Source organism: Harpegnathos saltator, unplaced genomic scaffold (genome assembly GCF_003227715.2).
Source record: "Harpegnathos saltator strain DR-91 unplaced genomic scaffold, Hsal_v8.6 scaffold700, whole genome shotgun sequence".
Taxonomy (NCBI): domain Eukaryota; kingdom Metazoa; phylum Arthropoda; class Insecta; order Hymenoptera; family Formicidae; genus Harpegnathos; species Harpegnathos saltator.
In genome coordinates, this window is record NW_020230539.1 from 82574 (window position 1) to 226752 (window position 144179).

The following is a 144179-nucleotide window of genomic DNA, read 5'->3' on the forward strand; positions in this document are numbered from 1 at the left end:
AGTGCCGGTCACGAATGCTATTGGGTCACGCGCTGTTTACATGCCGCATCATCCCGTTTATCGTTCTGACAGTCAAACAAGTCATTTGCGAGTCGTGTTCAACGCTCTAGCCGCACGGCAACTGGTCGTAGTCTAAACGATAATCTTCTGTCTGATCCAAAGCTGCAAATCGATCTTCCGGCGGTAATATTGCGATGACGAATTCATAAATTCGTGTACAGCGCGGACATTGCCAAGATGTATCGTCAAATCTGGGTAGACGAGCGAGATGTGGGTTACCAGTGCATTCTGTGGAAAAGTGACTCGATGAATGAATATCAATTGCTGACAGTCACATACGGAATGGTTTGCGCTCCTTTTTTGGCGTTGCGTGTACTTGGTCAGCTCGCCGACGACGAGGGATCTCGCTTTCCTCTTGCGGTTCCGTTGCTGCGACATAATATTTACGTCGACGATCTATTATTCCGAGACGGCGACCGCGATCGTCTTTTTCACGTGCGTCGACAGCTGGATGCTTTGCTTCGGTGTGGCGGCTTCCAGCTCCGGAAGTGGGCAAGTAATTCGTCGAAGCTTCTCGCGGACATTGATGCTCGCGATCATGGTTTGGTATGCACTACGTCCTTGCATGTTGACGAGAAGGTGAAAATTCTTGGCATTGGATGGAATCTCACGCGAGATAATTTCGAGGTGAGGGTCTCTCGAGGGATGCGTTCCAGAAAGCAAACGGTCTATTCTGTAGGCGATTGCTAAAATTTATGATCCGCTCGGCAGGGTCACTCCGATCATTATTACAGCGAAAGTATTTATGCAGCAACTCTAGCGGGAAGGTCTTACGTGGGATGATGCGCTTCCGATTAGCTTGTGAGAGTGATGGTACCTGTTGAGCACTTGAATTTAAATTGGTAACAAATATAAATATGATATAACGCAATTAAAAGTTCCGGATATTTTTGTATTTTTACATAAACAAAACTATTATTCCGGGTTAATAACAACACTGGACGTAAATAACAGGCTTTCATGAAATAGAAAAGAGAGATCAATAATTTGAGAACATTACATATTATAAAAACTATGATCTACGCAATCACATTACAGGATGGATGGTTATAAGTTTACAACCCGAAGTGCGAAGATTGGATTAAGATAAACATAAAAGTCCCATACCGTTTTGCGAGATTCGCAATAATTATTGAGTTATTAATGACAGAAATCTGTCGGACGAAAACGCGCATTTACAGGGTGGCCGGTTATAAGTTGCCAATCCGAAGTATAAAAGTAGATTGAGTTAAGACAAATATAAAAGTCTCATAGCGTTTTGCACGATTCGCAATAATTATCGAGTTATTAATGACAGTAATCTGAGGAGTAGGAGCGCGCCGACATAGGGGGAGGATGAGGGGAAGGATAATGCGCCGCTATTCGTTTTATCTCGCTAGACCTACGCCGCACACCGCCAACAGTTGCTGACAAGGAGATGACGCAACCTGTTTCATCGATTTCAACACGAGTCATAGCACACTCGATAGCTATGATGCTGTGTATAAACGCCCTAACATAATATACGTGAATGCGTCTTTGTTTACGAGTAATTTGCAATTAAAGTTTGGCTCGCGGAGCCGTGCCCCACATAGGGCGCAAGTTACGACACTCTTTCACGAATCCGGCGTGGCTGAGCAGACAGAGGCTCCCGCGCCACGAACACTTTTGCGCCGACGACGGCGTTCGAGTCCCGCCGACGACTGGTTCGTTTTTTTTTCGTATGTAAAGACATGTAATAAATATTTTTATATTATTCTTATGTATAATTCCTTTTTTTGTTTCTACGCTATTAATCAAGGCTAATTAGGAGAGTCAGGTCTTTCAAATATGAACACAACTTTTTTATTAATTACAATAAAATGTTTTTGTCCATATCAAAACACATACACACACACACATAAGGCAAATATAAGGCACACAAATGAAAGTTACGTATTATAAAATATGGTCATGCTGTTGCAACTTTGCGGATGGAATGCCGTATAAAAGCATGTAAAACATAATAGTTTTTTGCACCAACTGCACGTAATGAACGCATAATTTTTTGCACAAATACACTTTTGACTATGTATAGTTTGTGGAAAACATATTTGATTGATGTTGTAAAATACTTCGCGACTGTCAACAAGACTGGACGGAAATTGTATCAAGACATCTGCAAATATGAATTCAATATAATTGATATTGTATACAAAGCCAATAACAATACGTACAAGTATATCTTTCCATTGCTCACACATTCAATATATTTACCTCGAAGATATTCTATTGCGTTCGTCAACACTTCTTTCGTAATATCACATTTTGCTAGATTTTGCACATAGTTGATCGTTGCTTCATCTACAAACGTAGTTTCCATTTTTAACACGAGTTTTTCACTGTTCACGTTACGAAGACTGCCCAGAGAATGAAGAGAGCACGTCACAAAACATGAGAATCCCTCTGCGAGAAGGGAAAAGGGAAGAGGGTTCCTTTCCACTTGTAACGGTTCTAACGGCTCTCGGGTTTCTCTCACACAAAATAATCAGTCTGGCCATTTCTTTCCCATACCATACGAAATATTTATGCGAAATAGATTTACGCGAAAAAAACATTTTATTGTAATTAATAAAAAAGTTGTGTTCATATTTGAAAGACCTGACTCTTCTAATTAGCCTTGATTAATAGCGTAGAAACAAAAAAAGGAATTATACATAAGAACAATATAAAAATATTTATTACATGTCTACATACGAAAAAAAAAACGAACCAATCGTCGGCGGGATTCGAACGCCGTCGTCGGCGCAAAAGTGTTCGTGGCGCGGGAGCCTCTGTCTGCTCAGCCACGCCGGATTCGTGAAAGAGTGTCGTAACTTGCGCCCTATGTGGGGCACGGCTCCGCGAGCCAAACTTTAATTGCAAATTACTCGTAAACAAAGACGCATTCACGCATATTATGTTAGGGCGTTTATACACAGCATCATAGCTATCGAGTGTGCTATGACTCGTGTTGAAATCGATGAAACAGGTTGCGTCATCTCCTTGTTAGCAATTTTCATCTCGGATTTATATTTAGCCACTCCAAAATATTCTCATCACGACCGCAATTTTTATCTGATGGGTTCTACACTCTTCGATACGACATTTGAAATTCAGCTTTTCTAGGTTTAACTAACATTTTAATGCTCATGAATTTTTCTTTCGACAACGATGCGTTAGTCGAAAAATCGCAAGAGAGCATTTGTATTCAAAATTTGACATAGAATATGATCATATTTTTGCAACTATAAAATTTTCAGTTTTGATGTTTCATCCGCCATATTGGATCCGCCATGTTGAATTCTCAAAAAGGTCACACGACTAATGAATGTCTATATCACAAAGAATATTTAGAATCCCGGAAACATTTTTTTTGTTGAAACCAATCGTGGAGAGAAAGAATAATTCTAATTTTTTCCCCTTCTTCCGCGTTTGCTGGCGCCATTCTGAATTTTCCACCATTGAGAATTTTCGAAAAGGCCACACGGTTAGCCACAAGGCTAATGAAAGTAGATATCATAAAGAAAATTTTCAGCCCCGGAAAAAATTTTTTGTTTGAAACCAAATTTGGCGAGCAAGGGTGGTCGGTTTCGCAAAGAATGCCCCATATATATATATATACATATATATATATTGCATATATATATATATATATATGTAACATGTATATATATATATATATGTAAAACTCTGTTTGTAAACAGGATGGTACATTATAATCTATCGAGTATTTTGATGATGGATAGATAATTCAGAAAATATACATTTGAAATTTCTGTACAAATAGCGCGTACAAATATGCAATATATATACGCAAAATCCTTAATAGAATACATTGATAATGTGGGGATATCAGGCAGGTATAAAATATATCAGGCCACTGCAGATCCTCTCCACTGGCAAAAACTGAGAATTTCGATCTTACATATGTATCTCGGAGGCCTTAAAAGCCCGTATAAACTTTGTCCGATCCAATTTCTTTGTTAGCAATTTATTTCTGTCAAATTAATGACCGAATATGTTTTCAGACGTATTGATTCAATAATTTTTATTAATATTGTATAAAACATTTTTTAGTTTAGTTATACGCGCTTTACAATTGTCGTTAAAATTTTACAGGCCCCTAGTTGTATATATGTCAATCTTAAATTTTATAATATATTATTACATTATATGATATTATGCGCTAAATAGGTGAAATCATATTTGATAACATCTAAGCGATAATATAAAATTCATTCACACACATACATAATAATGTCTTACAATAAACATATTAGTATATCTAGTTAATATTTTTTAAATTTTGTGTTATATTATCAAGATATTCAATGCATTTCATGCATAACGTGCTTGCCCTTTTTTATTCACTTTGACTTTTCTGTAAAATTGCAGTATAAATATAAATTTCACAAATGTGTGATTCAGGAAACAAACGAGAATAAAAAGACAATTGAACTAGTACGCTGTTAATCGCGCGTCAATTATTTACTTTTAATAATCATAGTTAAAATCTATAAATATCCATACGTATGTTCCATTCGTAATTTTTCGACTTTTTTCAATAGTAAAATATAAAAATTATAATTCGTGACATTTGTATGATAGTTCATTCGGGAATCGCGGAGATAACATATTTTATAATTGTATCGTGCATATATGTAAGTTTGAGTTATTCGGAACTTGTCTGTGTAGAGTCCTTATTTGTAACAATGAAGGATTTATAAAATATTCCGTCAGCGAATCCGGTCAACGAAAGTTGAGTGTTTTCATGACTAGATAAACGTTACGCACCAACAGTAAACGCCGAAGCCCCGCTATTTGCAAGTATTATGTGTGAAAAGTCAAAACCCTACAGCGCCCAATGGCCTCGATAACAAACGTGATTCACCTGTAGGTTAAACAAAAATAAGCAGCAACGCAGATTTGCCACGAAAAACAACTTCAACAAAGTAATCGTTCACCAACTGAATCAAACACAGACAATCACAATGAAATCGAGCACGTGGTTCAATAATAAACAATAACCATTATTGGCATGCAATAAGAGATATAATAAACATTAACTATTATTGGCGTGCGTCCACGTTCAAAAATCAAGGACGAGTAACGAGTACCAGACGGCAGAAAGACTTAAAATATATCTCGAAAACTCTGTTTGTAAACAGGATGGTACATTATAATCTATCGAGTATTTTGATGATGGATAGATAATTCAGAAAATATACATTTGAAATTTCTGTATAAATAGCGCGTCCTACATGCATTTGCTACGTTGTTATACATGCGATTTATCTCTGCTCACATGTTTATTTTGTGTAAAGGACTGGTCTCACGATTGTGTTAATAATTTTCTATACGCTAACTTTTATGAAGTTGCATATGGAACATTATATGACAACGTTCATGATTTTGAATTGTTAGTTATTGTTTTTGTCGAAATCATGAAGGTTGCCATGCAGAGCTCCGTGCACAACTTCATAAGTTAACATATAGAAAATAATTAACACAATCGAGCATCGTGAGACTAATATCATATCATTACGATTAATTATAGCATAAGAAAATATGCACAAGCAGTCGTGAAGCATAGTGCAATTGCAGAGAAATATCACAGCGTACCTACCTACAGTATCTATCTACTTGGGCAGAGCGGCACATATACCATGAAGTTTTCTCATTGCGTTTTGTCCAAAATATTAAATACCATTTTCTAATATTATATATGGATGGATTTGGTATTTAATGCTCTACAATTTTTGTCCTTACAAAAACTTAAAAATTTTGCCAGAGTAACAAGAGAGGGGAATAGTTCAACATTTGAAATTTAAAAAAACTGAACACATGGTTGCAAACAGCATAAAATATTGCAAAACTTTTGTCTGAAACTTTTTTGCATATAGTATGAATTAGAAAATATTTGATAAAAACGATAATGGCTATTTTTTTCAAGGGGTGGTTTCACCCCCTAAACATGCTCCAAAGCCGATATAAAGAAATATGTATCCCTTAGTTTTTGATGCTCTACAACATATCCGAAGCCTATTCACATCGGTGAGAGACAGTTGTGACACTCTCCTTGTTAGATAAAATAATAACATTTGTCGGAATTATATTCTATTATTATACACATTATATTTCATGATATATTTTTTTTTATTTTATTAAACAATGACTTTCTTATACACGCGAATATTAAACTGTGGATAATAATGTCTGACAATGTTACTGCATATACTGAATATTTTTCTAGACTTACAACGCGGACTTACAAAGCGTTAATAAACATAATCAATTTTGCAACTCCGTGTACCGCTTCCATTATAGTAGTTACGTTATACAAACTTCATATAAATAAAATTTCGTCTTCGAAGATCATATACGAAAGTGGTTTGAAAAGTCTGTGTAAAAATGAAAACTATTTAATTTTTCGGGATAAACCTTTTTCATTTTTCAACGTAATCTTCTTTTAGGCTTATACACTTCGTTCAACGCTGCTCCAGTTTGTTGATCCCTTCCGAATAATAGGATTAATCCAACTCTGCAAAATAGGTTTCCGCAATCGCCTCCTCGTTTAAATAAAATCCCCTTCCCGCTAGCTATTTCTTCATATTGAGGGACAAGTAATAGTCCGAGGGAGCCAAATCTGGAGAATAGGGGGATGCGGAACGAGTTGGACCCCTAATTCCATCAATTTGGCTTCGACTCTAAAGAAGTGAGTTGGTGCGATGTTGTGATTAATTTGACTTCTTCGCTTCAAATGAATGCCAAATATAGAAATAGATCGATCTGACTGAAACTTGATTTGTGTGTTCTTCCAAGAAATACTACTAACTATAAATAACCTCAGTACATACTAGTGATGCTATTTCTCACAAAGATAAAACGTGGGAATATATAACTATGTTGTTGTGTATAAAATAATTAGTATTATTATAATTGTTATTATTATTATACATATAGCGTTACGGGTATATAGAAGTGCTCTTATCTATTTTTCGAGAAGTTCGTATGTCGGAAAATAGCATTAATATATATAGTTCGGCATAAAATATCTTTTCATTTGATAGAAACAAAATTTTTAAATTATAAAAAATAGTAAGTAGTGAGAGTATGTTTAAAATTTTAGCATTAAAAAAATGAAAACGCCGTTATAAAATATTCCTCAAACCATCAAATTTATTCGGAATATTTTTTCTATTTCTTATACTTTTAATAATACATGCTGCGAGAGAAAAATATAGATTTTTTTCAAAAGGGTGTTTTACCTCTTAAAAACCCGATTGTGCACATATAAAAAAAATTGTGTCCCTTATTTTAATCTGAATTATAACATATTTCAAGCTCATTCAAATCGGAAAGAGATACTTCCATGTGTATCCTTGTTATAATAATTTAATTTAGTTAATTTTAAAGTTAATGACTCTTAACACTTTGAGTCATGCAATTAAGTGGTCGAATTCTCACAAAAATCATGATTCTATACGTGTTTAGGGTCGCTGGATTCAAATCTGCCATCAAAATTTCGAAAAAATGCAATCCAAGATGGAAGACGCAATATGGCAGCTTGAAAGGATATTTAGTTGACGAATTCGTATAAAAATTAATATACTTGATATTTTTGGGGTCATTGAGTTTTAATATGTAAATAAATACATATAAATATACAAAACATAACAGAAATAAGACTGCCAATGTTGACGGGTCAATGTCGGATTTGTATTGTAACATAATCGTCTCAAGTCATAAAAATTGTACGTGAAATGAGCATATATTTTCAAAAAATACGATGCTTACTATATACGGATGATTGTTACTTAGGAATAAATATAAATACTTATTTCACTGAGAAGATTTAATTCCTAAGTCAATTCTAATAGCAAATTCGTGTTTAGCATATCTGAATTTATACAGAAACATGTGTCGCTTCCTTTGCAAAGAAAAATTATCATTTGTCGGAATAATAATAAATTATTTATAGCAAAATATTCGACAAATTTTCGAATTATCTGCACATATAGGGCGCCCCATTTTAATGTCCCACCCTAAATAACTTTTTTATTTTTGATTGTAGAAAGCAATGTTACAAACAAAAGTTGTATGGTTTTGAGGAGGGCATAAAATGATGCCATTAGTTTGACACTGAATAGTTTCTTGAAGGTCACGTGAAGGTCATCTTCAATTTCTTAAATGGAACTACTTACTTTTCATTGCATATTCTTCTAGCTTATATCGAAAGCTTTCCAAAATCCTATAATTAAGTACCTTTTCGTTAAGTACTTTTTAAGTTATAAGGTAAGATCGAAAGTACGATTCGGCCGGTCAAGGCAAAATCGAAAGTATGTGTCACTTTCAGCCTAAAATTCAAAAAACCAACTTCTTGGATTTTTGAACTTTCGGTCCAATTTTGACTATGACAATCACGTTTCGACTCGAAGTATATCCCATTACCCAAGTATATCCATTACTCAAATATACTCCATATGCACGTTAAAGAGCATCGATATTTTCTTGGCAAATGTAATATTTTGAGCATTGTTACGAAATTTTTTAGTAATCCTGTAATTATAGCTGATTATTCGTCAAACGAAATAGTCGACATGATTCGTATTTTGGGTGAGACTGGAAATAATTACAGTGCAGCGGAAAGGCTGTATGCTTAAAGGTATCCTAACAGACGTCATCCGTATAGAAAGACAATAAGAAAACTCACCGAGAGGGCACAGCAGGGCAATTTAAAAAGGATACGACAAAAATCTGGGTCAAGTGAGGCAAATTCATTGGTTGTTTTGAGTGCCGCTGTATTGAATCCCCAAATTTCCACCAGACAAATCGAGAAACAACACGGCATATCGAAATCGACAGCAAATCGTATACTTAAAATAAATAGATTCCACTCCTACCATATTTATCTAACCCTAAAGAAATTAGAACAGAGGGATATCGAGCGACGCTTGCAATTTTGTAACTGGGCCTTAAATCAAATTCAAAGGAACCCACATTTTATCGCAGAGATGTTCTTTTCTGATGAAGCCATGTTCGGTCACAAAGGGGGCATTAATAGACATAATTATCATTATTACTCTGACCAAATCCTCATTGGTAAAGAAGCCAAGAATTTCAAATGGTCTATTAATGTTTGGACAGGTATTCTTGGAAATGACATCATAGGCCCATATTTTTTTTAACAGAATCTAAACGCGCAATACAATTTAGCATTTCTTCAGAATGATCTGCCCAACCTTTTGCGACATGTCAATAATGACTTATTTAACCGAATGCGGTTTCAGCAGGATGGAGCACCAGCTCACAGGTCCCAAAATGTTACAAATTATTTAATTAATAGATTTAATAATAGACGGATAGGAATGGGTAGGCGGACTCTAACGCTGGAAATTTATATTTTTCTAGTAATAATAATTCTAATGACGCGCTCATAAAAATTTGAGAAGTTTCTGAAATAGTAAAAAAGACTTTTATTCGCATGTATGTACCAAATAAAAACATTTCGATTGATGAATTATTAATGCAATGTAGAAGCCGTTTACATTATATACAATTTATTAGAACAAAATGAGAGAGATTTGGTATTAAGTTTTACAAACTATGTGATTCGAAATCGAGATACATACACAATTTTAATATATATGTAGGAAAAGATAAAACTAATACTGGATCTGCTAGCAGAAATGTTGTAATAAAGGAGGAGGGTCAATAAGGCCGGTTTTTGAGCCCACCTCCGATTGTCCTCCTCTCCGAGCTCACCTCTCAAAGTACGTCATTTTACTCAGCTAAGTGGGCCTCATTACATACTGTAAGGAATTTTCCTAATAATGATTTAATTCAGAGAAATAGGCATTTTTATATTCCCATTTTACATGGGTTTTCGTACCTTCGATCAAATGATGCTAGGTTTCATATTATTAACATTGCTCACGCGAGATCATACTTTCCCAAAAATTGCGTATATATGTATTACAACATATGTCAGAGCCATCATTTTTCTCGAGGTACTTCGCCTTTAAAATACAATTTTTTTGCACACTTTATTACGCTTGCGTCCACAAAAGAAGAACAAATCCTTTATCTCAAAGAGAATTCCTTCAAAAAAACATCAAAACAGATGAAAATCAACCAAACTGATAATGAAAAGACAGTTCACTTAGAAATGAAACGTGAAAAAGGTTTATTCCACATCAGTATTGGAAGAATCATCTGAAGATGGTGCTCCTTCTTCTTCTTCTTCTTCAGACCAACACGAGGCATCCTTGAGATGACTTTTGAATTCGCTTGAAGATCTGGTAGTATTCTGATGATATCGAGAGTAACCGAGATATCACAAAACACTACCAACATGAGTGCAACATCCTACTACTCTTGCACCACTTTTGCATTGGCAATACCAACTACTTATTGGATTTGGTCCAGCAGTAGTCTCTATCCATAAGTTGTATATTTTGGAAGATGTGTGACGAGACTGAATTTGTACTCTCAAAATGTCTTAGTCTTGTTTGTGGACAAAAAGGGAATACATTCCATTATCCGATAAGTGTTCTTCGGTATACGATTGGGCTTGCTTCAACTGGTACATTCCTAGTGTAATGTCCACAAACAAGACGAAGACATTTTGAGAGTACAAATTCAGTCTCGTCACACATCTTCCAAAATATACAACTTATGGATAGAGGCTACTGCTGGACCAAATCCAATAAGTAGTTGGTATTGCCAATGCAAAAGTGGTGCAAGAGTAGTAGGATGTTGCGCTCATGTTGGTAGTGTTTTGTGGTATCTCGGTTACTCTCGATATCATCAGAATACTACCAGATCTTCAAGTGAATTCAAAAGTCATCTCAAGGATGCCTCGTGTTGGTCTGAAGAAGAAGAAGAAGAAGAAGAAGGAGCACCATCTTCAGATGATTCTTCCAATACTGATGTGGAATAAACCTTTTTCACGCTTCATTTCTAAGTGAACTGTCTTTTCATTATCAGTTTGGTTGATCTTCATCTGTTTTGATGTTTTTTTGAAGGAATTCTCTTTGAGATAAAGGATTTGTTCTTCTTTTGTGGACGCAAGCGTAATAAAGTGTGCAAAAAAATTGTATTTTAAAGGCGAAGTACCTTGAGAAAAATGATGGCTCTGACATATGTTGTAATGCATATATATACGCAATTTTTGGGAAAGTATGATCTCGCGTGAGCAATGTTAACAATATGAAACCCAGCATCATTTGATCGAAGGTACGAAAACCCATGTAAAATGGGAATATAAAAATGCCTATTTCTCTGAATTAAATCATTATTAGGAAAATTCCTTACAGTATGTAATGAGGCCCACTTAGCTGAGTAAAATGACGTACTTTGAGAGGTGAGCTCGGAGAGGAGGACAATCGGAGGTGGGCTCAAAAACCGGCCTTATTGACGCTCCTCCTTTATTGAAAGAGAGTGGGTTATTGCACAAAGGATATTGTTTGTTTATTGATAATTGGTACAGTTCACCGACCTTATATCGAGAATTATATAATATGGAAACAAACGTATGTGGGACAGCGAGAATGAATAGGAAAGAAATGCCTCGGGAACTAAAATTACACCAATTACAAAAGGGAGAAGCTGTTGTATTTTCTGCAAGAGATATGGCAGCGACAAAGTGAAAGTATAAAAAAGATGTCGTTTTACTAACAACTATGCATGGCTTAGATTTTGCCGAAACGGGGAAAACAACCCGATATACCGGCCAAAAAAGTTTAAAACCAACAGTAGTAATAGATTACAATCAGTATATGGGTGGAGTTGATGTTGGCGATCAAATGTTAAGCAAATTTCACACTATGCGAAGATGTAAAAAAGTCTATAAGAAAATATCTTTTTACTTCATACACATGATGTTACTAAACAGTTACGTAATTTTTAAATACCATAAAAAAGATCGAGCTTTTCATGTTTACAAACAAAAATTAGCCAAAGAAATTGTTACGTCCTGCAGATTTAACTAACAAAATTGTCTTTTCCTCTTGCGGATTTATATTCTCCTAATATAACTATAATAGGAATATACAGGGTGCACGATTTATCTGAAGACATTGAAATATCTCGAGAACTATGCATTGGATAAAAAAAAGTGGTCAATGAAAGTTGTTAGTCTCGAAGGGAGACATCCAATGATACCAAACTCGACCTCCCACCCCACCCCCTTGGGGTGGGGGTTGGGGGAAACTTTGAAATCTTAAATGGAAATCCCCATTTTTTATTGCAGATACGGATTCTACGCAACAAAATACGTAAATTTTGTTCGAAACTTTTTTTTTGATTCGTGATAGATGGCGCTGTGATCGCAAAAAATTATATTTTCCGCAATTCTCCAGAAATGATCATTGGATTGAGAAATAAAAAATACCTGTTCAATATTTTTAAAGAACATAATAAAAGGACATAATAAATAATAATAATAATAATAATAATAATAATTTTTAAAGAACATAATAAAAGAACATAATAAAAGTGAGCTCTGACCGCATTGCACTGCCTTTTATAATAAGCCGTAGTTCGCCATACACCCACAGTGGCGCGTCGAGCAGTTCCCTCTTCGATTCGGGTTCCCATTTGAGATTTGAACGATACCACCCACCGTACCCCGAGAGGATGGGGGGGAATAACTTTTATTATATTCTTTAAAAATATTGAACAAGTATTTTTTATTTCTCAATCCAATGATCATTTCTGGAGAATTGCGGAAAATATAATTTTTTGCGATTACAGCGCCATCTATCACGAATCAAAAAAAAAGTTTCGGACAAAATTTACGTATTTTGTGGCGTAGAATCCGCATCTGCAATAAAAAATGGAGGTTTCCATTTAAGATTTAAAAGTTGCCCCCAACCCCCATCCCCAAGGGGTGGGGTGGGAGGTCGAGTTTGGTATCATTGGATGTCCCCCTTCGAGACTAACAACTTTCATTAACCACTTTTTTTTATCCAATGCATAGTTCTCGAGATATTTCAATGTCTTCAGATAAATCGTGCACCCTGTATACATATATAAATATAAATTAGGAAACAGACCCATCTGGTGAACAGCTGTCGCGCCAAATGAAAGGCGATTCGGGAAAATTCCATAACAGGAAACAGTGCCCTGTTGTAAAAATCTATACATCTTCGTTCAAAGTTTATATCTGGGTAGTGTTCGCCAAGTGTGTCCGTCGGCCTAGCTATAAAAATTTGAAACTCCGCGCTAACAAACCTTCAGTAAAATAAAACAACTCAGAGCATTCTTGCTCTAAAACTTGAAACTTACATCTTCCCAATCCAAAATCATATGTGCCCTATCAGCCAACCAACAAAGCCTACTTCACTGATAGTCGTAAAATTTGATCCCAGCCTTTGATTTACGGCATCTTGACTTTTTACAGCCGGCCACTTGTATACATCTTGTCATCTCACAAGAATCCACCACCATTACACTTGTCGCGCCTAATCATAACCTATCCACCTAAAACTATGAGACATCTACGCTCCACCTCTTATTCCATCTATATTCACGTCTTCTAGAACTAACTGTCTCCTCCCACAATGTCTTTTAACTTCGCTAATGGCTAAGACATTTTCCCACTACTGTCAACCAGGACCAATAATAAAAATTAGTAACTAAATCTTTAACTTCATTGGGTTCTCCTTAGGGCTTCACCCCTCCCTCAAAGGGCCATCTCTCTACCCACCCTGATAGCTTCTGCCTCCGATCATTGGTATAAAAACCGCGGTAATCCGCCTCCGCGAGCAGAACATACGGAGACGAAAAGGTCGTACTCAGAGACTCAGATTCAAACTCAGGTCTAGACTCAGTTCGTGCTCAATTTCAGATTCAGATATCCAAGTTTCGTACTTGAGCATTCAGATTCAAATTTCCAAGTATTCAGATTCAGATATTCAGATATTCAGATATTTTGATAAAGCGTGACTCAGTTGTGGCAAGTGCGCAGTGTTTTCCACAAATACTACTCTTAGTGAGGTTTCGCCAACCTTCCGTAATCATCTGTCAGCAAAATTGGACAATCGGAAGGGAGTGGGCGCACATAACCGAGCAGGAGCCACCGATCGACCACTATATTTTGTTCATTCCTCGCATATCAAGAATCAGCAGTAAGTTTCCTTTTCTTTACTTTATCTTTCCTACTTCTATTTTATTTATTCCACTCTTGTTTTGAAATCCGGTTTTAGTGGGCCACTACTATCATTCATGTGTAACCATCCATCGGGTCCTCCATCTCTTTGACGAGATAAGAGACCCATACAATTTTGATCAACAGTTACCGTATATCAGAAACATAATTAGCATCGGATTAGATATAGATTTCCATCCAGACCCGACAATCCTACCTCCTTTCCTATTCTCTCAAATTTTATCCCCTGATACTCCTACCTCTTCTCCTCCACGTGCATCCACTCCTTCCATCCCTCTAATATCTTATTCTCCTGTTTCTTTTTCCGAACTGTCCACTCCTCTAAATTCGCCAAACCTCTCTCGTTTCCCTTCACCTGATTAACTTCCTATTCATATTCGTTCTCTTTCCCATCCCTTTCTTTTTCCATTTCATACACTCATACACACATATACACTCATTCATCTAAGTATAAATTGTCATGTTCAAACTATTCAATTACATCATTTTTGGTCGCTATTCATCTTAATAAACCTGTAAAAATTCAATCCGCACCGTTATATCCTATTATTAATGAATTTGTTAATTCAAACCGTGCCGTCATATCATTTTGTCATCTTTATTTTAATAAATCTATTAATAGTTAATTTCATCAATTAATTTCAAAATCACTCCACCTTCCAACAGTCAACTCATGGTCCTATCCTCGGTAAAGGGACTCGCGTCCTTGACCGAAAAACGGACCGCTCGTCGTACGTCGGTGTCCGAGTAAAGGGACCCGTCGGGTCCCTGACCCGTTCACTGGCACGCGGTTACGAATGAGGTTCGCCTTACTCGCGAACGGAAAGTTGCGCTCCTCTTCTAAGACGTAATAAAATTATTGATAAATATTTACCAAATGTAAAAGTAAGTGAGGCATCTATCAATGATTCGATAACGCGATATATTGGCAGGCATTTTCCTATACGGATACCTGCAACTCTAGCAAAGGGAAACAGAACATCAAAGCGATACGTTGCATGTTTATCTAAGTCTCTTCGAAGAGAAACAGTTTTTAAATGCCATATCTGCGATGTAGCATTATGTATTGTAATATATATCACTTTAAGGAATTCCACGAGAAATAATATTTTTATTTTATCTATAAAATAATTTTTATTTTTTTTCCTTTTTATAAAAAAATGTAAAATACGTTGTTTGCAATGTAACATTGTGTATCAATTGTTTTAAAAAGTATATGTTAAATGAACTCCATGAACAATTCTGGTGTCATGTACTGCATATACGACCGACCACGCGCGGTGATACGGGCCAGTCGTCAATTGAACGTTGCTGATGCCTGAACACGGCACATTAAGTAGGGTCATGATGCAAATGGGTTAACAACAACAACCCAGCAACAGCTGATTATGCCGCCGCTCGCTATCCATCTTCTGTCTAATCAATATTTCAATGCCGTAATATTACCCCCCTTCTTCAAAATTATCATCCCGACAATTTAGGGGAACTCCTTCAAAGTCATCCAGGACGTAGACTGCAGGGTACCAAAACGGCTTCCTACTCTCCTCTTAGCTGCTGCTGCAGGTAATAATAACGAGCACCGTTCTTCCAGGTCCCAATCTTACGTCCCAGCGAAACTGCAATATTTACTAAATTTTCTTCCAATCCTTTTCTAATTACTCGTCTCTGCGTCCTCTTCGTCTCCATCTATCTTTTCTTCCGCGTTTCCCGCATTCCTTCTTCGATCTTCAGACAAGAAGGGGGAGGGTAACTACCGTGGACCCATTGTTCTTTAAAAAAACACCTCAAGTCCCTGCCTCAGCATTCGCCCAATGCGGAAAACCCACGGTCAAAAACCGTGGGGAAGGCAGTCTTCTTGGACAAAGATGTTCGGTCCTTTTCAAAAGATCATCCTTCAATCTCCAGAATCCAAAGAATCAACAAAAGTTGGAGAAACTATCAACAAACAAAATAAATACAAGCAAAGTATCTGCAAAGAACATCTCTTATAATTAAAACATTTTAAATGTTATCGGAAAGGACTGGCCTGTAATAGGTTCCTCCGGCTCAACTCGGTCGCTGACTCGTTCCTGTCGCTCCTCCAACAAACACAGACGTTCCTCCCTCATTGCTCGGATTTCTTGAAGCGCATCTTGCAGGGTCGACGCCTTCGGTACTCCGGAGCTTGTTGCATCTGCTTCCGCCGTCTCCGGCTCATTCAAACAAGTGTGCTTCCGACGGCTGGGGACTGCATAGCTCTTCGCTTCACTCGTCATCTCATTTCTTCACTTTGTCTTTACACTTCACTCGCGGCTCGCGTTGCGACAATTCTCGTTTCGATCGCGAACGACTTGCATTCAATCCTGGACAATTCGCGTTTTGCGGACGATCTGCGATTCAATCCCGGACGAGCCCTCAAAATGTTATGCTTCGCGTACGCTCGGGGATATAACAAGAAGGCAATTTATAAAAGAACGGTTTGATTGAACTCACCACGTTCTTACAACTCAGAGGTCCTCTCCCGACTCTCTTTCTCTCGTTGTTAACATAACAACCCAGCACAGCTGACTATGCCGCCGCTCGCTATCCATCTTCTGTCTAATCAATATTTCAATGCCGTAATAATATGTAATGAAAAGTAGGTAGTTCCATTTAAGAAATTAAAGATGACCTTCATGTGACCTTCAAGAAATTATTCAATGTCAAACTAATGCCCTCATGTCATCTTATGCCCTCCTCAAAACCATATAACTTTTGTCTGAAACATTGTTTTTTACAATCAAAAATAAAAAAGTTATTTGGGCTGGGACATTAAAATGAGGCACGTTGTATACAGGGTGTTTCAGATCACCCGGGTCACTCGATTTTTTCATAAACACATTTTAGAAACAAATGTTTCAGATAAAAGTTGTAGGGTTTTAAGTGACGCATCAGAAAGTGGTATTATTATGACATGGAATAACGTTGTCAAGGTCACGTAAAGATCATATTCAATTTTTTCAATAGAACTCCCCCTTTTTTATTACATACTCTTGTAGCTTATCTCGAGAGCTATGCAAAATACTGTAATAAAGTATTTTCCATTAGGTACTTTTCGAGTTATGAGGCCTGAAAGTTAGAATACCGCCGGCATTGGCATTAGCCAAGGTGTACCAAAGGCGTGGAGGTTGTACTGTCGGATTTACACCTCTTTGTGTGGTTGTATGTGTGTATGTGTGTGTCATAGCAGAGATAAGGACCCCATGGGTCGTCACTCCTGTAGTATTTATCGACTCTAAACCCTCTCTGCTGTTGTGTGTGTGTGTGTGTGTGTGTGTGTGTGTGTGTGTAGCTGATGTAATTAGGCTTTATGTTCGAAATGTTCACCGTTTGCTTCAATACAAGCAAGTACTCTTATCTCGAAATTATTTGTTGCACGAAGAATTTCATCAGCATCTAAAGAACGAATAGAGTCGCGTATTCTACGAATAATATCCTCTCTTGTCGTAAGACGTTCGCGATATACCAGAACTTTTAGTCTTTCTCACAAATAGTAAACAAAAGAAAGTAGATTTCGTCGGAAATGTCCAATTTTATGCGCTGCATTAACAAATCCGAAGTCCGAATATTTAACTCCTGTTCAGTTTAGTCTAACATATGTACACACGCGCATTCTTTTTCTTTTGATTCTTTGAGTTTAGACATTTAATCAGTAGTGGCGAAAAGAACTCTACACGCGCATTTCTTACGTACTACTGCAAAAATTCATTCGAAATGAAAGTCGGCCCTGATTCGATTAAAATTTTCTTGTCTTGTCATATACTTTTTTTACGTCAAATACTGTCACGTAAGGTGTAACAAAATTCTCATTTACCAGCTATGCCGTATTCAATCGCTGAAGCGTTGGATATGATGTTAATTGTAGGTGAACATGGTAATCAATTTAGAGCAGCTGCAAGATTGTGGCGAGAACGATATTCAGATCATGCTCCTCCCTCGTACCAAGTTTTTGCTCGCTTAGTTAAACGAATTACCGATAAAAGTATTACTCAACCTGATCACAATAAAAGTAGACAAATTCGACGCCAAGTTAGCAACGAAAGGACGCCGGAGATTCTTACATCCGCTCAATTGCATCCCTGCCATTCATTAACACGTAGAGAAAGAGATTCTGTATTAGTCTCAGCACGATCTACCGGATTCTTCACGAAAACCAGCTTCATCCATACAGAATGACTCTTCACCAAGCAATGACGAATGCTGATTTTAGATACAGACTCGAATTTTGCAACTGGATTCATCAACAACCGCGAAACTTTCATCACAAAATTTTATTTTCTGATGAATGCACATCTACAAGTAACGCCTCTGTAAATACTTGGAACTGTTGTTATTGGGCACTAGAAAATCCTTCTTGGCTCCGAGAAATTGACCACCAACATTTTTGGAAAATCAATGTTTGGTGTGGAATTATTGAAAAACACGTCATTGAACCGTTTTTTTTTTTAAGAGAACCTAAACGGTGTTCGGTACGCCAATTTCAATGAAAATGATCTTCAGCTCTTGCTTGAAAATATTCCTTTACAATTGAGCCTAATCATGTTTTTTCAGAAAGATGGATGCCCAGTTCATACATCTAGAGTTGCCCGTGAACGATTGAACGAAATGCTTCCAGATAAATGGATAGGTAAATATGGTCCACATAATTGACACCATGATCACCGGACCTCACTGTTCTCGATTATAATTTGTGGAGAAGATTGAAAAATCTGGTATACCGCGAACGTCCAACGACAAGAGAGGATATGATTCGTAGAATATGCGACTCTATTCGTTCTTTAGATGCTGATGAAATTCTTCGTGTAACAAATAATTTAGAGATAAGAGTACTTGCTTGTATTGAAGAAAACGGTGAACATTTCGAACATAAGGTTTAATTACATCAGCTACACATACACACACACACACAACAGCAGAGAGGGTTTAGAGTCGATAAATATTACGGGAGTGACGAACCGTGGAGTCCTTATCTCTGCTGTGACACACATACACACACAGCCCCACGCGCACGCGCACGCATACGCACACGCACACGCACACGTACACGCACACGCACACGCACACGCACACGCACACGCACACGCACACGCACACGCACACGCACACGCACACGCACACGCACACACACACACAAAGAGGTGTAAATCCGTGCAACCTCCACGCGGTACACCTTGGGTAATGCCAATGCCGGCGGTATTCTAACTTTCAGGCCTCATAACTCGAAAAGTACCTAATGGAAAAATATTTTATTAGGTATACAAATGAATAATCCAATTTTTTCAGTTACATTCAAGGTTTATTTGAAAAGAAAGTAAATTAAATTGTTCAATCAAAGTATTCGCCGTTGCTTTCTATAACTTTAAGCCATCTTTCAGACAGCTGATGAATTCCATCTCGGAAAAATGTTACGTCTTTGGACACGATAAAGTTGTCAAGCTATTTTCGGATCTCATCCAGTGATTGGAAGTGCATATCGGACAAGGCGTGTTGTATCGACCGGAACAAGTGATAATCGGATGGAGCAATGTCTGGTGAATACGCCGGGTGCTGCAAGACGTCCCAGCCAAGACTCATTATGGTGTCTTTTGTATTGGAAGCAATGTGTGGCCTGGCGTTATCATGCAACAATTTCACTGGACGTTCTTCTTTGCCAGTATACGGGCGTTCCAATTCTTGACTCAAGCAGATTAATTAACGTTGGTAGCAGTCCGCAGTAACTGTTTCACCCGGTTCCAACAACTTATAATAAAGCACGCCCTTGATATCCCACCAAATGCCACCAGAGAAGAATCTTCTTTCCGAAGCGATTGGGTTTTGCGACCGATTTTGATGATTCGCCGGGATTTACCCATAACTTTCTGCGTTTCGGATTGTCATAGAGTATCCATTTCTCATCGCCCGTAACAATTTTCCACAAAAAAGACTTCCGACGCTGCTTATTGAGAAGAGAAAGACATGCTGCCATTCGTTGATTTTTGTTGGTTTCAGTGAGTTCATGCGGAACCCATTTTCTTTCTTTCTGGATCTTTCCCATCTCATGTAGGCGTTTGGAAATCGTTTGCTGCGTTACTCCCAACTGTTCTGCAAGCTCTTTTTATATTTGTGCCGAATTGTCAGCGAGCAGTTGTTCCAAATCATCATTATCATACTTCCGAGGGCCTCCAGGGTATTGTTTGACTGAAATTACCGCTTTTAAACCGCTTAAACCAAAATGCGCACACATCGTACAATACAACACCTTCGCCGAGAAAGGAACAAATGGATTCGCACGCTCTTGCAGCATTTTTTCCTTGTTGGAATTCGTAAAGAATGCAGTGTCGGATATGCACCTTATCTGTTGCCATTTTCGACTGTATTGAACTGAATACTTTCGAAGGTTATGTTGAGCCTTTTGCCAAACTATATGTTCTTTTTAATAGCTATATGTCAACATTGCATAATCGCAAAAGAGCGGGAAAATCTATTCAATTTAAAATTGATTTCATAACTGCTTAAAATAATTTGGATTATTCATTTGTACACCTAATATTATAGTGTTTTGCAAAGCTTTCGAGATAAACTACAAGAGTATATAATAAAAATGTGGGGTTCTATTAAAAAATTGAATATGATTTTCACATGACCTTGACAACGTTATTCCAGGTCATAATGATCACTATCTGATGCGTCACTTAAAACCCTACAACCTATAGCACAGAAGATTGCAGTTACATTGCAGTAATCTTGTAAGATTGTAAATTTCCGAGCAATGTTGCAGAGACATTGCTCGGAAATGAAATTGCAATTTTACACTGCAATATCGCAGAAACATTGCTCGGAAATAGAAATGCAATCTTCCATCCCAGATAGTACAAGATCTGAAGACGTCGCAGAGATGTTCTAAAAGGGAAGAAACATCCTCAGCTCGTTCTCAGGATGTACTCTGGTTGGAATCATTGCAAAAATATTTTAATGCTTTATTGTCTAATTATTATTATAAATAAGACGAGAATACTGAAAATAAGATTTTTCTTGTTGGAGCTACCGATACGTATGCGCGACAACTCGAATTTCGTCATCAGTTGTGATTGTGTACGCACATATTAAATAGGATTCATGAAACTACAAACGCTTTGGAGCGCGAAAAGAACAATTATGATTGTCTATACGACACTTCGAAGTATTTTAGACCATGTCCCCATGGAGAAAGAAATATCTATCATCTATGTTATAATTGTTCACTTAACAATGTACCTTTAGGAAAAATAACTTAATATTTTCAAATTAACTTAAAGTTACTTATAATTAATTGTAAGTAATTTATAGTTAACTATAAATAATTTTAGGTAACTGTAAATAACTTTAAGTTAATTTAAACATCTTAAAATAATTTTTCCTAAGGGTAAAAATAATATAACGCGTGTATTATATAACTATTACATTGTTGAGTGAAAATTTATAACATTAATGGCATGTTATTGTTATTTAGTGTTTGCTCAGTGCTTATGTGTAATGACGCTGCATTATTGCAAATATATTGCACAGCAACATTGCTGTAATGTTGCACTGCAATCTCTCTGAGGGCGGACATTTCAACGTTGCTGCAATCTTTCTGTAACGTTGCAGCGACATTGCACAACATTGCTGCAATATTGCAATGGCACAATGTAATATTTCTGCAATGTCACAGCAATCTTGCGGTGCTATATGGGAACTTTTGTCTGAAACATTTGTCTCTAAAGTGTCGCGTTTACGAAAAAATCGGGTAATCCGGGTGGTCTGAAATACCTTGTATATGTGCAAATGGTTCGAAAATGTGTCGAATATTTTGTTATAAATAATTTATTATTATTCCGACAAATTATAATTTTTCTTTGCAAAAGAAGCAACACATGTTTCTGTATAAATTTAGATGTGCTAAACACGAATTTGTTATTAGAATTGACTTAGGAATTCAATCTTCTCAGTGAAATAAATATTTATATTTATTCCTAAGTAACAATCATCCATATATAGTAAGCATCGCATTTTTTGGAAATATATGCTTATTTCACGCACAATTTTTATGACTTCAGACGATTATGTTACAATACAATTCCGACATTGACCTGTCAACATTGGCAGTCTTATTTCTGTATATGTTTTGTATATTTGTATGTATTTATTTACAGATTCGAACTCAGCGACCTCAAAAATACGAAAAATATTAATTTTTGTATGTTTCATAAAAAATACTAATATAACAAATATTTATCAACGGATTCATAATTACCGACTTCAAAATAATAAATATAATATAGAAAACTATTTCTTTGTAGAAAAACTATACTTAGAATATCAACTTTCAGCGCAATTCTATAAATTTTCGAAATTTAGCTTCAATATTTTGTTTATAACAAAAAATACTTTATTTTCCCAAATCTGATAACGGATTAGTAATCAGCGGCCTCAAAAACATAAATTTAGATGAAAAAGCAGTATGTTTATAGAGGGTTTTTTTTTAGAAACGAATTTATTCCAAAAAACGCTTTTTTAGTCAAAAAATGAATTAAAAAATAAAACTAACTTATTAAAGTTGAAAGTTAATCATATTAAATTATACGTTTTTTTAAATAATTAACCTTTTAATTGTATGTTAAATTTAGGTAAAATAATAAAAAGATAGTATTTTATAAAAGAGATAATTTTTCCTTCTTTTAATAATATACCCAGACAGCACACGGATGTCCATTGGACGTCCATTATATGTCCATTTTTTTACAAAAGACGTCCATAGGACGTATGTTTGTCACAACTTCGGACATAGGACGTCCGATGGACATACATCGGACGTCCTACAGGTCCGATATCCAATAAGGACATCCTTGTTACGCCCAATTTATGTCCACGGGCGTAAATCGGACATGCGGACATAAATTGGACGTGAAACGTACATCCATTGGATGTCCGGTGCTGTCTGGGTATGTTATTTATAAAGTACAATAATTATAATAGAAAGATTAGAATGTTTGAAAAGAAAACATTCAATTAAAAACAATTAAAAGTAATGAAAGACAATATGCCTGCATGCAAGTAGAATGAATCAAACTGAACAAGAATATCCTGTATCATTTTACGAATTTTTATCAAAAAGAACTAATTAAATATTTTATGAATTCTAGAATACTTATCAAGGAATTAATTAAATAATATTAGCAAATGAATACGCGGAAAGTGGAAGGATGAATTTTGTAAACAAGGTTTCTTCCAAAATGCCTCAAATTTGTTGATAATCTATTAACAACAGCAACCGCTACATGGTATTAACTTCATAACTCCAATATCTTATCCCATCATACATTTTTTGCCTTTGTCAGATCATTAACAGATTTGAGTCATAAAGAGACTTTATTTGCAGAAATCATTCCGCCATAACATGCACACATGTTCATTAATATTGTTTAATTAATTCCTTAATAATTATTGTGGACTATTTTCACACAACTTTAATATTGATGAATTATTTTAATTTGCGACTTGAAAAGAGTTAATAAGTTAACGTTAATGTATTATATTTAAAAATAATTAATTTAAGTAATAAAAAGTTACCATGTTAACATGTAAGTTAACATGTTTAAAATTAACTAAGTTAAGTTAAAAGTTATTAATTTTTTTTACTTAATTTTTAACTGATTAACTAGTCACTACCCAACCTTGAATATATGTCTTCATTATTTTACGTTATACAGGGTGTTTGATAGCTGATCATGCAGAGGAAAGTTGAAGATAGATTGGGTGTAGCCGAGAAGAAAAGTCATATACCATAATGTCAAATTGGCAATAGTTATCGAGTTATTAATTAAAACATGTGAGCCAACGAGCGCGTAGAGAGCGGAGGGCGCCCGCAGTAAGCACATAGACATTTGATACAGGCGGAGTCAGCGAGTAACGATAGGCGAGCGCGCGCGGCGAGGGGCAACGTAAACAACAAGAGGCGAGCGCGCGCGACGAGGAGCGAGCGAGCGCGACGAAGAGCGAGCGAGCGCGAACGACGAGGAGCGAGCGAGCTATAAGGAAAAAGCTATAAAGAAAAAGCTCGCTCGCTCCTCGTCGCGCGCGATCGCCTCTTGTCGCTTACGTTGCCCCTCGCCGCGCGCGCTTGCCTATCGACACTCACTGACTCCGCCTGTATCAAATGTCTACGGGCTTACTGCGGTCGCCCTCCGCTCTCTACGCGCTCGTTGGCTCACATGTTTTAATTAATAATTCGGTAACTATTGCCAATTTGACATTATAGTACATGACTTTTCTTCTCGGCTACACCCAATCTATCTCCAACTTTCGTCTGCATGATCAGCTATCAAACACCCTGTATAGTGTTCGTCATTGCTAAAAATTTATTTATTGATTCAAACATTTTAGATGGAACTTCGTTTTGAACGAGCTTAAAGAGTTTGTCCCCGCATCACGCGCGCTCATTTGTCAATTTTCTTTAATTAACAACTCAAAATATTACGTATTATTTGCAAAATGGTAAAGAAATTTTTTACCTAATTTGATGAGTTTCATTTGTACATAAGTGGACGTGCACATGAACATGAGTCAGATACTCTGTATACAGGGTGGTTGATTATAAGTTGCCAACCCGAAATGTGAAGGCAGATTGGGTTAAGATAAACATAAAAGTCCCATACCGTTTTGCGAGATTCGCAATAATTATCGAGTTATTAATGACAGAAATCTGAGGAATGGGAGCGCACCGACATAGATGATTGGAGAAGCGTTGCAGCTACTCAGGCCACAGTGCGGCCCACTCGACCAAGCAACTGTTAGCGGCGTGCGGCGAGACGTAGGTCTGGCGAGATAAAACAACGAATAGCAGAGCATTGTCTTTCCCCTCGCCGCGCATCGGCAACAGTTGCTGGATCAACTGGGCCGCTCTGTGATCTAAGCAGCTGCAACGCTTCTCCATTATCTATGTCGGCACACTCCCATTCCTCAGATTTCTGTCATTAATAACTCGATAATTATTGCGAATCTCGCAAAATGGAATGGGACTTTTATGTTTATCTTAACCCAATCTACCTTCACCTTTCGGGTTGGCAACTTATAATCAACCACCCTGTATAGGCGATGCAAAACATACAAGACTATGCATATTTGTCGCATTATAAATAGATTGAAGTTGGTCCACTTATTTATAAATATAATAGAATATAATTGTTCCACAAGTGCATCTACTGTTTAAGTGTATACGCGTATTGCTCTCTGATAATATATTTAGATGAGATTTATTTAGATTCACGTGATTCTCTCTCTCTCTCCCTCCCTCTCCTCCCTCCCTCCATCTCTCCCCCTCTTTCTCTCCCTCCCTCCTTCCCTTTTTTCTTCGTTTTATATAAATCTCATAAAATTTAAGAACCGATTGCGAACTAATTTTGATTGCGAGATATACCGTTTAGATTACCAATATAAACATTATCGAATATAAACATCGAACGTAAACATTACAAAATTGATACGCAGAAAATTTTAAAAATATTGCGGTCGATAAGATAAGATTTATGATGATTTGAATTACAAGCCGGAAATCATCTTAATAAGATTAATAATTTAACAAACGTTAATGAAAGATTCCTCGGCACATTCTTTTCCGCAAGTTTGTGGAAGATACAAAAGAAAAATATTTGACGAAAAATAAAAAGAGAAGAAAATAAAGAAGTACTGGATTTCGTATGTTAGAGACATAAAAAGTGCCAAAATTTCTTTTTTTGCTACTTGTGTTTATCCATTAGGCAATTAATATTCATCGCCGTTGTAGTACATTTTCTTAATAATTTCGGGATTATAATCTCGAAACTTTTGCTTTGATTGTCACCAGCTATGTTAAAAATTTGTTCTAAAGATATCCCTCTCTGTCACTCTCTTTCTTTCTTTCTTCTCAGCCTCCTCCCCCTCCCTCTCTCTTTTCTTTCTCATCGTGTCTTTCTCTCCAGTAAGTTTAGGCCTCGATTAGGCATCATGGTGTCTGCTGATTGTTGCCACATTCATTATTTACTATTCTTAGCGAGTGTAGAGATACCCCAGAACAGATATACAAAATAATAATTTGCTAGAGGTCTATATCTACAATATTACTGTTAAATGGTCATTTAGTATATTGTTAATAATACATATCTTATTGTGCACACTGAATTTAATCTGAAGTATAGATTAATGGAACAATATGTGATAATTACGTTAAAGTTTACATATTTAGTTTAATGATAACAAATCTTATAGTAAAAAGGAGCACAGAACATGAATGTTATAGCATCAGCAATATACACATACATACGCGCGTGTCTGGATTTAAGTGTTCAAGCGCTTGTGTGCAGGTAGAACTTAAACTAAACAGAAAAATCTTGTACCATTTTGTAATTATCGAGATATTAATGAGAAAACATTAGTCATTTAATACGCACGATGTAAAACAATTTAAAAAGACATTTGGATTTGATTCTTAATCTTCTAATAACAACAAAGGTGTACGGCTTTAAATCATGCATATAACGTTGAACTGTTACCCTACTTTTCATGGTCCAATTTCTGCCGTTGTTAGGAAACACTCAACAAGCTTAAGACATGTCTCTTTAAATTACCTATAGAGCTTATCTTACTGCAATGCGCATACTGATTTACTAATTTTCTTTCGTTAATATTTCAATATATTAATATTTACAAAATAATAAGGTATTTTCTTATTTGATTTAATGAGTCCTATATGCATAGGAACGTTTATCTAACACCTATGACCAGACATTTTATATATCCAATTTATCATTTATTAGATTGTTCGTCATATGTACATCTAAATTTATAATTTTTATAGTAATAATCATCCATTAGTCCATGCTTTTAAAACATATATAAAGTAAGCTTAGAAAATATAAAATTCAAGAGTATAGTTTATTCGCTGTAAAAATGGAACAAAGATTATATGAATGTGGAGTATGAAATGTAAATATGGAAACTCTTAAATTTCAGTATAATCGCATTTCGTTTATGACAAAGTATGAAATATATGGTGAGTTTAAAATTAGAAATACTGTTATTATTTACTTCTTGTTACAAGTAAACAATAGCTATATTAGTAATCAGATAATTTATCATGGAGTTCTTTGAAATTATATTGTTGTTTGTGTGAAACATTTTTAGTGTATTCTAGATATTTTTAAAGATTCTTAATAATCAATGAGATATCAAACTAAAGTATATAATATATAATAGCATGAGGGAACCTATTTCAGTAGCCTTTTTTAGTCAAAAGAGAAACTTCTACGTTAATGTCATATCTTCAATCATGTGTATATTCTTACAAATTCTTGTAACAAATAAAAAGTTTACAAAGAAAATGTTTCCGTATCCATATTTATATGATCTTTCTCCGTCTTTACTATTAATAGAAATTATACTCTCAATTGTAGATCCCTGCTAGCAAATGATTATTTAAGATTCTGGGCATTAGCAATATATTATGTGCATTCTCAAAGTACTTTCAGAAAAGAATTATCTTGAAATTTTTTTAGTGGCACTAAATTTTCGCAGCTGGCATTTGCTTTTTTTAAGTACTTCCTAAATTAAACAAATGTGCCCTTAACAATTGTCTTGTTCATGGTCAGAATCCAAATACAATTAATTTCTATTTTCATTTGAGAAATCTAGCATCAGAATTATTGTATTATTGTATCATTATTTACATATAAATAAAAATATCACTTTTAAGAACGAAGTAAAACGAATTATACGTTAAACGTAATTTGTGCTCGCGGCACAGCATAAAAACCTAAAACCATTGCGGAAATAGGATGATTGTCGTTCCGTATTGCTGTTCCATTGGTGCATTCTCCGTATCCCGTTGTTTCGATTGATTTTGTTCCCTGGGTTGTGAAGGGCCACGAGTTTCTCTGGGAAGAATTAAAGAAAATTTTATACAACTCCAATTGCCATTTTACTGCATATTACTATATATAGAGTATCCGGTAATTAGCTGCCAACCCGAAGTATAAAGATAGATTGGGTCAAGCTGAAAAGAAAAGTACAATTTTTCGAGAATCGCAATAATTATCGAGTTATTAATAACAGAAATCTGAGGAGTGGGCACGCGCCGACTAGACGATTGGAGAAACGTTGCAGCTGCTCAGGCCACAGCACGATCCAATTGATCCAATAACTGTTACTGGTGTGCGGCAAGAGGAACGCGCCGCTATTCGTTGTTTTAACTCACCACATTTACGTCGCGCCGCACGCCGCCAACAGTTGACTGGGCCGCACTATGACCCGAGAGGCTGCGATGCTTCTCCAATCATCCATCTCAACGTGCTCATTCGTCACATTTCTGTAATTAATAACTCGATAATTATCGTGAATCTCGCAAAACGGTATGGGACTTTTATATTTGTCTTAACCCGTTCTATGTCTCCACGAGCTCTGCAACATTAGTTATGAGATACCCTGTATAATTATATAGGGTGTCCGGTAATTAGCTGCCAATTCGAAGTATGAAGGTAGATTGGGTTAAGCTGAAAAAAAGTAAAATACAATTTTGCAAGAATTGCAATAATTATCGAGTTATTAATGACAGAAATCTGAAGAGTGGGAGCGCACCGACATAGATGATTGGAGAAGCGTTGCAGCCGCTCGGACCACAGCACGGCCCAGTTGCTCCATCAACTATTGCCGGTACGCGGCGAGGGGAAGGATAATGTGCTGCTATTGGTATTTTATCTCGCTGCACTTCTCGTCGCACGCCGCCAATAGTTGCTAGGTCGATTGGGCCGCGCTGTAACCCGAGAGGCTGCGACGTTTCTTCAATCGTCCGTCTCAACGCGCGCTCACTCGTCAGATTTCTGTAATTAATAACTCGATAATTATTGCGAATCTCGCAGAAACGATACGAGACTTTTATATTTGTCTTAACCCAATCTACCTTCACACCTCGGGTTGGCAGCTAATTACCGGGCACTGTGTATATACAGGTGGAAAACTGTTTATACAGTGAGGAAAAATACCGGAACACCTGAATAACTTTGAAGGATCAAGTTCTTAAGAAAAATATCCTGGATAAAAGTTACAGGGCTCAAAACGATGTATTTATTGATCTTATCAGTTTGACCTTGAGTGGCGTTACCAAGGTTAAGTCAAGGTCAACTTAATTTTTTTAAATAGAAACCCCAGGTTTATTTATTATATCATATTTTTCTATCAATGAATTTGAACAACTTCTGTCTAATATATATTTATCATTTGCCTAATATGTGTTTTAGATATTTAAGAAAAACCTACTAACTTCTGCAATATTTAACTTACGATATCTCGCTAACTATTTGTCGGAAGAAAAAGTGGTACTAAATTCTTTTACTGTACTGTACTATTGGTTTCAAAAATATATTGTTACAAGCCCCCTGACTTTTGTTAAGTCTGGGACTTTTTGCTCAAACTATATATAGGGTGTCCCAAAATTATAACACACCAATTCCATAGAGGCTTAGAGCTAAATAAGAGGAACGAAAAAGTCCTGTTCCATTTAGCGATATCTCTTATAGTTTTTTTAATAATAACCACATAAAGTTTGACGTTTGTCATGCCTATCGCAGCCTATAAACGCTCCGCGGCAGGCTGTGTGTCGAAGCTGCGCACTAACACGTCTCGTGCTGACCGTCGCGATGGCGTCTTGGTGCTTTAACGCCGTAGAGCGTCTATAGACTGCGAAAGGCGTGATTAACGCCAAACTTTATGCGGTTATTACTAAAAAATTATGTGAAATATCGCTAAATGGAAGACTTTTTCGTTCCTCTCACTTAGCTCTATGCCCCTATGGAGTTGGTGTATTACAATTTTAGGACACCATGTATATAGAAAGAAAAGATAATATATAATTCATACAGGGTCATCGAAAAGTATCGGACCCCCCTAATATCTTCAGTTAGAATGCATTTTGGAGAGAATGTCCAATAGCAAAGTTATATGGCTTCAAGTGGGGAGTAATATGATGACCTTGACTTTGACCTTGTTCTTCAAGGTCATTTCAAGGTCAACTTTTTTTTTTAATGGAACCCCCAACATTTTATTGCATATTCTTATAGCTTATCTCGAGAGATTTCCAAAACACTATAATAAAACATTTTTTCATTAAGTACTTTTTGAGTTATAAAGGTTTGAAGTTAACAATTTTTTGATACAAAATGTAAAATATCTTCTAAAATATTATTTAGTTTTCAGTAATCATAACCTTAATACTTTTGTGCGCGAAATAATGAGACCAATTAATTGGTTTAAAGAAAATACATTAATCGAAAAGTATCAGCTCCCCCTAATATTTTCAGTAAGAATGCATTTTGGAAAAATGTCTAATAGCAAAGTTGTACGGCTTCAAGCGGTTATGCTAGTAGGCTATGGCGGAAAACTGCCCGAAGGTGATCGCGAGAAGCTTCTCGAATGCGTGATGTCCGAAGGCGTTAGCGGGAATCTGCTCGAAAGCGTTGGCGGGGCCGATCTTTATTGTCTCACTCTCGCAGGCACCAATAGTAATACAAGCTCTTGAGTAAACAATGCGGATCACTGATTTGAATCTTTGATGCAGTACTGTCTTCTTCTTAGCGAGCAGCAGTCACTCGTGGACGAAAACGAACAGCCCCAAAAATTGTTTCTGTAACAAAAGAAGCCATTGAGCTTCAATTGATTGTCCCAAACATCTTCATTTTGTTTCCAATAGCCCAGAATATTTTCGTAAATATTATTAATTGATCAATTAGATTTTCAGTTGCTCAACGAGTTTTTTGCTAGTGCTGGTTGAAATAAACAAATCGATAGTTGGACCAACACTTAATAATTAGTATTTTTCTCTACTTAATTATTTAGATCAATTTCCTATCACTTACTTGATTAATTCTTCTTTGCTCTAATTAAGAATAACGGAGCTTTCTGAAAGAGATCGAATACCACTGTTAATGATGCAAGGATGGGGAGATCAACAAAGAGTACTATAATCTAAAGTACTATAATCTACAAAGAGTACTGTAATCTAAAAGTACTGTAATCCGTATTATTCAACGTTTCGAAGACATTGGTAGCGTTAAAAGCCACCCAAGATCTGGTAGACGTAAAACAGCAACAAATAATGATAAGGCATTAGATGTTTTATAGTCTTTCGTTGAAAGTCCCCACATTTCCATCAATCGCGTTGCACAAGAACACGAAATCGATCATGCATCTGTCAGTAAAATTCTGAAATTGAATAAATGGCATCCATACAAACTCCTTTTGGTCCAAGAGTTGTCCGAAGACGATTTTGATAGACGCATCGAATTTTGTGATCTTATGATGGAGATGATTGTCGACGATCCTCTATTACTTAATAATATTGTTTTCTCTGATGAGGCAACATTTGAACTGACTGGAAATGTAAATAGACACAATTGTAGATACTGGAGTGACGTTAATCCTCAGTGGAAAAGAGACAATCATACCCAATATCCAACAATCATACCCAATATCCACAAAAAGTTAACGTATGGGCTGGTATTCTTAATAGTAGACTAGTTGGCCCTTTCTTCACTGGAGGCAATTTGGCAGCACAAGTATACACAGTCCTGCTTCGCGAACAAATTGTTCCAGCTATTCGAGACATAGCTGGTGGAAATATGGATGAAATTTATTTCCAACAGGATGGAGCTCCACCTCATTATGATGTCATTGTCCGTCAATATTTGAATGAGGTCTTTCAGGACAGGTGGATAGGGCGAAGGGGTCATATTGAGTGGCCATCCCGGTCTCCGGACTTGACCTTACTTGATTTTTTTTTGTGGGATTACTTGAAAAGTAAAGTTTATGTCACCAAGCTTCAAGATTTAGATGATTTAAAAAGGAGAATAACTCGAGAGATAGAACTAATACCGCCGGGAACGTTCCGGAATGCGGTTTCAGCTGTTTATAACAGATTGGCACACTGCCAGGCTGTTGAAGGGCAACAATTTGAACATTTGTTGTGAATTGTTTGGTACAATTGAATATTTTGCCCAAGCTGACCAATTGGAATGAAATTCGCCTTAACTGGTCAGAATCACACACCACTCTTGCCTTAACTGGCCGGAATCACACATCACTCTTGCCTTAACTGGTCGGAATCACACACCACTCTTACCTTAACAGGTCGGAATCACACACCACTCTTGCCTTAACTGGTCGGAATCACACACCACTCTTGCCTTAACTGGCCGGAATCACACACCACTTAACAAATTGTTAACTTAAAACCTTTATAACTCAAAAAGTACTTAATGAAGAAATATTTCATTATAGTGTTTGGGAAAGCTCTCGAGATAAGCTATAAGAATATGTAATAAAATGTTGGGAGTTCCATTAAAAAAAATAAGGTTGACCTTAAAATTACCTTGAAAGACATGGTCAAGGTCAATGTCAAGGTCATCATCTTACTCCCCGCTTGAAACCATATAACTGTGCCATTGGACATTTTCTCCAAAATGCATTCTAACTGAAGATATTATGGTGGTCCGACACTTTTTGATGACCCTGTATAATAAAATTTAATGAATGAGGTGAAATGAGGTGAAGTATGCAAGTAAAATTTTTTCTTTTCTTCCATTCTTTTCCGTTCTCACTCAAATATTTAAAAATAGCTAGCCAACATGTCTCGAGTCTTACGAAGAAACGCAAGGTGGGAAAAAAAAATTATATATCAGCTTTCCTTTTATTTAAATTATGTTATTAGGGGTATGCAAAAGTTTCCATCGTTCACATATAGATAGTATTGTGAATTATTTATATGGAAATTGCGACGTATTTTTATTAGATTATATTAGTATTGGTCAATCTACATAGAAACTGATGTATAATAAGTCATATTCATTGAAACATTTTTAATTCGTATGAAGATGGAAGTCAATAAGACATATAATCATTGTATGTTTTTTCATATTTCATTAGCGCAAAGCAATAGCTGCGCAAAACAATAACTAATTATTCATGTTGTGAGTGGTTTTGGCGCATTAAAAGTAGTGATTTTAATTTGAAAGACAAGGAGCCGGACGATCACAAGAGATGAAGTCGGATAACTTGGAAGCGTTATTGCAAGAAGATTCGACTCAATCGAGTGTAAAACTTACGAAAAGATTATATGTTAATCAAAGTACTATAATTTGACGCTTGCATAAAATGGGGAAAATTTTGAAATGAAGAAAGGTTCCTCGTGGATTATCCGAGAACGCTATTACGCAGCTGAGTCATCATTTGCCTTTCACTTGTATTCAATAGGTATGAATAGGTAATATTCAATAGGTATGAACACAAGTTTTTTTTGTATCGAATTGTGACCGGAGACGAAAAATAGATTTATTATGACCCATTCTCAATCGCAAAAAATCGTAAATTCCGGAGAACTTTCCAGGTCACAGCCAAAATGAAATATTCTTAGTCATTCTGTCTATCTGATGGGACATGCAAGGAAATGCTATTATAAGTTGTTAACACCATCTCAGATTATCACCGCGGAATTATACAGTCGACAATTGAGGCATTTGAATGAGCAATTGATCGAGAAAGAGCGATATTTTGCGAGCAAAATAAAATGATTCTTCTACACGACAATGCCAGCCCCCATGTTGCATTGACGACTCGAGAAAGTTTAATAACATAAGTTTTTACATGTAAGATTTATAAAACTTACCTTTTTAAACAAAAAGGTAAGAAAAGTACAAGCGCAACAACGTATTGTGTTATTTTTAGAAATTTCCAGTTCAAATTATTTTTTAAGGTATACAGGGTGTTTGATAGCTAATCATGCAGACGAAAGTTGGAGATAGATTGGGTGTAGCCGAGAAGAAAAGTCATGTACCATAATGTCAAATTGCCAATAGTTTCCGAGTTATTAATTAAAATATGTGAGCCAACGAGCGCGTAGAAAGCGGAGGGCGGCCGCAGTAAGCACGTAGACATTTGATACAGGCACCTCTGTGAAGTTGGCCCCACCTTTTCAAAATTTGAAAAAAAAGAGCAGAGTTCTGATTGCCCCCCAAAGAGTTCTAGAGTTCTCTATTAATAAAAAAAAGAGTTCCGTTGATTAAAGTGGTCAAAACACGAAATAAAGTTATGGGGGCGCCAACTTCACAATTGCGTAAACTTCAAAAGGTCATAACTTTTTACCTTAAACTTTAGCGCTTTGATGCTTAAATAAAATCGATGGAACTCTTCGGGGAGCTACCAGAACTCTCAAGAAATTGGACGATTTCCGAAAAAAATTTTTCTCTTAGAAAATTCGGCATCTGCGATACTTTGATGAGCTAGAACTTTTTCATTTCTGCTTGAATCGATTTGAGTCATAAGGAAAACCGATAGAACTCTTCGGGGGCTACCAGAACTTTCAAGAAATTGACCGATTTCCGAAAAAAATTTTTCTCCTAGTTGGACCAAGAAAATTCTGCATCTGTGATACTTTGATGAGCTAGAACTTTTTCATTTCTGCTCGAATCGATTCGAGCAGAAATGAAAAAGTTCTAGCTCATCAAAGTATCACAGATGCAGAATTTTCTTGGTCCAACTAGGAGAAAAATTTTTTTCGGAAATCGGTCAATTTCTTGAAAGTTCTGGTAGCCCCCGAAGAGTTCTATCGGTTTTCCTTATGACTCAAATCGATTCAAGCAGAAATGAAAAAGTTCTAGCTCATCAAAGTATCGCAGGAGCCGAATTTTCTAAGAGAAAAATTTTTTTCGGAAATCGTTCAATTTCTTGAGAGTTCTTCGATGGTAGCCCTTCGATGAGTTCCATCGATTTTCTTGAAGCATCAAAGCGCTAAAATTTAAGATAAAAAAGTTATGACCTTTTGAAGTTTACGCAATTGTGAAGTTGGCCCCCCCATAACTTTATTTCGTGTTTCGAGCACTTTAATCAACGGAACTCTTTTTTTATTAATAGAGAACTCTAGAACTCTTTGGGGGGCAATCAGAACTCTGCTCTTTTTTTTCAAATTTTGAAAAGGTGGGGCCAACTTCACAGAGGTGATACAGGCGGAGTCAGTGAGTGTCGATTGGCAAGCGCGCGCGGCGAGGGGCAACGTAAGCAACAAGAGGCGATCGCGCGCGACGAGGAGCGAGTGAGCTTTTTCTTTATAGCTTTTTCCTTATAGCTCGCTCGCTCCTCGTCGTTCGCTCTCGCTCGCTCTTCGTCGTGCTCGCTCGCCTCTTGTCGCTTGCGCTCGCTCGCTCCTCGTCGTTCGCGCTCACTCGCTCCTCGTCGTGCGCGCTCGTCTCTTGTCGTTTACGTTGCCTCTCGCCGCGCGCGCTCGCCTGTCGCCACTCAATGACTCCGCCTGTATCAAATGTCTACGTGCTTACTGCGGTCATGGTACACCCAATCTATCTCCAACTTTCGTCTGCATGATCAGCTATCAAACACCCTGTACCATATATACGATTATTGTACGTATATTTAATATTTTTAGAAATCTCAAATTCAAATTATTTCCTGTTTTTAAGATATATATTATGTACATAACATAAGTTTTTACAAGTAAACTTATCAAATTATTTTTCTTTTAAGATATATATGTACATAAGTTTTTAATACAAGTAAAAATTATATCGTATTATAAAAATTTTACATATTTATTGATAGTGTCCAATATTTAAAAAAGATATCTTTTTAAAGATATCTTTTTTAAATATTGGACTCTTATTATTATTCAAGAAAAACCTAACTACAGAAAATGTCCATAACATAAAGTTTTACAAGTAAAATTTATCATTATTTATTAGGACATTGAGTTATATGATTATTTTACTTGTTATTATAACACATTAATTATCATAACAATGCAATAAAAATATTTAATACAAAAATCTTGACGCGGCTGCACCAGAAACTATATCGAAGATGTATGTATATAAAAGTCAAATTAGATATTATTGACACTTCGTCAATTATATTAACAATAACATCTTTGAATAAAAAAATATCAAAATATGTAGAATATATATATAGAATATAGAATATATGTACATTCGATATGTATACTCTAAAGTGAAGGTTTATAATTTATTATAACCAAAAACGAACGATTGCGATGTATGCAAGCTATTATATATTTTACACTCATATGGAATTTCATGTTCAAATAAAACTATTCAATACCGCGTTATAAATATAATATATGTTGATAGATTCAAGTTAATTTCAACGAATATATTATTAATGTTCAATATATCTGAATATTATTTTGACATACCTATTTTAAGAGTATTTTACATTAGATGTGTTTGTAAAGAAATGGTTTATAGTTTACTATTTTATGAGTTTCAGACATTTTAATATTAGAGAAATGTTTCACCGACAAATGAATAATTACTCTATATAAACTTAAATAAAACATTGCACCGTATATGTATAGAGAGAATTTACAAGTACATTTTATTATAATAAAAATGCTGTCATGTATGTATTAAACAAGTTTTAGTCCGATATAGTTTTTGGTACAGCCGCGCCAAGATATTTTGTATTAAATATTTTTTTATTGCATTGTTATAATAATTAATTTGTTATAATAACATGTAAAATAACCACATAACTCAATGTTCTAATAAATAATGATAAATTTTACTTGTAAAAATTTATGTTATAAACATTTTTTATAGATAGGTTTTTCTTAAATAATAATAACCTTTAACCTTTAAAATAACGTTTAAAAAGATATCTTTTTTAAATATTGGACACTATTAATAAACGTATTAAATTTTTATAACACGATATAATTTTTACTTGTAAAAACTTATATTATGTACACATACCATATATATCATACTTTAAAAAAATAATTTGAATTTGAAATTTCGAAAAATAACGCAATACGTGTTGCACTTGTACTTGGCGCCTGTTTTTATCCTTTTGTTTAAAAAGGTAAGTTTTATATAAGTTTTACTTATTAAAACTTATGTTATATACACATATAGGGTTTGGCAAAAGTCTGGAAACACTCCAATATCTCTTAAAAAATGAATTTTAGAAAAAAATGTTTCAGACAAAAATTGTAAGGTTTACAAAGGCGCATTCAACGGTAATATCCGCTTGACCTTGAGTGGCGTTGCCAAAATCAGGTTAAGGTCAACCTGATATTTGTAAATGGAATTCCTCACGTTTTATTACATATTCTTGTAGCTTACCTCGAGAGCTTTCCAAAACACTATAACAAAGTTTCATTTCGTTAAATACTTTCCGAGTTATGAGGCACGGAGTTTGTAGTACCGCTGACATTAACATTACCCAAGATGTACCGCGTGGAGGTTGCACGGTCGGATTTATATCTCATGTGTGCGTGCGTGTGTGTATGCGTGCGTAAAAAAGTGAGTAAGTGAGCAATTGAATGGGTATGCGTCTACAAATATAAATGTTCGAATTGTTGACATTCTTCAATTTGACACTGCAGTCGATCATGAAAGCTCCTACTATCATTTTCCAATGTTTCGGAGGTAATTAATGCCACTTCAGTGGTAATTCGATGTCGCAAATCATCCAAATTTTAAAATTTTGTGTGTAAATGCGATCTTTTAAATAACCCCAAAAGAAAAAATCCAAGGGATTCATATCAGGTGATCGGTGTGGCCACTCGATTGGTCCCTTCCTTCCTAACCATCTTTTAGGAAAAATGTCGTTTAAAAACTGTTGTACCTGCAATGCAAAATGTGGAGGAGCACCATACTGCTGAAACCAAACTGTATCAAAATTTAAACTGAAAATATTGCGAATAGCAGAAACAATATCGTCTCGATATTTAAAAGATCGCGTTAACAAAACAAAACCTCAAAATTTGGATGATTTGCGACACCGAATTACTACTGAAGTGGCATTAGTTACCTCCGAAACATTGGAAAATGTTAGTGGGAGCTTTCATGATCGACTGCTTCAGTGTCAAATTGAAGAAGATCAACAATTCGAACATTTATATTTGTAGACGCATACTCATTCAATTGCTCACTCACTCACTTTTTTACACACGCACGCACACACGCATGCACACACGCATGCACACACACACGCACACACGCACGCACACACGAGATGTAAATCTGATCGTGCAACCTCTACGCGGTATATCTTGGGTAATGCTAATGTCGGCGGTAACTGCAACATTCGTGTCTCATAACTCGGAAAGTATTTAACGAAAAAAAACTTTGTTATAGTGTTTTGAAAAACTCTCGAGGTAAGCTACAAGAATATGTAATTGAAAGTGGGGATTCCATTTACAAATATCAAGTTGACCTTGATCTGACCTTGGCAACGGCACCCAAGATCAAGCGGATATTACCGTTGAATGCGTCTTTATAAATCTTACTCCTTTTGTTTGAAACGTTTTTCTCTAAAATTCATTTTTTAAGAGATATTTGAGTGTTTCCAGAGTTTTGCTACATCCTGTATATACCTAAAAAAAATAATTTGAATTTGAAATTTCTAAAAATAACACAATACGTGTTGCGCTTGTACTTGGCGCCTTTTTTTTTACCTTTTTGTTTAAAAAGGTAAGTTTTATAAATGTTACATGTAAAAACTTATGTTACGTACATTTTTTGTCGTTAGGTTTTTCTTGAATAATAATAACCTTTAAAAAGATATTTTTTTTAAATATTAGATACTATTAATAAGTTGATTTTTCGATGGCCCATCATATCATCTGCTCAGCATCAGCTGACCGGCCATCAAATGCGGCACAACATACCGTGCTTAACAATATTCTCACCTTATTATCTTTAGACATTCCCTCCCTTCTTCCTTCTGTCTTCCTCCCCCCCTCTCTTTTTTACCCCCCTCTCTCTCTCTCACTTAATTATCTCCCTCTTCCGCTCCCTCTCCTTCTCCTCCCTCCCCCTCCCCCCTCTCCCTCTCTCTCTCGCACATTTCCTCCTATACTGTATTCTAGCATATTTCTCACTTACTCGCTCATATTCGCTACTGTCTGCTTCTTCAGCGCTCTCGTAGCGCCTCTGGTGTCAGAAAAGCAAGATACACGCATATCCCCACTCCTGTGCGTCCGATGTTTCTTTCTTACTAAATCGAAATTTTCTGTGATTCGAACTTTATCTTAAAATACCTTCACTTAGAAACAACGTACACAAAAAGCACAAGAACACTTTTCTTCCTATTTTTTAAGGCCGAATCGGCTGGGACTTAAAAAACCTCGATCGGTTCAGCCATTGCTGAGGTATGAATATCTCAGCTCGTTTGAACTTGCAGTTTCACGTAATATAGGCACGGTGTGCTCCTTGATGGAATTACTATGGCAAGTTCTACCACACACGGCATATTCTCTAGATATCGTTTCATCGGATTTTCACTTATTTCATTCTATGCAGCATAGTTTCTTTGGTACACGATTTCGAATATTGAGGAAGTACAACAATTCATCGATAACTTCATTCATTCTAAGAACAAAGCGAGGTATTCATCTTTTGCCTGAAAGATGGCAAAAAGTAGCAGATAATGCCGGAAAATATTTTGATTAAAAATACTATATCATTGATAATAATATTAATAAAAAATTTTGCCTTAGAAATGATGGAAACTTTTGCATATCCCTAATACGTAAAAGAACGACTTAAGGAACGAGCCTCATGTAACTCGTTAAAAACAAGATGTTTTTTGGAAATCTTTTTTTGAAAAAGCAATTCAATAGATTTTTTCGAAACTTTTAGAGTATTTTATTAAATATTTAGAAAAGTAGAAGTTTTTGTTGCAAATTAATTATTATATTAGGAATTATAGATATTTTGTCGCGATCTTGACGTCGGAGTCGCCTATCAACGTGCAATATAGCGCTTGTTGTATTCGTCTGAAACAGGATAAAAAAAGTTTCGTTTTAGTTTTTATAAGATTACACTATAAATAAATCATATTATACAAAAAGGTACAAAAGATTTAAACCTACTTTAATTAAGATTTAAAATTACCTTGTATATTTTCCGTCGCCAATATAATTGCCGTATTTTATTTTAAACTTCTCTTTAGATCCTGCAAACATCTTTTAACCTATTTCTATTTTCCTACAGAACTGGAATTATTTGTGAGGCATTTTTATACTTTTCGTACTTTTGGAAATATTCTTCAATATATTTGCATATATACATTTCCGCATACAAGCTTAATAATAATTTTCTTTTATATTTGTAAGTCTATTACCTTGCTGCTACAGGGTTTTTCAATTGGTACGGGTCGATGTTGGCAGCCTGTGGCGGCCATGTTGTTTTGGCGGCGTCTGTCTAACCTGTTGTTTATTAGTCACTGTTTATTCAGTCACTGATGCCAAATCACCATGACAAGTTACATGATTGAGCAGCACGTCCAAATGATAAAACTTTATTATCAAAATGAGTGTTCGTTAGTGCAAACGTTGCGCGTGTTGTGCCCATTTTACGGCAGACGCGGTGGCCCTTCAAAGTCGACTCTCCAACGTTTGGTGGCCAAATTCGAGACGACCGGTTCGGTAAACGATCAGCCAACACCCGTACGTCAAAGGAACGCCAAATCGGCCGAGAACATCGCCGCTGTAAGTGAAAGTGTGCAGGAGAACCCGAGGCAGTCAATTCCTCGCCGTGCACAAGAACTCGGCCTTTCGCAGACTTCAACTTGGCGAATTTTGCGTCAGGACTTGGGCCTGCACCCGTACAAGATCCAACTGGCTCAGGAGCTCAAAGTTAATGACCATAGACAACGCCGTTTGTTTGCTGACTGGGCTTCGGAGCATTTGGAAGAGGACCCCAATTTTGGCCGAAAAATCATCTTTAGCGACGAGACGCATTTTTGAATGGCTATATTAACAAGCATAATTGCCGTATATGGCACGACGCCAACCCACACGAGGTTCAACAGGTAGCAATGCATCCACAAAAAGTTACTGTTTGGTGCGGATTTTGGGCCGGCGGCGTCATTGGTCCATACTTTTTCGGAAACGATGTTGGTGAGGCTATCACCGTCAATGGCGAGCGCTACAGAACGATGATAACCAATTTCTTTTGGCCCAAATTGAACGATATGGACGTGGACGACATGTGGTTTCAGCAGGACAGCGCTACGTGCCACACAGCGGACGCCACGATGGACATTCTGCATGAACGATTTGAGGGTATGGTTATCTCTCGCAGAGGTGACGTGATTTGGCCACCAAGATCGTGCGATTTGACCCCGCTAGACTTTTTCTTGTGGGGTTTTCTGAAGTCGCAGGTCTATGCCAATAAGCCGCAATCGACCGATGCCCTTAAAGTCAACATAACCCAGGCCATCGCTCAAATTCAGCCAGATCGGCAGAATCATTGAAAATTGGACCACTCGGATCCGTGCCACCGTGAGAAGCCGCGGCGGACATTTGAACGATGTTATATTCCACACATAATGGCATATATGGGCCTTTCAAATAAAAAAAGAATTCCGTTAATACCTCACACATAGCTTGTTTTATTCCATTGCAACATTGACCCGCCCTTATTGAAAAATCCTTTAGATGGGTGCCATATTCCCATTAGTGCGCTAATTAAAAACCCAAATAGCTATATTAATAGAAAGGGATTTCATTCTATTTTATTACAAGCTACATTTAAATTCGACATTTAAATTCGACAGAGATCTTTTATTTTTAGCGTATTCTTCTTTTTCTTCTTGAAGTGCTTTTTTGTATAAAACGTTAATCACTACACTCACCGCGGTATGAATAGGTATAGTAAAATTATGTACATTTTTGTGCCTTTGCCGGTATTGAAGACCGGCATAGCGGTCTTCGACGTGAAAATCACCGTTCTTGAAGCGTTGAAATCACTCACGACACGTTCTTTCACTAATAACGGCCTCACCATACGTATTTGAGAGTATTCGATGAGCCTCAGCCGCAGATTTCTTCATATTGAAGCAGAAAATTAAAACCTCCCGCAAATGACGAGAATTTGGCTCATAAACTGATATTTTCAATCGAGAATAACTTTATCATGCAAACACAAATCGACTAATGTTTCTATGGGGTTATGTTGACAGATGCCCAAGTTTATTGCATGACGTCTATGATCTATTTATTTCGATCACTACTTACCGCTAAAGCCATCTATAGGAAAACGGCGGAAGCAAAGTTGTACACCTAATAATATAGAAAGAAAGATTTCTAGAATTAAAACATTCGCGTTTTATAACCAAGAATAAAGAAATTATTATACTAGGTGCGCAATTAAGTTTCCGGATTTTTTTAACCAAAAAAAATAGAAAATTTCAAGAGAAATACAAAAAATGGTTTATTCAAAGTATCGTCCCTCGCTAACTACACATTTTTGCCATCTCTCTGGCAATACATGAATACCGCGACGATAAAACGACGCGTCTTTGGACCGAAATCATTCATCCAACCAATTTTGCACTTCTTCGAAATTGGCCAAGTGTTGCTCAGCCAAGCCATTCGCCATCGATCGGAACAAGTGACAATCGGAAGGGGCCAGGTCTGACAAATACGGCGGGTGCGGTAGCAGATCCCATTTCAGCGTCTTGATGGTGTCCTGGACGATGGAAGTGCGATGGCACGGAGCGTTGTCGTGCTGCAATATTACTCGTTCGTGTCTCGTGTCCCATTTTGGCCGATTTCGAGCAATGCATGGTTCAAATTGATCAGTTGTTGTCGCTAGCGATGCCCATTGACAGTTTCGCCCGGTTTCAGCAGCTCATAGTACACGATTCCTTTCTGGTCTCACCAAACGCAGAGCATTGTCTTCTTTCCGAAGCGATTTGGCCGTGCCGTCGATGTTGATGCTTCACCAGGTGAAAGCCACGATTTTTTGCGTTTGGGATTCTCGAATTATATCCACTTCTCATCGCCAGTAACAATTCGATGCAGGAAACTCTTTCTTTCATGCCGCAAAAGCAAAATTTCGGAAGTGGCTCTTCGATTTTCCATCTGTCTCTCAGTCAACTCATGCGGCACCCATTTTCCTTCTTTTTGAATTTTTCCCATAGCATGTAAATGTTTGGAAATATCTTGGCGAGTCATGTTTAATGCCTCCGCAAGTTGATCATATGTTTGCGTATCATCTTCATCCAATAACGCTTGCAGATCGGCGTCCTCAATTGTTTTTGATCTTCCGGAGCGCTCCTTGTCCTCAGTGTCGAAATCGCCACTTCTGAAGCGTTTAAACCAATCTTCACAGGTAGTTTTCGATGGTGCATGTTCGCCGTAGGCCTCCTCAAGCAAACGACGTGCTTCAGCTGCATTTTTTTTTCAAGTTAAAGCAGAAAAGCAAAGCTTCTCGCAAATGCTGTTTATTTAGCACAAAACTCGACATCGTTCTTAGAAAAAATATTTTTGCGTTGCGATATGTGTTAGTATTACGACTGGTTATTGTTAACAGATGTCCAAGCTATAAAAAAACACAATTTTAGACATGTATATCGACTACATGTGTCGTTAGCGTCATCCATGTGTGAAACCCGGAAACTTAGTTGCGCACCTAGTATTATACAAAGAATTTATTTTTAAAAGTCATATTTATTGACATTATAAAAAGTATCTATTGACTAAATCTTAAAAAATGTAAAAAATAAAACAAAAACTAAAAAGTAATTTAAAAAATTGATAAATCAAATAATAAATAAAAAAATTAAATAAACAGAATGATAAACATAATAAAAAAATGAAAACTAAAATTAAGATTTAAACAAAAACATTTAGCGTGCCCTTCGTATATATAAATATTTAATTTTTAATAATTATATGCCTATATATTATAATGTTCATATTATAATATCATAATATATTATAATAATATTATAATATGTTATAATAAATTATATTAATAATTATATGCCTATATATTATAATGAAATATATTAACTTTTAGAAACATTAACTGCTACTGTAAAAGTATAAAACGTTTTAACAATTACTGGAAGATTGAAATATACAATTTATTAAAACTTTTGTTCTGATGCATCCTGAGCACGCTAAGTGTTTTTATCTAAATTTTAATTTTAGTTTTAATTTTTTTATTATGTTTATTATGTTTATTATTCTATTTGTTTCATTTTTATTATTTATTATTTGATTATTTATCAATTTTTTTTAATTATTTTTTATTCTTGATTTTATTTTTTACATTTTTTAAGTTTTAGGCAATAGATACTTTTTGCAATGTCAATAAATATGACTTTTTAAGAATAAATTCTTTGTATAATATAATAATTTCTTTATTCTTGATTATAAAACGCGAATGTTTTAATTCTAGGAAGCTTTTTATTCTATATTAGTTTTGTTTTTGCTATATCGTTTGTTATGTTTTATACAACATACTTTTGCATTATTAATTGGCGCAATATTTTGATTTCATTATATTTTTGTAAGATATTAAAATGTTACATTTTTTGTACCAACATATTAACGATTTTTCCTCAACATTCTTTTTCATGCAAGGAAACAGTTTTTGGCAAGTTAAAATATATAACCATATTCTATTATAAAAGCCATCTAAAAACCATATTCTAAAACCATAATCTAAAAGACTCATGCCCGAAGACTATTTATATAGCGGATTAAATGAAGGGATGGATTAAATACCGCGTGCTGCCTGCATGACATGCAGCTATAAAATCTGCCATAGTCCTTTTAATATTAGGTGTAGTAAAAAGAAATCCATTATTTTTGCATGAAATTGAAGGCTTTAATTACCATAGTTAGAATGATCCGATTTAGGTCAAATATGCGCCGTTTTGTTCGATAACTTGTTGCCATTTTGAAGGTAATTTCATTATGCCTCTCTCATAGAAGCCCTCGTCCCTATTGGCAAAAAATTGAGACAGTCGATTTTCACAAGCCTCTCTTGAAGCGAATTTTTCACCAGCAAAATTGTTCGCCATGGACAGGCACAGATGGTAATCACTTGGTGCCAGGTCCGGACTATAAGGTGGATGCATAAAAACCTCCCAACCAAGCTCCCGGAGCTTCTGGCGAGTCACTATCGATGTGTGTGGCCTGACGTTGTCCTGATGGAACACAATTCCTCTTCTATTGGCCAAAGCTAGCCGCTTCTGGGCGATTGCTTCCTTCAGACGGTCCAATTGTTGACAGTACAGTTCCGAGTTAAGAGTTTTGCCGTAGGGGAGCAGCTTATAGTAGATAATTCCCTGCCAATCCCACCAAACACACAGCAAAACCTTCCTGGCCGTCAATCCTGGCTTGGCCACCGTTTCCGCCGGCTCACCGCGATTCGACCACGATCGTTTTCGCTTGACGTTGTCGTAAGTGATCCACTTTTCATCACCAGTGACCAACCGCTTCAGAAATGGGTAGATTTTGTTGCGATTCAGCAGCGATTCGCAGATGGAAATTCGGTCCATGAGGTTTTTTTGCGTTAACTCGTGTGGCACCCATACATCGAGCTTCTTTTTGTATCCAGCCTTATTCAAATGGTTCCAAACGGTTTTTTGTGCAATCTTTAGCTCTTGGGCAATCGAAACAGTGCTTACATGACGGTCGGATTCGACAATGTCCATGATTTTATCGATATTTTCGACAATTGGCCTTCCAGTGCGTGGTGCATCTTTGACATCGAAATTACCGGAACGGAATCGACGAAACCAAAATTGCGCGTGATTGGCTGTTACAGTATCAGGACCATAAACACTATTCACATTTTCAGCCGCCTAGCTTGCGTTTTCGCCTTTATTGAAGAAAAACTGTAAACTATAGCGTATTTTCTCTTTGCTAGTGTCCATCTTTGACGCGCGCTCAAACAAAACTGAGTCAACTAATCACAAAACTGTCAGAAAAGTTTTTTTAGTACGAAATCTCATCTTTCTAACGCCATCCAGTGGAACCCGATCGGACTTATACAACGCGAGATACAGATAATTAAAGCCATCTATTAGAAAAATAATGGATTTCTTTTTACTACACCTGATATTTCAAATTTCGATTTATAACTTCTGAGACATATTTTTCAAGTGTGTTACTATTACTTTATGTAAAAAAATCGATTTTTTCGGTCTGTTACACGAGAATCTTCCCTTAATTCTTTTAACGTAATGATCGCTGTAAATTACAATACTATCATAGTTTTCTTGAATAATACGAATCACGTCAGAAATATGAAATTCCATGAAAGATTGAAAGGATAATCTTACGAGACTTGACGAAGTTCAAGAAAGATGACGACATGCACATTCAATTTAAACAGTAAATATAAAATATTTGCAGTTAAAATAAGTAGTTATATATTATTGATTTTGACTATAAAAAGCTAGTGAAATTAATTATGATTATTTCGAGTAATTCCATTTCACTATAAAATTCAATAGATTGTAAATTAGCGACAAAATTTATGAGGTATCGAAACATCTATGTGGATATAAACTTCAAATAAAATTCCAAGATACTAACGAGCTCAAACAAGCAACGATCTTGTTTAGTTTCACATTACAAAAATTTAGATTAATATGTTTTAACAAAAAATATCACGTTAGTTGGCAGTAAATTAATTTGATATGGCTGTATTATGAAACGAATGAACTAAAGGCTAGGAAAGACATGCAGATATGACGATAATTCCGCCTTGACATCACGTTTTTGTCTCGGCAAAACTATTTGCCAAACTTTTCTGGTTTCCTAAGCAGCGGGATTTATATTATATATTTTGCAAATATATGAGATTTGCAAATTCGCCAAGTGCGCGCGTTGTCCCGAATGATTCCGCTGCCGTTAAGTTGGGACACATAATTTCGCGTCTCTTTATTACGTTTATTTCTCTTCCTTTTCTTCAAGCGACGAACAAAAACGAATTTTACTCGACTCGACCTTGACCTATATTATGTTTCGTGTCAAACGCGCTGCTTTTCCTCTCGATAATCAAGCCATGTCCGCATGGACTCGTTGCGTCATTTGACGTCGCCTTGCGCCATGTGTCATGCGTCGAAAGCTGGAGCACGGCTCCGACCTTGTTCCCGAACCCGACTGATGATTACTAATTTAACTGCTAATACGTTTGAAAATGGGCCACCGTTCTGCGCGCATTAATATCAATTAAAATTTAATATTAAATGGAAAACATTGCACGACGAAGTTAAGAGAAATGACTTCGTCTACATTTAGTTACGACACTTGATGAAATACGATTTCTCATATCGGACACGGAACATTTTTTTATATTACGAAATATGCGATTTCTTTTGTCGGTCATAGGTAGATTCGCAATTGAAAAGCGGATGAAAACATTCATTGACTTTAATTGCATAAACCATGGATTGTATCGCGCAGGCGTCTCTCTCTCTCTCTCTCTCTTTCTCTTTCTCTCTCTCTCTCTCTCTCTCTCTCTCTCTCTCTCTCTCTCTCTCTCTCTCTCTCTCTCTCTCTCTCTCTCTCTCTCTATCTGTTTATGTATCTATCTATCTATCTATCTCTGTCTCTCCCATTTTCTCTTTCTCTGTTTTTGCCCTCTGGTATTTGCAACTTTCACTTCTCATGCTTTTTTTTACAAACGTGTAGATATGCGGATTTTGCACACTGCATTATCCTTGACCTATTCTATAGAATCTAAGGTCAACCAGTGTTTCGCATGTCTATTATCTACAGCGCGCATGACTACAATGTTTGTTACACGTATTAATGATACACTCACAATGAAAAAACGTACAAATGTATCTTTTCATCTTGCATACTACATCGATCGAACTTAATTCAATTCGATTTTGTTTCAATATTTTAGTCGATTTTCGTCTTACTTTTCTTGTTATTATTATCCTTCTGTTCAAACCAGCGAAAAAACAAAATTTTTTATTTTTATGTATATAACAATCCTAAAGTAAAAACAGAGTTGCGAAATAACGAGTTATTTGTAACGTTGTTACCGTTATAGCTATTTTCTTTTTGGTAATTGTAACGAGGAGTAACGTAGTTATATTTTTTCAGTAACAATTAATTCGTTACTCTAATCGTTACTTTTTTTAATAATTTTAGTAATTTCAAAGGTATTTGTTAGTTTCATACGTCTATACATAAGTCAGAAGCAGTAAACAAAATGACCAATCATAGTCAAGCATTCTCAACTTGGCAAATTTCAATCATGATTGATTATCACCTATGATTGTTCAATTTGGTTACACCTTATACAGTCTGTAAAGTAAGAGCGTGTACGGGTTAATGTGTAGAAAAATTTATTTTTAATGAGTTTTAAGTACATGGATTTGTTGTACTCCATAAGAAGAAAAATGCTATACCATTAATAATGAGTCCAGTCACCACCGGCATTGATAATTGCCTGGCATCTTTGAAGCATACTTTCCACTAAGTTGACTGCGTATTCGTTCGGTAAAGACCTCCAAATGAGACGAATTTGTCGTGTCAGCTGCTTCAAAGTGCACACTCTTTTTCTTCGAAGCTTGTACTTGAGATATGCTCACACATTTTCAATGGGATTTGCATCTGGCGACTGCGATGGCCAATCAAGTGTGACGATGCCAGACTGCTCTTTCCACTCGGTGCAAAGCTTGCTCCGGTGTTTTGGGTCGTTGTCTTCCTGTAAGATCCAGTCCTCGTTTTTTTTTTATGGAGCATCATTCAGCAGTCGGCAACAAACACTTCTCATAAATTTTAAGCATTAAGGTCGGGTTCCGCTTAAACAAATTCACAATTTTTTTTTCCATATTCGGCGTCACTTTGCCTATCGAGCTACGTTCTGACAAATCATCGACATTTTTTATCTTCTTATATTGCTGAACTCACTTAGCGATGAACGATTTTGACTTTCCCATGTATTTAGCAGCCACTGCATATGACATTTTTGGTCCTTTGAGGTGGGAACAAAGGAACACAGCTTCGTAGCGCGATGCGTATTATGGCGGTTAACGTGTTTCTCAGGTTAGAGTTCGACGTCAATTGAATCTTTTGTGACAAAGCATTCACGACAAAGATTTCATCTATCGGCTCACAAAAAAACTAGGATGATATTTGAAGCCAACTGCCATTTATGCCGTGCACGCTCTTACTTTACAGACTGTATGTCCCAGCTTTATGGTTCTTAGAGATGGATCATGAATATTTCCCTCCAGCATAAACTTATGAAAAATGAAAATTTCATTGATGAATTTAATAAAGTTCAATGAAATATTTTACTTCTCATAAGTTCACGATTAGAGAAAAAAATATGATTGACTCCCTAGGCTATCGGAAACAATACTCTAAAGATAGAGTAGCATTCAATTAAGGGGTAAAACCACTCTAGAGGCAGAAAAAAGACCTAAATTTGACAATTTATTTTGGGAGTATGACAAACGGAATAGAATTTCTTTTCAGAGGGTTTATTTTACACATATTGAAGTACGAAAAAAATTTTTTTAAATTTTTTTTGTCATTTTTATACAAAATGGCGGTGACAGAGCCCGTCGTCGAAAACAGCTTTTTTGAAAACACCGCCACGGGAGGACGGATTTCTCGGCATGTATGAGTCCTGGAACAAAAATTCAAAAAAATTTATAATCTATATACAATTGGCTTTGGAAGTACGTAGGGGTTTTTTCTTTAATCAATTTTTGTGGAAGTGGTGCACTTTTTAAGAAATGAATCGATTTTTCGCCCTAAAAATGAGCATTAAATTGTTTATAAAAAAAAGAGTTTACATTCAATCAAAAAACGGCTACGTACTTCCAAAGAGAATATTGTTGTGAAGCTACTGTAAAAATTTCAAATCGATCCATGCAATAGTTTCCGAGAAATCCGTCCTCCCAGTTTGAAAAAAGTGGTTTCGAGAAAAACGCGTTTAAAGTTTTATGAACACTTTAATCCTTGAAATTTTTGTTTACCTCTAATCTGCGATGCCTGCACCATACATTTGGCCATCCAGGTCGATGTTCGCCTCTTCCTCTTCTTTCCTAGATGCTTTTAAGGATATTCGGGCCTTTTTTGCGGCATCGCTAAGCGACCTCTCGGAAAAGTCGATGCGGCGCTCGTCGGTTTCCACGCAGAAGTTATAACAGTTCGGCCCAATTGTCATACCCAAATTCTGCATGAGCATCATGATAGTTGATAGGCCGTCATTATATATGCCTACACTAATATAAACTGCCGTGTTAAGAATATGTTTGCCGCTGGAAGTCGATTTCGGTGCCATTGACCAGACTGTGGCGTTGAAGCTCTCGTTGCTATTTTGCGTAAAGCCGCCGTTGCAACGAGAAAGCAGTTCGTCACGGCTTAATTCGTTCTCCATAAATTGGAGAAATCGCTTCGTAAACTTCTTGAGATAGAGATGGTTTATGCGTATGGTCTGATCCAGTAGCCTGTGCCTTCTGCCATGAGCACTATGAATTTTCTTCGCGCGGGCATTTGTCGTGTTTCGGTTCATCGTCAGTCGACAATTTGTGGTCTAGCGTCGCGTAGATTTTATTACGCATTTTTTCAACAGAATGATGATTTCGATGTATTGCTAGACCATAATAAATTGACAACTCGTCAATTAATTTGCCCGTTAGCTTGCCTTTTCCTCCAAGGCCTTTTGTCTTTTTTTTAAATTGCGAAGGCGAGTACCCATTCGCTTTTGCACGTGATCGATGCATTCTTTCTTCTTAATTGTAAAATTTCCATAGGGCTGTGAATCTAAGATGGCTTTAAACGTTTTTGAATCTCCGTCTCCTACGTAATTTTCATATTTCAATTCATGCAAAAATTTTGAGCGCTGGAACATTTCGATGACGGCGTCGACTTCTATCTTTCCCGCGGATCCCTTGTGGTTCGCTTGGCATTTATCTTCGTGAGTTTCGGCCCATTCCTTGTACTCGTCGTTGTATCTGATTTTTTCTTCCAATATTCACAACTCTTACAATATTTGGATTTTACTAAAACATCGACCACTTTGCCAGTAAACCATCCAATAAGCGATACGAATCCGAAAAGTGACGAAAAGCCGCGTTTTCTCCACGAACCAGATCACCAGATACAGTAATGCCACTTGTGTTCGTCACTTTTTCGTCACTTTTTTCCTTCTCTTCTCGAGCTACATTTTTTATACTAAGCTGACAAACGGCCTCTGCTCCAACAGCTATCTTTTGAACAATCTGGTCATAAAATGATTGGAAAATTGGCCGCGGGAGATCCATGAACGCACAAAATTTTATTATACCATTCAATCCTACGCCCAGCAGCCGCATAGCAAGAATAATTTTTCGATTAATTTCGTATCCTTTTTCAATAAATGGAGAACTAGGAATATAAATCTTGTCGCATTTTTGACATGAAATTACAATTTTGAACCCCAATCCGCGCTTTCCAGATTCGGTGAATGTCACAACAGATTTGCATTTTTTGCACATCACAGCTTGCGATATAACGAAGAACACTGCTAGAAAGTTCAAAATTCGGTAACCAAAACCTTCGTCTACTTCAAAATCGTCAGGATCGATTGCTGATAATTTTTTAGCCGATGTGCCAACATTCTCGACGTTAGGCTTCTCCATTTCGTACCGGTTCAACGGTTGCCGCTTTGAAATTTTCGGTCTTTTCAAATTGCTGCATTTCCCCTTTTCGGCCTTTTTTTCATTGTACACTGGCGTTTCATCACTCATATTATTTTTGTTATTCACTTCAACACAACGAAATATATAATATACATGTATATAAAACAAAGAAATGAACGGGAAAAGCAAAACAAAGTGTGTGCACGGCGTGGCTTGTCAGCTGTACTGAGTCACACATACACGTTTGTTATAACATTAGTATAATAATTTTGTTTGTTATAATATTAGTAGGGGTAGTATAGTATAATAAGTTTGTTTGTTATAATATTAGTATGGGGACTTAGATCCTCGATACGGCACTGATGGCCCGGCTGTAGCGAATCTTTCTTGATCGACGCTATTTATCGGGGAAAACAAGCGAGGAGGTCAGACAGAGCACGTCGAGCCGTCGTGATAATAACAGTTTTTGATCGAGAATCCTTTTGTGCCAAAGCAACGATCTGTAACGGCCCCGCTGTGACCGATCTTTGTAAGCTAATATTTTAAATATAGAATAAATATCATTATTATATCACATTAGCGTATCCTGGTGACCTCTCGAGGAACCCTAAGAACCGTTTGCTTTGTAAGTAACATGTTAACTTATTATTTCGAAAGGTAAAAGTAGTGCAAAAGCGATGAATCACAGCGCGCCGCGTAAGTGCTCAGCGTGCGCTCTGAGGCGCTGCGGCAAAATTGATAATTGAACTTTTTAACATTTGTTTTCCACTATAAATCAAATGGCATATTGTTTTTATGACCCTAAAGTATCGTTTAAGCAAAAAAAAAAATTTCGATTTTTTGAAAATCCTAGAGTGGTTTTACCCCTTAACTAATCATGATAAAAAAATCTTAGTCTTTTTGAATTAGTACTTCCTGATCAGTTAATTAAATACTATTTTACCTCGAGTACTTTTCGAACGCAGCTCTGTTTTCTGAACGCAGCATACCAGAGATAACGCTTACTAATTTGCATAAATGTAAATATTAAATTGCATAAACAATACAAAACATACTTTTATATTTTATTCGAATTAAAATAATGGGACCTTTGGTACGAGCATTAGATATACTATAAAGCGATACAAGAATATACTTCAGATATTTGTTATCTGTTTTAATTACATCTACTGGTAACTATCTGTTAACTATCTTGCAAAAAAATTAAAAAAACAGATTCATTAATGAACTTAAGGATTGCCTTCTTTGCTCTTCAATAAGATTTACATAACAGGTATTTGTTATTCTTAAATTAATCTCTATTAAATTTAAATAAAATATATCCATTTAATCTGCCAACAGTTATAAAATAAAGTATTAACACGCGATTTACAAAGTACTTTATTTTAGATTCTACACATTTTTTTTAGAAAAAGAATTAATAATCTCTGGGTTTATACACGCGAAATTGAATTGGTTTACTGAAGATAAAAATTAGCCTCAAACTAAAAATTAGTCTCAAACTCAAACTACTAGAATTTTGGAAAAAAATCAAATATGATTACCAGGTCTGTAAATATGAAACCGGAATTGGTCCATAGATAGCCCTATCTGTCAATGTATTGGGTTGGCAACTAAGTGATTGCGGATTTTAAATGAGAATGAATATTCAAAATTGTAAATTTGCTTTTTTAAATTTTTTTCAACGCATGTATGCGATACATTGAGTTTCTCTGCAATATCACGTGTTGTGCTACGATGATCTGAATCGATAATGGTCTTGATATGGGTCTCATCGACTTCAACTGGACGGCCAGATCGTTGAGCATTTTTCAATGAAAAATCACCAGAACGAAATCTGGCAAACCAATTTTGACACTGCCTTTCTTTCAAGGCTTCATTCCCATATACGGCACATAACTTCTTGTGTGCTTGCGATGCGTTCTTGCCTTTTCGGAAATAATACAATAAAATATGTCTGAAGTGTACGTCTTGCTCTTCCATTTTTAAATTGGGATAAAAACAAAACTAAAGAACTAATCGATATAATTTTTGTACTAAATGAAAGGTAGAAGTCCAAACAATAAGAAAAAAATATAAGTTAGGTACTTTGAACACGTTAACGAAACAAAAGAAAGTGTAAAATCCATCTGTCGACAAAATCCGCAATCACTTAGTTGCCAACCCAATAGTTACCGCCAAACCGCGTCATTGGCGCCATTTCCATTTGTTGACATCTGACAAAGATTTTCAACTCACAACAATACAAGTTTCATACAACAGCCTAGTTTGTAATAGCGTTGAACATGTCGAATTTTGTGCCTGGAAGCTACGATTTGCGGACAGCATCGATTTTCTGTTACCATTTGGAGAAAACTGCTGCAGAATCGCATCGAATGCTTGTCGAAGCTTACGGCGAGCATGCTCTTGGTAAATCACAGTGCCTTCAGTGGTTTAAAAAATTCAAACGTGGCGATTTTGATGTGAGAAACGAAGAACGTGGAAGACTACCGAAAAAGTTTGAAGACAGCAAGCATTGTTGGATGAGGATGACGCTCAAACGCAATAACAACTCGCGGATCAATTAAATGTTACACGAGAAGCCATCTCCATATGTTTGAAAGCCATTGGAAAGATCCAGAAGATGGGAAAATGGGTTCCACATGAACTGAATGAAAGACAGCAGGAAAACCGAAAAACCACTTGCGAAATGTTGCTCGCCAGATATAAAAGAAAGTCATTTCTCCATCGAATTGTGACTGATGATGAAAAGTGGATATATTTTGAGAATCCTAAGCGTAAAATATTATGGGTAACTCCAGACGAACCATCGACATTGACTGCAAGGCCAAATCGCTATGGACGGAAGACGATGTTCTGTGTTTGGTGGGATCAGAAGAGTGTGATCTATTATGAGCTGCTAAAACCTGGCGTAACCGTTCATACTGAACGCTACCGACAACAAATGATCGATTTGAATCAAGCTTTGCGTGAAAACGACCAGAATATCAAAAAAGGCAACACAAAGTAATTTTGCTTCATGATAATGCATCATCACACACAGCAAAACTGGTCAAGGAAACGATTGAGGCGTTTAGTTGGGAAATACTTTCGCATGCGGCTTACTCACTAGACTTGGCTCCGTCCGATTACTACTTATTTGCATCAATGGGACATGCACTTGCTGAGCAGCGCTTCACTTCTTACGAAAATGTACGAAAATGGCTTGATGATTGGTTTGCCTCAAAAGAGCAACAGTTTTTTTGGCGTGGCATCCACAAATTGTCAGACAGGTGGGAAAAATGTATAGCTAACGATGGGCAGTACTTCGAATAAAATATTTTTTATCATTTTCATACGATAAACGTGTATTTTCTATACAAAAATTTCGGTTTCATATTTACATACCTGGTATATGTACAGGTGTCCCATATCTCAGTACGAGAAATTCATGGAGACATAGAGCAGATTAAGACAAACATATATATTGTTCCCATATTGTTTTTCGATATTCACAAGAATTATAAATAAAATTTGACAGGGTATCCGGTAATTAGCTGCCAATCTGAAGTGTAGAGGTAGATTGGGTCAAGCTGAAAAGAAAAGTAAAGTACAATTTTGCAAAAATCGCAATAATTATCGAGTTGTTAATGACAGAAATCTGACGAATGAGCGTGCGCTGAGATGGATGATTGTAGGAGCGTCGCAGCCGCTTGGACCAGAGCGCAGCCCAATTAATCCAGCAACTGTTGCCGGATGCGCGGCGAGGGGAAGGACAACGCGCTGCTATTCATGTTTTATCTCATCGCACTTACGTCTCGTTGCACGCCGCCAACAGCTGCTTAGTCGATTGGGCCGCACTATCCCCTGAGAGGTTGCGGTGCTCCTCCAATCATCCATCTTACCGCGCGTTCACTCGTCAAATTTCTGTCATTAAAATAATTCGATAATTATTGCGGTTCTTACAAAATTTTACTTTTTATTTTACTATTTATTTTACTTTCCTTTTCAGCTTCCAATCTACCTCCACACTTCAGGTTAGCAGTTAATTATCTGATACTCTGTTCTGATTATCTGATAATCATTTATGCTCACACGGAAAAAAATGGTGTTAAATGAAAAAAGAAAAAAATAGTTATTTTATTGTAATAAATGTTGACATCATATGCACTGCCAAAAACATAAGCATTTACTTCGATTATATTTGTACAACAGCATTTTTTCATTATGAACATACAGGGTGTCCGGTAATTAGCTGCCAACCTAAAGTGTGAAGGTAGATTGGGTTAAGATAAACATAAAAGTCTCATACCGTTTTGCGAGGTTCGCAATAATTATCGAGTTATTAATGACAGAAATCTGAGGAGTGAGAGCGCGCCGACATATGTATGTGTGTGAAGTTAGCATCGCCATTTCGTAATTTCGCAAAAAACGAAATTGTGCTGAGTTGTGCTAGGTTTGTGCCACGTTGTACCGCAAGAACCAATCGCCCATCTCAAAAAACAAAGCGACAATTAAAAAAAAACAATTTTTTGGCCAGTATCGCCATTTTGTTTTTTCGAAAAAACAAAAATTGTGCTGGCTGCAGCCGCGGCTACTGAAAGTTGTGCCGCAAATATAAAAACTCTATTTCTTTCCGTTCAAGAGAAAAAAAAATATCAAAGATTTCGAATTTAAGATATAACGTTTATTTACATAGAACTTTTGAACCGTGACACATAAACGAATTCTGCGACTTGTGTTGAGTTGTGCTAGGTTTGTGCCACGTTGTGCCGCAAGAACCAATCGCCCATCTCAAAAAACAAAGCGACAATTAAAAAAAAAACAATTTTTTGGCCAGCATCGCCATTTTGTTTTCTCGAAAAAACAAAAATTGTGCTGGCTGCAGCCGCGGCTACTGAAAGTTGTGCCGCAAATATAAAAAGAGAAAACAAATATCAAAGATTTCGAATTTAAGATATAACGTTTATTGATATAGAACTTTTGAACCGTGACAGATAAACGAATTCTGCGACATGTGCTGAGTTGTGCTAATCGAGTACAACAAGAAACGAATAAGACGTGTTTTGAAAAACTTGCCAACACGGGCTCCGAATCCCAGCACTGGAAAAAGTTGATATCGTAGTTCAGATACCGCCGGCACTAGCATTATCCGAAGTGTACCACGCGGAGGTTGCCTGGTCGGATTTACACCTCTTGTGTGTGTGTGCGTGTGTGTGTATGTGTGTGCGCGTGTGCGCGTGTGTGGGTGTGTGCGTGTGGGTGTGAGGGTGTGTGGGTGTGTGTGTGTGTCAACAAAGATAAGGACCCCACGATTCGTCAATCTCGTAGTATTTAGCGACTCCAAACCCTCTTTGTTGTGTGTGTGTGTGTACATGCGCGCCCGCTCGCATGTATGTATGTATGTATATATGTATATACACATAAATATATAATTTGAGAATATTTCAATCTTTTAATTTGGCGAGAGAATATAAATACATATATGACCTTTAATTAATGTTTGCTCATTAAGAACTACTGACTTACCTTTACGCGATGCGTCATCATAATAAAGCCATCTGCAACCTATTTTAATGTAAGCAATGTAATGACCTACAGATGCTATATTATTACTACCTTCATATGCAATTATACCGGATAAAATGTATTTGTTGTTGCAAATAATCTGTAAATCTGTGGGAAATTCAGATAACATGGTCAATTTTTCATTACCACAATCAGTTTCTATAATTAAATGTGGACCATAAGTAATGTGTGATTGCTGAGGTTTTTTGCAACATATTCCAGGAATGTCAAGCCCTTCGTTTAATGCTTCCATTAAAAATTGCATTCCTTTTTCATGTAACATAGTATAATTGACATCACAAAGGTACTTTCGACGTATTTTTACACGGTTGCATGTTTCGCAGGTATTTATTATCGTAAAACTTGGCACATCTTCGAGCAACCAAGTTGCGAGATTAGCAATATTAGAAATAGCGTTAACTTTTATTATATAATCATTTGTAATATCTGGCTTTAATTGCTCGAGATTGCACAATATTGTAGCACGTTCTTTAAAGAAATGTGTACTCAACCCCTCTTTTATTAATATTTTGGCGCATAATATTAATTTTGATTGTGTTTCCAATAATGCCATATTATATGCTTCATTATTTATCAAACTTGTGGATAATATTTGACATAAACTATCAAATCCACAAGTATTTGTTATTATTAATGTCATTTTTCCACTTTTGATATTTTTGCAATAATTTGCATGCGGTATTACAGGCAATGTAATATATTTATCGCTATTTGTGTCAAAATTGGGGCATGTATCAGTATAGCGATAAACAGCCTGTTTTTTAGTGTTTTTATTGCGCCAATTTTGCTGGGCTTGCAATTCTGATAATGCTGTTAAATCGTCATCTGTAGAGCTTTCATCGCAAACAGAAATATGTGCTTCAACGATAGAGTCGTCTTCTAATTTTCTTGCAATCGCTAATTTTATTTTCCCTGATAAACTAGAAATATGTTTACTAACAAATTTATCAGCTCTCATAGGGAGAGACACATCTCTCAAAACACGGTTTTTTAAATCATTAAATTCTGATTCTACCGCTGCAGACGTTGCATTTATAGAGCCATAATTAAATTGCACACATAACTGCAGTAAACAATGGAAAGTATTTTAATAAAACTTTAAATTTCTTTGCAAAATCTATGCAGTAAAATCCATTAATATCGTAGGATTCTTCCAACCCACTTGTTTGAGAAACGCAATCGTTAAACATTGCATCAACCCAATGGTGTATATTTATTTCGCCTGCATCTTCATCGTTTAAAATATTTTGGTTATTTTCATCTTCAGCAGATATTGGTAGATTGTCATCAATTATTGATAATGCATCTGTATCGCTGCGTATATGCGATGTTAAACTATTTCGTGCTCTTTCAGTTAAACTATTAGGACTTTGATAAGGACTTACCGCAAGTATTAAAATATTACGTGCAATTTCTTCAAATTCGTGGAATGTATTTTGTTTTCTTAGAACTGCCATTGCACGTAAAAAAAATAATCTTACTATAGATGGTTTGCCAGAAAAACACTTCCATCTAGCAATCATATTCATATAATGGCAAACATCTAATCGTATAAGGCACGATGGTATAGATAATTTTGCACCAGTCAATAAAGCAAAACATGTAGATAAATAATCATACAATGTAGCAGATTTCGCAAATGCTCTTGCAACAGCTCCGAGCAAAGCTTTGTCAAAATCGGTAACTACTTCTTTAGGAGAAGGAAATGTCGACTTTTGCATAGCACCAGTTCGTAAAAATTCTTGTAACCAAAATACTATCGTGTTTGTATTTTGTGATGCGGAAATCATTTGAAAAATGGGAGCTGTATTTTCGGAAATTTGTGTAACTGCTTGATACAGATATATATGTGAACACAATTCACCATTTGGCAGTTTAATTTTTTTTATTAAAGATCCAGTAGCATCATTATATAATGTCATGTGATATTTCTCATATATAGCGAATTGTTCTCGTGTCCAATAATGCACAATTAACGGATCCATCCCAATAAATCTAATCGCGCCTTCGAAACGTAAATTATATTTCATTAACAAAAGATTCTCAAACATATTAACACATGTTGTACCTAATAACTCGTCATGCCGTTCTTGTTTAGCTTTCCGAAGTACATGACTCGTATATAAATGTGCAGGTTCGTTATCTCCAACATCCATTAAAGTATCAGCTTGTTCTCGTCTCCACATACAAGGAAGTGTCTTACCCTCTACTAACTTATAGGCGACTTTTTTACGATCAAGACCTTTTAATTGTCGCTTTTTCTTATGTTTTATGCTTGAATCATAAGCATGAACCTTACATTCCATTATTACATCTTCCTTTTCCTGTGGAGCGTTTATAATTTGTCCAATAAACTCACATTTACATTCAGTGCATTTGCCAGTAACGGTTAAAAATATCCCACTTTCTGATATTTGTGAATTCTTGAAAGTAAGTGCACACGGTAATTTTGTTTCATCATATAATCGCCTATAAAGTATGCTTGTCCACGCATAGCGTCGTAATACACGTATATTACGTTTACCACGATTTTTAAATTCGTATTTTACTACTTCATCAGATATTTGCAACCATATATCCGTGACATTCATCGAGAAAGAAATCGTGTGACTATTATTTAATGTGTCAATTGTTGTAGCCGAAATATTTGAATCGTTTTCTTCTATTTTAATATTACGTATTGAAAGTAAGTCTTTATAAACATTGTAACGATTTGATTTTAAAATAGTATAAATATATTTCGGTTTTATTAAGTTATCTAATATAGTAGACAGTTGTTTATATAGATTACAACTCGGAGGTGCAATGCGACCATCATCTCCTATGACATCTTTAAAATCTTCCGATTGCAATAATTCAACCAACTTTCCGACGAAAGCCATTGTAGGGAATCAAGAGACGTGGCAGCGTCTCGTGCCAAGTGTGCGAGAAACGGCGTGAGGCCTAGAGCTGCCAGATTCGCTGCATTGCCCTCAAGCCCACGCATATGGAGGGAGAACGTATGCACGTATGAGCCGTGTCCGTGTGCGTCCGGCGTTCGGCAAGGTTCGGGCAGTAGAAAAGGAAAGCGCGATCTGCGCAATCTCTTTCTTTCGTATAGTATAGCTGTAGCTACGGCTGCGTTCCGAAATTCACTGTCAATACTAAAAATATATAGTTTATATCATGTATACTATAATTTCAGTGCTGGCAGTGAATATCAAAATAGGCCCTATTCAACTAAGCACAAGTCTCAGAATTCGTTTATCTGTCACGGTTCAAAAGTTCTATGTGAATAAACGTTATATCTTAAATTCGAAATATTTGATATTTGTTTTCTTTTGAACGGAAAGAAATAGAGTTTTTATATTTACGGCACAACTTTCAGTAGCCGCGGCTGCAGCCAGCACAATTTTTGTTTTTTCGAAAAAACAAAATGGCGATGCTGGCCAAAAAATTGTTTTTTTTTAATTGTCGCTTTGCTTTTTGAGATGGGCGATTGGTTTTTGCGGCACAACGTGGCACAAACCTAGCACAACTCAGCACAATTTCGTTTTTTGCGAAATTACGAAATGGCGATGCTAACTTCACACACATGACATATGTAGATAATTGATGAAGCGTTGCAGCTGCTCAAACCACAGCGCGGACCAGTCAATTTAGAAACTGTTGCCGATGAGTGGCCAGAGGAAGGACAACGCGCCGCTATTTGTTGTTTTATCTCGCCGGACCTATGTCTCGCCGCGCGTCGTCAACAATTACTGGGTCGACTGGGCCGCATTGTAACCCGAGGCTACGACGCTTCTCCAATCATCCGTCTCAGCGCGCTCTCATTCGTCAGATTTCTGTAATTAATAACTCGATAATTATCGTGAATCTCGCAAAACGGTATGGAACTTTTATGTTTGTCTTAACCCAATCTACCTTCACACTTTGAGTTGGCAGCTAATTACTGGACACCCTATATATGATGATGCATGATTATACATGATCATATATGGACAAAATTTATATATGTATGATTTTTTCCAGGAAAATCTGTTAGGAACTAAATCAAGTGAAAAATTCCTAATTACTTAAACAAAATCTAATACTTACGATGACTTTTTTACATTTTGTCATCAAATAAGCAATGTATTCAAAGAAGAAGAAAAGTTATTTTTTAAAACAACTGTAATTTAGACATTTTAATGACTATCCGAATGATTATTCTATATAAAAAAAAAGTTTTTATACAATATAAAACAACATTCTTAAGTGGTTCATCTGTTGAACACTTATTTAGCGTTGGAAGAATGCCTATTTAACAATTTTAATACCACAAGCATTTAAATAATGACTATAGAGCACCAGCTTCTTTTAAAACTTGATAAACAATTCTGATAATATTCAATTTTTTATTTTTTGAAACAATTTATATTTCAATTAATTTTATCCAAATTTTATATTCCAAATAAATTTTTCTCTTTGTTTCGCTCTCTCTTCCTCTTCCTCTCTTCTCTTCCCTCATAAAACTCATTAGTTTTATTCTAGCATTTACCAAAGTAACGGAAAAACTAATGATTCATTACTTTTTAAATAATAATAATTATAACGAGTTACTTTTCGAAATTTGTAATGAGTAACTATAACAAGTTACATTTTAGAGAAAACAACAGTAACGAGTTATTTTCATAAAGTAACTTTCCCAACCCTGAATAAATATAATTGTAATAGAAGGAAAAAGAATGTTTTTATAATTGTAATTATTGTAAATTGTTCTTCACTACATTAACAAATATCCTTTTTAAAAATCGTGATATACATACAAAGAAGAGTATATATATATAAAAGTGAAGAGTCTTTATTGAATAGATAAAGATCTTGGGCGTAATATGAACGAAAGTATCGGCGAAATTATACCCGTGTCAGCCTCGGATTGCGGCATAAATTCTTGTAGCTCTGCTATCAGTTTGCTGATCTCTTCCGAGTCCTTTCGAATGCTACAAAGTTCCTCTTCATTGAAGTCTGGTCTAATCTGTTTGCACAAGAGGATCTGCGAAACCACATTGCTGATATACGAAGGACCGGTACGGCTCTCTGTAATGTGATAAGATAAATATGCGTCATTAGATTTATTATATTTACTGCTGCATTTCGCCGTCTTTCTTGTTTCAAGTTCCACCAGGACTGATTCCAAAAGGGCAAATATTTTAAAGGAAATATCAGAAAATAATAATTATAATTATAGCATGGTAACCAAGATGTTGCGCGTAACTCCTTTGCTACTATATAGATGGTATAAGAAAATATATAAATATCGCGTGCATGTAAATGGTTTGCTGATTTATTTGATTTTTGAATAAATTTCATATTATTGAATAATTTGCAAGCTAGTAATAGCTTCGGAGCGCAAAGTCATTTGCAGCGAAAACATTAAATTATTGTGAATGTTAATATTTGTAACCGAGAGGAAAATATTTACAGTAAGAGTAATGCATGTCGAAGAAATGACAAATCAAATTCTATTTCTTGAAACGCGAAAATGTTTTATTCCGAAGCTTAGAAATGTAGGTACTATCGTATCCTGTAGACCTATTTCGTAACTTTTAACGACTGTCGTTATTGTTGCGTTATCATTGCGTATCTTTTCTATCATATATTATATCTGTGCAATAACAATGTAACGATACTGACACTGTCATTAAAAGTTACAGAATAGATTCTCTAATTTACTCTAATGTTGTAATTTATTTGCATCTGACAAATGTGCTGGTGAAAGTGATATACCTATATTTCGAAGAAATGTGCACGGTAAAAATTAACTTGATCATAGAAAGCGATATATAGAATAGAAATTGTGGGATTTGTTGATATAACTGTTTACAACTGCGCGAGATAGTTTTCAGAATTATGGTCAGTTGAGGTACGCCATAAATCAGTCTATTCGTTCCGGTTCAAAACGGTCGCAGAAACTGATTTAACGTTGTGCTTTGGCGTAACTCGATAACTGTGACACGACGACGCCTTCAAAATAGCTCTTGCAATTTTTTGCACAGAATTTCTACAAGCATTATAATTAATTAGAATTGCTTATCAATGGAAGAGTTTACCAGAAAGCGATAAACAATATAAATGAAATTGTATTTGGTCGACGTGAATACTCATTGATTCATTTATCATCAAAATTAAAATCGCTTACGATCATTATAACTTCCCCGCTTACCCATCAAACTATAATGATTTACTGAAAACATCAGTAAAAGAAAAGAAAGAAAAATGATCATACAGAGTGTCTCTGATTTGTTTTGCTCCTTCTCTCTACTTATGAATTTTTTCAGTGCTGATTATTGCAACATTGTTACAAAATAGAAGAAACTTTAATATGTATGACTTACCGTAATATCCGGACATGTCCATAGGTATGATTCGTATAAGATTTTTGCTTTTATGCAGTTCACGTAAGAAAAGTTGCGCCACATAAAACAACAATACTAAATTCGGGCTATCCACCGGTATTCCGACGTCCATAGCGCTGTAACAAGATATGTCATCAAAATATCTGCATCCATTTGAATTTCATCCAAACGAATTGTAATATAACGTCAATTACAATTCTGCTCTTATCCGTCATTACGAAATCTTGGAAAGTGATACGGAAGAAAGAGACAAGAGGAAGTATAGCACTGTGCGGTTATAAAAACCACAATGTAAAAATTAGGAAAGATCGTACTATTCTTATCGAATACTTAGAAAATTAAATCGCATTATTGCATTCAAGAAATACAAATCATTTTAATGATTTTTTTATTGGGTATGATTTATTCGAAGACATATAAATCCGACTTCCTCCTTTGTCACAGTTACAATTTGTCGAATTAATTGTATTAAAAATATAATTATAATATCGTATAAAATTGTTGACGGTTAACAATGTGCTCACATATAATAAAAGTTTTCTAAAACGACAACAGTTTCAAATAATTCTGTTCAAACTGTTAACATGATTTGTATTTTTGTGATGCATTATCTCAAACAAAGGATAAATAAACAAGGAACAATTGTATTATTTCCTTACTTAGAGGATCCTGTTAATAAATATGTTGTATAATAATAAATTCTAAAATAGTAGAGGTTATCGTAAAACATCGCAAAATATAGCCCGATAACGCAAGGCTGACAACAATAAATAACAAATAAAAAAATAGATAAAAGCTGCGGAAAAACCAAGTTTACGATTAACTGTTTTACATCAATCATCGCGATAGAGTATTGAAGGAAGGTCTAGCACGGGAAACATTTCATTTAACTTCCGTTCAGTGAGATTCCAATTAACGCGCGAAATAGATTGGCATGACTGAAGGAAACAGACTTCGATCTGTGAATATATTCCTGAATGCTTCTTACTACTACTAATAGCAAAACGACTAATCGAAGTTTTCGTGTAATTTCTTTTATCACCTTTTAGCGTTTATCACCTTTTTTAACAATACCGTATATAAAATGGTTTTATATTTGATAAAATATTAACAACAAACCTCGAATAACGAAATACACAGCCTGTCCCAGATACGATGAGACTGGTTCCATCAAAGTTCTTAGCGCAGCGATATCTATGAGTGAATGATGGTAGGTGAATGTTCTACCCTTCATCTATTTAACCTCAAAATTTGAGCGAATTCGGTTGATATTTCACTGTGGTTTGACATTTTATGTAAAGTCACTTTGTGTACGTCGGTCGAAAAACCAACTTTTAAATTGGGTAAAAGTGGTGCAGAAACGTACGAAACGCTAAAAAATGTGTACGGGGATGAATGCATGTCCCGTGCACAGGTTTTCCGTTGGTTTGGCCGGTTCCGTGACGGTCGTGAGGACCTTGCAGACGATTGAGCACCGCCGCCAAAAACCATTCGCAATAAAGAAAATATCGAGAAAGTCAAAGAAATTCTTCGAAACGACCGCTGTGTGTTTGCCCAGATATTATCTGGGAGTTCTACAACGATTGTGGGCCAGAATTCGACGAGTTCGACTGGAATATCGAGAGCCAGGCAGTTGGTTTTTGTTGCAAGATAATGCACCATCGCACAAAGCCATCATGGTACGTGAATTCTTTATCAAAAAAGGTATCATTGTTATCGATCATCCACAGTATTCACCTGACTTGGCTCCGTGCGACTTCTGGCTATTTCCCAAACTGAAATTGCCGATGAAAGGAAATCGTTTCGATACCATCCCGGTCATCCAAAAGACTTCGACCGCCATACTAAAGGCCATTCCAGCCGATGAGTATAAAAAATGTTTCGAAAAATTTGTTGAACGTTTCCAGCGCTGTATTGATTCAGAAGGAGACTATTTTAAATAAACAAGAATAAAAAATCAAAATAATAAACGCTTTGTATTTTTTTTAGACCAGTCTCATTAGATCTGGGACAGACTGTGTATATAAATGCAGATCAAGAAAGAGCTTACTTTTGTTGTCAATAGTTTCGTAGTAGGCTGTATATATATAGTTTGGATTTGATTGGGGACTCGAATAAGTTCTCACTGTTTTTTCGAGAAAATGAATGCTTCATTTAAAAAAATTAGTAAAGAACATGTCATTGAAAGTATTGTCCATCGCTAGCTACTACTTTCTCCCAACTTTCTGGCAGCATACCCTGTATAAGATTAATCAATCAAGGCATATTGTTAATCGCAATGTCACTTTTGAGAGGTAATAAAATGTACGAATATTTGGATCTCCATATATATTACAGGTAAGATAATTTTGTATTGTGAAAAACAATATTATTCTATGGAAGAAAGAAATAGTGATATAGATTATAATAATTATAGAATAAAATAATATTAAAATAATTTTATATTTATTATATTTGATTTATATGTTACATGGTTTTCTTTACACACACATTCAATTCGATACTATGCTAAAACAATATTTCAGAATGGGGCATTGGAAAACAGATGCTTTTTGATATAATTGTATTATCTTCCGCATTCTTTTCAGGGAAGAGTAATAATATAATTTTCCTTTTAACATCATCTAAGCACCACCTGTGTAAAAGTCCAAGAGTGCTAACTATATCTATGTTTATAAGACTTGATGAAAATGGATACGAAAAGAGATTAGATTTTTCTTCAAATTTTCTGCCAATCATTTATAATATTTTATAATATTTTGAAACTGAGAGTGAATATCAAACTCAGCCTGAAATGACAATGCAGTTTACATGCTTTATTTAGAATAGAAATTGACTAATAAGCAAATAATTAATAAAAACAAAAGTATCACCGTATTATTGTTGCAATCTCTTCGCAGTATGATACATTTTGTTATTGTTATCGACAGCAGTGCAGTGATGGAAAATCGATATATCGAATTCTATCGAGAATCTTCTGTTAGAAGTACTTTAGTTTTCTTTTAAATCACGTATAAAATCTGTTGGAAGTATTGCTGAGCTACGGAATTTTGCTTTTCATTTCAATTGTTACTATTAGCAATAGTATTTGTTTCTATCATTTTCATATCGTATTCGTTTATATCTATGAGTATGCAAATATATGCGGATAAGCCGGTAAGTTGATAAAGAGGAATAATTAGGTTAAGTTCATCTTGCCCAGATAGCCAAACCTGCGCGAGCAGATTTCGAACAAAGCCTGCTATCATAGTTTGATGGCAAATAGGCAACAAATTTAACGCAGTATCTGTTATATCAAATTATACCGCCAATCTGCGGTCAAATATGCGCCAGATCTTGCTGTCGGATATTTGATGGCAGATTTGTAGCAAAAACCGCGCAAGACTTGCAGTAATTTGACGGCAGATTGGCGGCAGAAACCGAGCAAACTCAGCGCGCAGACTCTACGCGTAGTTTGGCAGCAGGACCTGTGCGGTTTCTGCCGACAATTTGCTCGCACGGCCTGTCATACAGGTCCTGTCGACAAAACACGAGCCTAATGAGGACACAGATGGTTATGGTTTTGATGTGGAGATCTGATCGAAATTGGCGTCAATCTGCGCGCATTCTGCTAGCATTTTGCTTACTGGGATAGTAAGAGAATATGACAACAGTGACGATCGAGGTTTCTATAAAATAACATAAGGTACGATTATTTTTAATTACTGTAATATACATAGAAACAATTATTAAAAAATATTTTGCGGGAAGCTCGTATTGTAACCGTTGTTGAAAAATATGTTATATTTATCATGATTGTACTGTTTTCACAGACAAACGTACGTTTCCTGTAAACTCTCATAACAAATCACATGTCACAATTAATTGTAAGTTTTTTTTTTCAATATAAAAACAGTTCTTTACATTATAGCATTAATAATATTGCATTGTTACCAAGAAGCTATTTATATTTTTTTATATAACGATATAATTGTTTTGTACAAAAAAGCCGGTTTAAGCGAAAAGTCTATAATGGCAGCAATAAGTGATTTACGAAACCGTATTGATAAATTACAAGGAATGGTGACACAAATTTATATTGCTACATGCCATCCTGCAGAAACATTAGACAATTCTATCGGGATTCCAACTCTACCGGTGATTTCTATGGAAGATTTCTGCGTATGGGAAGATTTCATATTGGAGGAGGAGAAAAAATTGATTATGGTAAGAAAATATTTTTCTTTTTCCTTGTGCTTAAAAGACTTATATATTACTGCGACCTTTTTCTATTTTATTATTTTATATATTATAGATTCGAGTTAATAGAACATTGCACGGAAAATTTAAAAGGCTCTATATATTGCAATCTATATAATGCGCAAACTTATGACAAACAAAGTCGCAGTTAACTTCAATTTGAAAGGAACAAACAGAGAATGCAAGATATGAAAATTGAAGGGAACAAACAGAGAAGCAAGATATGAAAAAAAAATTTCAAAGCACAACATCTTACATTCTTGTTATTGGTAAGATTTATATAATATATATAAGTCGCACATTGTCGCTATTTTCATAATAATATATTTTACTTTTTTTTTCTATTACATAAATATACAAAATTCTATACTCAGTACAAATTTAATATTTGCACAACACGAGACATTTGTATTAATATATTCAGTTATATAATACTTGTAGTATATAATACTTGTTTTTTCTGTAGCTATTGTGAAGAAACATGCACAAGAAAGGATAGATAGAGGCCTTCAATTCACATATAACAGAGAAATTGCTGATTTACATATTGCGAATTGGTTAAAAGACGCAAAAAAGACGTCTCGAAAATGAAGTACTTCAATTACGGAAAAGCGGGCAACAAGACGAATAAGAAGAAAATGAAACTGCATAAAAAACTTTAATAGTTTGCTTGTAACATTTTCTTTAAGGCTTTTGGTTATTTCATGCTTTTAAGTTCCATATGTACACCTATATAGAACAAATATCCAAAATACATTTCAGCGATATACTGTAAATATCGTAATATCTGTAGAATATCCCTCAGATGTATTTTAGACATTTATTTTATATGGGTATTGATAGTTTATAACATTTTCTTTAAGACTTCTGATTGTTTCAATATATTTTAGTTTCATATGTTTGTATATCTATACAGAACAAATATCCAAAATATTGGGTTGGCGACTAAGTAATTGCGGATTTTGTCGACAGATGGATTTTACACTTTCTTTTGTTTCGTTAACGTGTTCAAAGTACCTAACCTATATTTTTTTCTTATTGTTTGGACTTCTATCTTTCATTTAGTACAAAAATTATATCGATTAGTTCTTTAGTTTTGTTTTTATCCCAATTTAAAAATGGAAGAGCAAGATGTATACTTCAGACATATTTTATTGTATTATTTCCGAAAAGGCAAGAACGCATCGCAAGCACACAAGAAGTTATGTGCCGTATATGGGAATGAAGCCTTGAAAGAAAGGCAGTGTCAAAATTGGTTTGCCAGATTTCGTTCTGGTGATTTTTCATTGAAAAATGCTCAACGATCTGGCCGTCCAGTTGAAGTCGATGAGACCCATATCAAGGCCATTATCGATTCAGATCATCGTAGCACAACACGTGATATTGCAGAGAAGCTCAATGTATCGCATACATGCGTTGAAAAAAATTTGAAAAAGCAAATTAAAAATTTTGAATATTCATTCTCATTTAAAATCCGCAATCACTTAGTTGCCAACCCAATACATTCTGGGATACTCTATACATATTGCAATATTTATGGGATATCTCTAAGATGTATTTTGAACATTTATTCTATATGAGTATATTGATAATTTATAAAAAATTTTCTTTAAAGCTTTTGGTTGTTTCAATATTTTTAAGTTATATATATATATATTAGGAGCGCAAAAAAGTTCTGAGCCCTAGATTTCATACTACTGAAACCACAATTTAAATTGCATTAATTTTCCCGCCCTCTTGCGGTTTTAAAGCAGTGACATTTGGTCTTTCGAAACATCGTGCGATTTGGCGTTTGATGCACATAACCTTAAAATCAGCAGTGTTCTCGATGGCAATAACAAAAGAGCATATTCGATTTTCCATCCACTTCGCATTTCATCTGAAGAAAAATGCTGCTGAAGCCACTGAAATGATCTGTGTTGCATATGGAGAGAACGCTGTAAGTTATGCTACGTGTAAAAGGTGGTATCAAAAATTTCTCCAAGGAGATTTCAGTCTTGAAGATGAACCGCGTGCTGGACGCCCTCAAAAGATTGAAACGGACGAACTGCAAGCATTGTTGGATATAAACTCTGCACAAACTGAAAAGGAGCTTGCAGAGCAACTTGGCGTTACGCGACAAGCCATTTCCACACGTTTACACGTGCAATGGGAAAAGTTCAAAAGGAAGGCAGATGGGTTCCGCATGCACTGTCCGAAGACAACAAAAATCGACGGCGTGACACGGCACTCACTTTGCTTTCAAGGTTCCGGAAAAAAGATTTTCTGCACCAAATCATTACAGGTGATGAAAAGTGAATACTTTATGGTAATCCGAAGCGTAAAAAATCATGGGTTGACCCTGGTCAACCTTCGACATCGACGCCAAAGACCAATATCCACGCCAAGAAGGTTTTGCTTTGCATATGGTGGGATTGGAAAGGTGGATTGTATTACGAGTTGTTACAGCCGGGTGAAACAGTAACGGCAGATCGCTATCAGCCACAATTGAGCAATTTGAGCGATGCGTTTGAAGAAAAGAGGCCATTTACTGGCAAAGGACGTCGTAAAGTGATACTGCTTCATGACAATGCCCGACCACATGTTGCGAAAGTGACTCAGGACCATATCTTTGCGTTAGGCTGGGAACTTCTCCCGCATGCGACGTATAGCCCAGACATGGCGCCTTCCGATTATTACCTATTCCGGTTTCTGCAGCATTTCTTGACTGATACACATTTTGTGACACTTGAAGAGATACGAAAATGCATTGATGACTTTATCGCCTCGAAGCCGGTGAGCTTCTACCATCAGGGAATTCGCAAGCTGCCCGAAAGATGGCAAAAGGTCATCGATGCAAACGGGGAATATTTCGTTGATTAATATAGTTTTGTTTGTTTTTAAATAAATTTTGAATTTTGCAAAAAAAGGCTCAGAACTTTTTTGCGCTCCTAATATATATATATATATATATATATATATATATTTGTATATTAATAGTCTATGTTTTATTTAATATATATGTATTTTCATAACTTGTTTTTTTTCTTTTGAAAAAATTTATACTTATGTTATAACAATATACAACATGCATAAATATATTATGTTATAACAATATATAACATTTAATGGGAAACATATTTAATGGGAAAAAAGATACCAAATAAATACCATGTACTTTCTTATATTGTTTACATTTTTTATATACAACTTTGCAATATTATGAAACGATTACATGTAAATACTACGTGGATATTACGCAGATATGGCGAAATTTTTACGTGGAATCCACGTCACATTGATGATCGAATCCATGTGAATTCGACTACTGTTTATAAGGGGATATCCACTCGATTATCCATATGGATTCCACGTAGATCATCAATGTGGAATCCACGTGGATTTCACGTGCTGTCTTTGTCGGATATGTGCTTCAGCTGCAGATATTTTTTGAAAAAAGTAATGCAGTAAAATTCCCCGCAAATACTTTTTTTGGCACGAAATTCGACATGTTTAACACTATGAAAAAATATGTTGTTTACGCTTCGGCGGAATAAAATATACTGTCACTTCGAATCTAATGATGGAGCTTCATGATGAAGTTGGCTATAGTATTGCCCGATACAAAAAGGCTAAGATAACACCATCTGTCGGGAAACAGCGAGAACTTATTCAAGTCCCCAATAATATGTCAGAATTAAAATCTTTTTGTGAGTAAACTCGTCTGGCACAATTCATGTAGCCGTTTGTAGCTGGAAAAAAGAATACTATCAATTTTACAGAATGGTTCTTCATAAAAAGTTAACTGAAGTGAATGAAACGTAGAAGTAGTTTTCGAGAAGAAATAGCACTACTCGAAATTGATTTTCACATTGATACTTTTATTTCTTCTCTTTCTTTCCCTCTTCCCATAGTTATACATAAATTTATTTTGTTACTTTTAAATAATTCCTTCTAAAGTAAAATTAAATAATTCCTTTCTAGGGTAATAATTCTTTCTAGGCATATCTGAGCCAAGGCTTAAATGTTTTATATAAATTTGTTTCTTCAAAATGTTTCTCTTAACCAGTTCACTGGTGGATTCGAAATCAACATTTCGTGCCAAAACTGATAAAGGCAAATAATTTTGTATTCTAGATGGAAGCTTCCCAGCAAGCACAATATTATATCTAACGTGTTAGTTATAATTTCCTACTCAACAATTTATATCTATAAGTTTTTTGAGTCACTGGTGATGAATTCAGGGTGAAATTTCAAAATTTAAAATGGTGCATACAATATTGTGATTTCAAGTGCCTAACTTTGATATTCTTTTGTGGATATGTATCAAACTCGGTCGCAGATAATGATTGTCATAAATCCGAAGTTTCCACCACAGCTATTTAGCAAAGAAAGAAACAGTTTCCTTTGACATATTTCACCCGCTAATAATAGAGGTAAGAGTACCTGTAGTATTTAGTAAAAGTTACTAGTTATGCGAACATGTCCTCACTTAGATCATAGCTCTAGTGACTTTAAGTTCATGTGAACGTGTCTTAAAACACATAACCTGAGAGAAGAAAAAAAAGGAGTCTGGATTCCTTTCCGGTTTTTTCGCTAAAGAAAACACGTTATTTACAATGGATAGTTAAAATATATTTATTCAAAGTATTGGCCATTTGATTCTATACATTTTGCCCATCTCTCAGGCAATTTATGGATGCCATTCCAAAAGAACTGTTTCTCTTTTGAGTTAAACCATTCATCGAGCCATTTTTTAACTTCTTCGAAATCGGCGAAGTACTGCTCTGCAAGCGCGTGTCCCATCGATGCGAAGAGGTGGTAGTCGGATGGAGCCAGGTCTGGAGAGTACGGCGGGTGCGATAAAACTTCCCATCCAAGTGATTTTAACACTTCTTTGACTGGTTTTGCTGTATGAGACGGCGCGTTGTCATGCTGCAAAATCACCTTGTCATGTCTTTGAGCGTATTGTGGACGTTTTTCGATCTATGCACAGTTCAAATTGATCATTTGTTGTTGGTAGCGATCAATATTAACTGTTTCTCCAGGTTTCAACAGTTCATAATATACGACACCAACCTGGTCCCACCAGATACAGAGCATGGTCTTGCGACCAAAGCGATTTGGCCTTGCAGTCGATGGGCCACCTTCGCTAGGTGATAACCATGATTTTTTTCGCTTGGGATTTTCGAAATAAATCCATTTTTCATCACCCGTTACTATTCGATGCAGAAATAACTTCCTTTCATACCTTTGAAGCAGCATTTCACTGACGATTTTTCGATTTTCCAATTACCTGTCATTCAATTCATGTGACACCCATCTTCCCATCTTTTGGATCTTTCCCATCGCTTGTAATCGTTCACAAATTGCTACTCGGCTCACATTCAACTTTTCTGCCAATTGTTTTTGAGTTTGTGTTGGGTTTTCATCCAATAACTCCTGCAATTCCGCATCTTCAAACGTTTTCGGCCTACCAGGACGTTTTTTGTCTTGAACGTTGAAATCACCACATTTGAATTGTCGAAACCACGTTTCACATGTTCTTATGGTTGGAGCATGCTCACCGTAAGTCTCTACCAGCAAAAGATGACTTTCAGCGGCTTTTTTCTTTTGATTAAACAAGAAAAGTAATGCGTGCCGCAAATGCACGTTTTCAGGCACAAAACTCGACATTTTCAAAAAATTATTAATCTATAACGCTGTTATTTTGACGGAACGTAACTTGTGTAGTTTTGAGGTTAATGTCAGTAGAATAAAATGACATATGTATCAAATCATAACATTGCATACTTATGACTAGTGACATCTGTTACAAAAACCGGAAAGTAATTACCTACCTGGTATTATTGATATATCACTTATAGCCTCGCAATAAATGTTTTTCTGTTGAGTTTTTAAGTCTAGTGTGATCATTGGGTGATAGTATATTATTGATATATCACTTGTAGCCTCGTAATAAATATTTTTCTGTTGAGTAAATCTAGTGTGCTCATTGGATGATATTATGGTAACTCCTCAATCTCTGGCATAAGATATTATTATACAATTGGCGACGAGGATAAAACAATAATAAACCGAAAAGCCAGTGCAAAATACATGCAAGAAAATAAAAATGGTAGTGTACAATGAAAAGGATTTGGCACAACTACCAAGACAAACTAGAGATTGTCAAATTATAAGAGGATAAGAGACAAATTCAGGAACAACGGATACAAATTTTAAAAGAACCCGAGAAGTTAGCTGAAAGTAAAGGGCAGTTACAAGAAGAATCCGAAAAGATCCAACAACAAAAGACACCATAGAAGTATGTAGTATGATGCAACGTGTTAGAGGATCGATAACTGACGTAGATAAATTTTCAATGACAGAGGACTTCGAACTATCGTATGAGCGATTTAAAGAGTTTATAATTATTAACGGGATACCACAAGAAAATGCAGTTTCATTGTACATTATAAAAATCGATACGGAAGGGTATCGGCTGCTACGTAATTTATGTGTACTGGAATTGCCAAAGACCAAAGGACTGAACGAGCTCGTATCATTATTTCAGAATCATTTGAAGCCGAAACTGAGTGTTCTAACGCAACGATTTAAATTCAAGGAATGTAAGCAAAAATCAGGCGATACAGTTAGTGCATACTTGACCAAGCTGAAGTCTGCTTCATTGCATTGTGATTTTGGATTCAATTTAGATAAGTCTCTGTAAGATCAACTAGTGTGGGGCTTAAGTAGTGACGGGATGAAGAAGAGGCTGTTAGCAGAACTTAGTCTGACATTGAAAAAATCAATAGAAATTTGTGCAGCCATGGAAGCAGCTGACGTAGCAAATATGGGGAGTGAAGCACATAGCAGCAGTAAGGGAGCTACAATTAATTATGTTACCAGAAAAGCGAAGGCACTGCATAAGACGTCATATAAAGGATCAAGAGAGCAAACTACTTGTTTTTGTTATGGTAAACAAAATCACAAAAGTAATAATTGTAGATTTTCCGTAAACATTACAATTGTAATGTTTGCAGAAAAATGGTCATTTAGCTGCGGTATGCAGAAATAGTAAAATAAAAGTAAACCAAAAGTAGAGTCTAGAATAAAGAAAGCCAGCTTTAAAAAGGATGTTAAATAACCAAAAAGAGAATAACAACAGTTTCTTAAAGATGAGGATTTAGCAGAGTCGTTTAATACATTGTTTTGCTTAAACGCAATATAAAAGATGGAAGATAGCAAACCATTAACTATAAAAATTGCTATTGAAAATAAGTCCATATTGTTTGAAATCGATTACCAATCTCTGCTATTTCATGGGAACAGTTTAAAAAACATAAGGAACTAGTTCGACTACAAAAGTGTAGTACTGCAGGAGTTTTTAAAACGTACTCAGGTCATTCTAGTTCCGAAAGAAGTTCTTAAAGTCATTGGCTGCGTTCAGTAGAACAAAATGATCAGTGAGCGCTTAGTGATTATTGTCTGTGATTGGAGCATTCTTTTAGATTCTTCGTAGACCCAGAAGTATTTACCAATCAGGAGCGAGAATCACTAAGCGCTCACTGATCACTTTGTTCTACTGAACGCAGCCAATGTTACGAAGGTAGTCTGAAAACTTCTTGGCCTGACACATAGATGGCATTAGAAACTATCAAACGATAATTGTATTGGAAAGTGGCACCCCTGATATAAACCCACGTAAAATTTTATTTCGATCTGTCAAGTCATTCGAGTAGTAGCACCAGTTTAATATTGACGTGTCATTGTCTTTTTTAAAATGGAAAAAATTGAATATCGTGCAGTGATTAAATTCTTTGTTTTGGATGGTTTAACACCAACAGAAATTCATCCGATATTGTTAAAAGTGTATAAGGGTGCATCATCTTTACTTTCCACTGTAAAAAAATGGGTTGCTCTTTTTAAATCTGGTCATATAAGCCTCGAAGATGATCCACGCGAAGATCGTTCAAAAATTGCTACATCACAAAACATTCAACAAGTCCATGATATGGTGTTAGATGATCGACGAGTAAAAATGCATGAAATAGCTGAGGCCATAGGCATATCAAAAGAACGAATTGGAAATATTTTGCATGAAAAATTACATATGGAAAAGCTTTGTGCAAGATTCCATTAATCCTACTTTAAGAGTAGTACGTGATTTTGTTAACAATGGTTGGCCTACTACTAGGTGTGCAACTACAGGTTATGTGAAAAGTTCGCAGAGCGGCATCTATAAGTAAACGGTAGAATTATAAATTGTAGTCGGTTATAGAATCACTCTTCACATGAATCTAGGTTTCATTTCCATCTGTCAATTCTTTCTGTGTTTACAAGCCAATTAAAGTTGACGTGTCAGTATATTTATTTGCAATGGAAAATTTGAAACAGTGTGCAGTGATTGAGTTCTTTGTTAAAAAAGGTTTGAAGGCAATGGAAATTCATTCCGAGATGGTAAATATGTTAGGGGAATCTGCTCCTTCAAAAACAATGGTTTGTATTGGCACTTGAGTTAATGGGCACTTGAGTTTCAACGTGATCGTACAAGCACTGAAGATGATCCACGCAGTGGACGTCCAAAAAGCGCATCAACACCAGAAATCATTGAGTAAATACATGTTATTGTTTCTGAAGATCCAAGTGTGACTACGCGTGAAATTGCTCATACCATAGGCATTTCAGATGAACGGGTACGGCATATTTTGCATAAAGAATTACAAATGAAAAAGGTGTTTGGAAAAGTGGTGCCGCATACGTTAACAATTCAACAAAAACTCGCTCGAAAGCAAATTTCTTAGCGTCATTTGGATCGTTTTAAGAAGAATAAAACCGATTTTGTGCGTCGTTTTATAACTATGGATGAGACTCGGATCTATCACCATGATCCTAAATTGAAACAGGAACGTTTACAGTGGACTGAAGCTGGATGTTCAGCTCCAAAGCAAACAAAGCATGAAAGATTGGCAAAAAAGGTTTTGGCATCAGTTTTTTGGGATGCTAAAGGGAATTTGTTAATTGACTATCTGGGAAAAGGTAAAACAATTAACTCTGAATATTACTGTAACCTTTTGGATCAATTGGACGCAAAAATTCATAAGAAAAGAGCTGGTTTGCAGCACAAACAAATCATTTTTTACCAAGACAACGCACCTGCTCACAAAAGTATTTTGTCAATGTCTAAATTCAATTAATTGAAGTACAAATTGTTTGATCATCCACCGTATTTGTCAGATTTGGCACCCAGCGACTTCTATCTGTTCCGAAACCTGAAACAAATCCTCCGTGGAAAGCATTTTTTGTCGAATAAAGAAACTATAGCAGCCGTAGAGGCAAATTTGCAGACCTTCCAGAAACACACTTCCGCGATGGCATAAAATTATTGGAGAGCCACTGGGCCAAGTGTATTGAAGTTAATGGAGACTATATTGAAGAATAAAATCATTTTTATTAGTAGTATAAATAAGTTTCCGTCGTTTTCTATCAAAAATTAGGAATTTATTGTGAAAGAACGATACATTACATTTTATTCAAAGTATTGTCCATCACTAGCCATTACTTTTTCCCATCCTTCTGGCAGCATTCGGATACCACGTTGGAAGAACTCTTCATCTTTTGAGGCTATTCATGAATTGACCCAATTTTTAGTTTATATGATGTAAAGCGCTGCTTAGACAGGCCATGTGCCATCGACCGAAACAAGTGATAATCGGAAGGGGCAATGTCTGATGAATACGGCGGGTGGGGTAGGACTTCCCAATTAAATGTTTCCAAATAGGTTTTGACCGGTTTTGCATCATGTGGCCGAACGTTGTCATGTAGGAGAATAATTTTGTCGTCTCGGGAGTAGTAATGGGCGCGTTTTTCCTTGAGTGCTCGACTCAATCTCATTAATTGTGTTCGGTAGAGAGCTCCAGTAATGGTTTCGCTCGGTTGGAGCAACTCATAATACACGACACCAAGCTGATCCCACCAAATACGCAGCATGAGTCTTTTTCCACGAATATTCGGTTTGGCTGTCGATGTTGAAGTATGGCCAGGTGGTCCCCATGATTTTCTCTTCTTTGAGTTATCGTAGTGGATCCATTTTTCATCGCCAGTGATTATACGATGTAAGAAACCCTTTCTCTTATGCCTGGCAAGCAGCATTTCACACGTGCAAAATCGGCGTTCAACGTATCTCGGCTTCAGTTCATATGGAACCCAATTTCCTTGTTTTTGAATCATTCCCAACGATTTTAAACGATGTGAAATTGCTTGTTGAGTCACTTCTAATGTAAGTGCAAGTTCTTCTTGCGTTTGGCACGAATCTTCCTCCAATAATGCTTCCAATTCCGTATCTTCGTACACTTTCGGCCTTCCACTACGTTCTTTGCCTTCCACGTCAAACTCACCGTTTTCAAACTTTTGAAACCACTCACGACAACTTCTCTCACTTAAAGCAGTCTCACCATATGCTTCTACAAGCAATCAATGCGCCTCAGCTGCAGATTTCTTCAAATTAAATAAGTAAATTAAAAGTTCCTGCAAAAGACGCTTATTCGGCACAAAACTTGACATTTTCGTACGAAAAAAAATTATGTGATGCTGATACGGAGTCACTAATACTTCAAGGTTATGTTGTTACCAGATGTCCAAACTTACGATATTACGTTTTATATCTGATAATTTCAACATAACCTTCTGGTGGGGCTATCTTTTGTCAAACGGCGGAAACTTATTAGTACTCCTAATAGAATTAGGTATATTTTATTTCGGTTTCGCTTCGCGAACTTTTCACGCAACCTGTAAGTTTCCGGGTTACTTGATCAATGAAAAATGGAAAATTTCAAGAGAAATACAAAAATGGTTTATTCAAAGTATCGTCCCTCGCTAGCTACACATTTTTGCCATCTATCTGGCAATATATGAATACCATAACGATAAAACGACGCGTTTTTAGGTCGAAATCATTCATCCAACCAATTTTGTACTTCTTCGAAATTGGCCAAATGTTGCCCAGCCAAGCCATGTGCCATCGACCGTAACAAGTGATAATCGGAAGGGGCCAGGTCTGGCGAATACGGCGGATGCGGTAGCAGATCTCATTTCAGCGTTTTGATGGTGTCCTGTACGATGGAAGTGCGATGGCGTGGAGCGTTGTCGTGCTGCAATATCACTCGTTCGTGTCTCGTGTCTCATTCTAGCCGTTTTTCGAGCAATGCATGGTTCAAATTGATCAGTTGTTGTCGGTAGCGATGCCCACTGACAGTTTCGCCCGGTTTCGGCAGCTCATAGTACACGATTCCTTTCTGGTTCCACCAAACGCAGAGCATTGTCTTCTTTCCGAAGCGATTTGGCCATGCCGTCGATGTTGATGCTTCGCTAGGTAAACGCCACGATTTTTTGCGTTTGGGATTCTCGAAATATATCCACTTCTCATCGCCAGTAACAATTCGATGCAGGAAACTCTTTCTTTCATGTCGCAAAAGCAAAATTTCGGAAATGACTCTTCGATTTTCCATCTGTCTCTCGGTCAACTCATGCGGCACCCATTTCCTTCCTTTTGAATTTTTCCCGTGGCATGTAAACGTTTGGAAATATCTTGGCGAGTCATGTTTAATGTCTCCGCAAGTTAATCTTGTGTTTGCGTAACATCTTCATCCAATAACGCTTGCAGATCGGCGTCCTCAATTGTTTTTGGTCTTCCGGAGCGCTCCTTGTCCTCAGTGTCGAAATCGCCACTTCTGAAGCGTTTAAACCAATCTTCACAGGTAGTTTTCGATGGTGCATGTTCGCCGTAGGCCTCCTCAAGCAAACGACGTGCTTCAGCTACATTTTTTTTTCAAGTTAAGGCAGAAAAGCAAAGCTCGCAAATGCTGTTTATTTAGCACAAAACTCGACATCTTCGTTGTTAGAAAAAATATTTTTGCGTTGCGATATGTGTTGGTATTATGGTGATTGGTTATTGTTAACAGATGTCCAAGCTATAAGAAAACTACTTCAGACATGTATGTCGACTGCATGTGTCGTTAGCGCCGTCCATGTGTGAAACCCGGAAACTTAGTTGCGCACCTAATAAAGTACCGGAAGAGGTTCCAAGTTATAAAAGACATGCGTTAGAATTGAGCTTAAAAGATGATTGTGTCATGTGGGGACATAGAGTTGTAATTCCGTAATCATTGAGAAAGGGAGTGTTGGCAGAGTTACACGACGCACATTGGGGAGTAATCAAAATGAAAATAATGAGGTCATACTTCTGGTGACCTAAACTGGATAATGACATTGAAAGAATAACGAAGTCATGTCACTTATATCTCGAAAATGCGGATAACCCTCCACGCGCTATATTGCAACTATGGAAATGGTCGTCAGCACCAAATCATAGATTACACGCGGATTTTTGTGGTCTAATTTCAGGATATATGTATTTAGTAATTATAGACAGTTTTTCAAAGTGGATTGACATTAAAGAAATGTTACGGTTGAGACGATTATAGGCGTTTAGGGAATATTTCGGAACATGGGGTATACTTTTAATAATAGTTATAGATAATGGGGGGGAGGGTCCAACCTTTACTTCAGTTAAATTTGTAACATTCTTAAAATGCAATAGAGTAAGACACACGCGTACGGCGACCTATCATCCTATGGACGACCTAGCATCTAATGGAAAAGCCGAAAATGCAGTGCGTACATTTGAGATGAAGTTTAAATTATTGTTAACCAAAATGTCGCGTGCGGAGGCGCTAGTTAAATATCTTTTTGCTAACCGCTCGTCAGTATATAGTACTACAGGAGTTTCATTGCAGAACTTCAGTTTAACCGAAAAATTAAAACGCGTTTAAACATTTTAAAACTGACAGTAAGTGAGCATGTAAAATTGAATTAAGATAGATAACGTTTTTATTTTCGAGGAAATCGAAATATTAGTTTTAGTACAAATGAAAATGTTGTGACGAAAGACTATAGTAATAAGAAGTGGCGTAATGCTAAGATTAAAGAACGTTGTAGTCCCGTAACATACGAGGGCGGTCCGATAAGTACTTAGTCTTACCGCCCGATGGCGCCACTATCGCAAGAGAAATTTACTATCGTGTAGTACATTCTCGTAGACGGCTACTGTCGAAATTTCAGCCGAATCGGACTCGTAGTTTTGTTTTGACAGCGTGTGGAAGCGGGCGTGTCCGCGGATTTTAGAAAAATGGGAAAAGAGCAATATCGGTCGGTGATTCGATTCTTGTTTTTGGAAGGGAAATCGCGCAGCGAAATCAAAGAGCGCTTGGATGCTGTGTACGGTGACTCTTCTCCTTCGATGGCGACCGTCAAAAATTGGTTTAACGAGTTTCAACGTGGTCGCACGTCGGTTTTTGATGAGCCACGCCCAGGTGCCCCGAAAACGGCTACCACGGAGGATAACATGACAAAAATCCACGATCTCGTATTGGCAGACCACCGATTGAAGATGCGCGAGATAGCTGAGACAGTAGACATCTCAAAAGACCGCGTGGGTCATATCCTGCATGAAATTTTGGGCATGAGAAAGCTGTCGGCGCGATGGGTGCCGCGTTTGCTCACTCCGGACAATAAGCGCAACCGTGAGACCACTTCAGAGCAGTGTTTGACGCTGTTTAAGCGCAATCCGAAGGAGTTTCTGCGTCTTTTCGTGACTGTCGACGAAACATGGATCCACTGGTACACACCAGAGACCAAGGAACAGTCGAAACAGTGGACTTCACCCGGCGAACGTGCTCCGAAGAAGGCGAAGACTGTCCTATCGGCCGGAAAGGTGATGGCCACCGTTTTCTGGGATTCACAAGGTGTGATCTACATCGACTACCTGGAGAAGGGCAAAACGGTCACAGGGCTGTACTATGCCGAATTATTGGGCCGATTCGACGCCGAATTGCAGAAAAAACGGCCCCATTTGGCAAAGAAAAAAGTGCTCTTCCATCATGACAACGCACCGGCTCACACCTCCGCCCTCGCCACGGTCAAATTGGTCGAATTGGGCTACGAACTGCTGCCCCATCCACCGTATTCTCCAGATTTGGCCCCGTGCGACTTCTTTTTGTTTCCAAACTTGAAAAGTCATTCGCCGGGCAGAAATTTGAGTCGAATGAGGAGGTCATCGCCGCCACGGAGGCCTACTTTGCAGACCTCGAGAAAACGTATTTTTCAGACGGGTTAAAGAAGTTGGAGCATCGCTGGGTCAAGTGTATCGAGCTAAAAGGAGACTATGTTGAGAAATAAATCGCCACTTTTCCAAAATTTTCGTTTTTCTTTTGTAGGCTAAGTACTTATCGGACCATCCTCGTATAATGTCCGTACAGATGATACGAGGGTAGTCCCAGAAGTACCTGACCTAACAAAGAAAACACAAAAAATTTGGGAAAAAATATCTTTATTTCTATATATAGTCTCCTTTTAGCTCAATATACTTTTCCCAGCGATGTTCAATAGCTTCGATACCCTGTTTATAGTGGGAATCGTTGAGCTCTTCAAAATAGCCATCAACCGCAGACTCCACCTCTTCATTGTTGGCAAATCTTTCACCACCGAGCCATTTTTTCAAGTTTGGAAACAGAAAATAATCCGAGGGGGCTAAATATGGCGAATAGCGATCTACGTGAGGAAGCAATTCGAACTTTAATTCAGTGATTTTGGCCATCGCGATAACGGATGTGTGAACTAGTGCATTGTCTTGACGAAACAAAACTTTCTTTTTCGCCAAATGCGGCCGTTTTTTCTTGATTTCATCACTCAAACGCTGCAATAAGTTCGCATAATACTCGCCGTTGATTGTTTTTCCTTTCTGAAGATAATCAATGAAAATTATCCCACGCGCATCCCAAAAAACTGACGCCATGACCTTGCCTGCAGATGGAACATCTTCGCCTTCTCTGAAGCCGATTCTTCCCTTTCAGTCCATTGCTTTGACTGTTCCTTCGTCTCAGGTGTGAAGTGATGGACCTATGTTTCATCCATGGTTATGAATCGACGCAAAAACTTGGTTTTATTGCTGTGAAACTTCGCCAAACACTCGATTGAAACGTCCTCACGACGCTGTTTTTGTTCCATTGTGAGTAATCGCGGCACCCATCTTGCGCACAGCTTTCTCATGTCCAAATTTTCAGTCAATATGCGATGTACAGCATTTTTTGAAATGCCTACCATATCTGCTAACTCGCACACTTTCAGTCGACGGTCATCCAATACCATTTTGTGGATTTTCTTCACCATTTCTGGCGTGGTCACCTCATTTGGTCGACCACTGCGATGTTCGTCTTGGCAGCTCGTACGGCCTCGTTTAATCTCTGCCACCTAATATTTTACTGTTGTAAACGAAGGAGCAGACTCCCCCAGAGTAGAATCTAGCTCCGCTTTGATATTGGTTGGACTGAGGCCTTTCAATTAAAAGTATTGTATCACATAATGGTGACCAATTTTTTCCATGTTTACAAATTCACTGAGAGCGTTCACTATTGATGGCTGCCAAACAAACACTAAACAACGTAGCGTCGTCAAACTTCAAACTTAAACTTTATAAGGTTGGTACTATCTACCATAGTCATTCTTTTCAAACAACAACCACCATCTGTACGTCAGGTCAGGTACTTCTGGGACTACCCTCGTAATAAGCTCTTGAGCCGGAGCGCTGAGGAGGGAATACCGACGTAGTTCTATCGGCTTCCCCACTCCGGCCCAGCTGGTAGACCGGTGGGGTTTTAGTCGGTAAGAGTCCGACGAAACCCCCCCCCTCCCGCCTGGGGCGGAGGTATTCATGAGAATTTCCCCACCGTTATAAAAAAAAGGCTGTAGAACATGTGGATCAACTGACACCGAGAGAGAATAATAATGGATTAATAACGAAATCGGATGAAGGAAATGTGGAAAAACAACAGGTCGCAGCGAGCGTTGTAGAAGAAAAACCAGTATCGGATGTAATCGAGGATAAAGGAATTGTTATCAAGTAAATAGTGACGGTATTCCTAGATGGGACCAAAATGAATTGCCAAAAGCACGTATTAAATGTAATGCATCTAATCAAAAGGAAAGTATGGGAAGTAGTCTTAAGGCTCGTCTACATTAGCTGCAAGAGTAAGACTGTAAGGTTGTAAGACACGAAATGAAATATTTTCATTCGCTGACAGCTTACGTTACAGCCTTACAGTCTTACTCTTACAGCTATTGTAGATGAACCTTAAGGCATTCAACAAGAAGCGTAAGCCAAGAAAAACTTTTGATTTATAATGTGTATATAAAAGCAATTTGTTCTGTTTACATTCTTAGTTCTATGACTTGACATAATTAATAGTGATATGTATATCACTTTGGCAAAGTGAAAAAGAATGTAATATCTAATAAAAGTTACTAGTTATGCGAACATGATCATAGATCCTCACTTAGATCATAGTTCTAGTGACTTTAAGTTTATGTGAATGTGTCTTAAAACACATAACCCGAGAGAGGAAAACAAAAGAAGTCTGGCGACTGTTAGCCGTTCATCTGCAGCGCAGAGAGATGTAGTCCAGATAGTATATTATTGACATATCACTTGTAGCCTCGTAATAAATATTGTTCTGTTGAGTTATTAAATCTGTGTAAGTGTGGTCATTGGATGATATTACCAGTATGATGACGCCTCGGTCCCTCGCATAAGATATTATAGTATCCATAATGGAATATCGTTAGTTATTAGAAACCGCCATATTGGATCCATTATTTTAGATTTTGCAATTACGACTAGATCAGCAATCCAAAAAATATGAATATATCGAATATGATGTTCTTCATAATGGAATAACAAAATTAGTCATTTGGAGTCGCCATATTGGATCTGCTAATTTGAATTTTGAAATTTCCCCGAACCCCGGGTTCGTCATTAGCGACCTAAGAATAAAAAGCGATCTCTATAACGAGTTCATATAAAATCAAATGAAAATATCAATCTTGACAAATATTCTTCATAAACTGACAAAATTAAGTATTTAAACGCCGCCATATTGAATTCGCCTTATGAATTTTTCAAATTTGATTCCGTAGTTAGCGATCCAGAAGCATGTATCAAGTTTGATGCAAATTCATTGAAAATTGATAGGATTATTCACGATGTTCATATACAAAGTCCTCAAAAAGTCCGGAAACGTTAAAATATTTCGAAAAATAAAAGATACGAAAAAATATTTCATACAAAAGTTGTAGGGCTTAAAAAGATCTATTTAGTAGTCATATCAGTTTGACCATAGGTGGCGTTGCTAGGGTCATATGAAGGTCAACTTTGTTTTTTTAAATGGAACTCCCTATTTTTTATTGGAAATTTTTGTAGCTTATCTCGAGAGCTTTCCAAAATATTCTAATGAAGTCATTTTTTATTAAGTTCTTTCTTTTATTAAGAGTTATGACGCTGGAAAGTTACAGTACCGCCGGCATTAGCATTACCTAAAATCGCGCGGAGGTGCGATCAGAGATGCTTCTCGATTCTCCACATATTCTAAAAACGAGTTACGTTTGCTCGTATCTCGCTCTTTATCTCTTGTGTTTCTTTTTCTAATTATAATATCACATTTTTCTCTGAAAAATGTTGACCGAAAAAGAAAGAATATTGCTACTCATTTGGATTTGATGACCGTATTAGATCATATCAAGAAGTAGCTGATCTATTCAATGTTACATATCCTGATCTCGATCCTACTTCTAGATCCATCGTTTGCAGAACAGTGACTCGTTTTTTTGAAACTAGAACAGTTAAGAACCGATTTCGCAGCGGAAGGCCAAAATCCGCAACTAATGATGATAAGACTTTGGATGTTCTCCAATCATTTCAGGAAAATCCTCATTTGTCCGTATCAAAAACAGGACAAACCCATGATATAAGTGAAGGTAGCATTTCTAACATTTTAAAAAGCATAAATATTATCCGTACAAAATTGTTATCGCTCAAGAACTTATGGAAGATGATTCTGATAGAAGAATTCAGTTTTGTGAAGAACTGATGCATCGGTGTGATGATAATGCTAACTTTTTGAATTTTGTTATTTTTTATGATAAAGCCACATTTCAAATAAATAGTGCTGTTAATCGCCACAATTGTAGATATTGGAGTGACGAAAATCCATATTGGATGAATGATCTTCGCACACAATATCCACAGAAATTGAATATTTGGACAGGTATCTGTAGTTGCAGTATTATAGGCCCATTTTTCATAGATGGTGATTTAAATGCTGAAAAATATAATAATTTATTGCGAGATCATGTCATTCCTGAAATAGAAAATTTATTTAACGCAAACATGCGAAACGTTTGGTTCCAACAAGATAGAGCAGAACCTCATTTTGCGGTACGAGTTCGAGAATTTTTAAATCGTTCTTTTCTTATTGATGGATAGGTAGGAGAGGTGCCATTGAGTGGCCTGCTAGGTCACCTGATCTATCTCCTCTTGACTTTTTTTTTTGGGAACACATCAAAAGTAAAGTTTATACGACGAAACCATGTAATTTGGAAGACCTGAAGAATCGAATAATGCAGGAAGCATCTCTGATCACTTTAGAACAAATAAGCCATGAGATCAATAGTTTCTCTAAACGTTTAGCTCATTGCCAAACAGTAGAAGGAAGACATTTTGGACATTTGATTAATTGAAAAAGTAAAAAACAATAGTTTGGAAAATGTTACCTACACACACACACACACACACACACACACACACACTACGGAGAAAGTTTGGAGTCTTAAAATACTGCGGGAGTGACGAACCTTAGGGTCTTGATCTGTGTAGTGACACACACACACACACATACTCGTACACATACGCGCGCGCGTGCGCGAGATGTAAATCTGACCGTGCAACCTCCGCGCATGGACCTAAGAATCTATGAATAGAGCGCAAAGCATATAGGTTGAGAAATATGCGGAAAAGGTGGTATAGCGCAGGGGAAGGAAAACCCAATGGAAAAACCCGGGCGATGGGACCTGATCAGTCTGATTGATAGACACCCAACGAGGGGAAGGAAAACCCAATGTAAAAACCCGGGAGGTGGTCTCGTAAGCCCAGTGGGGCGGACAAGTTAAGGCTGGCTATGATTGGGCGTATGGAGTCAGGTTGAGGTGGGGCAGAGGTTGGCCCTGAGGCCTGTTGAGGCCGCCCGCGGGGCTGCTGTGACATCCTAGTAGGCGCTGCGGAGCCTGAGACTTGGCGGGCTGAGGGGCCCCTTTGTCCTTGTCTAGCCGGGGGGAGGTTGGGGACTCCTCGCCGGACCCTGGCAACCGCGTCGATATAGTTGGCAGGGGAAGGTTCCCACAATAAGAAACCCGGGCGATCGGGCTCGTTAACCAGGCGGTACCTGGCAACTGAACGAGGGGAAGGAATAACCTAATGGAAAAACCCGGAGAGAGTACTCCGATAAGAAACCGGGAGTCCGTGCTCGTGAATCTGGTTTCCCAGACCACCGGAATAGTGGGAAGTGGACCCACTGACAACCTGAACCGATCCGTCCATGGGGGGCGTATCCCTGGTGGAGGATGATTGTGTTCCCCGGCGACGGGAGCAAAGAACATGGCTAGTTCGAATTGCACCGTTACTACGAAGCCGCACAGACTCTTGAAATGGGGATTCTTCTCCAACCGGGGGGGCGCCTCTGCGGGATGGGGTGAAGGGCGGGGGCTCGGACTCGTGAGTCTGAAAGGTCAGGCATCCGAAGCTAAGGGAAGGAAGAACCCTGAATAATAAACCCGGATGATGGGATTCGTTAGTCTGGAGGCAGACACTCAGCGAGGGGAAGGAAAACCCAATGGAAAAACTCGGGCGATTAGGCTCGTTAGTTCGGAGGCTGTGCTGAACACCTGAACGGGGGGAAGGAATAACCCAATAAAACCCGGGGGAGTTGGGCCCGTTAGCCTAGTGAGGCAGCCGACAATGAATGTAGAGTGAAGTCCTTGGGTGGTTCCTGTATGGTTTAATTCCTCTGTGCAGGAATAGCCCGTAGGCAATAATCTTGGGGGGGATGCTTCGCTTGCTGGGGTCCTTGTCCGGATACAAGGGGGGTGTCGTGGGTGCTTGCGGGTCGGTCTTGTCTGCAAGGGTCTGCTAAACTGTCAGATACCCATGTGGGTGGGGGGGGGGCCCCTTGGTGCCTGCGACTCGTCTAAAGCCCGTCGGGTATTAGGGTAAGGGTGCCCTGGGGGTGGGGTGGACTCCCCAGGAGGAAGGATGTAGCTGTACATTCAGTGAAGGAGTGAAAGGAATGTGCGAGAGAGTGAGGAGGGTGGAGTGGGGGAGAGTGGGGAGTGAGTGAATGACGGAGGGGTGAGTTAGTGAAAGAGGGAAGCGGGATTGGGAAGGGAATGGACATGAAAGGGGGAGTGAATGAGGATGAATGGGTGTGATGAATGAATGAGTGAGGGGAGGGCGGTGATGGATGAATGCACGGTGGGGGAAGGGAAGGGATGGGGAAGCGAGTGAGTGGGTGAGTGTAAGAGTGGAGGAATGTTGTGGAAACAATCCTGGAGGGGCTGGGGACGGACTCTCACTTTGGACGAGAGGTCGGCAGAGCGGGTGACCGTTGGCCGGACCTTGGAAAGTGAGATTCCTGAAGGAATGAACTGGCCTTCAAAGGAATCTAATGAATCCCGATGCTGAACTGATGCAGCTGGGGGTGTCCCTGTGCATTGGCCAGCAAGTTGGGGATAAAACTACTGCGGCCGCCCCGACCGGAGGCCAATCTGCTGGCTTGGAGGTCAAAGAGAGCAAGAGGTGCTCTGGCTGAAGAGTTGGGCGGGATAGCTGAAGGGCAGGGATAGTAACAGTGATAAGGGTGGAGCGCGGCGGCGCTGTGCTACCTGGTGGCCGGTGAAAGGTCGGTCTCTCGGCTGTCCCCTCCTCCGGGCGGGGATATCGTGGTGCACGCGACCTGGTGGTCGATTGTGCTGGCAAGCGGGGAGTGAGTCAGCGCGACCGTGAGAGTAGGTAAGCGTGTGCTGCTGGGGCTCTGCTCGGGGGTTGGGCGTCGGGGTTGGGCTGACCGAAGACCGACACTAGAGGACCATCGCGACTGTCTGTGGTCAGGTAAAGGGGGAGGTTAGCCCTCTCTACAGTGGTGGCCAGTGGTGGACAGTTGTGAAGATAGACCCCCTGTGGTAACAGCAGGGGGGGAAGAGAATGGATAAGCTCGGTGAAGTGACGGGCCCCATTACGGGCCTCAAATCCTATCTTCGATATGAAGGGAGATGGGATGGGAGGAAAGGGTTTAAGTGCCGCCCTACCTCCTAAGGTTGGATGAACCCGTTTTGGATCATCTGACAGTGGCTGACAACCGGGCGGTGCCTGATTATTATGGCGTCAAATAGAGGCAGTAACAGAGGATTGGTTGCTGGACCAAGAGTCGGGGACGGCGGGAAAGGAATAAGGGATTAGTTCTCCCTCCGCCCCCACTCGTACTCGGTGAGAATAGGCACTTCGGTGGGGTTTTAGCCGGTAAGAGTCCGGCATAACCACATGGCTCCCTTCAGGGCCGGTGGTATCCATGAGGATTTCCCCATCGTTATCAAAAAAAAAAAAGGTGGTATAGCGCTGTCTCTTTCTACAATAGGACACCGTCGGATAATTCCGCCACACACACGATGATTTCCGAAGTTAACGAATATAACATATATAAGTCTTCCCCAACAAACACAATATTACATGTAATGTGCATGTTAATTGTAATTTCCTACTCAACAATATAACTGTTATATAACATGTGTTATATAACACATGTGTATTGTTGAGTAGGAAATTACAACTAACATGCACATTACATGTAATATTGTGTTTGCTGGGGAAAGACTTATATATGTTATATTCATTAACTTCGGAATTAAGATACGTAATCTGAATTGTTTCTAGTCGTTAATTTAATGAAATATAGATGTATATTTAACATAATTAACATTAACATAAACTACGTTTACACGACAAAGTTAATCCGGATTAGTAACAACCGTAGTTAATGAATTCTTTGATTCGATTGGTATATTCTTTTAGATCTAAAAATTTACTCTAATCAGATTCGAGACTGCACTAATTACGGTAGTTACTAAGTCGGAGTTAGAAGCCGTGTAAATGTAGTCATACACTAAACATCTAAACTTACTTTAAATATAACTACGTTTTAAATATAACTACGTTTTAAATATAACTACTTACAATGTTTATAATCGAAATAAAGTTAAAAATCAAACAATATTACGTATGTGTGAATAGTACGTATGTTGTGAAATGAAATTCTCCTTCAATACTCCAGTTCGATCTGCGAAGCCCTTTTCCTTTTCGGATCGGTCCGATTAGTACAGCCCGAAATTATGCAGGACGGCATTGTCAAAGAAAAAAGACAGAACTTTCTTTTCATTCACAATAAGCTTAATAAAAGACTTCGAAGCTCAATCTCTTTGACATGTTTATTGACTATATATTGGGGACTTGAATAAGTTTTCGCTGTTTTTTCGTGAAAATGAATGCATTATTTAAAAAAATTAGTAAAGAACATGTCATTGAAAGTATTGTCTATCGCTAGCCACTATTTCTCCCATCTTTCTGGCAGCATACGAATACCATGTCGAAAGAACGACTCATCTTTTGAAGTTATCCACGAATCGACCTATTTTTTGGCATCTTCATAAGAATAGAAGTACTGCTCAGCCACGCCATGAGTCATCGATCGGAACAAGTGATAATCGGAAGGAGCAATGTCTGGTGAATACGGCGAGTGGGGTAGGACTTCCTATTTGAGCGTTTCCACGTAGATTTTGACTGGTTTTGCAACATGTGGCCAAGCGTTGTAATGTTGCAAAATTACTTTGTCGTGTCTCTCCTCGTATTACGGCCGTTTTCCCTTCAATGCTCGGCTCAAACGTATCAATTGTAGTCGATAGCGATCTTCCATGATGGTTTCGTTGGGTTTGAGGAGCTCATAATATACTACACCCAGCTGATCTCACCAAATACAGAGTATGAGCTTGCAACCATGGATATTCGGATTTGTCGTCGATGTTGATGCATGGCCGGGCTTACCCCACGATTTTCTACGCTTCGGGTTATCGTAGTGTATCCACTTTTCATCGCCAGTCACAATATGATGCAAAAAACCTTTCCTTTTCTGCCGTTGGAGTAGCTGTTCACACGTGAAAAAACGCCGTTCGACGATTCTCAGTTTCAATTCGTACGGCACCCAATTTCCTTGCTTTTGAATAATTCCTAATGCTTTTAAACGTTTGACAACTGTTATGTGATCAACTTCTAATGATTCTGCAAGTTCATTTTGCGTCTGACATGGGTCTTCATCGAGTAATGCTTCCAATTCTTTGTCTTCAAAACTTTTTCGGTGCGCCAGAGCGTTCTTTATCTTCAACATCAAAATCATTATTTTTAAAGCGTCTAAACCAATCTCTGCATGTTGTTTCCGACAGAGCATGGTCGCCGTAAGTTTCCACAAGAATTCTATGTGCTTCAGCTGCAGATTTTTTTTTTTTAAATAATGCAGTACAATTCCCCGCAAATATTCTTTTTTTGGCACGAAATTCGACATGTTTAATGCTATGAAAAAATATGTTGTTTACGCTTCGGCGGAATAAATATACTGTCACTTCGAGCCTAATGGTGGAGCTTCACGATGAAGTTGGCTGTAGTATTGTCCGATACAAAAAGGCTAAGATAACACCATCTGTCGGGGAACAGCGAGAACTTATTCAAGTCCCCAATATCTTAAGCTTCGGATATCTTCGGTCAAATCGTTCACTAGTCGACGGTGTCCTATTGTAGAAAGAGAAAGAGACAAGGTGAATAAAGAAGGAGAGTGCACTCACTCCCTTTACCGCAAATTTCCCAACCCCCTTGCCACAAAGCTTACTTTGCACTCCGTCCATAGATTCTTAGGTCCATGCCTCCGTACGGTACACTTTGGGTAATGCTAATGCCGGCGGTACTGTAACTTTCAAGCGTCACAACTCGGAAAGAACTTAATAAAAAATGACTTCATTAGAATATTTTGGAAAGCTCTCGAGATAAGCTACAAAAATTTCCAATAAAAAATGGGGATTTCTGTTTAAAAAAACAAACTTGGCCTTCATATGACCTTAGTAACGTCACCTGTAGTCAATATGATATGACTGCTAAATAAATCATTTTAAGCCCTACAACTTTTGTATCAAACATTTTTTCGTATCTTCCATATTTTTCGAAATATTTTAGCGTTTCCGGACTTTTTAAGGACCTTGTATAAGTTATTATCAGTTATGGTATTTTTCTCTTATTCGCTCATATATCAGTCCATACCAGTCAATTGGTTATTTTTGTACATTCGAAACATACAACACACATCGTAATTATTATATATGTAAAATTGTTACATTAAATATAGACTTGAACACGAAACGTTATCATAAATATGTTCGTTAAACTTTTTTTCTGCCGGACAATTAATTTGAAAATCGAACACTATCAATTTCACAGAATAGTTCTTCACAAAAAGTTAACCAAGACGAAAAAGTTGTAAAAGTAGGTTTCATATAAAAAGGACAACACTACTCGCAATTGATTTTCACCCGATTCTTTCATTTTTTCTCTTTTTCTCTCTTCCGCATATATACATAATTTAGTCATTCGAAATTTAATCACTAAACTATCTAACATACAAAAATAAACATTTTTTTGCGACTTAAATTTTCTAATACGTAAACAGACAACAAAATTTAATTTTTCTGTTAATTTGCAGGAGATTTCTGTTCGACTGTTCTGTTCGAGAATTTGAAGCCTTGAAAGACTTTGTTGAACCGTTGTAAATTCCGGCTTTGTATACATACGTACATAATATATTATATGTTCAAAAATATAAAAATTTAAAACGATGCCTATAATCGTCTGAAATGCGCATTTAAATATAAACATAATTATTTGCAAAATTGAACGGTAGATGTAAAACCATATGTAACAAGATTTTTAAACGAACAATATTTAATTAATGTGATGTCGAACGACTATCATCGCAAATGCACTATTTTATTTATCTTGCTTCATAGTAAATTCAAATAAAATCATATGTATCATTATGGTATTATAATTACTGTGCCCTTCATCATAGTACTGCATGTCGTTTCGCTGCAACAAATTTGGAATAATATTGAAATAATATTGTTATAGAACAAATATTCTAACACCTTTTTTCTCAGTCATGTTAAGGGGGGAACCTACTTTAGGACGCTGTTTTTTAGGTGTTTTTTGGGAATTTTTTTACAAAAAACCATTCATCTGATTTTATTCAAACTTTAATACATGTTTAGATCCTTCCTTAAACTTGTAGAAAATTATTTTTTCATTACAAAATTATAGTTTAACCATCTTTATTTATTACTGAGTGTGTTGCCGCGCGTCCGCTCTTGTTTCATTGTGTACATTCTCACACTTGTAAAACTGATCTGAAACAGATAAGACAAGAAAATTTTTAATTTGTATACTTTTTCATCCTAAATGAACTAAGAAAATTAAAGAAATATGCAAAAATGGAGATTCTGTGCAACTTTAAAGTCAAGGTACCGATTTTTGCGTTAAAATTTCAGCTTTTTTATGCAATCAAATATTGTTTAAATAAGTTTTTTCTCAATTTTTTTAGTTCATCGACGATGGTTAGGTATTAGTTAAATTTTTTCGAAGTCAATCGGTCAAATAGTTTTTTCTCTATCGTGTACACAACTTTAGAAAAACACGTTTTCGGGAAAACGCGTTTAAAGTTTTAGGTGCAAAAAAGTAATAGTTATTTGCAACTTACAGTTATCTGAGGCTAATCAGCTATTCCGGCGCCATATAGTAATCCCTCTTCTTGCTCGTAAAATTCATTTTGCTGCAAATGATAAGATCTACGCCTCTCTCGAGCCTCCTTGATTGCGCTATATCGGCGACGCTTCTCCCTCGTGATGCGCCGTAAGTCGTTAAAATAGGCGAAATTTTTACACTCCGGGCCAATATTAATATCTAACGTAGTCATAACTTTTTAAATTGATGTATAGCCTTCATTAAAAATGCCCGCAGCGATATAAGTAGTAATTTCTATTATTTTTGCGCCGGAATTAAAATGTTTCGGCACTAAACTCCAAATAGTAGAATTAAAAATTCCAAAAATCTGTATGTGTGTTGTGGATTATAAATCACATTGTCACTATTTGACGTACTCAGTTTTCTCACAGTAGCACTCGATTCATCTTCTTCATTCCCTTGACTACTTCGCGTAAATCTATTTCCATAAAATTTTCTTTTCGATGGTCTCGACGACCGATATGTCTTTCCAATCTTTCCTTTTGGGTACATTTTAGAGAAATGTCTTTGCTAACTAAAGATCAGAGCTCTACTGAAAAGGAGCGCCTCGAATTCCAGCATTATTTCTTTCCAAGCCCCTTTGTTATCTTCGGCAGCCATTTTAGCTTACTTATATTGGGTTGGCAAGAAAGTAATTTCGGTTTTTAGTGTGAAATAAAACTCAATTTTTTCTATACAAAAAATGAACTTTAATCGGTCAAATATTTTCCATCCTGTTCGATGATCTTTTTCCATCTTTCTGGTAGCTTCATGATTCCGCGCTCATAGAACTGCTGGTCCTTATTAGCAAAAAACTCAACCAAGTGCGATTTGAGATCATCGTTGTTGTTGAAATTTTTACCGTTTAAAAAGTTTTGTAAACTTCGAAATAAATGATAATCCGATGGTGCAAGATCGGGGCTATATGGAGGATGCGATATCACTTCCCAACCAAGCTCCAATAATTTCGTACGTGTTGCTAAAGATGTATGGGGCCTCGCATTGTCGTGGTGGAACACGATTCCTTTACGATTTGCCAATTCTGGTCTTTTCTCTTTGATTGCTTCCTCCAATTCCGTAAGTTGTTGGCAATAAATATCTGAGTTGATCGTTTGGTTGCTTGGAAGCATCTCAAAATACACAACACCTTTGTAATCCCACCAAATTGACAGCATGATCTTTTTTTGATGTAATTCAGCTTTCGATACGGTTTGTGCCGGTTCACCATGCTTGGACCATGATCTTTTTCGATTAATGTTGTTGTAGACGATCCATTTTTCATCACCAGTGATAATTCGCTTCAAAAAAAGATCGATTGCATTACGTTTAAAATGCGTATCGCAAATATTGATCCGTTGTGTTAAGTGAATTTCTTTCAATTCGTGCGGAACCCAAATATCCAGCTTCTTAACGAATCCAAGACGTCTTATGTGATTTTCAATTGTTCTGTGTGATATATTTAACCTTTTTGTAATCTCTCGCAGAGTTATATGACGATTTGATTCAATTATGGCTTTCATTTTGTCTTCATCAACTTCAGAAGGTCGGCCAGAACGTTAATCATCTTTAAGTGAAAAATCTCCAGAACGAAATTTTTTAATCCAATTCTGACACGTGCGTTCTGTTATGCAACCAACACCATAAACTTCACATATCTCTTTGTGAGCCTCAGTCGCTTTCTTGCCTTTACGAAGATAAAAAAGTAAAATATGTCGAAAATGATCATTTTTGCACTCCATGTTAAACTTGACCGTAAACCAACAGTTGTAAACAAAATTACACGGAATTTGTTTCTATAGTTATCTAAGAGTGTCAACTACCAAATTTGAAAAAAAAAAATTATAACATTGACAGAAGAATAACGACACAAACATAACGCTATCTATTGGTGCAAACCGAAATTACTTTCTTGCCAACCCAATACATATATACATGTATTTTTGTTTGGTAAACAAATTCTCACTAATATATATTTAGAAAACATCTGCCGAGCCGCTAATCGTTATCTGAGGATCGAGAGGCGGAGATTGGACTCTCATCGCCGAGGCTGTTGCCGTGCGCGTGAATACGTGTGTGACGCGCTCTCCTTTAAAGAGCTATATCTACATAGCAACTTCGAATTTCGCTCTAAAACTCTAGCATTATATTTTCAAAGGTTATTACTATCGATTTATGAAAAAAAAATGTAAAATTTTGACTTTGTAGATTCCTCCCTTAATAGCACTTGTTGCAGTAACATTATTAAAGTTTGGTTATTCACAAATTAATGTATTATTGAATTCATTATAAATTATTTAATTATTTTTTCTTGTGTGTCTAAATTGTTCCCAATAATAATTTTATTCTTCTTCGTTTTATCTTATTTTCTATATATATATTCTATATATATAATATCTATTTATGTATAGAAAATATGTATTTATATGTGATTATGAACCACATGATTATATAATATGTGATTTGTATGTGATTATAAATCATATTTCTACCTAAATATGATTTATAATCAGTCAATTATCCCTGCATATATGTTCGATCAGGTTGTATATACATGATTGCTCGATTCATGTTCTTGCCATATACTATATACCGCGCAAACACTTTATCGTATCGCTGCAGAGCACGCAACCGTTGCATCGATTATGCAAAATACACAGCCATGTCGTTTTATTTATGCGCCTTTTTTAGAAATCAACAATAGCTGCCTACCGGACTCATTTGCGTTAATCTACGATTATGAGAAACTTTTGTGTAATTGATTTTAAGAACGATTGCAAGGACTTGCGATTCGTGTATGTTAAAATACATACGTCGAAATATGCGCGTGTACTTCAAGAACCTTCGTGGGGCGATTAAAATATTGATAAAGGATTGTTCAAGAATAATACACACATGCACTTGCGCGCACATATACTCGTACGTATAGGTACATACGCACATTATTACGTTATGCTCTTAACTATTCTTCTTCAACTGCTCAGAATAAAAATGATTCTCTTGTTATTTTACTTCATTTTACATATTTTTTTCATATAGCTTTAGCTATTTCACATGTTATTTATGCAATGTTATTTATGCAGAGTTTCCCAAAATTATCGTGTTTCTGAGCATCTTTATTTTATTGACTATTTATTATTTAACTCACTCGTTTTCGCATTTTATTTCGAGAATATATTATGTACGTAAAACCCAAAATTTACTGTAAAATGTCCAAATCCGAATCACAAAGGGTTTAACATTTATGGAATTACTGAGTGCTATACCGGACAATTAATCGTAAACCTGTACATTGCAAAATCCGCGTTCTTATTGTAAGTTAAAATCGCGCGTAAATACGCAGGAACAAACAGACATATAATCTTCCAGCATTAATACTTGATCGATAATCAAGTCATAAGCTCCAGCTCTTACGAAACTTTCTGCGAGCACCATCATGACCGGAATGAAACGTCGAGGTCACAACATGGGATGCATATATATATATATATATATACATATATATATAGAGTGTCCCAAAAGTAACGGACCTAATAACTCTTCAGTATTGAAGTTTCAAGGAAAATAATCTGAATAAAAGTTATAGGGATTTAAGTGAGCTACCTTATGACGACCTTCACTTTGACCTTGACCTCTATTTTCAAGGTCAACTTGCGTTTTTGAAATGGGAACCCTTATTTTTCATTACACTGTTTTTTTACTAGTTAATTTGAGCAACTTTTGTTTAAAACATTTTTTCATTTGTCTAATATTTTTTTAGATATTTGAGGAAAACTTGATAACTTTTTCAATATTTAACTTACGATATCTCGCTAACTATTTGTCGGAAGAAAAAGTGGTACTAGACTTTCTTGCTTTATTTAGTCTCAAGAATATATTGTTACAATAGCGCCCTGGCTTTTAACTTACCTGGTTAACTTACTGACTTTTGGAAATTTCAAAATCATCAAATTAACAAAAATCAGGGCGCTATTGTAACAATATATTCTTGAAACTAAATAAAGCAAGAAAGTCTAGTACCACTTTTTCTTCCGACAAATAGTTAGCGAGATATCGTAAGTAAAATATTGAAAAAGTTATTAAGTTTTCCTCAAATATCTAAAAAAAGATATTAGATAAATAAAAAAAATATTTCAGACAAAAGTTGTTCAAATTAACTAGTAAAAAAAACAGTGTAATAAAAAGTAAGAGTTCCCATTTAAAAAACGCATCTTAAAATGATCTTAAAATAATCGGGTGTGATTGAATTTGAAACGTTCACTATTTTTTCCCGCAGCTCTTCTAAATTTTCGGACCTAGTCTCATAGACCTTTGTTTTCAAATACCCCCAGTAAAAGAAGTCTAATGGAGTCAGATCTGGTGATCTCGGTGGCCATTCTATTGTGCCTCTTCTACCAATCCATCGATCAGTGAAAACATCGTTTAGAATTTCGAGCTTGCAGAAGAAAATGAGCTGGTGCCCTATCCTGCTGAAACCAAACATTGTGGAAAGCTTCTCCAAATTCAATCACACCCGATTTTTTAACTAACGTAATTGAAACGTTTTACGTTCGTTTAAGACACTGCCAAGTTGTCGAAGGACATCAATTTGAACATTTGATTAAATAATTAGTGTTTTTATTCCTTCACATACGCCAGTGTTCTTATCTCGGTCTTGCCTTAGTTGGCCGGACACGCTAGCAGTCTTGCCTTAGTTGGCCGAACACGCACGCGCACACACACACACACACACACACACACACACACATGTACGCACGCACGCACGCACGCACACACAGGAACGCGCGTGCCCGCGTGAAGCCTGACCTTTCTTCTGTTGTCGCTGTGGGCCCTCGCAAAATCTCAATGTTCAAATGATCATAACTCTGCGAAAAAAAATCGTAGAGACCTCGACGACCTCGCGTTGTTTTCGTCTCGGAAAGCCCTTTCGAACGAGCCCTCACTCAACCCAACATGCCATTTGAGATTTTTTTGCTCCCCCTCCCCCCGGCCCCCGGCGGTGTGGAGGTGGGTGTTTTTGTGGTTAAATAATAGACTTTGTGATCCCATTGAATCCTTATAAATTTCAATCCTATATTTCAAACCGTTCAAAAATTATTTAGGTGGCTCCGAACTTTTGATAGGCACTGTATATGGGACGTTCCGCGTCAATTGGGTCATCGGCGCCCTCAAAAATTGACACATCGGATTGGGACGTGTGAGGTCTTGAATTTGTCTACTCGAATACTTTCAGAAGCAACATGACCGTTCCGGAAATTCAAAGTGGTGGCTTTCAGGTGGCATTAAATATACCGAAAGACGCACGAGAACTATAATATATTTTCAATCAAATCATGAGAAACTCCGAAATTTCAACAGAAAATACGATAGCTTATATATATTTTGATCCGCTAAATCCGAATCTAAGACCAGAATTGCCCTTAAACGTCGCAATTCTTACTTAATCCTCCAAAACGGCTCAAAACCTCTAAAAACGATCAAAAGCGAGTATCCCGATACTGTGTTGGATATAGAGCCATTCAAAATAGGTCCTAATACTAGTATTTGGTTCATCGAGTCTAAATTATATATTACGATCACCCTGGAAAGTCACAATTGTTCCCAAACCACAAAAAGGACCTCAAAAATCCTTAAAAATCATCTGAAAGTAAGACTGTGATTTTGTTCAGCCGGTTAAGGCAAGACCAAACGTTGTCCGACCAGTTAAGGCAAGACAAAGTATTGACCAATGTTTACCAAAATACAGGGTGCGTACGGTATTTGAGGACACTCATATATGTGAATGTAATTTCTGGAGAACAATTTTGTTTGTATTTTTTCTTGTCAGATCATCAATGGAGGACTATAAAATAACGCAAGAAATGAAGAGACATGCAGTTATCGTCGCCATATGCGCGAAACACACCGATTTAGAAATCTCCAATTTTCTCAGTTGCGCCCGATCATTCGTATATAAGGTTCGTCGTTGGAAGCATCAGCTGGCGATGTAGAAACTGTTGCAAAACGCAAAAAACATGAGGAACGTTCGGACACTACTAGAAATATACAATTTGTCCAACAAGTGCAAGAGATCGTTGACGAAAGTCCTTCAAAGTCCATGAGGGTCATTGCGAGGGACCTGAATGTCTCTGAGACCTTAATCCGTCGAGTTGTCCACGAAGACCTCCGCTATACGTCCTACGTTATGCGCAGAGGACAATTTATGTCGGCACAAACTCGGAAACAGAGACTTATCCGAGGAAAACGTCTTTTGAATAAGCTTAAGCACCCTGAAGTTCCTAACATGTGGCTTTTTCTGACGAAAAAAATTTCGACCAAGACCAAAAAATCAATCGGGGAAATGACAGGTGGTTATGTTCACATCCTACAGAGGTTCCCCATGTTATGCACACGAAGTTTCCAGCAACTGTCATGGTTTTAGCAGTTATGAACAACGAAGGATATGTTATGCCACCCCACTTCTTTCGTCAGGGGCTGCGGGTGAATGCTGCTGCCTACATCGAGTTTTTAGAAACAGTCGTGAAACCCTGGATTGATAGTGTACGTGGGGACAGACCATACATATTCCAGCAAGACTCTGCTCCTTCACACAAAGCCATGACGACACAAGATTGGATGACCGAAAATTTCTATGACCACATTACCCCAAACTTATGGCCTAGCTCCGCAGACCTTAATCCCCGGGATTATTACGTATGGGGCGTAGTTGAGCGGGAGACCAATAAACATCCTCATAATAATATTTCATCACTGAAGGATGCTATAATAACAATGATCAAAATGAACAAAGAGCATTTGATTCGGGCATGCAATCGTTTCCGACCCCGGATTGAATCCGTTATTGCCGCTAATAGGGATTTTATTGAGTAATTGTATAATCTAGGAGTCAATTAACGTCGTATAAAAATTTCATGGAATTATAATAAATTTTGCAAAAAATATGATCAAATTAGTTTTAATGTCAATTTGTCCTCAAATACCGTATGCACCCTGTATATGAGCTATCGTATTTTCTGTTGAAAATTCGGAGTTTCTCATGATTGAATGAATTCTCATTTGATTGAAAATATATTATGGTTCTCGTGCGTCTTTCGGTATATTTAGTGCCACCTGGATCACTTTGAATTTCCAGAAAGGCCATGTTGCTTCTGAAAGTATTCGAGTAGACAAACAATTCAAGCCCTCACATGTCCCAATCCGATGCGTCCATTATTGAGGACGCCGGTGATCCGGTTGACGCGGAACATCCCATATATATATATATATATATATACAGGGTCCTCAAAAAGTCTTCAAACAATAAAATATCTCGATAACAATCAGTTTTTGGAAAAAATGTTTCAGACAAAAGTTGTAAAGTTTAAAATGATCTATTTACTGATCTTATCAATTTGACCTTGGCTAGCGTCAACAAAGTCAGGACAAAGTCACCTTGAACTTTTCAAATGGAATTCCCTACTTTTTGGCATATTCTTATAACGTATTTCAAAAGCTTTCCAAAACACTACAACAAAGTATTTTTTTGTTATGTACATCCCGAGTTATGAAACTTCAAAGTTATAGTACCGTCGGCATTAGCATTACCCAAGATGTACCACGTGGAGGTTGCACGATCAGATTTACACCTCTTGTGTGTGTATGTGTGCGCGCGCGCGTGTGTGCGTGTGTGTGCACATCTTAAAATGTTAAAATCTTAAAAAAATGTTGCACATCTTAAAAGATGAGATAAAGTCACTTTACACAACAGAAAGGGTTTGGAGTCATGAAATACTACGGGAGTGACGAACCGTGGGGTCTTCGTTTCTGTTACATAACACGTAGACGCACACGCATGCACACACACACGCACGCACGCACGCACACACACACACACACACGCACACGCACACGCACACACGCACACACGCACACACGCACACACAAAAGGTGTAAATCCGATCGTGCAACCTCCACGCGGTACACCTTGGGTAATGTTAATGCCGACGGTACTGTAACTTTGAAGCTTCATCATTCATTAACAAAAAAATACTTTGTTGTAGTGTTTTGGAAAGCTCTTGAAATACGTTATAAGAATATGCCAAAAAAAGTAGGGCTTTCCATTTGAAAAGTTCAAGGTGAGCAAGGTGGTTAGCAAAATTGCGTCCGACAAGTAGTTTTTGCAGAAGAGCGTGTTAAATTTAACGAATAAGCGCTCTTGTCTATATAGTGCTCAGGGCCGGCGCGCACGCCTCACTCGCGTGTGATCCTCACCTAGTCCGTGATTAGTAATCATAAGTTGTGTCTTTTAAGACGCTCATACGGTTCTGTTCTGATTAGTTTCTTTAGTTCTGATTAGTTTACGTCATTTTAAGACTGTGCTTAAGACAATTTTAAATAATAAGAATCAATTGTGAACAATACTGGGATTTGACCTGCTTTCATATTTGTATTGCTTAAATAATGAAAAGTTAATAAAATAAGTACTGCCTTTATTTTTTACATAATAAATGAATAAAATATTATCTGGTTGCACAATATTATCTGAAAATAAAGACAAATGTAAATAGTAATATGTTTTGCGAGCTGTGAGCGTCCTATTATTTCAAATATTGCACAATTACGTGCTACGTGATAATTATTGGGAGCGCAAAAAAGTTCTGAGCCCTTTTTTGCAAAATTCAAAATTTATTTAAAAACAAACAAAACTATATTAATCAACGAAATATTCCCCGTTTGCATCGATGACCTTTTGTCATCTTTCGGGCAGCTTGCGAATTCCCTGATGATAAAAGCTCACCGGCTTCGAAGCGATAAAGTCATCAATGCATTTTCGTATCTCTTCAAGTGTCACAAAATGTGTATCAGCCAAGAAATGCTGCAGAGACCGGAATAGGTAGTAATCGGAAGGCGCCATGTCTGGGCTATACGCCGCATGCGGGAGAAGTTCCCAGCCTAATGCAAAGATATGGTCCTGAGTCACTTTCGCAACATGTGGTCGGGCATTGTCATGAAGCAGTATCACTTTACGACGTCCTTTGCCAGTAAATGGCCTCTTCTTCAAACGCATTGCTCAAATTGCTCAATTGTTGTTGATAGCGATCTGCCGTTACTGTTTCACCCGACTGTAACAACTTGTAATACAATACACCTTTCCATTCCCATCATATGCAAAGCAAAACCTTCTTGGCGTGGATATTGGTCTTTGGCGTCGATGTCGAAGGTTGACCAGGGTCAACTCATGATTTTTTACGCTTCGGATTACCATAAAGTATCCACTTTTCATCACCTGTAATGATTTGGTGCAGAAAGTCCTTTTTCCGGAACCTTGAAAGCAAAGTGAGTGCCGTGTCACGCCGTCGATTTTTGTTGTCTTCGGACAGTGCATGCGGAACCCATCTGCCTTCCTTTTGAACTTTTCCCATTGCACGTGTAAACGTGTGGAAATGGCTTGTCGCGTAACGCCAAGTTGCTCTGCAAGCTCCTTTTCAGTTTGTGCAGAGTTTATATCCAACAATGCTTGCAGTTCGTCCGTTTCAATCTTTTGAGGGCATCCAGCACGCGGTTCATCTTCAAGACTGAAATCTCCTTGGAGAAATTTTTGATACCACTTTTTACACGTAGCATAACTTACAGCGTTCTCTCCATGTGCAACACAGATCATTTCAGTGGCTTCAGTAGCATTTTTCTTCAGATGAAACGCGAAGTGGATGGAAAATCGAATATGCTCTTTTGTTATTGCCATCGTGAACACTGCTGATTTTAAAGTTATGTGCATCAAACGCCAAATCGCATGGTGTTTCGAAAGACCAAATGTCACTGCTTTAAAACCGCAAGAGGGCGGGAAAATTAATGCAATTTAAATTGTGGTTTCAGTAGTATGAAATCTAGGGCTCAGAACTTTTTTGCGCTCCTAATAAATAGTATCATTAAACTTAAAGATTAATTTATTGATCAAACGTATACATAGGAGTATACATATTTGTAACAGTGATTAAAAGTAAAACATTTGAGTTAACGTTTTTTAAGAGCTCTCTTTTTATTTTTTTATAATAGAAAATACAAAGAACTTATTTAAAATTTAAATTGTGTGATATACTCACGTCACGGTCTACATTTACTTATTATTGCTTATGCACGTTAGCTTAGAGTTAGAGTTGGCAAAAATGTGTAGCTAGCGAGGGACGATACTTTGAATAAACCATTTTTTGTATTTCTCTTGAAATTTTCCATTCTTCGTTGATAAAAAAACCTGGAAACTTAGTTGCGCACCTAGTATTTTCTATTATAAAAAAATAAAAAGAGAGATCTTAAAAGACATTAATTCAAATATTTTAATTTTAGTCACTGTTACAAATATGTATACTCCTATGTGTACGCTTGATCAGTAAATTAATCTTTAAGTTTAATAATACTATTTAATTATCACGTAATTGTGCAATATTTGAAATAATAGAATGCTCACAGCTCGCAAAACATATTACTATTTACATTTGTCTTTATTTTCAGATAATATTGTGCAACTAGACAATATTTTATTCATTTATTACGTAAAAAATAAAGGCAGTACTTATTTTATTAACTTTTCATTATTTAAGCAATATAAATATACAAAGCAGGTCAAATCCCGGTATTGTTCACAATTGATTCTTATTATTTAAAATTGTCTTAAGCACAGTCTTAAAATGTCGTAAACTAATCACAACAGAACCGCATGAGCGTTTTAAAAGACACTACTTATGATTACTAATCACGGACTAGGCACCAGGTATGTAAATATGAAACCGGAATTTTTGTATAGAAAATACACGTTTATTATATGAAAATGATAAAAAATATTTTATTCGAAATATTGCCCATCGCTAGCTATACATTATTCCCATCTGTCTGACAATTTGTGGATGCCACGCCAAGAAAACTGTTGCTCTTTTGAGGCAAACCAGTCATCGATCCATTTTCGTACATTTTCGTAAGAAGTGAAGCGCTGCTCAGCAAGTGCGTGTCCCATCGATGCAAATAAGTAGTAATCGGAGCCAAGTCTGGTGAGTAAGCCGCATGCGAAAGTATTTCCTAACTAAACGCCTCAATCGTTTCCTTGACCAGTTTTGCTGTGTGTGATAGTGCATTATCATGAAGCAAAATCACTTTGTGTTGCCTTTTTTGATATTCTGGTCGTTTTGCACGCAAAGCTTGATTCAAATCGATCATTTGTTGTCGGTAGCTTTAAGTATGAACGGTTTCGCCAGGTTTTAGCAGCTCATAATAGATCACACCCTTCTGATCCCACCAAACACAGAGCATTGTCTTTTGTCCATAGCGATTTAGCCTTGCAGTCGATGGCGATGGTTCGCCTGGAGTTGCCCATGATCTTTTACGCTTAGGATTCTCAAAATATATCCACTTTTCATCGCCAGTCACAATTCGATAGAGAAATGATTTTCTTTTATACCTGGCGAGCATTTCGCAAGTGGTTTTTCGGTTTTCCTGCTGTCTTTCATTCAGTTCATGTGGAACTCATTTTCCCATCTTCTGGATCTTTCCCATAGCTTCAAACGTATGGAGACGGCTTCCCGTGTCACATTTAATTGATCCGCGAGTTGTTGTTGTGTTTGAGCGTCATCCTCATCCAACAATGCTTGCAATTCGCTGTCTTCAAACTTTTTCGGTAGTCTTCCACGTTCTTCGTTTCTCACGTCAAAATCGCCACGTTTGAATTTTTTAAACCACTTAAAGCACTGTGGTTTACCAAGAGCATGCTCACCGTAAGCTTCGACAAGCATTCGATGCGATTCTGCAGTAGTTTTCTTTAAATGGTAACAGAAAAGCAATGCTGTCCGCAAATTGTAGCTTCTAGGCACAAAATTCGATATGTTGAACGTTATTACAAACTATGCTGTTGTATGAAACTTGTATTGTTGTGAGTTGAAAATCTTTGTCAGACGTCAACAAATGGAAATGGCGCCAATGACGCGGTTTGACGGTAACTACATTGACAGCTAGGGCCATCTATGGGCAAATTCCGGTTTCATATTTACAGACCTAGTACACGCGAGTGAGGCGCGCGCGCCGGCCCTGAGCGCTACATAGACAAGAGCGCATATTCGTTAAATTTAACACGCTCTCCTGCAAAAACTACTTGTCGGACGCAATTCTGCTAAAGGAAAAAGTTGTTTATTTTAACATAAAGTATCATGTCCTATACACCGAATGCGGGAATTTCGGATCACCCAGTATACATTTGGCTTTACATAACAACACATACAGGGTGTACCAATAGTCTGGAAACGGTCGAATATTTCATAAACTATGCATTTTAGAAAGAAATGTTTTAGACAAAAGTAGTTCGAGGGAGACATAAGATGGTATCGTTGGATTAACCTTGAGTAAACGTTCCAAAGTCATACAGAATTCAACTTTGTTTTTTCTAATAGAACCCCCCATTTTTCATTGCATATTCTTATAGCTTATCTCAAGAGCTTCCCAACAATATAAATAAGTTATGTTTTATTAAGTATTTTCCGAGTTATGGGGCTTGAAAGTTACAATACTGCCGGCATTAGCCAAGATGTATCACGTGGAGGTTGCACGATCGGATTTAGACCTCTTGTGTGTGTGTGTGTGTGTGTGTGTATGTGTATGTACGTGTGTGTCACAGCAGAGATAAGGAGCTACTTGTTCAAAGGATCTAACGTGGTCACCATATCCTCGCATCATTCGCAGTAATTCTTTCTGAAAAGAATCGACAAAAGATTCAACGAATGTGGACCGTAGACTAGGGGAAGATTCAAATATCGAAATTATTATACTTTTCATTCTTTTCTAATAAAAGTCATGTTACATTAATCGTTCTGATTTGACCTGTAGTTGAACGTTTTTCTATTCTGGATACATTCAGCTCTTCGTATTACGACATACTATCAAGCAACTGAGTGAAAATTCAATGGCATCCAGAATAGTATTGTCTAAAAGAGAAAGAATTACTTTACTGATGATGCGAGGATATGGTGACCGCGTTAGATCCTATAAATAAGTAGCTGCTTTATTTAACAATACTTATCCAGATCGTGAACCGATTTCCAAGTCTACAGTCCAGAAAATGGTTAGACGATTTGATGAAACAAGATCCGTCAAGGACCGACAACGTACTGGTAGACCAAAATTAGCGACAAACTTGGATAAGAGTTTCGAAGTGATACAAACATTCGTCGGAAATCCTCATCCTACTTTGAGGAAGGCAGCACAGGCGCATGAGATTAGTACAATGTCCATTCATCGTATTTTAGTGAAAAAAAAATTGCATCCTTTCAAAATTAAAATCACTCAGGAGCTATCGGAAGATGATTTTGATCGAAAAAATGAATTATGCGACGAAATGATGTGTCGATACGATGATAATAATAACTTTTTCGATCACATAATTTTTTCCGACGAAGCTTTTTTTGAATTGAATGGAGCGATAAATCGGTATAATTGCCGATATTAGAGTGATGAAAATCCTCACTGGATACGTACCCGCACGCAGTATCCCCAAAAACTTAACGTTTGAGCGGATTTTTGCGAACGTAGTATTGTCGGACCATTCTTCATTAATGGGAATTTGAACGTGGCGATCTATCAGGAGCTACTGCAAAATAAAGTCATACCCGCTCTTAAAAATATGTTTGATGGGAACATAGAAAATATTTCCAACAAGATGGTGCAGGCCCACACTATGCAGTAGCAGTACGGCAATTTTTGGATAATACTTTTCCAAATCGATGGATAGGAAGACGTGGTCAAATAAAGTGGCCTGCTAGATCACCAAATCTTTCTTCTGCCGATTATTTTTTTTGGGGATATCTTAAAAACAATGTATGCGAAACAAAACCTGCCAACCTTGTCAACCTTGTTAGGGAACGTATAATACATAGTATAATACAAGTATAACACGTATAATACAGGTCGATCTTATCTTGGCAGAGATGAGACGAAATGTTTTAAATAATTTTTATCTACGGCTAGGCGGCCATTGTCAAACAGCAGACGGAAGTCAATTTGAACACTTACTCAACTAAACCACACACCCCTACACAAACATATACATACGCACGCACACACGCACATACGCACGCACGCGCGCACATACATACGTACACACACAGCAGAGAGGGTTTGGAGTCATTAAATATTACGGGAGTGACGAACTGTGAGGTCCTTATCTCTGCTGTGACACACACATATACAAGAGGTTTTGCGATAAATCCGATCGTGCAACCTCCACGTGATACATCTTGGCTAATGCCGGCAATATTGTAACTTTCAAGCCCCATAACTTGGAAAATACTCAATAAAACATAACTTATTTATAATGTTTTGGGAAGCTCTTGAGATAAGCTATAAGAATATGTAATGAAAAGTGGGGGGTTCTATTTAAAAAAACAAAGTTGAATTCCGTATGACCTTGGAACGTTTATTTAAGGTCAATCCAATGATACCATCTTATATCCCCCTCGAACCAAACAACCTTTGTCTAAAACATTTCTTTCTAAAATGCATAGTTTATGAAATATTCGACCGTTTTCAGGCTTTTGGTACACTCTGTATACAGGTTAGGGCAATAACTATTAGGACCTTAAATATCTTCGAATCTATAAGACCCAGAGGAAGATTTGTGTAACCAAAATTATATGGTACGAAGAGGGCTATCATATATAGATAATATCCCATTTTAAAGGATTCATTCAAATATCTCAAAAACATTGCGTTAAATCGAAAAATGCTTAAGACAAAAGTTGTTTAGCTTGAAGGGGGATATAGGACAGCGATAGCATTTTGTTTATAGATGGCACCACTTTCGAGATATTCACTGATTATCAACTTTTTTAAATGGAAATCCCAGTTTTTTTATTATATCATCCTTTTCTACCAATCAATTTAAACAACTTTTGTCTTAAACATTTTTTTATTTGCTTAATTTATTTTGAGATATTTAAGGAAAATTTGATAACTTTTCCAACATTTACCTTACGATATCTCACTAACTACTCGTCGAAAGAAAAAATAGTGTTAGACTTTTTTACTTCATTTACTATCAAGAATATATTACTATAACAGTGCCCTAACTTTTATTAACTTATCGACCTTTGGAATTTTCAAAATTATTAAATTAATAAAAGTTAGAGCGCTATTATAGTAGTATATTCTTGATAGTAAATGAAGTAAAATAGTCTAATACTATTTTTTCTTTCGACGAATAGATAGCGAGATATCGTAGGGTAAGTGTTCGAAAAATTACCAAGTTTTCCCTAAATATCTCAAAATATATTAAGCAAATAAAAAAATATTTCAGACAAAAACTGTTTCAGACAAAAGTTGTTTTCAGACAAAAGTTGTTTCAGACAAAAGTTGTTCATATTAGTTGGTAGAAAAAGAAGATATAAAAAATTGGGCTTTCTATTTTAAAAAATTAAGTTGACCTTCAACTGACCTTGAAAATGCCCTCCAAATAAAAAACTGATAATGCCATTCTCTTCCCCCTTCGAAATCATGGAAAACGTATTTTAGCTTTTTTTAATATATTTCATAGTTTTCGAGACTTTTTAGGGCGAATGTTAAAATGGGATATCCTGTATAACGTAGTTGTCACCCCGAAATTAGAATATAAAGACATTTTCGCAAATAGTGAGAAATAACTCAATGTAATGAATCAATATAAAATCACATACACAAATCCGACGTAACGTATTTGAAAAAAAGAATGCCGTCAACATCTACCAGCAACGTTTTAATTTTACTGAAAATATTAATACACATAATTCAGCCATATATGAAGATTTTCTTTAGTGATTTTCTTTAGTTTTTATTTTAGTCGGCAAAGCTGTCGAAAGATTGCTAAGTTAATAAAAAATCTCGAATGGAAATACTGCGTTAACCAGCGATAAAGAACACACGACGCACTTTGTAAACTTTGAATGGACTGAAAGTTATTGGAAGTACTCGGTATGATAGCACGTGACGTTCTTCCCACGACCATGATTCTTTGAGCACAGTTGTTCGTCTCTCTGACCTGCATTGTGCGAAATGTAGGGAAAAGACGGAAGCGATGTAACAAATCGGACAAAAGTTTTCTCCCCTTGCTTCTCTCTCTCTCTCTCTCTCTCTCTCTCTTTCGTTGTAAACTAAGTTCAATCCGGAGTTTAAGATAGCGAAACCTTGTCCTATATGCAGCGACGAGATACTCTTCTCGTTAATTCCGCGCTTTACATATGCGCTCTTTTTCTTCGTCGGTGCAAAGAAGTGTTGCTCTCGTCGACTTTCGCGACCGCATAGGTCACGAGTTCTCATTATCACTACGAAAAATTTTCGGAGTAGCCTCGACATTTTTAAGACGATATATAGAACATCCCTGAGATAAAAAAATATACGGCCGAGTACGTTAATTTAATTGTGGTGATACCCATTAGACATGGAAAAGATGACCAGTTCGTTGAACAATTAATGCATTTGATTATATATTCAAATGCGTTCATTTGAAACTAACAAGGAACAGCCGTGACGTGTGAGTCTCCAATTTTGACGAAACTTGGCATATTTGTAGAGTAGCCAAAAATAAGAGACCCATATTTTTTTATCAGCAATGGCTCAGGTTTAAGGGATGGTACTGCCTTCCAAAGTTTCATCCTCTTTATGATATTTCGATGATTATTGCATATAGGAAAAAACTTTTTCAGCAAAAATTGTACGGCATAAAAAACCGCAAAATTTTTGTTAAAAAAGTTTTCTCCTATCTGCAATAATTAGAGATAGAATAAAGGGGATGAAATTATGAGGGGCAGTTTCATCTCTTAAACTTGAGCCATTGCCGATAAAAAAATGGGGCTCTTGTTTTTGGCTACTCTACAAATATGTCACGTTTCCTCGAAATCGAAGATATATACTTCATGGATATTCCTTGTAAGACGAATGTATTGATTAAATGTGAATCGTGTTTGAACAGAGACGGCGATCTTATTTCTTGTATCTTGTTTAAGACCGGCGAGCTAATTAATACATTCGAATACGAATTACATAAAACTAAGATACCGCACTTATAGAAGAAACTATAGTTACTTAAAATTTGATTCTTTTATAATACTGCTCTTAGGAGAAACTACGGTTATTTGAAATTTGATTCTTTTATAATTGCGCATTGAACTTTACTTATATCCATCCTAATTTATTACTCATCCTGATGTCTTCAAAGATATTTGCAAAAGTTTTAAAATTCCGGATTTCTTGGCTACAACTCACCTTCGCACATGTGGCAGTACCAGTTGAGAGGTATGTTTGCAAGTCTCCACACAGTTACGACGCATTTTTCGTATTTTTTCGCGTAACTCCGGACAATCGCGCGATTGTCCGATATTAATGAGCAAATCTCGAAACTGTGCTACTTGACTGTTTATGTCTTGAATTTGCTGAAATACAAAAGTGTGATATTCAGCAATCGACTTCATTGATTAATTTCAGAAATTGCGGAAATGCTGGATGTGTCTCAACATGAAATACGTCGTCGAAATCCACGTATGTATATTGTTTTCATTATTCGTTATTATTATATTTTGTCTTTTATTCAAACAATTTTCCTTGTTTATGTTTAGATGGCAAATAATAAAATGGTTGCAATATATATAAGAAACTTGATATTTATGCGAAATTTCGAAGAATATTAAATAATTTTAGCAACACATAATGATTGTGAATCGCTGATAATTTATTAAAGTCAATCATATCACAAGTAATTAATGTCGAATCTGATTCACATACGACAAAATATGAACATTAAAAAATACTGCTACAATAATCACTTTCCGATTACAACTGCGATTATTTATATAATCTTTTTGCTCATACGTATTAAGATTTAATTGCAGGTAATAATTTCTTTACATCAATCATTTTATACGCGCATTCATAGCATGCTCCACAAAAACAGGAAATGTAAACTTCTTTTTTTTAACCTACATGAGGCGTCTGAAAAAAAATATATCGCACATAATCTCGAAAATTTCAACGGTGCGACAACATAAACAATAATTATAAGCGTACGAAAAGCTCGTTAAATTTATATTAATTGAGTAATCTTGTGATACGATCCGCTCATTAACGCTAATTCACTTACCAATAACACTGCCTTATCGGGTTTCTCAGGCTTGTCGTATTTATCGTCGTGATGTCTGCTGGTCGAAGGTGTCGGCGAATCCGTCATCATCTGATCTTATTACAAACAATCCGCTCGCCAATCACCCGGTACAATGATAACTTCCGCGTACATTTTTAGTAGTCGAGGTAAGCGACCATATAAAATACATCGAAATTTATCCCCAAGAAGGCGGTCTTCGCGATTACGAATTGTACACCGATAATCGCTGAAGTACACTTTATGTACATTCTCGCTATGAGATTCTCTTTTCTTTCTTTTTTTTTCTTTTTTTCTGTCATACACCGGTTATTTTTACACGATCAATCTCGGCTCACTTAAAGCTGACTGATAATAAGCTTATCGTTCTCTCAGCTTGACAGTATATTCATCTCTTGGGTATTGGAGTATGTTCGATCTTTTCATATGCTCTTTAAAAATTCACGTAACATGTTCTAATAGAGCATAGTAATATAATGAGAACTTTTTCCGTAAGATTAAAATTCCATTCATCAACATTAGAACCGAGTCGATCATGAACACGATCGTGCTGTCGCACCGTTGAAGAAAGTGGATATAACGCGACTTATCGCCTCATTCAGCACGTAGATTTCTTTCGTAGAATGATGAATATTATATATATTAAATATATGTTGCAATTTTTCGCGAATCAACGTAAGTTACGCGTATGAATGACTCTTGTATGTCATGTCATTTAAGAATTCTGATGTGTTTGTGTTGTAATCTCGCAATTCGAGGATTTTGGTGATATTCGACAAGTTCGTACATTCACGAAATTCAATGTTACATCAGCGAACAAACAGATAAGAATCTCACAAGGTTTTAGGTTTAAGACACCAACAGCAATTCGCGAGTGACAACATCGCACGAGGCTTCGTTGTGACGTCTTCGCGGTCCTTTTGGTCGTGAGGGGTGATTTACACTGCCGGTGCTCTCGGTTATGTATTATATGTGGTTCTCGCACGCGCTTTATTCTCCCTCTTCTCTCTTTCTCTTCCTCTCCCTCTTTCTTCCTCTATCTCTCTCCCTCTCTTCTTTTCTTACCCCCTTCTCACTCTCTTTTTCTCTCTCTCTCTCTCTCTCTCTCTCCCCCTCTCCCCCTCTCTCTCCTTCTCTCTCTCTCTCTCTCTCTCTCTCTCTCTCTCTCTCTCTCTCTCTCTATCACTCACTCACTCACTCACTCATTTGGTCACCACAGCTCATGACACCATAACACCCTTGATCGAGCACCAAACGAACCAAGCTGAGTGCAGTGAACGGTATGTATGCGCGACCTAGCAACATACGCGACAGACTGAAACATGAATTTTGCTCTCAAGCTCTTTCACTGTCGCGCGCCGCCCTACGAGCGCGCATGCCTGACTTTACGTACGGAATATACTACTGTGACTGGGCTGAAATTCGTCCGCGTTTCGCAGCCTCACGTAAATAAATGATCCGCTCTTTTATTTGATAACGCGTAGTTCTTAGTAATATAATTTTTTACATATTGTATATATTATATATACTCTATATATAACACATACATGTTTTTTACATACTCTCTATGTTTTATATACTCTATATATCATACTCTATTTTGCTATCATTTCTGTTATCATTTTTGTTTTACATGTACTGTTTTTTTATTTTATTATCGTTTCTGTCTTACATAAGAGCCAACTTCAACTTAGGATATTTCATTTTCTTTTTAGATTATACAAAAAACTAAACAAAATGTTATAGCTCACATAGCACATAATGTTACAGCAATATCACAATAATATTACTTCTCCATTGCAATATCACAACGTAATACAGTACAAATATTACTACATTATTACAGTAATATTAAAGTAATATTAAAATGTCCGGCGAAATGTATCACAGTAATATTATCGTGATATACTATAGTAATATTGTGATAATATATCACAGTAATATTGTCACAGTGATATATCACCATAATATTATTATAATATAAGCAATTCAGTTTTCTGTGATGTATTCACATCTCTTAATTCGGACGTTTCAAATTTTATTCTAAAATTTTACAACTGCTCTATCTTGAAAACTAAACATTTCAGAAAAAAATATTTTAGACAAAAGTTGTATGGTTTCAAGGGGGACATAGAATAACTAAATTATTTTGTTTACAAATAGCATCACTTTCGAGATATTCACTGATTATTATTTTTCTTAAACGGAAACTTCATTCTTTTATTATATTAGGTGTACAACTTTGCTTCCGCCGTTTTTTTCCGAAATTCGAGGCTTTATTGTAAAAAACTGGTTATATATTTATGATTCAAAATATTATCCATCGCTGGCCATTACTTTCTCCCATCTTTCGGGCAACTTACGAATCCCGCGTTGAAAAAACTGGTCATCTTTTGAAGCGATTCACGAATTGATCCAATTTCTTACTTCTTCATAAGACTGGAAGTGCTGGTCAACCAGGCTGTGTGCCATTGATCGAAATAAGTGATAGTCAGAGGGAGTAACGTCTGGAGAATACGGCGGGTGGGATAGGACTTCCCATTTCAACGTTTCCAAGTATGTCTTGACCACTTTCACAACATGGGATCGAGCATTGTCATGCTGCAAAATCACTTTATCATGTCTCTCGTTATATTGCGGCCGTTTGTCTTTCAATGCTCGGCTCAAACGCATTAATTGCGTTCGATAACAATCGCCTGTGATTGTTTCAGTCGGTTTTAACAGTTCATAATACACTACGCCGAGCTGGTCCCATCAAATACAGAGCATGACCTTGAAGCCGTGAATATTCGGTTTGGCCGTCGACGTGGAAGCATGGCCGGGATATGCCCATAATTTTCTGCGCTTGGCGTTATCGTAATGAACATACTTTTTCGTCCCCAGTCACAATGCGATGCAGAAATCCCTTCCGTCTTTGCCTTTCAAGCAATTGTTCACAAGCAAACAAACGCCGTTCAACATCTCTCGGTTTCAACTCGTACGGCACCCAATTTCCTTGCTTCTGAATCATTCCCATGTCTTTGAGGCGTTTTGAAATTGCTTGTTGAGTCACTCCCAATGATCGTGCCAATTCTTCTTGACTTTGACACGAGTCTTCATTAAGTAATGCCTCCAATTCTGCATCTTCGAAAACCTTCTCTCTTCCACCGCTATGCCGGTCTTCGACGTGAAAATCACCGTTCTTAAAGCGTTGAAACCACTCACGACACTTTCTTTCACTAATAGCGGCCTTACTATAAATATTTGAGAGCATTCGATGAGCCTCAGCCGCAGATTTCTTCATATTGTAGCAGAAAATTAAAACCTCCCGCAAATGACGAGAATTTGGCTCGTAAACTGACATTTTCAATCGAGAATAACTTTATGATGCAGACACAAATCGACTAATGTTTCTATGGGGTTATGTTGACAAATGCCCAAGTTTATTGCATGACGTCTATGATCTATTTATTTCGACCACTATTTACCGCTAAAGCCATCTATAGGAAAACGGCGGAAGCAAAGTTGTAATATCTTCTTTTTCTACCTATTAATTTGAACAACTTTTATGTGAAATATTTTTTTAATTGCCTAATATTTTTGGAAATATTTAAAGAAAACTTGGTAACTTTTTTAATATTTAACTTACGATATCTTGCTATTTGTCGGAAGAAAAAGTGGTACTAGACTTTTGTTCTACTTGGTCTCAAGAATATAGTATTACAATAGCGGCCTGGCTTTTAACTGATGATTAATTGATGGTTAATTGATGGTTAATTTGATGATTTTGAAATTTCCAAAGGTCGATAAGTTAACAAAAATTAGGACACTATTGTAATAATATATTCTTAAGACTAAATAGAGTAAAGAAGTCTAATACTATTTTTTCTTTCGACAAATAGTTAGCGAGATACCCTAAGTTAAATGTCGAAACGTTACCATAGTTTTCTTTAAATATTTCAAAAAATATTTGGCAAATAAAAAAATATTTTAAACAAAATTGTTAAAATTAATTTGTAGAAGAAGATGATATAATAAAAAATTTGAGTTTCCATTTAAGAAAAGTAATGATTAGTGAGTATTTCGAAAGTGGCACCATCTGTAAATAAAATGATATAGTTGTTTTATGTCCCCCTTGAAACCATATAATTTTTTTCTAAAACATTAGTTTCTACAATCAATAAGAAAGTTATTCGAGTAACGTAAAATAATTCATACTATATATAGATAAATATATGTATACATAGTCTTATATAGAATTAGAAAAGTTATTTTTTAACAGTAAGTAACGCATTATTATTACCATTATTTTTGTTAAGTAACTCTTTACTATGATTTGTTACAGATTTTCAAAAATATACCATTATTTAAAAATAAGGTTTAAAATAATTATTTTCGATACTTCTTCTTTAATTCTATAATATAATTATAAGACAGGTTGCTTTAAGAAAGAATATTAATTGAAAGAAAGTATAATAAATTGAATATATAATATATAGAGAGATATTTATCTTTAAATATTTTTATTGATTTCTTTACTTTAAATATTTTTATTGATTTTTTTACTTTAAATATTTTTATTGATTTTTACATTTTTCGTTGTTAAATATTATACTATTTTGAGACATTTGTGCAACAATCGTCAATATATTAATTTAAAAATATCTATGAATGATGATATACGATACAGTAGATAAGCTATGATAGCAATGTCTGCCGTCATGTGATTGTACATTAGATGAAACTTAACAAAAAGGTTCTCTATCATTTCGCCAATAACCACGTAGATTTTTAGATATAAATAAATGAGATTCTAATATAATTGCGAGTGATAACGTAACAACCCAGTAAACATAGTTGCATAACAGTTACATTGTCGTAATGTAACGAAATGTAAAGCCCCTCGCACAATGTCAGGCAACAGGCAATAGGAATAAAAATAGACCAATCACAATAGATTATTCTTGTAATAGTCGATTGTAATTGGTCTATTTTTATTCTTATTACTTGTTGCCTGGCATTATGCAAGGGGCCTAAGACGTAATATAGGCTGCGTTCCGATATTCACTGCCAGTGCTGAAATTCTATAGTATACGTGACACAATCTGTGTATTTTCAGTACTGGCAGTGAATTTCGGAACGCAGCCATAACATGTACGTTACAAGCAACATACGAGGGTGGATCAATAAGTACCCATGTTTGGAGACAGATGGCGTTGTTAAAGGAAGTTGGCATTACCATCGTGTACTACCATCCTTCAAACGCGCCATACAAAATTCAGACTGATTCATAGTTTTGATTTGACAGCCATTATATTAAACGTGTTTGGTGTTTTTCGATACAATGGAAAAAGAACAATATCAATCCATAATTCGCTTTTTATTTTTGAATGGAAAAACATGCGAAGAAATAAAAGCGAAGTTGGATGCTGTCTATGGGGACCCTTTACCATCTATGACAACTGTGAGATATTGGTTCAATGAATTCAAATGTGGCCGTACATTTGTTTTTGATGAGGAGCGCCCAAGCCTCCCGGCAGACGTGATTACTGAGGAAATCGTTGAAAAGGTCCACGACATGATTCTCGCTGATCGCCGAACGAAAGTGCACGAAGCAGAGGCCGTAGGCGTGTTGTACGGAACGGCAATTAATATTTTACATAATAAATTAAGAATGAGAAAACTATCAGCCCGGTGGGTGCCGCGAGTGCTCACGGTGAACAACAAGCGGCTGTCGATTTCGAAGCAGTGTTTGAATCTCTTTAAATGAAATCCGCAGGAATTTTTGCGTCGAGTCATTACCGTTGGTGAACCTGGATCCATCACTATACGTCAGAGACCAAGCAACAACAGTCAAAACAATGGACTTTCCCGGGTGAATTTGCTCTGAAGAAGGCAAAGATGGTCCCATCGGCCGGAAAGGTCATGGCTACGATTTTTTGAAATTCGAAGGGAACAATTCTCATGGATTTTTTGGAGAAAGGAAGCATGATCACGGAGCAGTACTACAGTGAATTTTTGGACCGATTCGACGAGAAATTGAAGGAGACACGGCCCCATTTGGTAAAGAAAAAAGTGCTGTTCCACCATGACCATGCACCGCTCACTCATCCGTAATCGTCGCGGCCAAATTGCATGAGTTGTTCTACGAATTGCTGCCGCACCCACCATACTCGCCCGACCTGGCTCCCTGCGACTTCTTCCTGTTCCCCAACATGAAAACATGGCTCGCGAGAAAAAAATTCAGCTCAAACGAGGAGCTCATCGTCGAGATAGGAGCCTATTTTGAAAAGTTTGACAAATCGTATTTTTTGGAGGGGTTAAAAAAGTGGCAGGGACGTTGGGAAAAGTGTACCATCCTAAAAGGAGATTACGTTGAAAAATAAAAAAAATTATATTAAAAAGTTGTGTCTTCATTCCTAACACGGGTACTTATTGATCTACCCTCGTACATGTTAGTTCTCAAATAGCACAGAAATGAATGGAAGTTGATAAGGAATTTATTGTAACGAATACTTGCAGAATGAATAAAGTGAATATCTGAAGAATATTTAATGAATTATCTATAATTAAGTTCAGCTTGAAGTATTCCTCAAGAAATCATTATAATGAATACTTCGCGCAATATTTATAGAAAAGTACGGAAGAGCGTTGATTGACTGTTCGAATCACGTATCCTCCGTCCGACACGCTCATTTCCATATCGTGTGATCTCATCTTTAGAACTTAGTCTCCATAACACATACGTGATTGTACCAACTATTTTACAAGGCGTTATCCAATATTTCGTGTAATGGTTCAGTTACTTTTTCTATTTCCGAGACCTGATATTTGAATAACTTGAATATGAGGAGAAAGGACAATACGGACTATAAATATTTTATGTAATAAGTAAGTAGGTTAAATTGATTTAATTTCTTGTATAAGTATATATTTTTTCTCAAATTTACCATATAACCTCAAAATCAATATTATTGATCAATATTATATATAAATGTAATATTATTTTCTTCCATTCAATTAATTTTATAAAATCTTATTAAATGTCTATTCTTTCCTTTACGGTTTATGATACAATTTTGATTATTTTATTGCAGATTAATCTGGGCCGATTTTTAGAATTGAACACTCTTTAGGATACTCTTTAGGATTATCTATCCTAAAATAAGACAGAACTAATAGTTAGAAGGCGGAAGCGCGCTATTAACTCAGTGGACGCAATTTAGAATACAGCCATGGATTGAAAATAATACGATGTAAACGTTATTGACAGAAATTAACCAATTAAAACCAATTAACCAATTAAAACCAATTAAAAAATTAAGGAGAAAAACTAAGAACCAGATAGAAACGCCCGTTTCTAATCAGTTTTCAGGTTTTTCTCCCAATTTTTCTACTTGGGTAGTATTTTAATTTTAATTTAATTTAATTATCTTAAATTTTAATTTAATTTAATTTAATTATTTTAATTTAATTATCAAATATGGCATTCCCTTTATGTTACAGACAAAAAGGACACTTTCTTTCACAAATATATGTTTTTGAATCTTTATAGACATACAACCTGAGATAAAAATATAAGCAATTAGATCAAATATGAAAATTATTTTGTGAATAGCTTATTTTATTAAAGATATTTGAGTTTACATTGTACAAATGTATACACACGTATAATATAATATAATATAATATAATATAATATAATAATATTATTTATATTATTATAAAAATATAATTTTCATTATATTATATTTTGTTTTTTATTCCCTCCTACAACTATTTTGTAATCTTCTTTCTGTTCTCAAACTTTATTCTTCTTAAATTTGTTATCATACATCTATTGATAATACAAATATCTATATGAATACGTAGGCAGTCTGAAAAGTTCTCGGTCTAATGGCCTGAATGAAAGCAAATTTTTTTTGCCGTGAAATATGTTCTATTTTTCAATATAATCTCCTGAAACTTCAATACATTTATTCCAACGTTTTTCCAATAATTTAATACCATTATTAAAGTGTGATTCCGGAAGGTCTGCAAAATATCCATGCACGGCTGCAGTAGCTTCATCATTTGATGTAAAACGCTTTCCAGCCAGGAATTTTTTCAGGTTTGGAAACAGATAATAATCAGAGAAAGCCAAATCTGGTGAATACGCTGGATGTTCAAGCAATTTGTACTTTAATTCGTTGAATTTTGCCATTGTCAAAACACTTGTGTGAACACGTGCATTGTCTTGATGGAAAACGATTCTTTTCTTCTTTAAAGCAGGTCTTTTCTCACGAATTTTTGCATCCAATAGATCCAAAAGGTTACAATAATATTCGGAGTTAATCGTTTTATCTTTCTGAAGATAATCGATCAACAAAACACCTTTGTAATCTCAAAAAACTGTTGCCATAACCTTTCCCACTGATGGAACCGTCTTTGCCTTCTTTGGTGCACGTCCACCGGCTTCAATCCATTGTTTCGACTGTTCTTTTCGCTCTGGTGTATAGTGGTGGATCCAAGTTTCATCAACAGTTATGAAACGACGCTTGAAATCCATTTTATTTTGCTTAAAACCATCCAAACACGCTTGAGAAATACGCATTCGAATGCGTTTTTGGTCAATTGTTAGCAAATGCAGCACCCATCTTGCACAAAGCTTTTTCATGTGTAATTCTTCATGCAAAATATTTCCAATTCGTTCTTTTGAGATGCCTATGGCCTCAGCTATTTCACGCATTTTCACTCGCCGATCATCTAACACCATATCATGGACTTGTTGAATGTTTTGTGGTGTTGTAGCAGTTTTTGGACAACCTTCGCGTGGATCATCTTCGGGGCTTGTACGACCAGATATAAAAAGAGCAGCCCATTTTTTCACAGTGGAGAGTGAAGGTGATGCATCCTTATACACTTTTAACAATTTCGGATGAATTTCTGTTGGTGTTAAACTATCTAAAACAAAGAATTTAATCACTGCACGATATTCAATTTTTTCCATTTTAAAAAAGACATGTCAATTAAACTGATGCTACTACTCGAATGACTCGACAGATCGAAATAAAATTTTACATGGGTTTATATCAGGGATGCCACTTTCCAATACAATTATAGTTTGACAGTTTTTAATGTCATCTATGTGTCAGGCCGAGAACTTTTCAGACTGCCCTCGTATATCACGAACTTCTGAGAAATTCCAATCATGGTGCATATAACTTTCCTAGTTATTCTTTCAGTATTCTTTTACGAATTCCTGAGGAACTATACTTCAGAAAGGAAGAACACTTTGTGAATATGTTGAGAATTAATTGTGCTATCTGGGTTGTAATTTCTCACTCATAAAAAGTTGCAGTTATATAAAAACATTACATGTTACTAAAATGTTATATAGCTGTTATATAACTATAATATTATTGTTATATAAAAAACTACTCCTAATGTTTTCGTGTCTTGTGTCCGTCGATAGCTTCGATTCCAAGCGGTGCAAGCGGTCACTTATCCATGTGCTGCTACGTTGAAGCTTTACTTAACTTAACAATTGAGTGGCACGCGGTGATTCTAATGATTTCGACGATGTTCTTGTGACTTGTGCTTATATAATATATCCTTATAATATTCACAGAACATTCCTAGTAAACACAGTTATGTAACAGTTACATTGTCGTAATGTAACGAAATGTAACGTACGTGTGTACGTTACAAGCAATATACATGTTAGTTGTAATTTCCCACTCATAGAAAGTTGCAGTTACATAACAGAAATATCATATGTTACTAAAATGTTATATAGCTGTTACATAACTGTAATATTATTGTTATATAAAAAATTTACTCCTAATTTTCTCGCGTCTTGTGTCTGTCGACAGCTTCAATACCAAGCGGCACCCCTCCATGTGCTGACCACGCTAGGCTTTGCTTAACCTAACAATCGACTGACACGCAGTTATCCTAATGACTCCAACGATGTTCTTGTGACTTGTGCTTATATAATGCATCCTTATAGTATTCACTGAACATTCCCAGCAAACAGAATATAACTGTTATATAACATAGGAGTAACATGTAATATAACATACCATTGGATATTATACTCTAGTTATATTGAAGTTATATAATTTGGTTTCATAGTTGTAATATAATTCTGTTATATATCTGTTACACTGTTTTGTTATAAACTAGAGATAAACTAGAGATAACATTATAATAATAATATAACAGTAATGTAACATATATATAACAGTAATTTCATATTATATTGATGTTATACAACACAACTATTCATGCAATCCATTAAAAGCTGCAAATGCTTTCTATTGCGAATAAGGGTGCATTCCGATAGAGAAAGAAATAGCAAAGCGGAACAGTAACAAATAAAAGAAATGATGGAAAGCTAATCAATCAAAAATTCCGTTCTGCTTTTTTCTAGATGCTTTATTTTGTAGTTCTATGTTTTTCTATGTTATTTTGTAGTTCTATGTATTTTTAATGTCTTCATCGCGCTTAAGCAGACCATATTGCCTATTTATATTGACGTTTATAATGCATGTTTATATGGATACTGATATGTATATCCTCACAAAAAAGTACATCGAATCCACATGGAACGCATTCACGTGGAATCCACAAAACCACATGGATTTCACATGGACACAATATTTCTATTTCGTGGAAATATCCGCACTTATACTATTTAAACGTTTAAGAACGCTTGTATATTATACTCACGTACAGGAAAATTTCTTTAGGTTTAATATTCTTACTTGTTCGATTTTGAGTTGTTTCATTAAAATATATTTTTATAATATTATTTTTAGAAACAAAAACTCTATTTCATTGAAGAAAACCATGTTGATAAAAAACAGGATTTGAGATAATATTTTTCAAAAGTGTTTTTAGATTTAGTAATTAAAACTTTTTATTTAGACTTCCTTGAATTTGTTTCAAACTATTTTTTTATGTTAATCATTATAATACTTCATTACCAGTAATTTTGAAACACAGCCTATACTGATATTCGTCGCATATCGAATGTTGTTGCGTTGTTTTAATTTTTGACATGAAAATTTATAATGTTCTGTGAGTACTGTAAGGATACATTATAATATAAGCACAAGTCACAAGACCATCGTTGGAGTCATTGAGATAACTGCGTGCCACTCGATTGTTAGGTTAAGCAAATCTCTAGCATGGTCAATACATGGGAAAGGTGCCGCTTGGAATCGAAGCTATCGACGGATGCAAGACGCGAGAAAATTAGGAGCAAATTTTTTTACATAACAATAATATTACAGTTATATAACATTTTAGTAACATGTGATATTTCTGTTATGTAACTGCAATTTTCTATGAGTGGGAAATTACAACTAACATATATCAGGGTTGGGAAGTAACGCGTTACTTGTAACGCCGTTACTGGTATCGTTACTTTTTTGAGTAACGATTAGGTAACGTCGTTACTTTTTGGTGTCAGTAACGAAAAAGTAACGGCGATACATTTTTTTGTAACGAGTAACAAAACGTCCGTTACTTTAATCGTTACTTTTTAATTTTTATAAAATTAAACTTAATTGTATTTAATTTCTATGCATTTTTTGTTTTATGCTGAATTTAATGAGAACCAATAAAGATGGACTCACATATTGTTATCCATTGGCCTTAGCTATACAGAAAGGTTTAAAAGAAAGGTAAGTTGATGTAATTTGGTTAATACATATGTTCATCAAACAACATTCATCTGATCAAAAAGAAAAATCAATATGTTCATATTTAATTTTATTGATTTAACTTTAGGTTTCGTACTACATTCGAAAAAGAAGAATTGATAATTGCCAGCTGTTTGCATCCCAAATTGAGTTGGTTAGCTGAAGATAAGTGAAAACTTGCGCAAACGTATTTAGAAGATTTATAAGGAATTCCTTCAATTAAAAATTTTTTGATGTCTGATAAGCACAGTAATAACTATGACTTTTTTAATTTTAAATAGCAAACATCAAATGAGAAATCTGCCTATGATGAATGGCAAAGATTTTTAAAGTCAAGAGGCACTAATGTCCAAATATTAAATTCATATCCACTAATTAAGAAACTTTTCATTAAATACAATACTTAATAACATAAAATAATAAAAATATTTAAATATATATATATATATATTTCTAATCGTCTTATGTCCGATTTATATCTTGTCTTAGCACCTTTCTTATAATCCTGGATTTACAAACAAAAAAAAGTAACGGAAAGTAACGAAATAAAATATCGTTACTTTCAAGTAACGGTAACGTGTTATTTTTTAAGATCAGTAACGAGTAACGGTAACGAGTTACTTTTTACCGAAAGTAATGGTAACGGTAACGAGTTACTTTTAAAAAGTAACTTTCTCAACCCTGACATATACAGGGTGTTTGATAGCTGATCATGCAGATGAAAGTTGGAGATAGATTGGGTGTAGCCGAGAAGAAAAGTCATATACCATAATGTCAAATTGGCAATAGTTACCGAGTTATTAATTAAAACATGTGAGCCAATGAGCGCGTAGAGAGCGGAGGGCGGTCGCAGTAAGCACGTAGACATTTGATACAGGCGGAGTCAGTGAGTGGTGGTAGACAATCGCGCGCGGCGAGGGGCAACGTAAGCGACAAGAGGCGATCGCGCGTGACGAGGAGCGAGCGAGCTTTTTTTTTATAGCTTTTTCCTTATAGCTCGCTCGCTCTTCGTCGTTCGCGCTCGCTCGCTCTTCGTCGCGCTCGCTTCTTGTCGCTTGCGCTCGCTCGCCCCTCATCGTTCGCGCTCGCTCGCTCCTCGTCGCGCGCGTTCGCCTCTTGTTGTTTACGTTGCCTCTCGCCGCGCGCGCTCGCCTACCGCCACTCGCTGGCTCGGCCTGTATCAAATGTCTATGTGCTTACTGCGGTCGCCCTCCGCTCTCTACGCGCTCATTGGCTCACATGTTTTAATTAATAACTCGATAACTATTGGCAATTTGACATTGTGGTACATGACTTTTCTTCTCGGCTACACCCAATCTATCTCCAACTTTCGTCTGCATGATCAGCTATCAAACACCCTGTATATTGCTATAATGTACACGTTATATTACGTGCTATATTTCATTACATTACGACAATGTAACTGTTACGTAACTGTGTTTACTGGGTTATAACCTTTTATGTCAAAAATTAAAACAGCGCAACAACATTCGATGTGCGACGAATATCAGCATAGGCTATGTTTCAAAATTACTAATAATGGAGTATTATAATACTTAACTCACAAAAGAAATAGTTTGAAACAAATTCAAGGAAGTTTAAATAAAAAATTTTAATTACAAAATCTAAAAAACTTTTGAAAAATATTCCCAGTAAACACAGTTACGTAACAGTTACATTGTCGTAATGTAACGAAATGTAACACGTAACATAACGTGTAAGTTATAAACAATATACATGTTAGTTGTAATTTCTTACTCATAGAAAGTTGCAGTTATATAACAGAAATATCACATGTTACTAAAATGTTATATAGCTGTTATGTAACTGTAATATTATTGTTATGTAAAAAATTTACATCTAATTTTCTCGCGTCTTGTGTCCGTCGATATCTTCGATTCCAAGCGGCACCATCATGTGCTAACTACGCTAGGCTTTCTTAACCTGACAATTGCCACGCTGTTATTCCAATGACTCCAATAACGCTCTTGTGACTGGTGCTTATATAATGTATCTTTATAGTATTCACAGAACATTATAACCTTTCATGTCAAAAATTAAAACAACGCAACAACATTCAACATGCGACGAATATCAGTATAGACTATGTTTCAAAATTACTAATAATGGAGTATTATAATGGTTAACCCACAAAAGAAATAGTTTGAGCCAAATTCAAGGAAGTTTTTTAATTAAAAAATTTTTATTACTAAATCTAAAAAAACTTTTGAAAAATATGATCTCAAGTCCTGTTTTTTATCAACATGGTTTTCTTCAATGAAATAGAGCTTTTATTTCTAATAATAATGTTGTAAAAATATATTTTAATAAAACAACTCAAAATCGAACAGGTGAGAATATTAAACCTAAGGAAATTTTTCTCTATGTGAGTTTTATATAACATACAAGTGTTCTTAAACGTTTAAATAGTATAAGTGCGGATATCCCCACGAAAATAGGAACGTTATGTCCACGTGAAATCCATATGGTTTTGTGGATTCCACGTGAATGCAACGAATGCGTTCCATGTACATTCGATGTACTTTTTGTAGGGATATCAGTATGCATATAAATGTGCATTATAAACATCAGTATGAATAGGCAATATGATTTGCTTAAGTGCGATGAAGGCGTTAAAAATACATAAAAACATAGAACTACAAAATGAAGCATCTACAAAAAAGCAGAACGGAATTTTTAATTGATTAGCTGTCCACTATTTCTTTTATTTGTTATTGTTCCGCTTTGCTATTTCTTTCTCTATCGGAATGCACTCTTATTCGCAATAGAAAGTATTTGCAGCTTTTAATGGATTGCATGAATAGTTGTGTTGTATAACATCAATATAATATGAACGTAGTTACTGTTATATACATGTTACATTACTGTTATATTATTATTATAATGTTATCTCTAGCTTATAACAATACAGTGTAACAGATATATAACACAATTATAGTACATTTATGGAACTAAATTATTTAACCTCAATATAACTAGAGTATAACATATGTTATATTACATGTTACTCCTATGTTATATAACAGTTATATTCTGTGTTTGCTGGGTTATCTCAAATCCTGTTTTTTATCAACATGGTTTTCTTTAATGAAATAGAGTTTTTTTCTAAAAATAATATTTTCTAAAAATAATATTGTAAAAATATATTTTAATGAAACAACTCAAAATCGAACAAGTAAGAATACTAAACCTAGAAATTTTTCTCTATATGAGTTTTGTATAATATACAAGCGTTCTTAAACATTTAAATAGTATAAGTGCGGATATCTCCACAAAAATAGGAACGTTGTGTCCACGTGAAACCCATATCGTTTTGTGGATTCCACGTGAATGCAACGAATGCGTTCCACATGGATTCGATGTGCTTTTTTGTGGGAATATACATATCAGTATGCATATAAACGTCAATATAAATAGGCAATATGGTCTGCTTAAGTGTGATGAAGGCATTAAAAATACATAAAAACATAGAACTACAAAATAAACCCAGCATACACAGAATATAACTGTTATATAACATAGGAGTAACATGTAATATAACATATGTTATATTCTAGTTGTATTGAGGTTATATAATTGTATTGTATAAATCTAGTTGTATTGAGGTTATATAATTTGGTTTAATAGTTGTAATATAATTCTGTTACATATCTGTTACACTGTTTTGTTATAAACTAGAGATAACATTATAATAATAATATAACAGTAATGTAACACCCTAGATAGCAAAATGACAGCAATATGCCAGCAAATTGCTAGCATACTTAATCACGCATTTGCAGCAGATTTTCATCCACTGCGTCCGCATTGAGCTTAGTTTATGATAACAGGACTTGCTAACATAGTATGCCGATAAGAATACACAAAAATTGAATCATATGTTATTGTCATAATGAGATAGCAAAATCACATCAAAAGTTGAACATGATGTGCAATCATCATATGACAGTAAAAGCGCAGCAAAACTTGAGCACGTCGTGCTGCCACGACGTGACAGTAAAAGCGCAGCAAAACTCGAGCACGTCGTGCTGCCACGACATGATAGCAAAACCATAGCAAAACTCGAGCACGTTGTGCTGCCACAACGTGACAGCAAAAGCGCAGCAAAACTCGAGCACGTCGTGCCATCACGATGTGAGAGCAGAAAGGAGGCAAAACCGATATCGCGCAATTTCAACATGTCAGGAAAAACGGGACAAAACTAGAGCATACTATCCCGTCATGACGTGACAACAAAATTGCGATAGAAATATATTAATACATGCCACGTTTTCTGTAATGATATGGTAGGGGAGGGACGTTGAAGACAGCACGCTATTTCCAAGTGGCCCCAACGAACTTGCAGAACTTGTAGAATATTTCTCCTTTATACATCTCGTGTAACTTTTTCATACCTCCCCCCAGTTGCACCTCCTTTTATAACCTACATTGTGCTGTAAGAAAAGTTTGATTTTACAATAAATATTATTAGTAGGCTAGATCGAAATGAATTGATATGATAAATCGAATCGTATAAACCTTGAGATAGTTGTCATTAATTTTTGTTTCAAACGAGTTTTTTACAGTTTCTACTTATAACTGGCACGATAAAACAGATTGTTTGAAACAAAAAAAACTATCGGTGATTATCTAAAATCTTATATTGATCCAAATCGCTCTGTGATTCAGTTCGTTTTGGTTTATTCTAATGTGCTTATAAAAGAAAATGAAAGTTTTTTACATTACTTGATTTACTCATTTTCGCACTGTGGCTCCTCTTCGTCTTGGACCTCAATTCTGTACACGTTTACCGACAATATCGATGTCGTTAACTGTATTGTGTAACTTTTGTATATCGTAGAAAAGCTGCGCAACTCCGTTAACGATATCGATAGTTGTCGATAAGCGTGTACAGAATTGAGGCCCTGTACTCCATCGTCTTCTTCTGTGCAGAAGTATAGTGGAAGAATGCGCGTTTCCGGAAATGTCAAGCGCGGAAGATACGCGGCGCTGCCGGATAAGATGTTGCGGAGACGCGGTGTCGCATTGTCGCGGCAGATAGTTTTTTGTTTAACCGTCCACGTTACGCATTGTGTTATTTCGAACCCAACTGCGAGTACTGTCGGAGAGAGAAATACTTTTCACTAAGGATTTTCAAGAAAGTTTGGCTATCATCAGCAGCGGAAAGTTCTAAAGGATAAGCAACTATGAAACCGATGAAACGTTCAATTTCTCGAAAATGCTTGAATATTTTATCCGTTAGACAAAGAAGGAGAATTATTACTGAAATTAAAACCAACTTGCGATGTAAGAAATATTCAAGAGATTACTCGAGACAGTTAAATAAAATTACAATTATACAAGATGCAAAAAATCTGTCATATGTGCAACCTAATCTTCTTACATGCAATGAAGGAAATGACATTCACAATAATAATATAAGTGCTATAAATGTGCAAGATGATATTTCTTTTGATCTTTCTTCTGATAATGATAATCGTTCCTCTGATAATTGCTCATCAGTCAGTACTTTCTCAAATAAACTATTATTTCGAGAAAGACTTGCATCCTGTTTTGTAGAAAATAATTTAACTCATGTGCAGGTAAACAGTATTCTATTACTTTTTAGAACACATCCTTGTTTTCACAGCTTACCAAAAGATGTAAGAACGCTTTTGAGTATTCCACGAAATAAAATTATTATACAGGGTGCACGATTTATCTGAAGACATTGAAATATCTCGAGAACTATGCATTGGATAAAAAAAAGTGGTTAATGAAAGTTGTTAGTCTCGAAGGAGGACATCCAATGATACCAAACTCGACCTCCCACCCCACCCCCTGGGGGTGGGGGTTAAGGGCAACTTTGAAATCTTAAATGGAAACCCCCATTTTTTATTGCAGATACGGATTCTACGCCACAAAATACGTAAATTTTGTCCGAAACTTTTTTTTTGATTCGTGATAGATGGCGCTGTAATCGCAAAAAATTATATTTTCCGCAATTCTCCAGAAATGATCATTGGATTGAGAAATAAAAAATACCTGTTCAATATTTTTAAAGAACATAATAAGTTATTCCCCCCCATCCTCTCGGGGTAGGGTGGGTGGTAACGTTCAAATCTCAAATGGGAACCCGAATCGAAGAAGGAACTGCTCGACGCGCCATTGTGGGTGTATGGTGAACTACGGCTTATTATATATATATAATAGTATATATAAAAAAGGCAGTGCAATGCTATCTATCACGAATGAAAAAAATTGTTTCAATAAAAATTTCACGTACAATCTAATATTGCAATGAAAAATGTGGGTCCCCATTTGAGATTTGAACGTTATCACCCACCCTACCCCGAGAGGATGGGGGGGGGGGGAATAACTTTTATTATGTTCTTTAAAAATATTGAACAGATATTTTTTATTTCTCAATCCAATGATCATTTCTGGAGAATTGCGGAAAATATAATTTTTTGCGATTACAGCGCCATCTATCACGAATCAAAAAAAAAGTTTCGGACAAAATTTACGTATTTTGTGGCGTAGAAACCGTATCTGCAATAAAAAATGGGGGTTTCCATTTAAGATTTCAAAGTTGCCCCCAACCCCCACCCCCAGGGGGTGGGGTGGGAGGTCGAGTTTGGTATCATTGGATGTCCCCCTTCGAGGCTAACAATTTTCATTAACCACTTTTTTTTATCCAATGCATAGTTCTCGAGATATTTCAATGTCTTCAGATAAATCGTGCACCCTGTATATAAAGTAGAACCAGGTGAATACATACATTTTAATTTGGAAGAAAAAATTTCTGAAGTGCTTTCGCATTATCCAACTGTATCTCTCCCAAGTTATTTAGAACTAGACTTTAGTACCGATGGATGTAGCTTAGATAGGTCAGGAACTATTCATCTGTGGCCAATACAATGTCGGCTTATAAATATAAAACACACAAGGCAAATAATAATAGGGATATACAGAGGCATTGCAAAACCAAATGGTCCAAATATATTTTTTGACAAATTTATTGTAGATGTTAAGAGAATATTTGCCAACGGAGGTATAAGTCATAATGATAGTAAAATACCATTACAGTTAAGATGTTTTATAGCTGATGCGCCAGCTCGTGCTTTTATTTTGAATCATCGAGGCCATACATCCAAACAGCCATACTCTAAATGTAAAGTTAATAGCCAACGATATGAGGGACGTTATACTTTTCATGGTATTGATCATTCTCTTTGTACCGATGAGGAATATGTCCGTAATTTAGATGAAGGTTATCATAAAGAAGGTAAAAGTCCATTGTCAATGTTATCGATAAGATTGGTTACACAGGTTCCATTTGAATATATGCACCTGGTGTGCCTTGGAGTAATGAAGAAATTGTTAGTGAATGCATGGGTACATGGGAAATACTCAAAGTTTTCGAAATTATCTGCAAAATCTATTTCTGTTATATCTGCACGAATGAAAATACTTATACACAGCCTGTACCAGATACGATGAGACTGGTTCCATCAAAGTTGTAACGAGGAGTTTTACCCCCATTACTATCATGTGACGGCGACCACCGATCGTCACACGATCGCGAGAAATCATCGCCAAGCGCCCGGCAACACCTATGCCGCGGCAACCCGCCAGACCGCCGGAAAAAGCCGAATTCTACGAAGCGGTCGGGGAAGATCGGTCCCCCCAGAAAGGGGTAATTCGCGAAAATCGCATGCGCGACTTTCCGGGAAATCGGGAGGAACTAATCCCCCGATTATCGGCCACCGATCGTCGAGAGGAATTTAGGGTATAAAACCCGCTCTCGAAGAGAGATAGAGGCAGACCGTGAGAGACAGTCAGTCAGTCAGAACAGTTACCAAGGAGAGCTCCAGCGAGAATCGTGAAGAGAAGTCGATGAGAAGGCAAGGCATCCGCCGGTGAGTAAAGCTTCCACACCGTACCGAACCACCGGGAAATTTTACAAGATCCGGCAACCGAGCCTCGTCGGCCGACCAGGCATCGCGACTTTACCGTACTTGTCCGTCTGTGTCGGCAGCAGTTAGCCACCGGCACAGAATATCTCTAAGTATCCGTTCGCGAATTTACCGTATTCGTCCGTCTGTGTCGGCAGCAGTTAGCCACCGACACAGAATATTTCTAGGTATCTGTTCGCGGATTTATACGTGCTCGTCCGTCTGTGTCGGCAGCAGTTAGCCATCAGCACAGAATATTCCTAGGTATCTGTTCGCGGATTTATACGTGCTCGTCCGTCTGTGTCGACAGCAGTTAGCCACCGGCACAGAATATTTCTAAGTCTCCGTTCGCGAAATTACCGTATACGTCCGTCTGTGTCGGCAGCAGTTAGCCACCGGCACGGAATAGTTCTAAGTATCTGTTTCCGAACGAACGGCAGCAGTTAGCCGCCGTTCCGCGATTCATAAATGCTCGTCCGTCTGCGTCGGTAGCAGTTAGCCACCGGCACAAAATATTTCTAAGTTCCTGTGCGCGAGGATAAGTGTTCGTCCGTCTGCGTCGGCGGCCGTTGGCCACCGACATCGAATAGTTTCGAAGTGTCTGTTCGCGAATTTATCAGTGCTCGTCCGTCTGTGTCGGCAGCAATTAGCCACCGCCACAGACAAATTTTTCCCAGTCAGCGTGTGAGGAAGCGAACGTGCTTGTCCGTCACTGTGACTGTGGTGAGCCGCCCGGAATAAAAACCATCTCCAAATTATCGAGAGAACAACTAGCGTAAACCACCCTCAACAGGACTCGTGGCCGAGGACGTCGGACCGCCAAGAGGCTGCGGGACATCCCCTCTGACCCCGCGGATAGGGGACCGTCCCTGCGGCTAAGCGGGGGATCACGAGCACCGAGGAGGGCATTGCCGATGCGACACCGAACCAGCGAGCCCGCCTAGACACATCTATATATATGATATATACAGAAACCAATCTTTTTGTTTTTTTTAAATAAACAGGGTGCCTCGCGCACCACACTTGTTAACCCATCAAACGCCGAACATATATTTCTTGCGAGGAGAAGCAACCTACGACAACTTCCTTCACCCGAGTAACGCATCGGCGCGGCGGCGAGCGAGGCGTCGCGGAAGCGGCGAGCCGGGCGCGACGGTGGGCGACCGATCGCACCGAACCCCGCGGGCGTTACCGTCACAAGTTCTTAGCGCAGCGATATCTATGAGTGAATGATGATAGGTGAATGTTCTACCTTTCATCTACTTAACCTCAAAATTTGAACGAATTCGGTTGATATTTCACTGTGGTTTGACATTTTATGTAAAGTCACTTTGTGTACGTCGGTCGAAAAACCAACTTTTAAATTGGGTAAAAGTAGTGCAGAAACATACGAAACGCTAAAAAATGTGTACGGGGATGAATGCATGTCCCGTGCACAGGTTTTCCGTTGGTTTGGCCGATTCCGTGACGGTCGTGAGGACCTTGCAGACGATGACCGAGCACCGCCGCCAAAAACAATTCGCAATGAAGAAAACATCGAGAAAGTCAAAGAAATTCTTTGAAGCGACCGCTGTGTGTCTGCCCAGATATTATCTGGGAGTTCTACAACGATTGTGGGCCAGAATTCGACGAGTTCGACCGGAATATCGAAAGCCAGGCAGTTGGTTTTTGTTGTACGATAATGCACCATCGCACAAAGCCATCATGGTACGTGAATTCTTGACCAAAAAAGACATTATTGTTATCGATCATCCACCGTATTCATCTGATTTGGCTCCGTGCGACTTCTGGCTATTTCCCAAACTGAAATTGCCGATGAAAGGAAATCGTTTCGATACCATCCCGGTCATCCAAAAGACTTCGACCGCCATACTAAAGGCCATTCCAGCCGATGAGTATAAAAAATGTTTCGAAAAATTTGTTGAACGTTTCCAGCGCTGTATTGACTCAGAAGGAGACTATTTTGAATAAACAAGAATAAAAAATCAAAATAGTAAACGCTTTGTATTTTTTTAGACCAGTCTCATTGGATCTGGGACAGACTGTGTAGCATATTGTCCATCTGATTTTGCACGACGACCTAGATCACTTGATGCATGCACCAAATATAAAGCGACAGAATTTCGACAATTCCTTCTTTATACAGGTCCTATTGTTACATACGGTATTCTTAATCAGCAAGTGTACACACACTTTTTATTGCTTCATGCAGCAATAAGGATTTTAGTTTCAACGTCATCGTCAAAAATATACCTGAATTTCGCAGAAGTAGCGTTGCAAAAATTTGTTGAGAGATATGAAAATATGTACGGTTCAACATTCAATTCCTACAATATTCACGGTCTCCTTCATATTGCAAATGATGTGCGGCAACTAGATCCTCTTGATTCATTTTCTGCTTTCCCGTATGAAAATAATATGACAATTTTCCAAAAGTAGAAAACCTGATCTTCCTCTGCAGCAAATTTCAAATAGAATAGCAGAGATAGAAGCAAATACAGCAACTGATTATTTGAGCACGGATTCAGCAGTCCGTGATTCAGCAGTTCATGAAGCATAACGTAAGCCCTCTTCCACGCTTTCTTCTTTCAAACTCTTGCCAATATCGTACGATCATATTTAATGGAATCTTGCTCAGCTTAGACAAACGTGATAATTGCTGTATTTTGAATGATGGTTCTATTTGCTTTATTGTCAATATTTAATAGTGGACAATTCACGTTTAGTAGTAAGAAAATTTTTGGATGTAAATAAATTTTATGACGTTGGTATTTCTTCTTCTATACTGTACATCTTTAAATATTCCACATTAGATAATAATATTTTCTCTGTACATATAAAGGAAATCCATGCAAAGTGTTATAAGATGCCTTTTTGGAATTGCATGTCAGAAAATGAGAATAGTAGTGACGATGACAATTACTTAGAATATGATAAATATATAATTTCTGCTATTATACATAATGATAAAATTTAACAAATTCTTATTTTTTTCTTTCAATGTTCTCTCATTATTTCAAATTTACTTGCTGCTAAATAATAATAAGCAAACATTTTTTTAACTAAGTGCATATTTTTTTACCTTTTTAATTGAACTAAGACTATTTTATTATTTTTTATTTTCAAAGTTTTTATTTTCATACAATATTTTCATACAATAATTTTTGCATAAGTTCTCCTCTATGTGGAAAAGAATAATTTACTTTACTGAAATATATGATTTATAATCATAGATGACTGCAATTAATTAATATAATTATAAATATATAATTTGACATGTTTAATTTCTATATAATATAATTATATAGGAACTAAACTAAAAGATATAAAAATGAAACAAGTAAAACACACACACACACACACTTATATGTATATATATTTAACGTACTCAATATATTTTTATGCATTTTCTTATATAGGCAAATGGACCGTCCAAAACGACCCATAATAAAACCCTCGATATATCAGACTACTTCTTCTGACGAGTCACCCCGGAAGAGGTCAATGGATACTACAGGGAAACAAAAGGACATTGGCAAAACCTTGGAAGAGGATATAAGGGAGTTGAGAGGAATTCTTCAGGAGAATTTCTCATATAATATTCATAATACTAATAATGATAGTAATAATCAGACGTACACTCCTCATGTACACGGAATACAAACACACATACCCATTCAAACGCAATATCTACCCCAACAAAATTCTACACAATATGTAACATTGCAAACATCTACACATACAGAATCACAATATACACCCATTCACACAGAACATGCATCTACAACGCACCGATATGACATGTCTGAAAACAGCAGTAATATATTAAATAAGTTTCAGGTTCTTTCTTCAAATATAGACAAGTGCTGTACTGCAGCATTTCACAGATCAACGATGATAATGGACAATACCGGTGTGTACAAAATTAATTTTGCAAATACATTGAATTATTTATTCATGTATATATATTGAGTGTATATTTAATCTGGTATACATACATATAAGTAATTCAACGTATTTGCAAAATTAATTTTGTATTGACAAAAATATTTAATTATTTACAATATTTCTCTACTTACTCTCTAAATCTGAATCAGTGAGATTTACTAAAAATCAGTGAATAGTCACTGATTTTCAATATATCTCACTGATTCGGATTTAGAGAATATATATCGTAATATTTACTGTAGAAAAATAGAGGAGCGTTTGGACCGCATGGAAGCACAATTCAAGTGAGCTTGTTATATCTTACGTCTTGATTGTATAATATTATTTAATAATTAGGCGTAATATGACTATATTTAAATTTTGTTTGTAGACAATTTCAACATACTCTGGAGACTGTGTTGAAATGTGTGCGTACACGCCAAGATAAAGGCCGAGTTACTCGAAAACCAGACTGTCTGCCTATTTCTACCGAGATGGAAATATAAACATTTTAAACAGTGGACGACGATATTTATGAATAAGTGGTAAATTCACATGTGAAACTCGAAAAATTGTTACATTTTTTTACAAGTATAAAAGTGTATTTATCGTCGGATCTTATCCAGCAAACACAATGTGACATACTTGTTAGTTGTAATTTCCTACTCAATAATGTAATTGTTATATAACACACGCGTTATATAACAGTTACATTATTGAGTAAGAAATTACAACTAACAAGTATGTTATATGTTATATTGTGTTTGCTGGGTATATTTAAGATTGTCTCAAGTTAATATTCAGATACTCCGTAAACAATGAAACGATTTGCACAGCATCTAAAGATGAACTTAGGACGGACTTAAATATAAGATCCTACTATTAAACCTTATCTGTCTTTAAAGTAAAATCGCACAATATAAACATATTTGCAATTTTTAATACAGGTGGATTATCTTCAATATGTGGGAGGTTTTATAGTGAAGGAAGCAATCAACTTGGCTTTCAAGGAAGTAATAAAGGACAACTTGACAACGAAGTTTACATGGTTTGGCCGTGAAGGAGAATCGCAACCGTTATATAATAAACGAATTGTTATGGCAATCTATGGTATGTATTCTTCACATACTATTTGCTATTTATAACTAACAGTGAAAATATGTGTCTGTCTTTGTTTATTTTAAAGTGACCTAAATGTTAGCTTATCAAGAAGTTAGAACAACTGGTCCTTTAGCCTGATTGTATCAACCGAATGATGAGTTAACTATAATAAAAGTAATTAAAGTTGAAACATCTGTTTCTCTTTATCTTGAAGAAAAACCAAGACAGACATAAGATTTGAATGTCAGTTACCTTATCTATAAGTTGGAGCAAACGGACCTTAATGTAGAAAAAATTGTTTCTCATAAAATGTCCGTTTCTCTACAATTGTCCGTTATCTATAATTTCTGTTTTTTCCCTCTTCATACATACATTTAATAATTATTTAAATTATTCAAGTCATTAGTAATAATTATTTAAATCATTAGTCTTTCATTTTGCGTATACATATTTCATTGAACAGTCTATTGCCTACTATCAGATGCCGTTTGCAGTAATCGCAATTTTAATAAGCCTAGCCGTACAGAATTTCAAGCGTACATGCGAGAGGCCTTGCGATCGGCGAAACAACGTGTTCAAAATAGTGTACGTCTGACAGGAGTACAACGAAAACGTACTAGAAATTATTGAACTGACGATGGAGTACAGGACAAGGAAGGGCTGGAAGCAGCTCTTCGCACAGGCGAGCTACAGAAGCTACAGTGCGAAAATGAGTAAATTAAGTAGTGTAAAAAACTTTTATTTTCTTTTATAAGCACATTAGAATAAACCAAAACGAACTGAATCACAGAGCGATTTGGATCAATATAAGATTTTAGATAATTGTCGATAGTTTTTTTTGTTTCAAACAATCTGTTTTATCGTGCCAGTTATAAGTAGAAACTGTAAAAAACTTGTTTGAAACAAAAATTAATGACAACTATCTCAAGGTTTATACGATTCGATTTATCATATCAATTCATTTCGATCTAGCCTACTAATAATATTTATTGTAAAATAAAACTTTTCTTACAGCACAATTTAGGTTATAAAAGGAGATGCAACTAGGGGGAGGTATGAAAAAGTTACACGAGATGTATAAAAGAGAAATATTCTACAAGTTCTGCAAGTTCGTTGGGGCCACTTGGAGATAGCGTGCTGTCTTCAACGTCCCTCCCTCCCCCCCCAAAAAAATAAAAAGAAAGTTATCAAATAATCTCTATACTCAAAAGATGTTAAAGATAAGTATGAATAGACTACTCTAATATTATGTAGCAAATCTACTTAAAAGTTAATTTCTGTTTCAGATATTCCATAAAGCAGACAAAGGTCTGACGATAAGAACTAAATTACGTAGCAAATAACACAACGTCGCATAGTGCTAAAATCCGTTTTATTATTTCATACGATTACAATGAACTACGACATATTTGTCTATGTATATATTGTCTAATGTAAATTTATGGCGCCTATCTATTTTAATATAGATTTTTATAGCGAGAGAATGAACACTACGCCATAAATTTACATTTGACAATTTATACAAATATGTCTTAGTTCACATTGTAACCAGATGAAATAAAAAACGGATTTTGACATTATGCGATGTTATGTTATTTGACACAATTTAACTCTTATCTCTAGATCAACGCGGTGGTACACAGCACTTAATTGCGCTCGACGATTAGTGAGCGTCTGGAATGGTAGCCAGAAATAAAGGCTTTTCTATAATGGGTATGAGAATATGATTATAAAAAGTAAAAGTAAGAAAGTAACCATTTATAGTCAATTATTCTTTTCACATTCAATTGTGATTGGTCAATTTTTACTTTTATTTTTTACAATCATATTCTTACATATGGGCTACAGTCGATATTGTAGAATGGGCTTAAGGACCATGGCACATAAACGAACTTAAGTGGTAAGACGTAAGCAGTAAGCGAATCGATCAATCACAGTCGATTATTCTTCTTACGGTCGAGGAAGTATCGACGGCGATTGGTCACTTTTCTTACTGTTCACGTCTTATTGTTTAAGTTCGTTAGTGTGCCATCTACTTAAGGACTTTCGCACACGAATTGGCATAACCGTAAATATAAGATGTGAATTTAAACTGATGAGCCAATCAGGACATTGCTTTAGACTTATATACACTGGAAGAAGATGGAATTGGTCATAAATCTGCTTGGGAAGTAGAAGTAACTAGAATCCGTTTGGTTAGAATACTACTTTTTTAGTCTAAATCGCACTCGCACGGTTACTTCTATCTTCCTTTGGAATATACAAATTTAGGACAATCTTGATTGGCTCATTAACTTAAATTCACGTCTTACATTCACCAGTTATGGCGATTCGTGTGTGAAAGCCCTAAGCGACGCAAAGTTCGCATATCTGGTAATAACATATCCTGTAAACCAATTTTACTACTTACGTTTTTTATAACATGTATCATTTATAACGCACAAGCATGTAATACAATTAATAGAATAACGTAAATGTAACTAAATAAATTTTTTTAATAAATACAGGCTTATGCAATTATTCAATTTTATTTTCCGCGTTTTGCAAGATATTGAATAAAGAAAATAAACGTTAAAATTAATGACATTAAATTGTACTATTTTTCATGTTTATTTTCTTTATTCAATATTTAGGAAAACACGGTTAATAACCCTACTATATCATTACAGAAAACGTGGCATGTATTAATATATTTCTATCGCAATTTTGTTGTCACGTCATGACGTGATAGTATGCTCTAGTTTTGTCCCGTTTTTCCTGACATGTTGAAACTGCGCGATATGCTCGGTTTTGTCTCCTTTCTGCTCTCACATCGTGACGGCACGACGTGCTCGAGTTTTGCTACGGTTTTGCTGTCACGTCGTGGTGATACGACGTGCTCGACTTTTACTGCGCTTTTGTCATTGTAATTTTATCACAGATCAGCTCTATATCTAACGACTTTTTGCTATTTAAAAATTATTGCAAATTATATTTAATATCTGCTTAGTTTCTATCGATATATTTTGCTAACATACTGTTTTAGTTTTTGCTATATTTCTGCTAATATATTTTAAAATAGCAAAATCTAAAGTAATTTCACCAGCATCTTGCTGTCTTATTGTGCAGAATGCAATTTGTAAAACATGCTTTTGGCGCACTTGATTATCTGGGAATATGATACTGTCATGTTCAACTTCAAATATAAATGTTTCTTCTCAAGAAGTGCGTAAGGCTGTTATAAGTAAAGCAAATTTGTTTCGGAAACAACTTGGGAAGAAATTCAAAGGCAAATTACTATCATTAAAGATATATGCAGTGACTTGTATTAATCGTTCATTTTTAGGAATAAATATACAGTATGTGGATGGAACGAATTGGTTTTAAATACTTTAGCAGTCAAAGAAATTTACGGTAGACATACTGCTATAAATATAAAACAAATTTCCTTATATAAAAAATGTCCTTTCCACATATGAAATACCTATAAGTCAGATTTATTCGATTACGACTGATAACAGTTCAAATATGATTAAGCTCGTTAAACTCAATGATAACGATCAAGTAGAATTAGAACATTGCAATAATGAAGACGAAAACGATAATGATGGCGACAGTTATAATACATTATTTACTGATGAAGAATATATTAATAACGATGATGAAGAATATGAATTTTCGCTATTAGATAATGAAGAAGTTAATTTACATTCTAATGATAAAGGTGAGGACGTCGAAGAATTAAAATATCAAATTCGATCTGTCCGCTGTGCAGCTTATACACTTCAACTTGCTGTATCAGGTGTTTTAAAAGATGAGGAAACTGCAACTATAATAAATCAAGCTAGGGATGTATGCAAAATGTTACGTGCACCAGTGGGCCTATTCTCTAACTTCCTAACGACAACGTCGTTATCGTTACGTAGCGATGATTGTCGCTTGCGCTAACGGCACTATAACGACATATCTGTTCTGTAACTCAAGTTAGCGATACCATATCGATACAAAATACCGACGTCGTTACCGAAGCGAGTATATTCAATTCAATATAACTTCACTGCTGCAGTGTTCAGCCAATCAAATTTCTTTTCCTCATGTATCTTTGTCAGTGAGTTTAGGAACAATAAATACAAATATTAGGTATGTTGACATCTTGGTGTCCGGGTACAGGACGGTGTCGTACGTGGCTGCGACCCTCCTGGCTCGGATGCCGCCCGTTGACATCCTGACGGCGTCTCGTCGCCGGATGTACGAGAGGGCTCGCGACCTTCGTCCGTACGGGTTGTGGACGTCCGAGGCGGTCGCGGAGGCCCGGGCTGCGGAGGAGCTGCTGGTTCGCCGGCAGTGGCTTTTGCAGCTCCGGGCCCCGGGACTGCCTAGTGTTCGTGTTCGCGACGCGATCCTGCCAGAGTTTAATCTCTGGCTGGATCGTTCGAATAGTGGCGGCTTGACCTTTCATGTCACGCAGTTGCTGACGGGCCACGGGGTGTTCGCGGAATTTTTAAACAAAATCGGAAAGTATCCGTCTCCGCAGTGTCTTCACTGCGGAGACGCGCGTGATGACGCGCAGCACACCCTGCAGCACTGCGTGGCATGGCGGGTGCAGCGCGAGGAGTTGGTGAGGGAGGTGGGCGGGGATTTATCCCTGCCGGCGGTCGTGCGGGGGAGCCTCCGCTCTCGTCGGGCCTGGTCGGCCGTGGCGAGATTCGCCGCGGTCGTACTGGGGTCGAAGGAGAACGCGGAGAGGGCTCGCGAGAGGGCCGCCGACCGCTAGGTCGTGGGCTCTTTCCCCTCTTCCTCCTCCCAATCGGGGGATCGGAGTTGGTCCGCTCCCTCCCCCGGCTCCGCGCCTTTGTCCTCGTCTTCCTCGTCGTCGTCGCTATCCGGGGTGTCGGGTTCGTCGTCGTCGTCGTCATCGTCGTCGGTCGTCTGCCTCGTCATCTTCGTTGTCTTCGTCGTCGTCGCGGTCTTCGTCGTCATCGTCGCTGTCCTCGGGGGGCTTCTTCGGGTCCGGATGATAATGATCATCATCCGTTTGACCCGGGGGGGGGCGGGGGTAGGCAGGGAGAGGTGCGGCTCTCCCACCTGAGTCTGGCGTAGCGGCGCGCATGTGTGGCGGGGAGTCCGGATGGCTAAGTGCCGTCTTGCATGGTGTTTCCCGGGCTCTCCGCACTCAGCACGCTGTGGGCCGGGGGGTTTTAGTGGGTGCAAGCCCCACACTACCCTGGGATCACCTCCAGCACGGGCCCCAGGGTGTGCGTAAGGCATTTCCCCTCTTTAACAAAAAAAAAGGTATGTTGACATCTATTGTATGTGATTGTTATTATGATATAAATAGTTGGCGAAAAATGTCAGGGTAAATATATGTAAAATAATTTATAAATGATACACAAGAAAATTAAATTAAAAATAAATCAAACATTAATTTAACATTAATTAATTTAACATCTATATGTGATATATATAATGAGCCTTTTTTATATTAAAATCGCAATTTATTATCAAAATATAAATATATCCGGCGTAATCTAACATACGTACATAATTCTTTCTTTAATGTAATGTTTGCAAAATATTTTATTAGATTATTAAGTTACGTTCATACATATTATTGGCAAAATACTCATTATACATGTAGATCAATGCAGTTAATACTAAATTAATGTTACATATATTTGTGTGTGTGTATAATAATTATATGTTTAATCAATATATAAAAGATTGAGAAAATATATAACAATATTAATATTTTTTCAGTCAAAATATGAAACATCGCCAGGGTAGAGCTACCCATCAACAAATTGAAGCATTGATAAGTTATTTAGAAAAAAATCCACATGTAGCACAAGGGAAGTTTACGACAATGAATGCTAAAGAACATTTGCAAGGAAGCTGGGAAGAATTGACTCAATTGTTAAATTCAATGGTGCCAAATGGGAAAGCAAAAGATGTGAAATCCTGGAAGACGGTAAATACATATAGTGAATAATGTTTTTCAGATATATTTAACTTTTTAAATATTTTTCTAAGTTTAGCTTTTATTTTGGAGCTGTTTTCCATGATTTTGAATGTAACATCTTGCAAATATTGAAGTCCATTTTATCAAGATGTCAAACAACTTGATATTGGTACCAGATTCTTAGCTTCTTAGCTTGATGAAGTAGAATAAGATATTCAAAATGTTGTATTCAAAACCATAAGGAACATAGTTTAACTCAAAAACAGAACACATTAATTTGTTGCAAACAATTGTCCATGATTGTCTGGAAAATATTATTTTTATATTATTTATAATATAATTTTTATATTTAATATTTTTTTAGACATGGCGAGATCATAAATCAAAAGTATCTGAAAAAATACAACGATTAAGAAAAGCAAGAGCCAGCACTAGAAACAAATCAATTAATATCACAATAACTGACTTTGATAAAAGAATATTAGGTATAATTGAACATGAATACGTTCAAGGATTATCAAATGTATCTGACAGTTTTCCTGAAGAGTACAACGTAAGTGTAAAAAGAGAAAAATAATTTTTCTTTTCCACTTAATTTTATACATATGCGCACACATACTATAAAATTTATATAAAACAATATAATTTTGTAATATTGGAATGCTATTGAAGAATTATCAGCAGGAAATACAACGTTAGATAATGTTCCAGCTTCAATAAGAATTCCAGAATTAGAAGATATTTTAATTAGTATGTTGTTTTTATATTTAAACCTTTTTATGCTATATATATAGTATAGTATATAAAATATATGGAAAATTTTACTGTTTAGCTACTGAAATACCACCGAATAGCCACATAAATGAAGAAAGTGAAGAAGTAGTGGACTATTTAAATGAAAATGAAGAAAATATTGATCCTATGGATGACAACTTACCAGTAAATGATCCATCATGCATATCATTAATCTCACAAGGTATTGCTAGCATAAAATCAAAATATTTACACTGGAAGTTATGTCATGATTCGTTTAATGCTATAAATATTTCGAAATATGCAGACTAATCTATATTTTTCTTTACGTGTTCGAATCATTTGTAATGCTTGACGGATCTTATTTGTACAAACAAAACGGTTTAAACATTTTTTTCGATGCATTACAAGACCGTCTACCGAAATCTAAAAAAATGTATCAATAAAAAAGAAATCCTATTATTAAAGATTCATATGCATGAATGAATGACATTCTATAATGTATCAGAAAAATAAGTAAAAACAGTATTGCTTTCTGGTGTACAAATTTTATTTTTAAATTAAATTAAATTTTATATTTTAATTATTATTAACTTTTCACCGTTACAGTTTCAGAAAATACAGCAACACACATTTCCAGAAGAAGAAAACGGAAAAGAAGTAAAAATATTACAATATTAAAATTCTGATAAGAAAGTTCATTATATGATTTCAACATTACTCTCGTTTTTTGCTTATGCAGACGAAAAATCAGAACGCCTAGGAGTGCAATTATGCAATGCTCGAGAATCTTTCGAGGCAATTGGCCAGAAATATGCTGAAGCAATGAAGGTTGGTGAATTTGTAAATTCATATAAAGCACATTTTAATTCTTTTCATTTTATATGTTATCTTTATATAATGTTATCTTTAGATGTTAGCAAAAGCAATGCAATTGCAAGCCAAAGCTACTGAACAAATAAGTACAGCAACAAGTACAGCAATAAGTCAACAAATGTTGTTGACAAGATGGTAAAGAATGAAGAGCGACAAAAAAAGTTATTAGAATTTA

At 36.4% G+C, this 144179-nt stretch overlaps 5 protein-coding genes and 2 long non-coding RNA genes across 7 annotated transcripts in view; 4 read left to right on the forward strand and 3 right to left on the reverse strand.

Annotated features, from left to right (window-relative positions):
• The window catches only part of LOC105192452 (uncharacterized), a 1625-nt gene extending 1374 nt beyond the window's left edge, over nt 1–251 (forward strand). The window contains exon 1 of the mRNA XM_019845669.2: nt 1–251. This exon is cut by the window's left edge and continues 1374 nt beyond it. Coding sequence (XP_019701228.2) covers nt 1–136 — 136 coding nt within the window. The 3' untranslated portion in view covers nt 137–251.
• A 1663-nt stretch (nt 252–1914) lies between these two features.
• On the reverse strand, nt 1915–2616 carry LOC112590052 (uncharacterized). Its single transcript, XM_025305582.1, has 2 exons — nt 2296–2616; nt 1915–2197 (listed from the first exon to the last, which is right to left on the reverse strand). The coding sequence occupies exons 1-2, from the start codon at nt 2399–2401 to the stop codon at nt 1971–1973; spliced, it is 333 nt and encodes a 110-aa protein (XP_025161367.1). The 5' UTR covers nt 2402–2616; the 3' UTR covers nt 1915–1970.
• A 24819-nt stretch (nt 2617–27435) lies between these two features.
• dcma (decima) lies at nt 27436–112824 on the reverse strand. Its single transcript, XM_025305578.1, has 5 exons — nt 111765–112824; nt 110894–111060; nt 63628–63764; nt 62153–62329; nt 27436–28155 (listed from the first exon to the last, which is right to left on the reverse strand). The coding sequence occupies exons 1-5, from the start codon at nt 111852–111854 to the stop codon at nt 27998–28000; spliced, it is 729 nt and encodes a 242-aa protein (XP_025161363.1). The 5' UTR covers nt 111855–112824; the 3' UTR covers nt 27436–27997.
• On the reverse strand, nt 49501–50664 carry LOC105180772 (uncharacterized). Its single transcript, XM_011137052.3, has 2 exons — nt 50057–50664; nt 49501–49704 (listed from the first exon to the last, which is right to left on the reverse strand). Exon 1 carries the CDS (start codon nt 50593–50595, stop codon nt 50059–50061), a length of 537 nt encoding a protein of 178 aa, XP_011135354.2. The 5' UTR covers nt 50596–50664; the 3' UTR covers nt 49501–49704; nt 50057–50058.
• On the forward strand, nt 67024–68606 carry LOC112590049 (uncharacterized). The gene is made up of 5 exons (XR_003113958.1): nt 67024–67333; nt 67461–67514; nt 67637–67854; nt 67943–68156; nt 68354–68606. It is a non-coding gene; the product is annotated as an uncharacterized LOC112590049 (long non-coding RNA).
• Nucleotides 112825–135250: 22426 nt separating the features above from the next.
• LOC112590056 (uncharacterized) lies at nt 135251–136339 on the forward strand. The gene is made up of 4 exons (XR_003113960.1): nt 135251–135322; nt 135600–135641; nt 135728–135881; nt 136284–136339. It is a non-coding gene; the product is annotated as an uncharacterized LOC112590056 (long non-coding RNA).
• Nucleotides 136340–141538: 5199 nt separating this feature from the next.
• LOC112590047 (uncharacterized) lies at nt 141539–143074 on the forward strand. Its single transcript, XM_025305576.1, has 4 exons — nt 141539–141708; nt 142174–142384; nt 142740–142928; nt 143048–143074. Exons 2-4 carry the CDS (start codon nt 142181–142183, stop codon nt 143072–143074), a joined length of 420 nt encoding a protein of 139 aa, XP_025161361.1. The 5' UTR covers nt 141539–141708; nt 142174–142180.
• The last annotated feature ends 1105 nt before the right edge of the window (nt 143075–144179 follow it).

Coding starts and splice junctions, on each gene's coding strand:
- LOC105180772 (XM_011137052.3), bottom strand. CDS start 50,595: ATGAACCGAAACACGACAAATGCCCGCGCGAAGAAAATTCATAGTGCT.
- LOC112590052 (XM_025305582.1), bottom strand. CDS start 2,401: ATGGAAACTACGTTTGTAGATGAAGCAACGATCAACTATGTGCAAAAT. Junction 2,198..2,295: donor CGCAATAGAATATCTTCGAG/GTAAATATATTG, acceptor TCATATTTGCAG/ATGTCTTGATACAATTTCCG.
- dcma (XM_025305578.1), bottom strand. CDS start 111,854: ATGATGACGGATTCGCCGACACCTTCGACCAGCAGACATCACGACGAT. Junction 62,330..63,627: donor GGACATGTCCGGATATTACG/GTAAGTCATACA, acceptor ATCACATTACAG/AGAGCCGTACCGGTCCTTCG. Junction 28,156..62,152: donor GCAATCCGAGGCTGACACGG/GTATAATTTCGC, acceptor AATTCTTCCCAG/AGAAACTCGTGGCCCTTCAC.
- LOC112590047 (XM_025305576.1), top strand. CDS start 142,181: ATGAAACATCGCCAGGGTAGAGCTACCCATCAACAAATTGAAGCATTG. Junction 142,385..142,739: donor ATGTGAAATCCTGGAAGACG/GTAAATACATAT, acceptor ATATTTTTTTAG/ACATGGCGAGATCATAAATC. Junction 142,929..143,047: donor GTTTTCCTGAAGAGTACAAC/GTAAGTGTAAAA, acceptor ATGCTATTGAAG/AATTATCAGCAGGAAATACA.